This window comes from Erpetoichthys calabaricus, chromosome 17 (assembly GCF_900747795.2).
Source record: "Erpetoichthys calabaricus chromosome 17, fErpCal1.3, whole genome shotgun sequence".
Classification (NCBI taxonomy): Eukaryota; Metazoa; Chordata; class Cladistia; order Polypteriformes; family Polypteridae; genus Erpetoichthys; species Erpetoichthys calabaricus.
This window is the reverse complement of record NC_041410.2, coordinates 29,425,430-29,557,818: the sequence shown is the minus strand read 5'-3', so window position 1 is coordinate 29,557,818 and position 132,389 is coordinate 29,425,430. Positions and strand designations below refer to the sequence as shown.

At 38.3% G+C, this 132,389-nt stretch overlaps 3 protein-coding genes across 4 annotated transcripts; 2 read left to right on the top strand and 1 right to left on the bottom strand.

Moving 5' to 3' along the window:
• Window positions 1–25,326: 25,326 nt before the first annotated feature.
• Window positions 25,327–48,114, top strand: commd4 (COMM domain containing 4). The gene is made up of 8 exons (XM_028823417.2): window positions 25,327–25,456; window positions 29,755–29,826; window positions 30,319–30,384; window positions 30,952–30,991; window positions 36,667–36,786; window positions 37,774–37,854; window positions 39,687–39,863; window positions 47,690–48,114. The coding sequence occupies exons 1-8, from the start codon at window positions 25,454–25,456 to the stop codon at window positions 47,728–47,730; spliced, it is 600 nt and encodes a 199-aa protein (XP_028679250.1). The 5' UTR covers window positions 25,327–25,453; the 3' UTR covers window positions 47,731–48,114.
• An 8,509-nt stretch (window positions 48,115–56,623) lies between these two features.
• On the top strand, window positions 56,624–80,326 carry neil1 (nei-like DNA glycosylase 1). The gene is made up of 10 exons (XM_051920637.1): window positions 56,624–56,732; window positions 63,316–63,767; window positions 70,214–70,333; window positions 72,721–72,832; window positions 73,899–73,989; window positions 75,802–75,926; window positions 77,550–77,577; window positions 77,800–77,858; window positions 78,093–78,270; window positions 80,028–80,326. Exons 2-10 carry the CDS (start codon window positions 63,316–63,318, stop codon window positions 80,078–80,080), a joined length of 1,218 nt encoding a protein of 405 aa, XP_051776597.1. The 5' UTR covers window positions 56,624–56,732; the 3' UTR covers window positions 80,081–80,326.
• Window positions 80,314–127,822, bottom strand: man2c1 (mannosidase, alpha, class 2C, member 1). 2 transcript variants are annotated; one of them, XM_028823415.2, is made up of 26 exons: window positions 127,638–127,822; window positions 124,128–124,253; window positions 123,901–124,024; window positions 113,448–113,518; window positions 113,052–113,229; window positions 112,368–112,557; window positions 108,828–108,934; window positions 108,636–108,746; window positions 108,379–108,471; window positions 108,057–108,173; window positions 105,826–105,921; window positions 105,586–105,731; window positions 104,348–104,471; window positions 102,129–102,250; window positions 100,492–100,577; window positions 98,663–98,818; window positions 98,220–98,302; window positions 95,702–95,796; window positions 95,163–95,267; window positions 94,856–95,012; window positions 94,137–94,280; window positions 89,190–89,299; window positions 87,922–88,001; window positions 83,727–83,878; window positions 82,508–82,611; window positions 80,314–80,602 (listed from the first exon to the last, which is right to left on the bottom strand). In XM_028823415.2, the coding sequence occupies exons 1-26, from the start codon at window positions 127,736–127,738 to the stop codon at window positions 80,485–80,487; spliced, it is 3,096 nt and encodes a 1,031-aa protein (XP_028679248.1). In that variant the 5' UTR covers window positions 127,739–127,822; the 3' UTR covers window positions 80,314–80,484. The 2 variants fall into 2 exon arrangements, 1 of the variants encoding a protein (XP_028679248.1); XR_007933766.1 differs by lacking the exons at window positions 80,314–80,602; window positions 82,508–82,611 and having other exon boundaries at window positions 83,812–83,878; window positions 87,922–88,734.
• Window positions 127,823–132,389: the final 4,567 nt, after the last annotated feature.

Sequence of the window (132,389 nt, the reverse complement as noted above, 5' to 3'; positions counted from 1 at the left end):
AGCAGGGTCAACAACAAACCTGCACAGACATATAAGAACCACCCACCCATCCGTGCAACTGGAGGAGAGCATGCCCGCTCTCCTGCCATCCACTGACCCTGGAAAAGAGCCAAGTACTTCTGCTGCAGCATCCACTGTCTTACTGAAAACTGCAGGTATAACTCGGTCTTCAGTTCAAACCAAAATAACCACATTTATTCCAAAAACAAATGACGCCAAACAAACAAAATACATGTCGATGAGGAGCTGGCTAAAATGATAGCTAGCGACTTTCAACCATTTTCCATTGTGGAGGACGGAGGATTTACAACTTTTGTACAGGCCTTAAACCCATGTATGTCCTCCCTAGCAGAATAACTGTCCCAAACAATTATTCCATAACTATATATCTGAGGATGGAGTACAACACTGTGCTTTCAGAAACCACTGCTCTGGAAAAAAGGTAGCATTTAATGACAACAGAGCTGTGGATGAGGCATTTCAAAGAATAAGTGCAGCAGCAGCAAGATGCAACCCCAGAAGCCTGTCTGCTCCTCCATCAGAGGGCCAAGAGGAAGAAATTGGAGCAGGGGCGTGTTCACAGGAACCACAAGCTTCTGCTGTGTGGAGGCTCTTTGACGAAAGAGCAACAGGAGACACTGCAAGGAGAAATCCCACAGCTGATGCTATGCTGGAGTTGAGGTCCTATCTTGAGGAGCCCCTCATCCAAAGATCTGAAGACCCAGTGAGCTGGTGGAAGGCCAAGGCTGCAGTCTACCCACGCCTGGTTAAGGTAATGGTAGGAAGACTTTGCATTGTCACTACATTGGTCCCCTCAGAAAGAGTCTTCTCAAAAACAGGACAAATAATCACTGAGAGGAGAAATCGCATCAGCCCATCTAAGCTGAGGCATCTGGCATTTCTGAATGCCAACCTGGCCTAAAAACTTTTATTGAAAGAGTCCTAGTGTTGTGTTGTTGTTGTTGAGTTTGGCCTTTATTTAATTTGTTTGCTGTGATTTTGTGTTGTTGTTCATTTAAAGCTTTTATTAAAATGTTAAACAATAGTAACTGTGTATTTTTTGTAATGAAAAAATGCTTAAAAATACGTAATGTCTGAAAACAATGAATAAGAAATTGCTTATACACAAACCATTCATAATTGCTTAATTAGGCTAATGTATAAGCATCCAAGTGATACTAAATGAAGAGCCATTCGGGAGCCGTAAGAGCCGGCTCTTTAAAGGGAGCCGATCCAAAAGAGCCGAAGCTTTGAAAAGAGCCGGAGTTCCCATCACTATAAGGAACGTATCGCTGTCCTTGCTTAATAGCAGCCTAAAGGGAGGAGGAGCTTAACATTCAAATTAACTATGCTATTCTACTATTATATCAGTGGCTGCAGGTTTTTATTCTAACCCTTTTCTTAATTAGTGACCTGTTTTTGCTGCAAATAACTTATTTTGAATTAATTTTAATTCAGCGGCCGCAAACACCGCAGTTCAGGCGCAGAGCGCTAATTAATTTCAGATTAGAGCCCAATCCAGTACTACAATACAAAGTTACATTTTCAAATCATTAATCTACTTTATTTCAAAAACTGAAAAAAATAGGCTATGAAAGGGTTAGGCATTTTTTTGCAAGAGGAAGCATGCGTTTGTGGTACTCTTCAGTTTGTCCAAAACAACCCACCATAACGAGTGTGCTTGGTGTGTGTGTGTGCCCTGTGGTGGGTTGGCGCCTTGCCCGGGATTTGCAGTCTTCAATCTCCTTCAGATCAACTCTTCTGCATAGGATGTAATCTACCTGTGTGCATCTTCCTCCACTCTTGTACATAACCCTATGTTCCTCCCTCTTCTTAAAATACATATTTACCACAGCCATGTCCATCCTTTTGGCAAAATCCTCTATCCTCTGACCTTCTTCATTCCTCTTCTTGACACCACACCTACCCATCACCTCTTCATCTCCTCTGTTCCCTTCACCAACATGTCCATTGAAATCCGCTCCAATCACCACTTTCTGTCCCTTGGGTACGCTGTTCATCACTTCATCCAAGTCACTCCAAAAATCTTCTTTCTCACCCATTGCACACCCAACTTGTGGGGCATATGCACTAACAACATTCATCATCACACCTCCAATTTCCAGCTTCATAATCATTACTCTGTCTGACACTCTTTTCGCCTCCAAAATACTCTTGACATACTGTTCCTTCAGAATAACCCTTACCCATTTCTCCTCCGATCCACACCATGATAGAACAATTTGAATCCACCTCCGATCCACCTGGCCTTACTCCCCTTCCATTTAGTCTCTTGCACTCACAATATATCAACCTTCCTTCTCTCAATTATATTGGCCAGCTCTCTCCCCTTACCAGTCATACTGCCAACATTCAAAGTTCCTATCCTCAGTTCCACTCTCTTTACCTTCCTCCTATCCTCCTGCCTCCGGATACGTCTCCCCCCTCTTCTTCTTTGGCCAACAGTAACCCAATTTCCGCCAGTACCCTGTTGGCTAACAGTACTGATGGCAGTCATTGTTAACCCGGGGCTCGACCGATCTGGTATGAAAATTTGTATTGTTGTCCGCATATTGATTTGGCAAAATTTTACAATGCATGCCCTTCCTGATGTAACCCTCCCCATTTATCTGGGCTTGGGACCGACACGAAGAAACACACTGGTTTGCGCATCCCCTGTGGCTGGGTTATCTACTGGGTAAAAATGCTGCAGAGATAGGTTCCAGCTTTTTAGCACCCTTAGCAAGAATAAGGAAGATAAAAAATGAAGAGGGATAATTTGTAAATGTGTACACTACTCTGGGCACGTAAAAGGAATACATTGTATGGAATAAATTCTGTCCTCTGACTTTAAATTAAAAGAGTGGGAAAAAGATCATCCTTAGCAGTGAGTATGGGATAGTATTGGCGAGAGACTTACTGTTCTTGATTAAAAGTGAAAATGACGGTAGTGTCCCCTACAATCTATTAGAAGCATCAAGGAACAGATTTATTTTTCTATTTCTCTTCTGCAATACAGCAGTTTGCTTAATAGCTACTGTCCCACACTGAAGTGCTAAGTGGTCTAAACTTGTCAGGCAGGTCGGGTCAGGTTGGGGAGCATGCATTGGTACAGCATGTTGTCACACCCACCACATGACAAAAAATCTCGGGATCCTGGTTGGCAACCCCCAGGCAGACATGCGGTCCAGCCCCACTCTCCAGAAATGACCCTCTATCTGCTGCAGCCAGATGTTATGTGAGTGTCCCCTTCGCCTGGTCCAGCCACTCTGGTCCTCAACAATGAGGATCCTGCAAGCCGGATCACCCTTCAGGGAATCACGCCGCATGGCCGTAGTGCCGTAACTGACACTCCCTCACAATGCAGGTAACATGCCTCATTCAGGACTCTGTGAGTGACCTCTTGTTCGACACAAAGTCAAACTAGTGGTACCCAAGGATTCTCCGAAGAGACACAGTACTGAAGGAGTCCAGTTTTGTCTCAAGTCACTAGATAGTGTCCATGTCTCGCAACCATATAGCCATATAACCAAAATAGGAAGCACCAGGACTCTAAATCTAAAACATGTAATGAAGACCATGGAGAGGCTGCTGCTTCACCACCTTAGGCCACAGGTTCAACACGCCCTTGACCCTCTGCAGTTTGCATATCAGGAGAAGGTGGGAGCGGAGGATGCCATCATCTATATGCTACACCGATCCCTCTCTCACTTGGACAGTGGCAGTGGTGCTGTAAGAATTATGTTTCTAGACTTCTCTAGCGCCTTCAACACAATCCATCCTCTGCTCCTTAGGGACAAGCTGACAGAGATGGGATTAGATTCATACCTAGTGGCATGGATCGTGGACTATCTTAAAGACAGAGCTCAGTATGTGCGTCTTGGGAACTGCACGTCTGACATTGTGGTCAGCAACACAGGAGCGCCACAGGGGACTATACTTTCTCCGGTCCTGTTCAGCCTATATACATCAAACTTCCAATACAACTCGGAGTCCTGCCGTGTGCAAAAGTTCGCTGATGACACTGCTATCGTGGGCTGCATCAGGAATGGGCTGGAGGAGGAGTATAGGAACCTAATCAATGACTTTGTTAAATGGTGCGACTCAAACCACCTGCACCTGAACACCAGCAAAACCAAGGAGCTGGTGGTGGATTTTAGGAGGCCCAGACCCCTCATAGACCCAGTGATCATCAAAGGTGACTGTGTGCAGATGGTGCAGACCTATAAATATCTGGGAGTGCAGCTGGATGATAAATTAGACTGGACTGCCAATACTGATGCGCTGTGCAAGAAAGGACAGAGCCGGTTATACTACCTTAGAAGGCTGGCGTCCTTAAACATCTGCAATAAGATGCTGCAGATGTTCTATCAGACAGTTGTGGCGAGCGCCCTCTTCTACGCAGTGGTGTGCTGGGGAGGCAGCATTAAGAGGAAAGATGCCTCATGCCTGGACAAACTGGTGAGGAAGGCAGGCTCTATTGTTGGCATGGAGCTGGACAGTTTAACATCTGTGGCAGAGCGAAGGGCGCTCAGCAGGCTCCTATCAATTATGGAGAATCCACTGCATCCACTAAATAGTATCATCTCCAGACAGAAGAGCAGCTTCAGCAACAGACTGCTGTCAATGTCCTGCTCCACTGACAGACTGAGGAGATCGTTCCTCCCCCAAACTATGCGACTCTTTAATTCCACCCGGGGGGTAAACGTTAACATTTAACATTATACAAAGTTATTGTCTGTTTTTCACCTGCATTATTATCATTCTTTAATTTAATATTATTTATTGTATCAGTATGCTGCTGCTGAAGAATGTGAATTTCCCACTGGGATTAATAAAGTATCTATCTATCTATCTATCTATCTATCTATCTATCTATCTATCTATCTATCTATCTATCTATCTATCTATCTATCTATCTATCTATCTATCTATCTATCTATCTATAGATTTGGACCTTTGTCCTTTTGCAGAGATATTGGGAGTGCCACACACCACTTTCCAGCAACCTCATGATCCCCCAAATGCTCTCCAAATCCATCTACTGACTTCACAGGAAGAGTCACCAGAGACTTGAATGTTACCTGCAAGGTAAGTAAACCTCTCGACAAGGTCAACATTCTCTCCGCAGACATACACACTGCTGATGGCTGTGCCTAAGAGGTCATTAAAGGCCTGGATCTTGGTTTTAATCCAGAACACTCGCAAGTTGTGAACAAATAATAATTAAAAGGTGACACTAAAAAAAATATGAAATGCCTCATACACTAGAATTAACTACATAATGAATAGGTCGGCCAGGACAGAACACTGAATTGAGCAAACAAATAAAAATAAATGTAAGGTTTTACACACAGAAAATAAAAAACTATATACAATTATAAAATGGGGGTCCGAAACTTGAAAATACACCATAAGAAAAAGATGTAGTAGTGGAAGTTAATGTAGTCTTTAACCAGACGGCACATTGAAGCGATTGAGAAGACTAATGTGGTTGTGCTCCATGGTTTTCTTTTGTGACTTCATTCAAGGACAAATTAATACTTAAGAAAGCTCAGGATCCAACCAGCAGACTGATTCCAGAACTGCCAAATGTGAGAAATTAGAGGCAAATTAAAGAAGACTTTTATATTTTAATTTAAGGCAAAAAAACTTTTAGGATTGATATTATAGAAGTGTTTAAAATTATAAAGGAAACTGGAAGAATGGATTCCTGTGAAGGAATATTTCAGACAAAATTAAATAAATAAACACACTTATAAATGTATTGTGAAATGTGACAATAAATAAACAAACAAATAAATAAATAAATAACATGACCAGAAATGTTTTGCAAAATGTGTTTTTTTGTTTCTTATTTCTTCATGTGTTTGTTTCAGTGGCACTACACATGATGTGAAATACACCCTGAAAGGAAAACTGTCATTTTCACCTATCAGAGTTGAGAGGGGGGACTCTAGTGAGCTCTGTGTTTTGATTGGTCAGTCATCAGTAGAGGGGGCATGCAGAGCTGCAAATTTGCGTGTGACTATGAGCCACAGGATTCCCAAGACAAGCAAAGTGTAGGCTCAAAGTTGTGACTGTACATCCATGGTGGACCTGAGCGCAAGAGAAAAATCGGCCTCAATGGCTACACGAAGCAGCTACTTTAATTCAAAAAGTTCTAAATTCTTCATTCTCTCAGGAGTCTGCATCTGGAGTGCCTGACTATAAAAGTAACCTTTGATTGCCAAAGATTTACGTGTTATGCTAATGGGACTAGCAAAAATATTTTTGAATAGGACCAAGAGAAAAGATGTAGTCAGAAGGAAAAAAAGAATTGAAACCAAAAAACTGAGAAATCAAGTGTCTGAAAATAAACAAGAGGCAAAACTCAGAGTCAAAAAAATGAGCAAGCCAAAGGTCAGCACTAAAAAAGCCTTTTAAGTAGTTAGCTTAGAGAATACATATCTTCAGAAAAGGGTTTTGTTTCCACAAACCCTGATGTGAAGTAGTCAAAAAGATGAACTTTGTGAAGGCTAGTGAACGCCTCAGAGCCCAAAACCCCAAAACACAAATACAAAAAAATACTTCTGGGTTCAAGTAAAGGGTGTCTATTATACAAATACACCTCTGTACAATCAAATAAACTAGTTGTTGTCTCTTCTTTCTCCTCCTCTCGCTCTGTCTATCACACTGCTCTCCTCCAGTCAAGTGTTGCCTGCCTTCCTCCCAGCTCTGATTCGCTTGAACAAGGTGGTGTGGTCCCTTTTATTAAGGACCTGGGAGTACTTCCAGTTCCAGGGCTCTGACACATTGGAAAGCACTTCAAGGTCATAAAGAAGTCCCAAATAACTCTGTAGCACCCTCTTGCAGCACCCACTCTGCATTCCCAGGATGCCCTGCTGGTTTCCAAATGGGCACTGATATCCAGGGTCCAGCATCCGGGGGGAATAAACATCCCCCAGAGGCAGTCCTTCCCTTTTAATCCTGATCAGGGAAGGTACTATAAATATGTCCGGTCAGGATGCCTGTCTGCCTGCCCAGGGCTTCCTGTCTGGGGATGGAATCTTCTTCTCCTTTTGCTGGGATGTCCGTCCATCCACCTGGGGAGTCTTGTTCAGGTATGGCACCTTTCTCTTTCTTGGCCAGGATGCCTGTCTCTCCACTTGGAGCTTCTTGTCTGGGTAAAGAACCATTCCCTCTCCTGGTCAGGATGCCCATCCATCTCATGTGGCACTTACTACTTTTAAACTGTCACATTGTAATCAGGAGGTCATAGTCTTTGAGAAAACGTCCCTAACAATGACCTAACGATGAAAGGAACAAAGAGCTTCTTCTTCTTCTTTCAGCTGCTCCTGGTAGGAGTTGCCACAGTGGATCAAAGACTGTAAAAACAGAAACCAAAATAATTCACAACACAAAAAGCAAGCAATGATTTAATAAAAAATGACTTCAAAATTAATAAATGACTTCAAAATTAGATTCCTCACCTTGAAAAAAAAAACCCTAAGTGACTGTAAGAACATATCATGTAATACACAAACACCCATAAAATATTTTATACATCTTAATTTGTGACATTATATGCACTCTACTGAGGACTCACCAATCAAAAAACAGAAGGGCCCACCTCTCTCAACTTTGATGGGTGAAAATTACAGTTTTCATTCCAGGCTGTATTTTATGTTGTGTGTGCAGTTACTAGAAAAAAATCAAGAAATCGTCTGATATAATACGCGACCGTGGCTGTCCGTTTGTCTGTCCAGGATTTTAAATCACCTGTAGCTTGCAAACCGTTTGACCTATTGACTTGAAATTTGCTACACATATACTATGTGACCTCTACTATCCGCTTTCGGGGTGATGATTTTTATTCCTCTTTTTATTTTTATTTTATTGTAGAATCAACTCTCAACAGAGGCCAGCAGGGTGGCCATGCGGCACACATGTACGGGCGTCGTTCTCATTCCCTACCATCTTCGCTGTCAGTTCCCCTACCTCTTCATACCTTAAATCATTCTTCAGGCAGATTAAACACGTAAGTGCCATCTTAAGTGAAAAATTAAGGAAAACATACTGAGTAATTGCAACACAAACACTGACTTAATCAGTTTTAACGTGAAAAGATGCCAACGGAAGAAGAGAAGAAGCGGGCCGCTGGATGGAGAAAAGAAGAGCTGCTTGGGAAGCAGCAAGCGCATCAACCTCTGAGCAAACGAATGTTAAACATACAGAGAAAGAGGATGAAAACAATACGTCAAGTGTATAACGTGCAGTGCGCCGTTACTGGTAATTAAATAAATACATACATTATACATATAGTAATATCAGCCTAATTCTGCTTCCTGTCACCAAATAAAATCCAAAACTAATCTGATTCATCATTTGGTTAAGGCAACTAGCAAGGCCATCCCTTTGTGTCAAACTCATGCAGCCCCGTGCATAAATAACCCTTCTTCACTGTAACCTAAAACGACTTCTTGTGCTTCCTCTCATAAGGTCTGAGACAGGAGCAGATTTAAAACTCCAGGGGTGAAAATGTTCAACTCAGAATGCCTCAAAGAAATGAAGAAACCATACTACAGTATTTAGGGTCTGCAGATAGAGAAGGGGGGGGGGGGTATCACTTTCTGTCATATTCCCTCATAATAGAAAAAACTGAGGCAAGGAGGAGAAGGAACGCCAGCCAGGTTTGGACTGCAGGAGTCACCTTCAGAGGGTACTCACCCCTGTAAAGCAAGATAATAGACACACATGGGTCATTCCCGAAATTAAATTATACTGTTCAGAGGGACTGGTAAATGTATACTGACTGCCTTATAAAGAAAAGGAGGAAATCACTCTGACATGTAAATGAAAATGGGACATTCTTGCAGTCCTTGATTGCAAGAATAAACATTTACTGATCTACTGGGATTTTTTTTTTATAAAAATGTCTTAGTCATTTAGGTTGTTCCCAACATTTCATCATTCATTTAGCCTTTATCTGATGCGTTTTTTACAGTTGATTTAATAGGAGTGAGAACTATTCAGTAATAACTAAAAAGTAGGCGTGTTTGGCATTAGTTTTCATCGTTTGATGTTCAAAATTAAGTTTTGAGATTAAATATTTGTTGATGGACCTTACAAAAATGGCTGTGATAACAGCTAATTGCCTAAAGATAATAATTTTACAAAATGCCTTTGACTTGTGCAGTCTGATCTCCTGATGTGAAGGTTAAGGCCTTCTGGTATAATAATAAAAAGCAAAAAATATGAGACAACTTTGTCTCACACTAATTTCAACAGAAATAAAGTTCCACTGGTCAAGATTGCAACTATTAATGGTTTTAAAGAAAGATTGAATGATATGTATGGATTTGATCCCAAAACTCGGCATTTGGAAAGAATAGAAGATAAATGAATGCCTCGTTGTGTCAAAGGTTTGTAGAAATGAAGGAAAAAATGAAACCAAGATCCCAGATGAAGCATATATTGTCATGTATACACCAGCCTTGCTGCCTAGATTGATGAGTGATATTAAATTGTCTTAGTGTGACCGCATATCACCTATGATTTTAAATAATCCTAGTTTAAATCTACAGTCATAAATAAGATTGCAATCCATATTTAACAATTTGCTGATTTTTTTTAGTTTATCAAAAAATCTGGGATTCTTACTAAGCTTGTGTGATAGTAGCTTGGCTCATAATTAAATAATTATTGATTTCCTCCAGCATCTGAAACAAAGATCTTATTTTTAGATTCAATGAAGTTCGGTGTTAAGTCATCAAAGCCCCGCATAAAGGCACTGCAGAGTCACAGACTTGATATGGGGTCCCCAACTCCGGTCCTGGAGGGCCCCAGTGGCTGCAGGTTATCATTCTAATTCTTTATTAATTAATGACCTGTTTTTGCTCCTAATTAACTTCTTTTGAATTAATTTCAGTTGACTTGCTCTTGAAGACTCAGACCCCTTAATTGTTTCTTTTTCCTTAATTAGTAGCCAAACAAAAACGAGATGCAAAATGAACCAAAACATGACAGCAAACTGATGTCCATCATACAATATCTGAAAATAAAGAAAGGTGAAGGTCAGGTCCCCAAAACATTTTAACAGAGCTCTTAGAAAAGAGAAAATCCACAATTTTGGAAATGTATGCCATTGCACAATGTGAGCAGCAACAAGCCATGGAATTAAAGAGCGGGTTTAATTAACTACAAGACTTGCGTCTAATTAAGGAACTGGTTGGAGTGAAATTGGTTGGATTTTGAGGCCCTGACTTAGTTGGTCTTCTGTTGGCTCACTCACTTCACATTTCTTTTCTGTTTAAGGAAAGAAATGAAGCAATTCAGAGCAATGATGAAGAAATTCAAGGGAGCAAATCTTAAAAAAGCAATTCAATTAAAATGAATTCACAAGAAGTTAATTAGCAGCAAAAACAGGTCACTAATTAAGAAAAGGGTTAGAATGTAAACCTGTAGCTACGGTGGTCCACCAGGACCGGACTTGGTGACCCCTGATATAGAGTAATACATGCATCAGAAAATATTTGTTTAAACAAATGTGTTACATTTCATAGAGAAGGAGTATAATCTTAAATAAGTTAATTAAAATGAATTCAAATAAGTTAATTAGCAGCCGAAACAGTGCACTAATTAAGAAAAGGGTTAGAATGAAAACCTGCAGCCACTGCGGCCCTCTAGGACCAGAGTTGAAGACCCCTGGACTAGAGACACAAGCTCCTCAGATGCTGTATCTGTATCACCAAATTCTTATCAAGCTAGGAAAGATAAACCTTTTATTGAGTTTTAAAAAGCTGCCTGCATCATGACTGGAGAGGACTGAAGCATACAATTTGTTCTATAGTAAGCATATTTCTTTAGTTGTGGAAATGCAGTCAGTACATGTTGAATCATTAAAAGTAGAAATATGACCAAACAATCTTTACCTGTGTTTTTCTTCCTTGTAGTCTACAAGCACCTATAGCTTTTTGACATTTGATGTCATCTTTAATAGTCTTTATCATTGCCACTAAGAATATACTTACTGTGGTAAATGTTGATTTAGCGCATGCAGCGTCTCACACCCAGTGAGACCCATGATACAGATGGACAATGACCCAAAACATACAGCCAAAGCATCCCAGGAGTTTATTAAAGCAAAGAAGTGGAAAATTATTGAATGGCCAAGTCAGTCACCTGATCTTAACCCAATTGAGCATGCATTTCATTTGTTGAAAACTAAACTTCAGACAGTAAGGCCCACAAACAAACAGCAACTGAAAGCCGCTGCAGTAAAGGCCTGGCAGAGCATTAAAAAGGAGGAAACCCAGCATCTGGTGATGTCCATGAGTTCAAGACTTCAGGCTGTCATTGCCAGCAAAGGGTTTTCAACCAAGTATTAGAAATGAACATTTTATTTCCAGTTATTTAATTTGTCCAATTACATTTGAGCCCCTGAAATTAAGGGATTGTGTTAAAAAAATGCTTTAGTTGCCTCACATTTTTATGCAATCGTTTTGTTCATCCCACTGAATTAAAGCTGAAAGTCTGCACTTCAACTGCATCTGAGTTGTTTCATTTAAAATTCATTGTGGTAATGTACAGAACCAAAATTAGAAAAAAGTTGTCTCTGTCCAAATATTTATGGACCTAACTGTAGATCGTTATAGCTTGTGGTCACACCCTGGATTGGAACATGCAGGAGCACACAGTGTTTCTAACAGTTAAAACAGTTATTAGCAAATTCTCAGTCTTAAGCAATAGCCCTTGTCAGCATCAATACACACAAGATCAACTGCAGCGATCTCCCAGCTAACTGTCTCAGGATGTGTGCAACCTAAGCAGATTTAGCCAATACTGTACTCATTTCTTCATTCTTTCGCACATAGGTTATACAATATCAAAGGTTATATAAGAATTAGTTCAGTACATTACATTAACTATACAAAATTACATTCTTATAACTTTAGCATCTGCATTAGATTACATTTGTTCAATTAGCTTAGCACATCCTTGTTCAATACACAAGTGTCACGCATGTAGCACCATACTTTTATTATTTGGAAAGGCTGAAGCACCTTAATTCTAAATATTCCTTCTCAACAGCCTAGTCGAAATCTGATATTTTGTTTAACAAAAGATGTATCATGCCAAGGATCCCACAGAGCCCACATGTTGTAGGATTCCACTTATTTATCGCTTTAATGATGGTCAACCCAGCTATTGCTAACCTTAATAAAAGAGCTACTGATGATGATGATGATATCAGTAAGAGATTTGATGATAATTTCTTCTCTAGCACTAGAAATGTCTCAGCCCAGTTTTTGTTGTTTTTCCACTAACTTTTTTCGAAAGGTTTCTAGAATCACTTGTGGAACGTCACAGGCCACCTACTTTCTGCTCTACATGTGAACATGGCCATGGTAGTGTTTTGGCCACTGATTGCTTTTACACTTTCAGAGATGAGGTATTGATGTTCTGCATGTTAGTTTTAAACACAAAATGTACTGTATTTGTTTTGATTGATTCTGTGCTATGGTTTGTAAAACTGAGTCATGAAGCACTTACAGCAGCATGGCCAAGTGAAAATGAGTAATGCGTCTTATCCATACTGAGAATGAACATTCATAAAAATCATAAAACAAGGAAGAAGGAAATGTCATAGGCAGCATAGACAGAGTTATGAAAAAATGTGAGCTAAAGTAAGAGCATAAAAAACAGAATTTTCATGTGATGTGCTATTTGCTGATAGTTCATGCAGTTCGACGATGAGTGATGTTTTGCTTACAATGTGTAGCAGGTGAAGCGGCCTTTCTGTTATCCCTTCAGACACAGAATGACGCAAGGGAGACTAAGAGTTTTTTTTTATTTCTTTTCCTCAACACACAAGGGAGTACAAAAAATACAAACGTATGAGACAAAAATCTGCAGCCAATTTGTCTGAACACACAGCACAGCAGGACTATTACTCACTTTTTAGATACCACATTACACGACTGTCTTCATGGGAGCATGGCGCCAACCAACTCTGACTCTCCAAGATTATGTAAATGGAAGCTATGTCTGAAACTTGCTGGAAATCCTGTCAAATGTGTCATGGCCTTAAGGTGGAGTCCCACCAGAAGTTGTAATTCACTCACAGACCACCTTCTGAGGAGTCAAAGAAGAGTTTGTTTTTTTTTTTGGCAAAGACAGCACACAATGACTGTTTTCTTAGCAGAATTTCATCTTTTGGACACTGCAATTAAGTGGGGTCTCCTGTGGTCCCAACCCTCGTTTCTTTTGTTCTCTGTCTTAACTTACAACTGACAGGTGAGAGTCAAAACTATAAGTGACAAGGGGCCGGGACAGAGGTATTCACAGCTCTGTCAGACCAAAGGAGACTTAATAGCAAGCTACAAATACTTTGCTTTTCTATTGCACGTTTAGGAGATGGTGCATCATGTGCATCTTCAGGGTGTCTCACAAGTCAGATTAGAAAAGGGCAGTGATAAGTGCAACCTGGAAAGTAACATGAAATGATCCTCCAGGACACTAGGAGTTCCAGGTACATTCATATGGGATTGTGCTGCTCCTGAAGCTAATGACCTGCCATGGAATCCTGACCTTTTACAGCCAAAAGTAGGCCAAGAGCTGCAGAGATATTAAAATGTCATTTGGCATATCTAAATGAACCTTAATTGTGAGTATTTGTGTGAGTATTTATTGTGAGCATTTTTCTTTATTCTGGACTAGCTGTGCTACTTGTCTAAGACAGATTGAAATCAAAGTATTCAATGTACACCTCAGTATTAACATTTGCAGTGCACCATGCAATGCATATGTTTATGTTATATGCCATTTTGTATGGGATTCGTAAAAGCAGTGTTCATTTATTGTGATGTGCCATCTGTTGGAATGTCAAATGCATGTCATTTTATTACTAAAAATGTCTGTGATGCGCCATCTTTTGGAGTGACATAGTCAGAGCAATTGGACAGACACATAGACATTTGTCCATATAGTAGGGAGGATTTTGGGATGGCTCAATGGTGCCCCCTATTGTCCACAATATAAACCATTACCTATATCTATGATTTTTGTGCTGTGTTCTTCTGTTTGTTAAAATAAACAGTTTGCTTATTCTGATTTAAGCCTAACAACCAGAGCACTGATCCACAAAGGAAGGGTGGAAAATTAAAAGTAATAGCTGTAATGAAAGTCTCGTTAGACTTCCCAAAAAAGACTTTGATTACATCTTGCCTGAAGAAGGGGCCTGAGTTGCCTCAAAAGCTTGCATATTGTAATCTTTTTAGTTAACCAATAAAAAGTGTCATTTTGCTTGGCTTTTCTCTACATTCACAATGGCTAACACGGTACAACACCCTAGTACTACAAAAAAAACAGTAATTAATTGAATAATAAATCTCACTGCTGCGCTCTCATACTACACCTTTTTTCTTTACCATAATGAAAATTTTGAAAAGACTTTGTAAACAATTTTTCCTGACCTGTAAGCTTGAATGTATTCTGCATTTTTTTTTTTGCCTTTCGTAGGGTTTCCACAGTGCCATGTTGGATTGTCTTGTGCCATAATTTAGGGCGCTGTCGCTGGGGTCTCTCTCTGGTTCACTCTTCCTGGAAGTCGCTGCATCATTGACACATTATTTATCACAGCAGCATGCAAGTTACGGCATCCAAAACTGTGAATTAATACTCCAGATTTTATTTTTGGATTTAAAGTTAACAATCCTTTGACTTTCACTTCTGTTTATTGGTTAGACTATTCCACTCAGTATTTGCAAAATAAAAAATCAGATCTTTGGAATGTCTTTTGACAACAAGTTTTGATTTGATTTGATTCCTAATCAACTTTTGTAATTTTTCATCTCCTTGTCATTTTCTAAATCTTTCCATTCACTGCCTTTTCTGCTGCATCAGAACACAATCTCTTTAAGTGTGATTGTTTTTGTAATTATAGCCACCATTACATTATTTGAATTAAGTTGTGTTTTTATGTAGAGACGATCGTTAATTGCTAAGAAAATTTTGCAATGGAATGTCCGTCCGGTAAGGAGGTAAGTGCACCATGAAGATTACCCAGGGAAGTGTTACGTCATACAGGAAACTTCCATTACGAGTAAGTGTGATGCTGGCAGCACAATGAGGGGCACTTGCTGTGCTGCTTTCATTCAGCCAACACAAACCTGTCAGTAGGGCATCACAGTTGTTCCAGTTAAAAAATCTCAACACAGCAGCAATCTTAAACTCTTAAACATGGAGTTTGCATGTTCTCCCCGTGTCTGCGTGGGTTTCCTCCCACAGTCCAAAGACATGCTGGTTAGGTGGATTGGCGATTCTAAATTGGCCCTAGTGTGTGTGTGCTTGGTGTGTGGGTGTGTTTGTGTGTGCTCTGCGGGGGGCTGGCGCCCTGCCCAGGATTGGTTCCTGCCTTGCACCCTGTGTTAGCTGGGATTGGCTTCAGCAGACCCCCCATGACCCTGTGTTCGGATTCAACGGGTTGGAAAATGGATGGATGGATAAATCTTAAACACAAACTTTATGAATTTCTTTAGATATGAAGTAATGAATACATAACATGTTGCTACAGAACAAAACAAAATTCGGTCCTTCTTCTCTTTTGATGGCTTGGATCCGTTTTCTTCTCTGTGCTTCATCAGTCAGAAAGCTGTGAAAAATTAAGTAAGGTTGTTTTGTTTGGCATTTGAACACAGTGGAACATTATGGAAATGTTTCTTTCTTGATTTTGCCATTATTTTGGATAGCTAATCATACCATCAACAAATTCTTACTGGAAATGAAAATACATAAGCGTATAACAAAGGGCTCATTTCAATGCTGCTTACTGATATTACGTACAGCATAGCTTTGCCAAGCTTTAATACCTTTTAAACACTGAAACAATGCCATTTATTTTGAGAAAGTTATCGTTAATCCTCCAGCTGTCAACAATCGCCAATTGACTGTCTTTCCTCCCTACCGCCATTCCCAAAGCAGTTTCCTGTCACAGCACTGAAGGGCAAAAAACAGTAACAAAGCTTATCTGTCAAGCAAGAAAGAAAAATATATCAGCACTCTGTACCATTGGGATAGACTCTGCCTATCTGTGACACTGTAGGGGAATAACTGGTTTACAAAATGTGTGTGTGGATTAGGAATTAACTTTTGTGATGCCTTTTATTACAACAGAAGTACACCTGAATAAGTACAACATAAATCTCCTTATCCCGTTTGTTTAAAATATTCTGAGATCTTTCAAGTAAGAAAGATAGAAGTTGTTAGGTAAGGTGGTCCTGCTCAGTCACCATTAAGGCACTGGAGAAATGGCCACGCATTGTGTGTTGATTAGCACAAGTGAGTCAGCATTTCACCGTAGTCTGCACAAGTGACGTTGATGACTAGGGCTGCCAGTTCTCTTTCTGTGGAAATTAAGATATTTGGGTTGAACAGTGGATGCTTGATAGTAGTGTGGCTCTTAGCACATCCATATTGCTAGTACATTCTGTATTACTGCTTACTTAAGGCTGACTTCTCAATCAGACATGACTCTTTGAAGAAGGTCAAAAGAGTTTAATGTGCATACTCCATAAAGATTCACCACAGCTGCGGCCTAACCAAGTTCAGATAACAGATGGATGGAAACAAACATGAGACAAGGGTCATAATTGTTCATCTCACTGTAACTAGATTTTTGACTTCAGGGTAGAAAGGCCACAAACAGTCTACATTGACAATAACATATCTCTAGTATCATGACTCTGAGCACTGGAATCTTCCAAGGATGCGTACTCAGCCCTTACTCACTCACTCATGGCTGTAAAGCTTCAACTGTATTACTAAGTTTGCTGAAGACACTATGGTAGTGAGTCTCATCAACAATATTGATGAAAAAAGTAATGGATGTGGAGCAATTGGTAGACTGGTATAAGTGTAAAAACCTGTCTCTTAAGTTTGGCAAAACTAAGAAGATGATTGTGAACTTCAGGGAGACACACCCTGCTCACATTCCACTTTACATCAACAGTTCTGTCGTAAACAGAGTGAAAAACACCAAATTCCTTGGTGAGCAACTGGCGGAGTACTTGACATAGTCTTTCAAAACATCCTTCTTGATCATGAAAGCACAGCAGCAACTCCATTTTCTGCACCAGCTGAAGTGGGAAAGCCTTCCGTGCCATATCCTCACCAGATTGTATAGGGCAGGGGTCTCCAACACTTCGCTCTCGAGCTGCCGGTACCTTGCAACCCCTTTCCAAGTAGCTCACCAAAGGGTTAATGAATCCTACATAAATTTGAAAACTTGATTAGTCAAAATAGGGGTGTGCGATCTTTCCAAAAAATCATATCACGATCCACAATCTGAATTGCAATCTATCTTTTCAATGTAGCATACACTTAAGAGAATATCCGGACTCGAACTCATCAAGACCTAACAAACAAAGTTGAATTCAATTATTCTTTCGTTCGCCCTCCCCTTGGCCCACTAATTTTTTCTCGGATTCGGGCAAATACATCGGTACCGCAAGCAAACTATGATACATAGTGAAATGAGAGAAGTCACAAAATCAACTGGAATGTTCAAGCAGATTATAGAAAAAAAATCTAAATCCTTTAAGTAGTTCTCCCGTGAAAAGTGGACAGACATACAGACAGACAGACTTTGGACTTTATATATTATATATTACTAAACCTTCAAAATAATGTGCAGTTAAAGTCTCAACAGCATTCTCAGCATTTCTGGAGCTTAATAGAGCCAGATAACTGTCTTGTATAGGCCTCTCAGGTAACCACAGTCACAGTACCTGACAGCCCTAACTGCTAATCATTTCTCATTACTGTTACTGGAGATACATAGTAGGGTTTTAAACCTATTTCTTTGTTCAGACATTACAGACTGGACAAGCATTACAGATTGATCTTAACGTTTGGCTGAGTTTACCTCCATTTCTTGATTTTTGATTTTCTTGCTGCTAGATTTTCGACCCCCCAGTATTTGACCTTAGTGAGTTTATAGTTTTCCTTTTCTCCCGATTCCATTTCTTTTCAAAACTGAGACCACCCTGTGTAGTCAATGCACTGAAGGCCTAGGTACGAAGAAACCCCTCAAAAAAAGAATGAAAGAAGTTGCTTACTAAGGGAAAACAAGATGAAATATGTTTTATATTCATCTTTATGGTTGTGCACTGTGAAAACATCCTTTGATTGGGCCATGTTGCTGCTGGTGGTTCTCTGAAATGACATTGTTTTGGGCTATTCTGATATTTTGTTTAAAACTATGAAATATACAAAATATTCACTTTAAATGGGATTATTTATGTTTTAACTACCAATGAATTAAAATTGAAGCTGTAAGAGCCATTTTCCTTGTTCTATAAGATTCATTAATATTTCTTAGATGACAATGCATAAACTATGGGAGGTTCCTATAACCCCCGTAAATAGAATTGTATTGGTATATTCTTGCCATGTCTAACAGCTTGGAGTAAACATTATTCTTCAGTTAGTTAGTGACAGCCTTGCCTTGTATAAGGTGTAGAGGCATACAGTTTTTAACCATGACCGCACGTGACCGTGCCTGGGCACTTGCCTATGTACCAACCGGCTTACGAGCCTTTTGAGTGTGTGAAGTAAATATGTAAGAAGACAGCACTTAATTTATGTGTTGTGCCGTACGTAAAATGTACAGAAGAAGAAACTAAGAATCTTTAAGTAGAGAAGAAGAAATTAAGAACCTTTAGGTAGAGAAGAAGAAATTAAGAACCTTTAAGTATAGAAATAACTAAAGTCTTTCAAGAAAAGCTAAGTTTATAGAAGATACATTTTTCCCTTTTTTTGCCTTTTATTCTACGTGTGTAACTATTTTTTCTTTTATACTTGTTTGGATTATTTGCTTTTAACTTTCACTAAATACCTTTAAAACAAACTCTTGGACTTTGAGAATTCTTTTGACACGCGTCTTACCCGTGCCTGATAACACCTTATATTTCAGCAGCTACACAAGCATTATAACATTTTTTTAAAAAATGGTTTACTTAATACATCATTTGCAGGGCAGCATGGTGGCACTGCTGCCTTGCAGTAAGGAGACCAAGGTGTGCACCGCATCTTCTCTGTGTATGGAGTTTGCATGTTCTCCCCGTGTCTGCGAAGGCTTCCTCCGGATGCTCCAGCTTTCTCCTACAGTCCAGAGACATGCAGGTTAGGTGGACTGGAGATGATGAATTAGTTTGTGTAATGGACTTGCATGCTCCCCAGGAATTGTTCCTGCTTTATGCTCTGTACTTGCTTGGATAGGCTGCAACCCCCCAAGAATGTAGTGGGTAAGAAGATGGATGGGTTGCATTATTTGCATTAGAGTGAATTATATATTTCTGAAATGTTTTAAAAGGGTGTAATTGTGTTTTTTAGATGTATATTTTACTATTGTCACTTCTATTTAAAATTTCCCCTTTAAAAATAACCACTCATTCTCCACAAAATGAACATACAACAAATGTACAGCAACAAGTTTACAATCAGTCAGTAATGTTAACTGAGTCCAAACAGAAAGCTGACCACAGTTCACAATCAACACCAGATGGTTCGGTTTGCTGAAGTCAGCAACGAAGTCTCTGATAATATGTGAAAAACAAAGTAATAGATTTTGCTCTCCACCCAAACAAGAGCAATATTTGCTTCCTTAAACTTAATGACAAATTGAAGTTTTATCATATCTGAGCGCAAATATGCAAAAGCAGGTCAAAGAAGATGGAGGAAACTACAAGAGGGAGTTTCATTTTGTCTATTGCCCACCTCCTTGGTGCCCAGTCTCACTGATGAAGACATGAAGACTATGAAAGAACATAAAAGAGCAGTAAACAACAACAACATTTATTTATATAGCACATTTTCATACAAATAATGTAGCTCAAAGTGCTTTATGTGATGAAGAAAGAGAAAAGTAAAGTAGCCTAAAGACATCTGGAGTGTGTGCCTTCATTCGATGTGATGCATTTATGGTGTTTCTACTCCTAGACGAATAACAGCAATATAGAGCAGGGGTCGCCAGTTCCAGTCCTGGAGGACCACCGTGGCTGCAGGTTTTCATTCTAACTCTTCTCTTAATGAGTAACCTGTTTTAACTGCTAATTAACTTCTTTTGAACTAATTTAATTGACTTGTTCTTGAAGACTCAGACCCCTTAATTGTTTCTTTTTCCTTAATTAGCAGCCAAACAATAATGACATACAAAATGAGCCAATTCAACTGGTGTCCAAAGTAGAATATCTGAAAATAAAGAACGATGAAGGTCTCAGGAATGTCGATCTGCTCAGGTCCCCAAAACATTTTAACAGTGCTCTTAGAAAAGAGAAAATTAATAATTTCGAAAATGTCTGGTAATGCACCACGAGAGCAGCAACAAGCTACGAAAATAAAGAACGGGTTTAATTAACGACAAGAATTGGCACCTCATTAAGCACCTAGTTGGAGTGAACTTGGTTGGAGTTTGAGGCCCTCACTTAGTTGGTCTTCTGTTGGCTCCCTCACTTCACATTGCATTTTTGTTTGGGTGCCGTTTAAGGAAAGAAATGAAACAATTCAGAGGAACGATGAAGAAATTCAGGGGAGCAAATCTTTAAAAAGCAATTCAATTAAAATGAATTCACAAGAAGCTAATTAGCAGCACAAACAGGGCACTCATTTAAAAGAAGGGTTACAATGAAAACCTGTAGCTACGGTGGTCCACCAGGACCGGACTTGGCGACCCCTGATATAGAGTAATACATGCATCGGAAAATATTTGTTTAAACAAATGTGTTACATTTCATAGAGAAGGAGGATATAATCCACCTTCTGCCCTATTCATAAGCCTACTACAGGGTTGCTTTGTAAGTACAGTATGAGATAATAATACTCAAACGTTTCAATATACATTTTACCAGATGAAAATATTAGTGAAAACTCTTCTTAACATCATTTAATTAAAAGGAAGATACACAAAAAAGAGGCTACATTACAGATTCACCCATTTCACTTAGATTGATCAGATTCACCATAAATAAAACACAAGAGTTCTACACAACCGACATATGACAGAATGCAATTCTGCACATTTCCACTTTAATTTTGACACTGCCATACACAAAAATATTCAACACCAGAGGCCTCATGTATAAACGGTGTGTACGCACAGAAATGTTGCATAAGAACGTTTCCACGTTCAAATCGCGATGTATAAAACATAAACTTGGCGTAAAGCCACGCACATTTCCATGGTAGCACATACCCTGTCGTACGCAAGTTCTCTGCTTGGTTTTGCAAACTGGTGGCACCCTGTGTCAAAGCAGTGCTACTGTTCCTGTGTTGTTTCACTTTCTTTTTTAGATCTACATCCCTGACGCGGCTTCATAAATACACTGAAATTAACCGCATATTGTTTATTAGTTTAATGCATCTGATTGTAATTAACCTGTAACGATATAATGGTCAACAGAATGGTCAAACTATTCTAAATACCATAACTGCTTTAGCGTTGTTGCTCTCACTGCACCTTCTTCTTCATCTGTCAGCTGCTCCCGTTAGGGGTTGCCACAGCGGATCATCTTTTTACATATTACTCTCACTGCACCACTCGGAGTATTTATATCACTGTATCTGAGTGTGAATCACAGATCTACAGCGATTGGAAAGAGAATTATCGGTATACAGCATCAAGCACTCGCTGCCTCAGCCATTCGCTATTTGAACTGCTCTCATCCAACCAACGCTTCAGAGCCTTTCCTGTTCGGACCTCGCGGTTCACAAACAGTTTCATCCCAAGAACTATACACACACTCAATCAGTCCATCAAGTGCTCCTTGTAGAACTGTTTGTACTTGCAAGTTACCGTGAGGTAATTGTACTTATGATACAGTTATAATATTGCACAACCTGAGCCAATTTATAAAGTATGTATTTACATATGATGACGATATCATTTTTAAGATGAAATGCAGCAAAATATATTTATTATATTATACAGATGAATCTTTAACTTTAACTACATGGTGCCGCAGTGCTAGCGAGCTTGAGCTTCGTTCACGGTTTGTTCCTGCCTCGCGCTGTATTCATGCTGTGGCTGGCGCGACACTGGAAGGATAGATGGATAGAATAATTAAACATTACGAAGATATTTCAATGTTCCTTAAAAGTTTTGAAGAATCGGCATTCTAAACTTATAGATGGCTTAACGTCTGTTACAGAGCTGATTGTGTGGCGATTGAGTATTTGGAGAAAGAAAAGTAAGGACAGGAATTGGGGGTTAGTACGTTTGAAAAAGACAGTACTTCTGTAATAAAGCATTTCATCGAAGGTCGCGCACAGCACAGCAAGCATCTTGCTGTAAGACATGAACAATCACTGCGCCACCGTGTTCCCATGTTTAATAACATGCTTTAACTCATATCTTCATGAAAATGATATCATGTATACGTCTCAGTATTTTAATTATTCAGAGAGCTGTAATATTACGAATGTAATGGATTCTGTGTCCTGTCGGAGGAAGAGCACGTAGTGATTCAGGCACATAGAGCTCATATAAGATCAAATACACAACAAAGCATTTAACGTGCTACTTTAGTTACAATGGGATTTCAGAATTTAGTAAATTAAACGATTTTAAGATGAAGTTTATGATGTTCTACTTTAATGACAAAATAAACTACGTGATTAAAGTGGAAATTTCGAGATTAAAGTTGACATTTCATGCTTTTTTCACACTGTGTGCCTTTTTTTTTTCACTGTACCCTAGTAAGTTTTCATATGACACTCAGACGGTGGGCTACGAGTCGCCTTTTTACGCCGACATTGATATGTGACAACTTCTTTTTTATTTCGGGCACTATGTGACTTTGTGAACTTGAGCTTTCGAGTTTCTCCGACACGCTATCTCACTCGATCAACTTCCTTTTGTTGCTTATATAACTGTTTAAACCAACAAATAGTACGTTTTTCTTTGCCTCCATTTGGTATTCACTGAAATTCTTCTATTTTTCCTCGTACTTTTGCCATTGCCTTTTCACAGAATGCTGATCTTAAGGGCTATTTATATTGATTTGCATATTCAAAGAGGCGTAATTCTGGGAGGAGTTGGGGTGGGACAGCAGGCGCATGCACGAGCGTTACTTTTCACGCTGGCCGGGATTTATGGAGCGGAAGAACGTGGAAGTTGGCGAACGCACAGATTTATGCATCTGGATTTTTCTGTGTGTAAGCACATTTCGGCTTTTGTGCTTACGTCATGTTATAGTGCGAATTCAACGCACGGCGTTATGCATGAGGCCCCAGATGTCCACCTTATAATAAAATGTTATTTTTATAAACCCTACAAAAACTTAAATTATTCCAGGTCTTACCCCTGTGATATATAGATGTATGTGTCTTCTCTAATCACCAAAATCCACTTCAAAGTGCGACCTTGTAAAATTTTGGTAACCATGCAGAAATATGGCAGGATGCCCTGCTTTCATGGTGTTGCCAGTGGCAAGGAAGCATAGGTAGTAACACAACAAGGACAAGCCAAACAGGTTTCATACTGATAACGAAGGAGCCCCTATAAGTGTGGGGATACTAGGACACAGGAGGAGATAGGCCATAAAGTGTGCTCTCTCTGAATATAAATACTTTATGAATGAGTACCAAATTGGTCATGGGGGGATTCTGAAAATCACAGGAGTTGAGATCAAGCTATCATGCACTTTAATATGTTGTGAAATATACTGGCCAAAACACGGTTGGTTTTAGCCAGGAAGCTGCTACTTGGTCTCATCTGAATGCCAATGACCCAAAACACATCTTAATATTAACAAAGAAATGGATAGGAATAACAAGTCACCATTTTGTAATAGCTGGTCCAGTTTGCAGAGTTAAACTAAATCAAATGCTAGTCTGAATACATGTGCACCATCAATAAGCATAGACCTAAGGACGTTAAACATTCACAAATGTTCTGCATAGAGGAATGATTCAAGATCCATCCCAGTGAGTTATTTAACCATTATTAAAATCATAGGAAAAGGCTACAAGGATTTGTACCAAGTAAAATAACATTCTTAAGCACACTTAATCAAGTTCTGCATCTTAGTAGAGCCAGATAAGTATAAGAATCTTCACCAAGCAGCTTTGTCTGCTTTGTTTGGTCTACGTACCTCTATGCGTCTGACTTTTCTAACATGAATGTCGTGAAATCGAAGTTCAAAACAAGACTGACAGATGAACATTTAAATGACTCCATAAGAGTGAACATAAGTGGCTACACTCCACCATACACCTCTCTTGTTGCCTCCATGCAGTGCCAATCATCTGACTAACTAAAAAACACATCACACAGGTAACTGGACCTGTGAATAAAGTGAAACAGTGATATGGGACAAAATTACAAATGAATAAGTAATATCTGTGTATTTGTAATTGCATTGTTTTGTTTTCACAGCATTCATGTTTTAATTCAATTGTGTGAGATACACCAGAAAATGCATACAGACCTACAAAATGCACTTGCAGGTGAACTAAATATTTTTTGTGGTTTTTGTAATGCAAAATGTGAGTTGTGGACACCAACATTTTGTAAATGTTCAGGCAAAACAAGCTTATTCAGTATGTTTGGATTGAAATACGCTATGAGAATAAATATTAGCAAACAAGAGTAGCTCTCGGCCATTTTAATTTTGTAAAAGTAGCTCTCAGGGGAAAAAAGGTTGGAGACCCCTGGGTTAGACAATTATGGAAGCAATCGCACAGAGCCAGTTTGGCATTAACAATAAGCCTAACACAAACACATCTTTAAACGTATTGGAGTAAAAGCTGGAGAATTTAGGGAAAACCCCTTGCAAACTTCAGAAATATTTGCAGATTCTACACAGACTGCCACAACGCTGCCCTTTGCATACATTAAAGCATCTTAAAGTTTGGCACGCTAAAACAAAAAACTATGACTCATTTATCCGTGTTAGCATACAATAATTCTCCCATATCTGTTCATAACATTTCCTATTTGTCTGTGACATTTATTTTATTTTTATAAATGATACAATCATTCTTGTGCCTTCGAGCTTCATTTCACAACAATCAAATTTTCTGAGGCGCTCCACTTCTCTATCGAAAGGCGTAAACAGCCACTTATAAGTCACATGTACATTGCAAAATATTTTAATAAACGTACTCCACGTGAAACAATTCCTATAGTTTCATTTTCCAATTTTCAAAAAAATAACGCAATTCTCTTACACTGTTAACATTTCTCAGAAATACGTATAACTAATCATGCAACTTCTTTTGCAAGCTTGTTCTTCTGCAATTTTGGCGACTAAGGCAACACCCTCTTTATGATGTCATCTAAAGACGCGGCGCCAGTGACGTAATCGCCTAGAGACGGAAGTAACTCACGGACATTACTTTTTGCTTGGGCTCGGATTGTATTTTCCTGTTTTTGACTCTGTTACTGCTGCATTTGAAACTTCTGATTAGCACTATGGTAAATGTCTCACAACTTTTATTTCTGAATTTACATATTTACTTGCAATGTGGACGTGCCGTTATCTGTGTAGTTGCAAAATGATTTGTAGGCGTGCACGCAGCGGTCTTTAGCCTGCGCGTACCGTTATGTTGTGTTTTGCATTTTCTGTATTGTACTTTTTTCAACGGAACTGTCCAGATTTTTATTTTTTAAGCAGAGCTGTTATTTTCTAACATTTATTGTTATTTTGTTTTATTAATGTTAGTCCTGTCGAGATTTCTTTATAATAGTATGATAATGTATTAGTTAATTGAAAATCCTACTGCTCACAGAGAAAGTCGTAGAATTTAATTTTATCGATTCATTGGAATATCTGGTTTAGGGCCATGTGTACAACTGAAAATCTTGATTCAGTTCAGTCCGGGCATTTCCAGCACGCCGGACCCGCTCTCCGTCGAGCACCGCGCCCCCTCCCACACGAACACCGCAACGAGATGGCAACCCATGCGGTATCAGATGTGGAGCTCGTGACTGAAACTGCCAGTGCAAAGTCCGACGTCGAACAAACTACTGTCGGCTGTAAACTTCGCGGCAAATAAAGCTACCAGCACGTCAAACGTATTCCAGCATTTTCATCGTGGGCGCGCAGCCAAGTGGGACATGGTGTGTAGCGCGAACTAGCAGCAGCGTCCAAATGCTCACTAAAAAGCAGGCGACAACGCAGCGTCGTTTTCCCAGTTTTGGGCACCGATCTACTTCGTTGAAGGAAGCACCAAGGCTTAGTAATCTGGCTAAAAAACATATCTTCATTCCTGCTACAGGTGCTTCGGAGGCGGTCTTTAAGGGGTGTGGGCACTGTAGCATGGCACAGGGTACGTCTTACGGCAGAGGCAGTAGACAGGCTCTTATTCATTGTAATCAATAAAGCACATTAAAAACATCTCTCGTTTGATTTTGTTATTCGCCAGTTACAACTTTTGTTTTGTCTAGAAAATTCTTTTTTAGGGATATAAGGCATTTTTTTTCAGGAGGCATTTTTATTGATTTGTTAACTTCGGTTTATACTTTCCCTGCAGGGAAATTTTGTCTTTTGCATTTTACCCGTGCCAACAACTATGAGCAGTGAGTAACCATTGAGCAGCATACGTTCAGTTCTAAAGCCACTTGTCTTTTGTCTAAACAAAGAAGCCATCATGAAATATGTGTGATATTCTTAAATATATTGATTTTTATTGATTATGTAAAACCAAAACAAAATTGAATAATATCTCTTATTCCTGTTTTGCTAAATGGTTGTGAGACATGGATGCTATCCAGTGACCTGACTGTGTCTTTGTGGAAAATCCCTGGGTACCAGTGGTTTGACTTGGTGTCTAATGAGCGGTTGCTCATGGAGTCATGAATGAGGCACATTACCTGCATTGTGAGAGAGTGTCAGTTACGGCAGTGTGGCCATGTGGTGTGATTCCCCGAGGGTGATCTGGCTCACAGGATCCTCATTGTTGAGGACCCTAGTGGCTGGACCAGGCCAAGGGGACGCCCACGTGTCACCTGGTTGTGGCAGATAGATGGTCATTTCCAGACAGTTGCCAACTGCGATGCTGAGCTGTTTTGTCATGTGGTGGATGCAGCAATGTGCTGTACCAGTGCATGCTCCCTAACCTGACCTTTGTTTTTGAAAATTTTTAAAGAAAGAAAATTGATTGAAATTGTAAATTGGATGTAGGTGTGAAAATCATCAAAGCATTTATTTGTAGACCATATCACTCAGCTTTAGAAAGTTGTAAATGGCCTATCTCCCCCTTAACATACAGAGTCTGTGTTGTCACATATATCTTTGTTATACCATATTAATCCCCAAGGGGAAATTGCCTTTCCACAGGGTCAGCAAATGCCCAGTGCCTGGAGCAATTGTCAGGTTAAGGGCCTTGCACATGATACTTCTGTTTTCAATCCAAATGATATTTTTGTCATTTACCTACAGAGTTATTCATTTTAAAATACAGCTATCCTTTGAAATGTAGTTACTGGACTTTAAAACCATGTACAGAATATTGTATGTTTTCCATGGTGTTTCTCTGTTTCTATCTCAGTTTGTATTGATATTAATTTCATTTTTATTTTTTTTGTATAATTTCTATAGATAAACCGATACAAACGTTATTAATCTGAAAGGAAATGGCAAGGTTACAACAGCAGAGCTAAAATGCACAAACGTATACATAACGAGTTATTACAGTCTTTAGTATGTTAATAAGAGACATACACATACTGTATAAGAATAATTTATCTATTAGCTAACTTAACAAAGTGTATGTATTTCATATGTTTAAAGTCATTAGTATTGCACATACTTTTCAGATACAATCGCATAGTACAGGATGTCCATCATTAACACAATATACTACACATAGCGTCATGTCTGTTATGCTGTCTGCATCTCAGTACCATTCGGCACAAAGGGAATGATATCACCTCCGCCTAATAGCTGAGGGTAGAAACAACCTCACAGAGCGCTCCTCAGTGCAACACAGTTGTCTTGTCTCTTACTGAAGGTGCTCCTCTGTTTAACCAAGACCTCCTACAGAGGAAAAAAATCATCATCTAGAATAGTAATAATAAGAATAGTAAGCAGCTTCATGAGTGACGTCTGCTCCACCGCCTCCTCCAGTGAGTTCAGCCCGACTCCCAGGACAGAACCAGGCTTTTTAATCAGTTTTAGTTTGTTGCCATCACCTGCCCTAATGCCATTTTTCTTGCACACTACCACATTGCAAATTACCTGGTATATAGCACACTGGGTTTATAACTGGAAGTGCACTTAAAAAAAAAAAAAAAAAAAAATCGAATTGAGTTTCACTCCTGTTTGCAGTGCTGAGATGTCACCCTTTGTGCTCGGGTTCCAATCCAGGTGCTTCTCCGTGTGTTGGGTGTGGCAATGTGCTATCAGCTCCCAACCTCTCTCTCTCATTTCCTGTTTGTCATGAGTAGTGAATATTAAACTCGTGTTTTCTGCATATTGGTCGATATTTGTGAAAATAGTTGCTTCTAGTTAAATTATCTTTGAGTTTAACATTACAGCATATGTTGTTGTACTACTTTTTGGTTCACTCATGCTACCTAATTTAAAGTACTAATCTATAGCTGTCAAACGGTGGTTCAAAACAGAGACAGTCTAGTGTTTCTCAAAGCAGGCTGTGGAGAGCCATTCGCAGCAGGGTGTGATGCTTTAAATGAAGACAGTTTATTATTGCCCAGTTTCATTTTTCTTCTTAAAAGAAGTTTTCAAAGTACAGAAAAGATCATTGTTTTATCCTTGTTCTAGCTAAATATTTTCATCCCTCTTTTTCTTATCTTTTATGATGACATGAAAAGTTTTGCACCAGACACACAAATTAACATGTTTTTTAAATAACAAATAGAAGACAAACTGCTTTATTTTCATGCCCGAAATTGGGCCATATCTGACTGTTCAGAATATGTGTTGTACCACCTGTTCCTGCAAGGCTTTATGTTTAATTTTTAGGTGGATTAGTTCCTCCCATATTTTCAGCATGTAGCTTATTTGTTATATCTTATTTAAAAATCTTGTGGTGGTGAAGTATTGTATTTCAAGTGTAATCATTTTATCATCACTAAAGTCCACTAAATTAATTTGTCCAACAATGATGGATGGATTAAAAGCCAGAAGTCTGTATGACCATCACCATCAAGTGACTCCATGAGAACCCTAACTACAAAGAGGACTATTTCATTTATGTTAGGTAGAATGCCCAGAGGGGACTGGACGGTCTCGTGGCCTGGAACCCGTACAGATTTTATTTTTTTCTCCAGCTGTCTGGAGTTTTTTTTTGTTTTTTCTGTCCACCCTGGCCATCAGACCTTACTCCTTTTCTATGTTAACTAATGTTGTCTTATTTTAATTTTGTATTTTGTCTTTTATTTTTCTTCATGTTGTAAAGATAGATAGATAGATAGATAGATAGATACTTTATTAATCCCAATGGGAAATTCACATTCTCCAGCAGCAGCATACTGATACAATAAATAATATTAAATTAAAGAAAGATAATAATGCAGGTGAAAAACAGACAATAACTTTGTATAATGTTAAATGTTAACGTTTACCCCCCTAACCCCCCCCCCGGGTGGAATTGAATAGTCGCATAGTAAAGCACTTTGAGTTACTTTTTGTATGAAAATGTGCTATATAAATAAATGTTGTAATTTGCAAGAACTACAGTATACTGTATCTTGAAATCTGAGGGGGGGTTTTTTACGTCCTCTAACACTATTCTCAATTTATTTCCCTACAGAGGTTTAGATTCTGTGGTGATCTTGATTGTCCAGATTGGGTTTTGGCAGAAATCAGTACCCTTGCTAAAATTGTTAAGTATATCTTTTATTTTTTTGTTTATTTCCACAAACTCACACAGTTTAATTATCCAGTTTATTAAATAGATAAGCAGTGGGTGAACAGTCTGAGACTAAATGTGTGTAGGCAATACTCTGTAATGTTCCCTGAATTCAACTGAAATGTCAAATTTTATAGAGGGTGGTGAATCACTTTAATTATTTTTAGGCAAAGTATGCATGTCTGTACATTAACTATGCAGGCTCTGCTTTCAAACAAAGCATTTTTATTGGTATGGGGCTGTGTTTTTTACTAAAAAATGTAATTCCCTTTTCCAGTTTATCAACTCATAGCTTGGACATCTGGTAGGTCACAATTAGCAATCCCTAATGTGCAATGGAAGCTCTTGTTTAGGTGTTTTAACTTCCCTTAATAACACTTAACTACATGAGATGAAGGCTTCTCACATTTTCCTCTTATTCTGGGTTTCTCTTTAATGCTGCTCATTCTGCTACTTTTGTTCCAGTCCTCTGTGAAGATGAAGCTTTTGTGTGGCCAGGTTCTTAAAGACCTTTTAGGAGAAAGTATTGATGTAAGTACACTTGCGTCCACTTTACTGTTTTAAATATACCTAAAATGCATTATTACAATGCACAAAAGTATAAAAATGAGTGTATTGCAATGGTTATATTGTGTTCCCAAACACACAAGATATGTGGGCCATGGGGTGTCTACTATATGGGATAGACTGTGTATGTTCCTCCTAAATTAATGCAAAAAATTTATTTCTAGCACAGTCTTCCTCTCTGAATTTCTGTGCAGAATGTTAATATTCGCCAATGTTCATATGGGTTTTCTCCTGAAACTTGTCTATTCCAAAGACTTATGTATGATGGTGACTGACAGCTGTAAATTCATCATGAATGCATTACTGTGTCCTGGTTTTCTGTTCAGGGCTGGTTGCTGCCTTTCACATAAAAACTGCCCAGGACCTAATAATAGAATAAAAATGGCTGGTTAGCAGGCAGGCTGCATTTCAATTCTCTAAATTATAGCCAGTTGCAGCGTCACAGCTGTCTTATAGCAAGTCAGGTAAAGATAAGTAAAACACAGGGTGAAACAGTGTAGTATGTCACCCTCTTTTCTTTTTTCTTTTCAGTATGAAAAGGTTACAAAGATCACATCTGATGCCAAGTTTGGTAAGTAATTTGTGAGAAGCAGTTTTGAAACATATGCGTCCTTTGTCATAGCTACTGGATTTTACCTGTAGCTTAAAGAATTAAGGCTACAAACATGCTGTGTTTCCAGAGCCGTCAGCAGAACTGAGGATTAAAGTCCTATGTCCCTTCTAACAGATGGCTGAACACGTGGCATGTATAATGTCACCTAGTCTGATCATGAGACTCAAAAACATGAGTTGTTTGGTTAATACCATTGACTCACTGCAAACTGTTAGCACTAGTATTGTACAAAACCTTTCTCTTGTACTGCAACTGTGAAAAATTTTGTCATGAATGTAATGCTTTGATCTATAATAATAACAATGAAGTGTCTGGAGTAGTCCTCATCACTGACTTTTTGTGTGATTCTAAGTGATGCACTTCTTCTGCCTGGTCTTGGCCAAGACATATAGAAACATTTACTCTGCATGTGGGAAGCACCTTGACATGGTGCATTCTGGAAAACAGAAATAGTCTGTTAATAATCCCCTTTACTGACTCCTGGTGTGACCCATAGCTGGTAACTTTTTATTTTTTCTTTTGTCTCCACCTAAATTGTAAAAATAAGGAAACAGTAGTGGTGCATGTGTAAATGATGGACATGCTGATATTTGTGATGGGGAACTGAAGCCATATGAACATTGAGATTGTTGTTGTGATTTTTTTTTTTTTTTTCATCGCAAACATCTGGTATAATCTTGTTTCTGCCATTGCTTATGCTACAGAATAAGAAAGAAGTTGTACCATACCTATAAAGCACCATGTGATAGTGTTTACTATATTTTTAAGTCAAATTTTTATTACAGATCAATAGTAGGAGCAAGTCACGGAATAACAGTGTCTTAGGTTTTAAAGAAATATTTTAAACAGATGAAACAGACTCTAATTCAGATAAATAATCATATAAATCGGGAAAACCAACTCCCACTGTCACAACCTATCATGAAAGGGACAATAAAAAAGAAGCAAGTTACCTGTGACATAACAAGGTGACAGAGACATGCTGCCCCACAGAGCCACTCAAGTAGCTTGAAGATTAGGTGGCCTGCATTGTCAACAGCACCAACATTTGTCGCTGGTTCTGGATAATCAATTAATCTTTGCCATGGAGAGCTCAAGAAGGGATCAGTCAAAAGATTAGGATAAAGAATAGAGTGCCAAAGGATTTCTTTTGAGAGGTTAGAGCTTATGTAGCAGCATTTGTGCTTAAGAGAAATGTCCTCCTGTGGGATACATTAAATGAATACGAAGCGAGGTCCAAAAGCAGCAATGTATCAAGTAAAATAGAGATATTGATGGATGATAAAAAGGTTGGAATTGTAGACCAGAATGTAAATACTGTGGAGATATTCCCAAAATATATGGACAAACATGTCCATGTTTTAATGTGCCATATCTGACACTAAAGGATCTCTGGACAGTCCCATGGTGTAGTGTGTACAAGGAGTGTCATAAGAGCTGTGTACAGATTTAAGCTGTGTGTTTTGATGGTTTGGATTTTTGGAAGACAATATTCTTGAACACTAAATTCCTTGAAAATTAGGGAAGAAAGGGAAAATCATATAGCCAAAATGATTGAGCAAGTAAAGAGGAAGGTAGGAGGCCCTGTATAATAACACATATAGAGCAGACACTGGTCTTGAAGTAAGAGGTAATGAGGACAGGACAGGAAACTATAGAGTGTAAGAAATGGAGGTGGGATAATGGGGTTTCCTACCAAAAATGAGTTAACAATTCCCCCCCTGTAACCGCCAGGTTTGGTTTTCCTCACTTTCCTACTCCTTCACAAATGACTGTTTAATTATTCAATACCACATTTACAATTACCCTCTTTTGTATTTAGGATAACAGTTGTCGGTGAATGCATTCACTTCCCCTCTGGGCTAAAGGCAGATGTACCACTTACATTTATCATTTGATGCTTTGAAAAAGTTTGTCTCATTAATCATTCATTTAATCCTGTTTTTCATTTTGTTGTCATGTAGTTTTTTTAATCCATCTTGAATATTAAAGTAGATGCTATCCTTCTTGCAGTGAGATTTTGTGAATCTGCACATATTACTAGTAGTCAGGCTAAAGTCACCTCATGCAGTGCTTAAAAGCTTCATTTAGCATTAGATGCCAAATTCAGATTAGCTCTCTTAGGAGAACCTTTCTTACTTGACTGAAATGAAGATATATTGATTTTCAAGTAATGTATTGGTGTCCTTATAGGGAGTAACAATGTAAGAATTGGCATCACTTTTCATGCCATGCAAGTTCATTGATGGCCCAGTGGAGTCAGAGTATAATATATAAGGAATGAGGAGTATATGTTAGTTTTCAAACAGCACTCTTGAGAGAAATGTGACTAAAAATAAACCGTTGCCCCCAACCTGAGTAATAAAACCATTGTGGTTAATCCATTTACCCAAACAGGAGCTAGAAAAATCATGTCAAGTAACAGTAAGATCAGGACAAGGAAGAGTCTGGTGGTAATTTGCATTTCAAAATGAATTCAAACCATAATCGATACTGTAAATGTTCTGGAATGGTAGCAAGATCCCTGACTTGCCTCATAGTATCAGTTACTCCTCAAAAGTTTTTTATATTTTTAAAGGAAGGACTTCTCTACATCTTCTCCCTTATCTTATCTTCTCCCTGACCCAAAAGTATGTTTGAGAACTACAACTCTTATTGCAGCATTTCAGAGCTGTTATCACAGATGATAGGTGAAGGCACATACTACCCCAGTGTATGTGCAAAAACACTTTTAAGTTTTTTTAATATGTCTTCTGCTTATGTGGAGCACTGTAGGGTTTTATTCTTGTTTGACCCACATGTTATCAAGTAATTACTTTCTGAAATGGTTACTCCAAAACTTGTTTTGTGTATCTATCATTTTTTCTCTACTAATAAACCTTGTAGCATTTGTGCAAAATGTCACATATTCCATCTTTGCCCCATTGTTTTCCCTTGCTGAGCTGATTTTTAAATCATAGCTGGAATTCATTGTACATTTATAATGTATTGTGTTTTTTTTCTCTTTCAAACATTATTTCACTAAATTACTACATCAGGCATTAGATGTAAACCATGGCAGAGTTGGGAGAATTTCATCACAGGGCTTATTTATTGAGAATGGGCAAATACAGAGTCACCAGTCAAAATAAGCTGCATGTTTTTCAGTTGTGCTTAAAAACGAATTACAAAAGCTCCCAAGTAAACACTGGGACACTATGCACTCTTCATTCATACTGTAAATGGGTGCAGATTTATATCTTGGACTCTGGAGCTACCAGGCAGCAGCACAATCAACTGCATCACCTTGCTTCCACACATCTATGTCACCTCTTTATTTATTAATTTAGTGTGATGAAAATGACATTATAAACAATAAAGTCAAGTTTAACGAACCAGATTTCAACCCCCACCAAGAGAAAGTGGGAAGAGTCAACAACAACAAGAGCAGATCTTTAAAAACAGCAAAGAAAGGAGAAATATCCCTTTCAGCCAATATAAATGCTTATTCTAAAATGTTATCAGTTAGATATTGCCATATTTAAAAAAAAACGTTTTGAGCAGGTCCCCTAAGTTAGAAATATTTTTTTTCCCCACTGACTTATTACATCTATCTATGTCACCTCCTAACTTTAATTTGCTTAAACTGAATGGTATCAGCTCATTCAAGTTTTTGTCATAGTTCACCATTGTAGAATATTTAGTAGATTATTTGTGAATTTTCTGCAGTACTGTAAAAAGGAGACAAAAATCACTCACAAGTACATTACATCAGTTAATCTTGATATTACAAGACTCAGTTCAGAGAATAAACATTAAAAGGTGTTTTACAAAGAAAATAATATCCATATTACTAAACGAGAATGGTAAACTGGATATGGACGCAGGGACATGGGCCGTGGACGCAAAAGACATAGTGTACAGGTGCCACACAAAGCCCCCCAATAGTGAAACGGGAGAGACTACGCACGTGCGCCACACAAAGCCACCCCCCCCCCACACCAGAACAAAACAAGAGAGACTACGAACCGTCTGACATGCCGCAAGCGGGATAAAGCGAGGTCAGAAATAAAACACAGTAGGAAACAAAATAAAACTTCATAAAGGGATTAAACAACGGGGACGAACACATGAAGAGCGGGTTACAGATGATGAAAACTGGAATGCAACACATGCAGACCGAGATACAGAATATAAAGGCAGAAACAACGACAGTTAAACATCCACAACACATAGCGGAGGCGGACCCTGAAGGTTCAGGCGCCTACATCGGGCGTCAGAATGCGCAGTGAAGTACAAAAAGCAAAGGCGCCTGCACAGCATGGTAAGAACCGACATAATATGGAAGGCGCAGGCGTCGCCGCCATATTGTGAGTGGCACTAATGCGAAGATCTAATGAACGTGGACTCCTACAACGCGCGTCTCAAACTGCATAAGCAAAGCAGGCACGGGTTCAACACGACACAGCTCGAGTGACCGAGATACAAACACGCGCCTGCCTGGATATAATTAATGAACGCAGGTGCCTACAACATGCGTCTGAAATGACGCAAACCAGGCAGAGACTCCTCCAAAAAGAAAGAGCTCGACTAAACGATATACGAAGTGAAACTGGAAACACTACAGAGTCCGCAGTGCTCCACAATGCACCGCATAGTAGTTCGGAAAGAGCTTCGTATTAACAGTGGAGAAACCCACAGTAACACGGGCGAACACTCTGTATTAAACATACGTCATCCTCACACGTCCAAACTATACGGCATAGCTGAATCACATTACAGTGATGCATTATTAACAGTACGATAAACATCACAGTATCGCAAACAACTGAAAATTATTACTCGAAAAAGGGAAAATATAATTGCCACGGACCAGGTGTCATTATAACAAAAGCAGAATAAAGCGAGGATACAATTGAAAGACAGATTGGAAAGCAAAGTAAAACGTCAAAAAACAGGTGAAACGAGTGGACCAAACACATGGACAGCAGATTACAGATAATGAAGACCGGAATTCAAAAACTTCAAAAACAACAGCTCGACTGACCGAAATACAAACTGAAACGGGAAACACTACGGGGTCCGTAGTACTCCACTATGCACCGCATAATGGTACAGACGGGGCTCCGTATTACCAGTGGAGAGCCCCAGAGTGACACGGGCGAGCGCTCCGTATTAAACGTGCGTCATCCTCACACGTGGCTGCCCAGTGGGCACGGGTTCAAAACGCCTGGGGGTAGGCGAGCAAAGCCCCCTTGTTTATTATACAATTTAAATATATAATTTCTTGACGTTTACTCCATAATCTTACCATGTAGAAGCTTTTAAGGTTTTTAACTTGATTTTGTAGATCGATTGGGGGAAAATCATAGTTCATTAGCAGGGCTACCCTCTCAAGACTTAGTTCACAGAATTTAGGGATCTGCAGGCTGAGCAAAGACACATAACTCATAGGTGCAAGCATTACAAATGAAGGGTATCAGAGGGGTTTGGTTTCAGTTTACCTTACATTACTGGGTTAGTCCAAAAACAAATCTCCTTTTGTAAATCAGTTTTCTGGTCAGCATATCCATTTGATTCCAGTTGTCCAGGTAAATCTTTTTTTTTTTCTTTTGCATTCATGTTTTGTTTTATCTCTTCAATTTTTGTTTTAGAAAGTGGAGATATAAAAGCCAGCATTGCAGTCCTGAGTTTTATATTTTCCAGTGCTGCTAAGCACAATGTGGATTCAGAATCACTGGCCAGTGAACTACAGCAGTTAGGACTTCCAAAAGGTAATCTGCTTTGCCACATTCTTACTTTGATAGTCCTTCACAAATGCCACTTTTCTAATAACACCAGGAGACACAAAGAGGCTAATACGCTGGTGCCAGGTGTTTTTGTTACTGTGAACTTTGTGTTACTTTCACTGTTCTCTGTGCACGTAACAATAGTGATCATATAGATTTGCTCAGTGTTTACATCAAAGCTATGTAATAAATATTTAAATTCTCATCCACATTGTAGTTAATGGAGTTACTATATATTTTGTTTCTGCTTTTTATACTGGTAATTTGATTCTTTTGTTTTTAATCACCATTCTGCACTGCACAATATGCTTGTTCCCTAGAAATTTCTTTCATATTTGCCAATGTGTTGTATTTTGTTAATGTTTATATTGAAGACTGTCAATAAGTGTTTGTTGTTAGCTTTGGTCCAGTATGCATGCTACTCCATTTTAAATAGAATGTGAGAATTGAATGAAACAAAAACAAAATTGAAACAACTAAAGGGTCATAATCTATTTCAGAATCATGGTAGTCAGGTTTTTAAAATGGCATGCAGAGCTTCAATTAAAGAATGTCTTCTGCATTATGATGCAAGTTGAAGCCAATCACTTACTTTGACATCAGCACAGCTTTATTGTGTTTCACTGAATTTGGCACAAACTCCACATAGCAGAGACTAACTCACTTTGGAATTACAATGTTAGTTCTATGGACCTTATGAGAAAAAAAACATTTTTAGAAAAAGAAACTAGTCTTAACCCAGCCATGAAAGTCTTCTGGTGGTAAAGGGAGAAGTGGCACAAGGTTTTCTGTTTGAACATTTTTAGCTTCTGTCCTTCAAAGATTTGACATCATGTATAAATATGATGAGTATTGGCAGCACTGTGGACAGAAAACATATGTTCGGTATTTTTGTGTCAGGCAAAGTGTATATGTGCAAATTCCTTGTTAGTAACAAATGAAACTTAAAATTGACTATTTTGTGTTTTCTAGAACACACAACAGGCCTGTGCAAGTCATATGAAGACAAACAGAACGTGCTGCAAGAAAAGCTGAGGGAGAGCAGCCTGCGCTGTGAGTACCAGCTACTTATCAATCCTGAAAATTGATAACAAGGGCTGCGCAGAGCCTAATAGTTCTTGTTTTTTGGTCTTAAATAAAACCTGTACATTGCCCAGAAAACTACAGTTGCAGGAAGTGTATTAAGGTTCATAAATTGATCGACACTGAAGGTTTTGCCTTTTCTTTTGCAATACGAGTAATTTTGCCTGAATTCTGGTGTCCTGGGTTCAATTCTAGCAATAGTTATAATTTGTTTGGAGTCCACATGACCTTCTTGTGTTTGTTCGAGTTTTCTCATGGAATTCCAGTTTCCTCCAAGATCTCAAAGTTATTAAGGTTTTGTTAATTGGCGAATTTAAATTGTTCATTTGTGGGGGTTTAAGTCAATATTCCCTATAATGGACTGGCACATTAGCCCAACATAAGCTCCTGCCTTGCAGCAAATGTTGCTGGGATAGACTTCAGTTAACAGAGAAATTGGAATATTAATACAGTACCAGTTTTAGAGACATTTTGCTTAATATGTAATTTCTCAAACACATAATAGTGTTTGTTTTGTTTAAGTGTAATTTAATTGCAGCGTCTATTTTACTTTGAGTGATACAAAATAAACACGAATACCAGTAAGACAATCTCACTGAATATGAACAAATAAAGTCACATTCTCAGGTAAATTAACACATTCGTGCTGTTGCTATACCCAGCATTTTGCAATGAGAGAGACACTGGAGAGGACAAAGCAATTTGGGGGAAAAAAAACACTTTTTTGATATACTTGTCGCATTACTAGTTGGTTTCATTTTTTGGAATCATATTCTTAGTCTAAAATATTTATATGATTGTTTAGAAATGCATCTTAGCTGAAGTTGCCAGTATTATTTGTGAAATCACATTTGCACTAATGATACAGATTGTGTAGAATCATTCCTGGAGTAGCAGTGCTCCCTTTATAAAGAAATTTTGTTTAGTTCTTAATTACTGTGAAATGTGGAATGGAATGAAAAACGATTGCCTTGGTGGGAAAGTTCTCACTAGCTTTTGTCACTTGATATGTTACTGCATTTAAAGGAGCTTTGAAAACAAGTGTATATGTAATTACTCGGGTGTTTTATCAGATATCCTGTACTTTTGAGGTTTAAATACCTCGAATTTTCAGTTTCCACCTGTAAACAATAGGATTTGCATACAGGGATTGTTGTATATTAGATGTTCCTGAAATCTTTTTAGACTTTTTATTGTGACAAAATAATATGGATATTCCTGCCATCTTATCAATAGTTGATTCCTGTTTTGTGCCTGGTGCTGTTGGAACAGGCCCCGACATCCCACAGCTCTATAATGGAATAAGTGGGCTCTGAAAATACATGGCTGGAGAACAAAGACATTTTCATGGTAAAGAATTTAGATATACTGTAATGACTAACTTTGGGTCCAGCACTTTTTAATGTTTGCACAATTCAAAGTAGAAAACATCCTCACAAATCAGATGCTTCAGTGGCAGCAAACAAAATTTGTGTTTACAGATTAGCTTGTTAACATTCCTTAAACACAATGCTTATTATTTTACAGCAGCTGAAACTGGGGGTTGTTCAGAAAGCCCTTTGCCCAATTGTCTCACATTTTCTTTTGCTCAATTCTACTAAAAAGCCAAAACGAGAAAAAATGAACAAAACAAGATGTCCACTTTGAATGCCAATGACATGAGTAATTTATTTTTTTCCAAATCCCCAGTTGAAATTTCTTTGATGGTGTGCTAAACAAGTAACCTGAATGTTAATTTTAGGTTTGAGCCTACAACACTCCTATTCCTTGCAGTGGCTGTCATCATCTCTTATGTCTTTCAGTGAGCCGACTGGAGTCTGTGTCTTGGAGGGTTGATTATACTCTGAGCTCCAGTGAGTTACGGGATGTGAATGAGCCCACAGTGATGCTACGTTTCCAAGTGCAGAGCCCAAACTCGGGTTCAAAAGAGACTACTGTTGTTTCACTTACAGCTGAAAAGTTCCGGGTGTTGCTGGCAGGTATGTTGTGATCTATAGAGCAACTTTAACTCAGCTGACATTATTATGAATAATTAATCTAAACTCATTACAGTTGAAAATTTAGAAATTTCAGGGCACAGTACTGTTTTCCTCTAGGGGGCGCTAGCTCCCTGGTTGGAATAAGTTCTTTTTAATTGCGCCATCTTAAGTAACCCGAAACTATACAGATATAATATTAAAGAGGCGATATCCCTCCCATTGTGATAGGGCGGTAAGAAATCACATAAGAGAAAATAACTTTGCTTTCTTTAATGACGATTTACGCTGCATAACAGACGAAAGGAAGCCAATGGCAAAATAATTACCGAAGTGGGAGTTTGATGTATGCAGTCTGCTATTTTTGTTGCTGCGCTGGAAGGATTTTCAGGATCGGATGACGTTATCTCCCATCCGTCTGTCGGCTTCCCAGGTGTGTCAGGCAATGTTCCATGGCTTTATACTCTTTCTCCATGTGCAGGCCCTTACTTAGGTAAATCATGCCATTCCAAACAAGGCAAAGAGAGGATTCAATTTCATGCTGACTCTTAACACACACAAATAGTGCACATTGCCCATTTGTCTTTGTCTATCTTGTCCTATGCTTGGCCTAGCAGTTCAAAACTCTGACCCCCTTTGTACTAAATCTGGCTCAGCTGTGCATGTAGAAAGAAAAGAAAAGCAGATTTAAAATATTTGTACAGAGCACAGTAACATAATAAACATATAAACTTATCATAAGTAAATTAACAGCATTGGTTATGCAGTGGTTCTCTTCATTATGTTGTTTTTGCGTTTTTCCCCTTCTTTAAAAATCTTCTATTCTGATGACAGACTTGTTTCTCTTGTACCTGCTGTTATTTATTGCTTATTTTAGCCTTGAGATTTTATTTTTTTCTGAACATCTGTGCAATCGTAATATGTGATAGAAAAACATTACTGGATATTGGGGAAAAAATCATTATAAAATAACTTTTAGCCTCCTAGGCCTGGATTCTCTTACATAATCAGGCCCAACCAATTGGAGTCCTACATAACTGCTCTTTCGTTGCTGGAAGAGAACTCAAATGAAACAAGGTAAATGAAAGGGCCTCATAATAGGCTAAAGTCTTGAGCAAACTGCCCACCCCCAACTACCAAACATCTTTTTAGCTAAAGTCTGCTCTCTTGAAAATTAGATTGATTAGCTATGAGCCAAAATGATGTCACAGTGTGAAACCAGGGACTGCTTTGTCTTGATATTTAGATCTGGCTCTCCCCAAAAAATTCCAGCCTCCATGGTACAGCTACTACACAGATACATTCTGTCTGCCACGAGGACTGTACTTAAGAGTAAGGTGGTAGTGTTTGCCTATTTGTAAACGATATGCAATGCACAGTTTACAACATTTATTTATATAGCACATTTTCATAAATGAAAGTAGCACAAAGTGCTTTACAATAATGATAATTGCTAAACAAAGTTACAAGAAGAGTTAAAAATTGAACAACAGTTATTTATAACAAGTTTTATAAAAAAAAATAAAAATAAATCAAAAGTCAAAATGTTAAGCTTAACAAAACCCATTGTCAGATGGCCAAAGAGGAGAGGAAAGTAAAAACTTTAGTCAGCTGGATGAAGGAGAAAATTAACTTCCAGGGGTTCCAAGGCCAAAAAACTGTCCATCCGCTTGTGGGCATTCTACAGTACGTAAATTTGTCACAATTAATAGAATGCTCTTGTGGAGCTTTATTCATCCTCGAAGCATTGCATGTGCCTGCAGGATATACAGGTTATGTACTAACACTGCACACCTGAAATTGCATCTGTGAAACAGCAAACCTACTTTATCTATCAAGGAGGCTTACCACTGATTTCATCACAGCCATCTACATTGTACCAGATTTTTTCATTAGTAGCACTTGGGCTGCTTCATGTTTCTAGCACTATACAGAAAACTGTGTAATCACATGCTGTATTCATTTCTTTGTGTTACTTTAATCACTGCCAGTTAAACCATCCTGCTTAAATACCATAAGCATCTTTATATTCCAACAAGAAACCATAAGAGTTTGGATCTTATATGCAACAACACTCACAGAGTCTACAAACCTTGTACCCTGCTCTCACTTTGACCACTCTGACCACATCTACTTGTTTCTATACAGGGCACCCATAGCATGCATTAAGACCTATCCTAATCAATAATTGTGATAAAACATGCCAGTTTGGAAATCAGGTTTCTGTGAGTAACTGAGCTATTATTGCACATGTAAATGCATTAAGTGGGTACCTTTCTTGGTCAAATAAAATAATCCTTTGTTTAAGAAAGCACAGCACTTGAGGTACTTTGTGAGATGATATGCGGCAATTTACTATGTCTCCAAGCATTCTCAGCAACTCCTACACGTGTACCATCCATAGTATCTTTTCAACCTCTATTATGGTCTAGTACTGAGGCTTCAAGTTCAAGTAGGCTTTATTGTCACTTCAACCATATACAGTTAGTACACAGTGAAACGAAACAACGTTCCTCCAGGACCAAGGTGCTACATGCAACATAAATTTTCAACATAAATTAACAGAAAAACTAAACTAGCTAACTAAGAGGCCTAGTTAGCTGGCTAGCAGAGACAAGACAGATTGACCGAACATAAATTACCTAACATGAATTACAACATAAATCAACAAAAACTAACTAACTATCTAAGGAAGAATTTTTTAACCAGACAGCAGACAACAAAGTGCACGTGCAATGTGCAAACAAAAGCAACAAGTGACAGTGCGACAAAAACACAAACGTAACATAATAATAAGGTGTTGTGGTGATGAGTTGAGGTAGTGGAGAAACAGTAAACATTCCTTAGTGTAGCAGCAAAAAATTAGGAAGTAAAGAAGTTAGTGCAAAAAAAGTAGTCCAGTAATGGAAATTGTGCAAAAAAAAAAGAAAGCATTTACAGGTTGGTGTGTACGATAGTTTGGTAGTGTAGGTCAGTGTGTTTGCGCTTGTGTTGATTAGTCAGTCCAATCTCAATGTTTTGAGGTAGTTGAGTTAAGCTAAGTGATAATGTTTGTGTGTGTGTGTGTGTGTGTGCGTGCGTATGTGTGTGTTTATCAGTCCAGTCCCTTTTTATTGAGGAGACGGATGGCTTGTGGAAAAAAGCTGTTGCACAGTCTGGATGTGTGTGCCTGAATGCTTTGGTACCTTTTTCCAGATGGCAGGAGGGTGAAGTGTGTGTGAGAGGGGTGTGTCCGATCAGCCACAATGCTGGTGGCTTTGCGGATGCAGCGTGTGGTGTAGATGTCTTCAATAGAGGGGAGAGAGACCCCGATGATCTTCTCTGCTGTCCTCACTATCCGCTGTAGGGTCTTGCGGTCCGATATGGCACAATTCCCAAACCAGACAGTGATGCAGCCGCTCAGGATGCTCTCGATAGTTCCTCTATAGAAGGTGGTCAGGATCGGTGGTGGGAGATGGGCCTTCTCTGCCCAGGATTGCATTTCACTTCAGAGAGTGCTGAAGACATATCATGTTATCACTGGAACAGCCTTCCCACCACATTTACTACACAAGGGTCTGTAAGAATTCTTGAGTCCTCATTAAAAACCCAGTTTATGCCCAACAGAATATTTTCATACTTCTGCCATCTGGTAAACGATATTGGAGTGTGAGATCAAGAACCACTAGAATTTGAGATATTGTTTTCTCCCAGTTAGTTAGACCTTTGAATGGTGTCTGCCCACTACCTGTTAGCCCATCAACATTTTATTTTGCTGCTGCTGTTTAACTCCATTAGCATATGTTTTATAAATGTTCCATGCTGTTCGCCTTCTATTTCTGGCTAAATTATAAATTCTAGAGTGAAACCCTCATTGTGTTTCTTTTAGAAATGTATATAATGCTGGAACAGGGTAAGTGGCTTGGGTTTATTTGGATTTATAGTTTTGGAATTTTTATATGATGTAAAACATTATTTGCGGTAACGCTTTTTCATATGTCTAAAACAGTACACTTTTTGTACGTAACAGAAGCAGAGGCCAATTAGCCGGCTGTGAGAATTAAATAATGTGTAGTCCGTGCTGTTGTTTTAGTGTCATCATATTGACAGAAAATATTTTTTAGCCACCGTTTCTCACTGACCAATTAGGCAATTTATAGATAATTTGAACTAGCATTACTGGGATAGTTCACACACTCTGCAGTATTCCTCATACTATGTACAGTGACAGGTGATTCATCTGCACCAGAAAACAGTAAAGAAGAATATGTTTTGTAAAAACAGGCTGAGCAAATAGAAGCCCACTTGGCAATGGTAACTTAACATGACAGACATATGATTCCTTTCTTTATTTTGCAAAATACATCACAAACAGGATATACTGTATAATAATAATAATTCATTACATTTATATAGCGCTTTTCTCAGTACTCAAAGCGCTATCCACACAGGGAGGAACCAGGAAGCGAACCCACAATCTTCCACAGTCTCCTTACTGCAAAGCAGAAGCACTACCACTGCGCCACCTGTGAGGACAATATGTAGCACACATTCAGTGTTCTATTGTGTAAAAGGACAACCACTAATAACTGCTGTTGTTTTGTATCAAAACAAATAAAAAGACTTGTGGTCACATTCTGCATTTTTCTATTACTGTTGTTTCCAGACAAATATACTTTGGTATGTGGAAAATGCATTTGAACCAGAAAGCCTCTATTCTTTTCATTTTGTTGAGCTTGTAAATCAAATTACAATAACTAAATCACTGTTCAGTCCAAGATGTAATGAATATCACATTCCAACCATTAAAACTGAATTTAATTAGTCAAATTCTGCACCCATCTTTTCCTTGATTCAGGGAGCTGTGTGAAGAGTGTTGTCAAAGTAAAGTGCCCTTCTCTTATAATCTGAGGCATCGGAGAGGTTAAGCGGAGTGCTGGTATGTTTACTTAGATCAGCTTTAATGAGTTTTGCCAGATTCTGAAAGGTTTTGGAAACACAAAGTATCCTTCAAGACCTACACGAAATTATGGATAAGACCTTGAAAAATATCAAATTAAATATTGTGCTGCAAAGATGTGAACACCAGTTCATCAGCATTTTTACTAGTCCCAAGTTTCATAGACTTTTTTTTACTAATCAGAGAAGCAGTACACACTGTCTGATTTACTATTGCTTAATCACACCTTGACCTCACTTACTAGTAGATAATGCCTTCATTTACCAAAATTTTCACCTTTGGATGCCAGCCCCCATATACTCTGCCAAGAAGACATTTCCTCATAGATATGACGGAGAGAGAGAGAGAGAGCTGACGTGTTGGCGGGCACTGCTTCACAAGGCTAAGTGGTCATAGTGGGCCAACACTTACAACATTTTTTTTCAGATGCATCTGGCAAGAAATGTTCCTTATATGTCAATGTTAAAAGTGGAACTTCATCAGAGCTTTCTCAGCTCACAACCTGCCTTAGTGAAATTAAAACCTGGATGGTGCAGAACTCTTTAAATTACAACAAAACTGAACTCCTGCAAATTGGGACTAAAATGCAACTTAATAAAATGAGCTCCTTCCCAGTCCACCTTGGCGGTGATCTCATCAGACCTGCCTCTACTGTAAGGAATATTGGTGTCATTTTTGATTCCTCCCTCTCTTATTCCACCCACATAAATCACATTAAAAAACTTGCTAACTAACATATCCCGTGTTCGCTCCTTCCTCTCCTTCTCTAATGCTGAGAAACTTGTCCATGCTTTTATCTCATCCCACATCGATTATTGTAATTCCCTACTGGCAGGTGCCCCTTCTAATCTTATATCACAGCTCCAGCTTATTTAAAACTCAGCTGCAAGAGTCCTGACAAGGACCAGCAGCAGCGAGCACATCACACCCATCCTGCTCCGTCTTCACTGGCTCCCTGTGTCTTACAGAATCGAATATAAAATCCTACTAATAACCTACAAAGCTTTAAATAACCTTGCACCAAACTACATCAGTGACCTACTCCATCACTATGTGCCTGTCCGCCCACTAAGGTCCTCTGATTCTGGCAATCTTGTTGTGCGCCAGACTAATCTACACTCCATGGGTGACAGGGCCTTCAGCTGTATAGTGCCCAGACTCTGGAATGACCTACCGAAATTAATCAGGTCAGCTGACTCCATGAACTCTTTTAAAAAACAACTCATCTGTTCAGGAAGGCCTTTAGCTCTACTTGACTTTATTACCCTTCTCTCAGTTTACTTCTCTGTCAAGATGCTCATGTAACCTGTATGTGATTGTTCTAGACCATCAAATATGTTGTCTATTAGGCTTTCTTTCTCTGAATTCACTGTCGTAATCTGCTTTATTTATTTATCTGGTTTGTACAATGCTATATACTGTATACCCTGCCATTCTTTCTTATATTCTGTAAGTGCCTTGAGCATTGGAAAGGCGCTATATGAATAAAACGTATTTTTATTATTAGTGAGAAAATGGCTCAGATGCGGTTTTTGTGGTTTAAAAAAATCCAAGAGCCATTGTGGAGAAAAATCAAATAAAGGATAAAAGGGATGGCTATATTTTACTTGTAAAACATTGTTACTACAGTAGGTGATATTTTAGTATAGGTTGAGCATCCCTAATCCAAAATGCCTGGGGCCAGAAGTACTGTGGATTTTGAAATATTTGTGTATTGTACATATTGGCATTATCCTTAATTTCTCCAGTCCGTGCACTTTAAACAGCTGAGGTTTCAGGGAGGAAAAAAGAAAACTGAGCAAAAGACTTGATTCTGTTAAAAAATAAAAAGCTACAATAGTTGCTATCCATTCAGGAGCTCAGTAGCACAAGGAAGCCGAAGCTTAATGATTAATTTTTACATTGTAGTGAGTGCACTGACAAAAGAGACACACACACACAGATTGCTGTAGCTGCTTGTCCCCATGCATTTGAGAAGAGACTCTGTCTACCACGACATCTGTCTGTCATTGTATATATCGGATCACTATATAGCATTAAAACGGCAAATACACTTTCAACAAGCATTGTTGTCTATGTATATACTTTGTTTTATAAATGTTGCAGCTATATTTTGGCATGGTGCGTTTGTATTTCCAGTTAGACAGTAATGTTAACTTACTTAGTTATTCATTTAGACATGCTATCAGAAGAGGGGTGCTGTGCATCCTCGTCAGTCGTGGAGTCGTGTCACTGTTATTAGACACATTGTCTGATTTGGGTATTTTGAGTACTGAAATCTGAATTTCCTATGACTCTTCTTTATCATGAAGGTGGGGTGTGATTCATTGTTCATTTCTAATGCGTATTTTACAATTCGTATTTTCACAAATGTACCTGCCAGTTCTTTCAGCCTTAACAAAGACTCCTACACAATCGTCATAACTGAACAACAGCAGTTTTAGCTTTGGATTTTGTTGCATTTCAGATTTTGGAATTTCGAATTAGGGATGCTCAACCTTTAGTACATTTGTAGCCCTTGTTGTGTACTGTGCCCTTTTCCAAACTTAAGTGCAAAAATTGAGTCAATTTTGCCATGCTGCATTAGTTTTGGAAGTTTATATGATGGAAAACATTCTTTATGGTAACACTTTTTCAAATGTCTAACCAGTACACGTTTTTGTAGGAAACAGAAGCAGAGGCCAGTTAAGCTGGCCGTGAAAATTAAATAATGTGTAGTCCATGCTGTTGTCATCATTTTGACAGAATTATATTGACATGTTTTTCTATATTCAGTAAATATTTAAAAACATTAAATTTGTCTCTGTCATTATTTATTATAACACCATACTACAAAAGTTATATGTTACAATGCATCATTCACTTTCTTAAACTTTTTCTCCCCCAATAGAACTCAAACAAGCCCAATCTTTGATGAATGCCCTCAGCTAAATGTTTCCAAGTAAGTTGACTTTTAACTCTGAAGGCTGAAACCACAAAGAAGAGAAACCTTTAGGGTAAGGAGTGGGGCTCTCAAATGGACCTGAATCAGCCTGTGGAAGTCTGCTGATGAAACACACCATGGTGTGCCCTGTGATGTAATGCGCCCTCAAAAATACCAGGATGTGCTAACAGAGACCTAATCAAGCATACCATAAAACAAGCTCTATCACGCAGTGCTACAGTGGGAGTGACGTTAATGTACCCTTATACAACACGCCATTTATACAAAAATGGAAATGTCTTTTACTGGGAGGGAAAAATAAAAATAATCCTTTTCCTGGGAAATAATGCGTTTTTATGTATCACATGTTATAAAGTCATTCCATATCTTTACTATACTGTTAATGTTCCTTTATTTTTTAACCCCCATCTTATTTTAACTGTTTTTATGATGGTAGAGTAGAGAAATCCAACTGGGAATACAGTGACAATTTTTATTTCTTTTAAACTGTGTATTGATGTGGATTTTATTTGAAATAATGTAGTACCAATTTAGTTAAATTTTAAATTTTATTGTATATAATCTGATAGCATTTCAATTTTTATGGAACAATCATCTTTGAATTCTCTGTACATTTTGTATGTAGTTCTTCTCCATGTTAGCATTAGGAGTGCAGCCCTGTTAAATATCAGAACTCCACTCACGACAGCCACCATATGAGACAGATGGGCTACAGCAGCAGAAGACCACATCGGGCTCCACTCCTGTGAGCCAAGAACAGAAAGCTGAGGCTTTAGTGGACACAAGCTCACCAAAACTGGACAGCTGAAGACTGGAAAAACATAGTCTGGTCTGATGAATCTCTGATTTCTGCTGAGGCACACAGATGGTAAGGTCAGAATTTGGCACCAACAGAATGAATCTAAGAACCCAGCCTGCCTTGTGTCAAGGCTGCTGCTGCTGCTGGTTGTGTAAAGATGTTGGGAATGTTTTCTTGGCACACTTTGGGCCTGTTAATATCAGTCAATCGTAGCTCGAATGTCACAGCTTATTTGAGTGGTGTTGTTAATTTGCCCATCTTTAATTTGCTTGTTGCAATTTACTCATCTTCTAAATTGTGTAAGGCAGTATGGCCAATACTGCGGTGGGATGGCACCCTGCCCGGGATTGGTTCCTGCCTTGTGCCCTGTGTTGGCTGGGATTGGCTCCAGCAGACCCCCGTGACCCTGTGTTCGGATTCAGCGGGTTGGAAAATGGATGGATGGAGTATGGCCAATATGGAGCAGAATCTCAAAGGAATGTTTCCAGCATCTTGTGGAATCCATGCTACAAAGAACTGACTCTGTTTTGAGGGCAAAAGAGAGCCCTGTCCAGTATAAGTATAGTGGTCCTAAGAATTGCTCAGTGAGTGTACGTATATATCTACTGTATGTATAGTTTCTACCGACTTATTATTTGTTATATTGCTTGCTTTCCCTTTTAATATATAATCTCTTGCTTTTTTGCTTTCACTATTATGCTGTATCTGTCTTTGAGAAAAGTATTTCTTTGGCTCTGCCACTCACAAGGTTTTTTCATTCCAGAGATCACTAGCAGAAGGGGGGGGTCAAGGCTCCTAGTTAAACACTGATTGGTTATTTTTGTTAAAAAGAGAGTATTATCTTTAAAGTTTTAAAAAGCTTTATCACAACCCGATACCTGAGAAATCCCACAACCACAGCTTCCTGGATACGGTGGAGTGTTACAACCACTGGCTTGCTCTGCTGTTGAACTTTTGGAATTGTAGCCCCCATAAACTTTCACCCTCCAAACATCTGCATGTTCTGATGGCACCTGGAGAAGATAACAACTGGAGCTGTGAGAGCAGCTCGGCAGACAGAGAAGGTGAGTGAGTGTCCTAACTACTGTGGCTGCATTCATCCTGGCGAATTCTAAATCATTATTTAACACATGTTAAGTATAAAGTTATGATTTGTGTAGATTTTTTTATTGCTATTTTGTCATTGTGACTTTGAGACAGTACTGTACCCAACATTAGCTTTCCAGTCTGTTCAGCTAATCACTCCCTGATGGACACCGTGATCTACCAGGCCGTTGATTTTGGCACATCTGATCATTTTGTTACTTCGTAGCAAGCAGGAAAAAATATTCAGCAAATTTAATATCGGTGTCACTTTGTGCTTTAAATAATTTTGCAAATAAAGATGCTTTGATTTGTTTTTGTATTTACACAAACAGAGCTCATGTAGAGCATTTATGACTGCAGAGGTGAGTTGTGGTGCTTTGCCTCTGCACACCATTACTTGTGCTTAAATACTTTTCTGGGGAAATTGTGCTTTTCAGAGAGATTTTGGGAATGGTAATTTTCTTGAATATTTTTTTCATTTCGCTTTGCTCGCCAACAAACCCAACCCTGGGCCCCTTAGTTTCAAAGATATGAGTTTGACTTGCCTCGACACTTGACATGCATAGGCACACCGTTACACATCCTCTAATATCAGTGTAAAAACACTAACTTGTGACACATTTTCTCCTCAAAGAATGAAAGATTTTGTACACATTTTGTTATTGATGAAGGAAGGATTGTTTTTCTTCATATAGCTGACCAAGTAAGCCATTGAGCTAGTCGGACAAATAAAACTGCTAAAGAAACACCACGCCAGAGAGCTTCAGTTAACGTGTTCAGGTTGAAAAATGAGCCACACGTACATCACGTTACGTTTTAAAATAAAGGCCGTTTTTTTTTTCTCTTGTATACTCGAAGAAACTTTTTTTTGTCTTCATTCTTTTGGTTATGCTGGACTGCATGGAGGAGAGTCCATATTTGTGCTTGGACCTCACTTTGTTGTGTGGACTGAGCCAAGCTGTCCACCTGTATGCACAAACTGGTGCGGGGCTTCCTACCTTGTGGATTTTACTGCAAGGTTAGGCTCCCCATCACCTCATCCTTTTAAGAAGCAGGTCCCAAAATAAGAAGGGTGGAGTTTCTTCAACAGTTTGCACGTTATGAAATAAAAGATCTAAGTAGAAGGCCAAGTCACTGAAATCACCTGCACTTGCTGCTGTTTTTCAAATATTTCCAGTGTTTCTTCATGAAAATTGAATATTTGCCTTGCTGTTTTTGGCCTTGCAGTAATATATTGTAACCAACTTTGGTTTGTCATTGTTAGCAGCTCAAGCAGAATCTGAGACTTAAAGTTTGACCCCAACCTCACCAACCCTTTTTAATGAATTTCATGTGCTGCCACCACAGTTCGGAGAACCACAAGGCGTCTGGTGACCCTGCCCTGTGTTTTTATTTGAGGCGGATGAATTCCTTGCTCGCCAACAAACCCAACCCTGGGCCCCATACCCAGAGTCCCAGTCTATGCTATGTGCCAGCCACTTTGCCTCTCTGCCACCTGCGTTGTGAAGAGGGGGGCTGAACACACCCCAAGGGGAGACAGTCGCTCCTCCGACACCCCCTCTTAAACCGTGATACAATGGGACACTAATTTTTTTTAACCTCCTCTTTGCTCATTTAGTTGCTGGCTTGCTGCCATGCCACGTGATCTGCATCTCGCGGGGAGCACTTCAGTCATATCACCTATGTCCGTATATTCGATCTCTTTTTGTTTTTACCTTTTCATTAATATCGCATTGAATTTTGATTCCGTGTTTGGAATTAAATAGTGACAACACAAAGTATAACTGCCCGTGAGTGAATATCATTTCTTTCTCTCTACAAGAAATGTGTCTGACAATAGCAGTCACACAAATGAGAAATGATTTCTCTTTCACCATACAATAAATTTTTTAATGCTCACGGATACACCTCTTCATTAGGAAGAAACATTACTTTTTTCCCCTAATGGCAACACGATTATACGATTCAAAAGTCTCCGAATTAGTTTAAATCCAATCTCTTTTCGCTATTCTGTTATTTCACCGAATAATAATTTCCATTTGTTTGCGCTAATGCGATCTTTACTATCCTTTTTTTGAGACTTTCGAATTTTCATACTTCCATTATCTCTAACCTGCTCTGCATGTTTATCGTGCCAACGTTTTTGAATTCTTTACGACGTTCTTCTTTGTCATCTACTCTTTGTCTTTGTAGTTAAATCTCTTGGCACAAAGTCTCGTCTCGCGGGACATGAAAGTGTCTCTCTGAGAAAGGCACATCTCATCTCCTTCCAACCTTCCAAGATTTTTTTTATAATAGATTACTTTTACATTTCAAATGTTCACATTTCAGTTTTTTCTTCCTCATGGCTCTTGCACTGCGACAATTCCCCGTCACCATCTGGCATATATGTAAATTTTATTGGTCTTTTCCAGTGGCCATTTTCCATTCCAGTTCTAACCAGTAGTGAAGCCTGATTGGTTTCAGATGAATTATTGTAAGGATTTAATTGTCCATAACTGGCTGCCAGTCACAAGTGACCAAACTTGAAGAAGGTGGTGCCTGAAAGTATGCTACTAGGAAGGTTCATTTAATTAAATAGCTTAAACATTTGAGTCACGGAGGATTTGCCATGTAGGTCAAATGAATATCCCTGGTCTCAAATTCAGTTAAGTCCATCCATTATCCAACCCGCTATATCCTAACTACAGGGTCACGGGGGTCTGCTGGAGCCAATCAGTTTAGACTAAAAATGAACAAAAAACAACAGTTATATTGTGTGTTGTCATCCATCTATGCCAAGAGAAGTTAAAACGTCAAAAGAGTATATGAACTCCATGTCCAGTTTACAAAACCTAGTGACTACTTCTATCTTCTAGCTTGCCACCTTTATTTCTAGGTAGATCGCAACAGCTGCTTGTCTTCTGGATTGCACTTCAGCACCAGCATTGACCCGTAACGCCACTAAGCCAGCAGCCACACTTCGTAAAACGGCTAGCGGTAAAAGGTGCAGTACAGTCAAGCCGATGCCAGCTACTGTCTGATTCTGAATAAGTAATAATGATCTTTGGAGTTTGTAGCTATCAAATTAGCTATACTGAGGAAATGAAATCGCCGATTGTCTCGGGGTTCATGTGTCAGAGTGCTATTGCAGACATAATTTAGTTTTATTTAAGCTACACTGTGGACGGGGCAGTCTGTTAGAAACGACACGTCAGAGTCCATTTCTGGTTAAAATGCAGGCTCCTGTGCCCCTGCCCTGGACAAGCGAGTTTAGAAAATGGATGGAATTTGAGTACCTGCCTGGGCTTCTCTACCAACCTCTGCTGTTACACATTTCAATGACATATTATTTTCCTGCATTTCTATATAATTGTTCTGATTTCTTAGTTTCAAAGATATGAGATTGACTTGCCTCAACACTTGACACGCATAGGCACACCGTTACACATCCTCTAATATCAGTGTAAAAACACTAACTTGTGACACATTTTCTCCTCAAAGAATGAAAGATTTTGTACACATTTTGTTATTGATTAAGGAAGGATTGTTTTTCTTCATATAGCCAACCAAGTAAGCCATTGAGCTAGTCGGACAAATAAAACTGCTAAAGAAACACCACGCCAGAGAGCTTCAGTTAACGTGTTCAGATTGAAAAATGAGCCACACGTACATCACGTTACGTTTTAAAATAAAGGCCGTTTTTTTTTTTCTCTTGTATACTCGAAGAAACTTTTTTTGTCTTCATTCTTTTGGTTATGCTGGACTGCATGGAGAACAGTCCATATTTGTGCTTGGACCTCACTTGGTTGTGTGGACTGAGCCAAGCTGTCCACCTGTATGCACAAACTGGTGCCCCCCTACTGTGTGGATTTTACTGCAAGGTTAGGCTCCCCATCACCTCATCCTTTTAAGAAGCAGGTCCCAAAATAAGAAGGGTGGAGTTTCTTCAACAGATTGCACGTTATGAAATAAAAGATCTAAGTAGAAGGCCAAGTCCCTGAAATCACCTGCACTTGCTGCTGTTTTTCAAATATTTCCAGTGTTTCTTCATGAAAATTGAATATTTGCCTTGCTGTTTTTGGCCTTACAGTAATATATTGTAACCAACTTTGGTTTGTCATTGTTAGCGGCTCAAGCAGAATCTGAGACTTAAAAGTTTGACCCCAACCTCACCAACCCTTTTTAATGAATTTCATGTGCTGCCACCACAGTTCGGAGAACCACAAGGCGTCTGGTGACCCTGCCCTGTGTTTTTATTTGAGGCGGATGAATTCCTTGCATCAAAAACATTCTACGCCCATCCCTAGAGATTTTGCTGAACTCCAGCTGAACTTTTTTGTATTGTTTGTTTATTTCATACTTGTCCAAAGTGACTTTCACCTCAAGTGAATAAACAAGAGTTTTTCTAATTTCTACAGTGTGAACAGTAATAATATCCCAGATAAAATACACATTTATTGTTAAATGTTAATCATGGTGATATGTGAGCATAAATAGAATTTGTCATGGAATGTATTTTTGTTACTTATTAATGTAAATATCTATTTTAGTGACACTTCGCAGCCACACTTGATAACACGGCTAGCTGTAAAAGGTGCAGTACAGTCAAGCCAATGCCAGCTACTGTCTGATTCTGAATAAGTAATAATGATCTTTGGAGTTTGTAGCTATCAAATTAGCTATACTGAGGAAATGAAATCGCCGAACGTCTCGGGGTTCATGTGTCAGAGTGTTATTGCAGACATAATTTATTTTTATTTAAGCTACACTGTGGACGGGGCAGTCTGTTAGAGACGACACGTCAAGAGTCCATTTCTGGTTAAAATGCAGGCTCCTGCGCCCCTGCCCTGGACAAGCGAGTTTAGAAAATGGATGGAATTTGAGTACTTGGCTGGGCTTCTCTACCAACCTCTGCTGTTACACATTTCAATGACATATTAATTACTTTACTGCATTTCTATATAATTGAGTTGTTGTGATTTCTTAGTTTCAAGGATACGAGATTGACTTGCCTTGACACTTCTTTATTTCTCATGTTGAACACGCATAGGCACACCATTACGCAACTCCTAATATAATGTAGTTATCAATTTTAGTGACGCTGCACACAGCATGAAATATGCATTGAAGTGAAAGCTGCCAGTCTCACTCCTCAGAACTGGGAGTGTGGGCTCTACAGTAGGCCCTGGCTGGTCCTGTGTTTTGATTGGTGAATTGTCACCATGGTGACTTCACACGTGCCCGGGAGCTGCAGGATTACTAAGGCAAGTAAAGCGCAGGCTCAGAGTTGTGAGTGCATCTGTGATGGACACGAGTGCAAAAAGAGAACAAATGTTGGCCTGAATTTCTGCACGAACGAGTCTGAGGAGTCCACATCAGACGTGCGGTAGCCCTTAATGGCCAAAGATGTATGTGCTCTCCACCGACGACGCTACTGGGACTGACTAGTTAATAACTAAAACTGGCACCCTTGCTGGTTCCCCAAACCAGTTTCTTTAATGCGATATTTTTTTAAGGATAACATGGTAGCACAGTTGCAGTACCAAGTTTGTGTGTCTCTATGAGGAGTTTGTATATTTTCGCTACATCCATGCTGGTTTCCTCCTACGTTTGTGAGACGGGCACATTATGTTACCTGGTATCTTTTTATTTTTTTTATTTTTTTGAATGTCAGTGAGTGCCCTGCAGTGGGCTGCTGCTGGTCCAGAACTGTTTCTTTCCACCTTGTGCCCAGTACTCAACTCGGAAATTCTCTTCCCTCTCGTATATTCAATAACGCATTTTAAAACTACCCTCAAAACTTATCTTTTCAAACTGGCATACCAATTGTGAATTTTACACTATGTTACTGCCAGTTATCTTTGTTTGTCTATTTATTTTCTTTCTTCAGTGAAATGATACACTCAATGACAAAAATAATTTTATTGTACTAATTGTCTTAATAATTTCTGAAAACATTTCACTCATTCCTCTCTCAATCTCTCTCACACACACACACAATACGGTTACTTAAATATATACATGATAGGATCTAAAATCCATGAAACACAACTGTCTCACATAGCTTTTTCCGTGTTGTTGCCACTCTGTATTCAGTCTTGCAATATGGTGCAGCCTTAGTTTGTGGAAGACAGACACAACTAAAGACATGAGCATAAAATGATGGTTGTCAATTTCAAACTGTGTTTCCTCAATGAGCTCCTTGAGAAAAACACACATCTCAGCCCGAACAAACTGATTGATCAAAGATACACTGACAGCTTGCCCTAATGTCGACTGTCAGATAACATGCTCAGCTACTTTGACTACCTTGACTGTACCCTCAGAAGGAATCATCAGACCTCCTTTGTTTTTTAATGTGAGCAAGTGGTAGCTTTGATCATATGATGCCAGTACAGTATCTGTTACCAAACTAGCACGGCACACATCACAGGACAGCTTTCTCAAAATCCCATCTAAGGGCTACCTCCCACTGCTTCCTGAGGTGGATTTCTTTGGGAAACTTTCAAAGTTTGAGAAATGTTAACAGCTAACAACAATCTACATAGTTAGTGACTAAATACATTTAGCCAAAACGTTGTTTGGGGGCTCACTTGAGCACATAAATGCATAGCTTTGCTACCTTAGCCTGGCGTAGCTAATGTTAAGATTATAAAACGGGATTTTCTAATGGCTAAATATAACCAGAACAATTGTTCAGCTTTACCTATGAAATGTAATCCCCGTGATCTGGTTTGGAGCGTATAGCGGTTTGTACAATCCCAAGCAGCACATACGTGAGGCATCTTTATCCATTACTTCACTTCATAGCAGTGACACTCGCAATATGGCGGCGACGTTGACGTACGATGCTGCTGGTCATGCGGCGTCTAGTAATTCTGTGTCTATGGACCAGACAGTCAAAAGCAAAACTCTAATATGTGATTGGCCGAAGAAAATATGAATAGCAAAAATATAAGAAGTGATTGGCTGAAATTGGAAACGATGTCCCTATTCCCCGCCCACCTTTCCTCCAATCGGCAGCGATATCTACTTGTAAACAGAGCGCTCGAGTCTGAAGTCACTTGCCGTGAGTCGAGTTCTTCCGACACTGAAGACCCTGTAAACTCTCTACTTTTTCAGGTACTGTAATGAGATGAACTGTCCCGGGGTTGCTGTCCCCGGAAAAGTCCACATTCTTCATATTCGTACAGGTTTTATACAAGAGGCAATTTAGGCGGTCGTGTTGTATAATCCGCTGGTTCATTACACGCTGAGCTGTCGTGTCGTGGTCAACTGTGCGGAGCTCAGCGGTCAGGTTAATTCAGGTGTCTTTTGTCAACAGACGAAATTGCTTTCCTGTTATTAACAGAACAGTATGTTGCCAAAACCTGCCTGTCATGTGTTGTTGACTCCGGAAGGTCTAAAGATCAACATTTGGACAAGAAAAAACAACATATATTCCGGCCGTCGGTATAACATGATACACGAAGGTAAACAACACAGTGCCGCCGTACGGCCTCAAAGGCTCGACTGCAATTTTGGGCGCCGTAGCTTTTGTGGAGATTGCATGTTCTCCCCGTGCGTATGTGGGCCTTACAGCTCTCCGTACGTGTCGAGTAAGTGGTTACTTTATGGGACAGAGTGGTGTGATTGAGTATTTGCAGAGATGTGTTCAGTTGTGGGTAGGTAGTTTAATTATTTTTGTTTATTTAGCTGATGCCTTTATCCAAATTGACTTACAACATTTGATATACGATTGGTTACATTTGGGGTGTTTTTCTAATTGGAGCACAGCAGGTGAAGTGACTTACTCAGGGTCACACAGTCAGGTAGCGGGAACTGAACCCACAACCTCAGGGTTTGAAGTCCAGACCCTTAACCATTATGCCAGACTGCTTGAACAGGAAGTTGCCCCACAATTGTGCCCGATTTTGTGCCATCTTCTCCACTCTAGAACACTGGTCTTCAAAAAACAAACAAACAATTAAATAGGTCATTCCCCTGAAAAATTGTAGGTCTTCTTTGCAGATCTGGAGGTGCTGAATTTAATTCTAGCAACAGAATTGTATAAGATGAAGGCGTAAATTGAAAAAAACACTATTTTAGGTAAAATAGGTAATCTGTTTTTAAAATGAATTATTTAGACTTGAAACCATTCTAAATTGCACATATTCATTTTACATATAATTACTTCTTACAAAAAGTAGTCACTTGGTAGTTTTTTTTCCTAAGGTTAGTTTTACCCCCCCACGGGTCTTCCTGGATCTTGCAATATTGTTCACATATTGTCATTTTTTTTTTCTCCCAGTATTTATTTCAGCATTTCTTGCACCGAGTTGCACTCTGCACTTTGTATGTACAGTATATACAGTATTTACATTCTCTGTCTCCTGTATTTGAGGTGTGTGATTAACTGTTATGCATATGTCGATGATGTAACTTGGAGAGTCACCAGAACTGGAGTCAAATTCCTTATGTATGTATACTTGGCCAGTAAATCTGATTCTGATAATCTTCTGAAGGGGTTTCACGGTGGCTGCTGGCATTGACTCATTTTACTTTGACTTAGAACATCTCTCAATTTGAACAAAGTCCTGGTGGAGCCTCTGTCATGTTCATCAGAGACCACTCCTGTGTTCTTGGTGTGGGGGGGAATCCAAATGAAACTGTAAGAGTAGGAAGAGAGAAGCTCCTTGAAGTTTTCTGCCTTTGTATTCCAAAGGCCGTGTATTCTTTCCTCATCTGCTAACCTTTTATGGATCAAACTGATCTTGCTCATTTCTGTATAAAACATTTAAACAACCATTTTTTCTCTTCCAAACAGTAAGTTATCTTTCTGACCTTCCAAATATAAAATCCAGGCTATTTTGAAGAAATAATAGGAGAGAAGAAAATACTTATGTCATAAAACAACTATTGGTTGAGAAATAGCCTCATTGGGCCGTCCTCCTGGCAGCACTTCTTTTTCTTCTTTCTGCTGCTCCCGTTAGGGGTTGCCACAGCAGATCATCATCTTCCATATCTTTCTGTCCTCTGCATCTTGTTCTGTTACACCCATCACCTGCATGTCCTCTCTCACCACATCCATAAACCTCTTAGGCCTTCCTCGTTTCCTCTTGCCTGGCAGCTCTATCCTTAGCATACTTCTCCCAATATACCCAGCATCTCTCCTCTGCACATGTCCAAACCAATGCAATCTCACCTCTCTGACTTTGTCTCCCAACCGTCCAACTTGAGCAGCACTTGGTGTACCTAAAATCCTGGACATCAACCTCTGGCTACAAGTTTATCATAAAGGGAGCAGTAAGCCAGGCATTACTTAACAGATCTTCCTGATGTCACCTTAACAGTGTGGAGGACCCTAGATTTGCACTCTGTGTTCTTTCTGACTGTCCTCCAGCCATGTTGATGACCTAGTAGTAGTTAACTCCCAAGCACCATCCGTTATTTTGACGCATGGTACACCAGTCTGGTGGTGGTTTAATGACACTGACTACAGTTTCTATGGTATAGTAACAGCCGCTATAGTCACAATGAAGCGAAAGAGGTGCTGTTTTTACATGATATACTTTATTAATCCCTGAGGAGACATTGTCTTGTCACATGACCTTTGGAGGTCAGAGCACAGGGTCAGCCATTGTACACCACCCCTGGAGCAATTTGCAAGTTAAGGACTCAATGGAGTAGGAGTCATTCTGGCAGTAATGGGATTTGAACCAGCAACCTTCCCAATATCAGCACAGATCCTTAGCCTTACAGCCACCACTCCACCCAATACCTGTGCTTGTGAGATCCAGCTAGCCAACTAATTGGTGACGTACCTCATTTTACAATAAATATTAGTTACTGAAGGTGTTTAAATGGTTTAGTAATACATGGGAAGAAAAGTCTATTTCTGCCTTGCTAGTTTTTTCCAAGCAGCTTAAAGCAGGCAGTCCTTTGAACATTCTAGGCAATCTGTGTCTTCTTTTCCTTTTTAAGTGAATTTAAATTAAAATAATATAATAATTATAATTTGTTCACTAAAAAAAAGTCTGGCTGCTTTTGTTCATAGCTGTATCTGTGGGAATGTGATTCCAAAAAGACTCGCAACTCTGATAAGCACATAACGTAAGAACACTGCACTGGCACTCAAGGTCCATCTATTCATCTGTACATACTCAAGTGTCAACAGGTAATAGCAGGTGGCGCACGAAAAACCAAACCATCTCCGACTGCAGTGTCGACGTACATTTCTTAGCCCGTACACGAAACAAAAGATATGCAATACAAAAATCCAATTGCAATTGTTTGAAGGAGCCACGTGCAATAAAATATACATTTTTCCTTATCGTCGTCCTTTAGTTCTTGGACACAAGTCATTCTGTACGGCTTCATTTGTAGTGAATGCAACACGTGTTGACAGGACCTGCATGAAACTTTCGGTGATTGTGCCAATTTACATGTCGATTTCCTAGGGCTTCTGGCCATCCGTTCCTGAATATCTGTTATGACCGCAGGTGTACGAACAGACAGGGCCCGATTCTTTTTGCAGTTTGCAACTGACCCAGTCTTACGCCACTTCTTCACCAACTCATGAATACTGCTCTTTGCGGGTAGGTTTACGCCAGGAAACTTCTGTGTGAAAATGTCCCGCGTTTCCTTAAAAGAACCGGTAGACGCATACGCATCCACTATTCTATTATTCACACTATTTTTTTTTTTTTTTTTACCAGCATTTTTTATTACTCTTTAATTTAATATTTTTTTGCTGCTGGAATATGTGAATTTCCCCCTGGGATTAATAAAGTATCTATCTATCTATCTATCTATCTATCTATCTATCTATCTATCTATCTATTCCAATCCTCTGTTGCAGAGAATACATCTTCCGGATCTCTTTCACGCACGTCTGTACCCACTGGCTCACAGCTTCCTTACTAATGCACAGCTGAGGCTGCTGACCCTGTCGTGACAACGAGGCTCTGCGACGGCACCCGCTTGTATAATAGCTCGAGCCAGCCGGTCAAAGATGGTTCGGTTCTTCGTGTGCCTCCCTGTATTAAATGTTCACATTTTTAGGCTTTACTGTAGAAAGAAGTGTGGTTCAGTAACATTTATTTAATATAGTAACTTTTTATAGGGAATAATACTACAAAGTGCCTTGTAACTATAAATCCATAGTAGAGCTGATAGAGCAGTAGTAGTACTAGAACATACCAGAACAGGTGAAGCAACTTGATACAATACATTTTATTTTTGTATAGCCCAAAATCACACAAGAATTGCCGCAATGGGCTTTAACAGGCCTTGCCTCTTGACAGCCCTCCCAGCCTTGACTCTCTAAGAAGACCAGGAAAAACTTCCAAAAAAAACCTTGTATGGAAAAAATGGAAGAAACCTTAGGAAAGGCGGTTCAAAGAGAGTGGGTGTCCAAAAGAACACCAGCAATATAATACAATACACAGAACAGAACACAAGTAATCCTAAATACAGTGTAAATATACAGTCATATAAAAAAGTTTTGGGAACCCCTCTTAATTCTTTGGATTTTTGTTTATCATTGGCTGAGCTTTCAAAGTAGCAACTTCCTTTTAATATATGACATGCCTTATGGAAACAGTAGTATTTCAGAAGTGACATTAAGTTTATTGGATTAACAGAAAATATGCGATATGCATCATAACAAAATTAGACAGGTGCATAAATTTAGTCACCCCAACAGAGATATTACATCAAAACTTAGTTGAGCCTCCTTTTGCAAATTTAACAGCCTCTAGACGCCTCCTATAGTCTTTGATGAGTGTCTGGATTCTGGATGGAGGTATTTTTGACCATTCTTTCATACAAAATCTCTCCAGTTCAGTTCAATTTGATGGCTGCTGAGCATGGACAGCCTGCTTCAAATCATCCCCTAGATTTTCGATATTCAAGTCAGGGGACTGTGACGGCCATTCCAGAACATTGTACTTCTCCCTCTGCATGAATGCCTTTGTAGATTTTGAACTGTGTTTTGGGTCATCGTCTTGTTGGAATATCCAACCCCTGCGTAACTTCAACTTTGTGACTGATGCTTGAACATTATCCTGAAGAATTTGTTGATACTGGGTTGAATTCATCCAACCCTCGACTTTAACAAGGGCCCCAGTCCTTGAACTAGCCACACAGCCCCACAGCATGATGGGACCTCCACCAAATTTGACAGTAGGTAGCAGGTGTTTTTCTTCCGCCATGCAAAGCGCTTTTTGTTATAACCAAATAATTCAATTTTTGTCTCATCAGCCCAAAGCACTTTGTTCCACAATGAATCTGGCTTGTCTAAATGAGCATTTGCATACAACAAGCGACTCTGTTTGTGGCGTGAGTGCAGAAAGGGCTTCTTTCTCATCACCCTGCCATTCAGATGTTCTTTGTGCAAATTGCTCTGAATTGTAGAACAATGTACAGATATACCATCTGCAGCAAGATATTCTTGCAGGTCTTTGGAGGTGATCTGTGGGTTGTCTGTCACCATTCTCACAATCCTGCCCATATGTCACTCCTGTATTTTTCTTGGCCTGCCAGACCTGCTGGGTTTAACAGCAACTGTGCCTGTGGCCTTCCATTTCCTGATTCCATTCCTTACAGTTGAAACTGACAGTTTAAACCTCTGAGATAGCTTTTTGTAGCCTTTCCCTAAACCAGGAGACTGAACAATCTTTGTTTTCAGATCTTTTGAGAGTTGCTTTGAGGATCCCATGCTGTCACTCTTCAGAGGAGAGTCAAAGGGAAGCACAACTTGCAATTGACCACCTTAAATACCTTTTCTCATGATTGGACACACCTGTCTATGAAGCTCAAGGCTTAATGAGCTAATCCAACCAATTTGGTGTTGCAAGTAATCATTGAGCAGTGACAGGCATTCAAATCAGCAAAATTACAAGGGGACCCAAATTTTTGCACAGCCAGTTATTCACATTTGATTTAATTTCATACAACTAAATACTGCTTCACTAAAAATCTTTGTTCGGAAAACACCCCAGTACTTGGATGTTCCTAGGAAATGAAAGACATACCACTGTTATCTTTTTTGTTGAAAGTCGAGTAAATTATTATGCAGGTTGAGAGGGGTTCCCAAACTTTTTCATATGACTGTATTACAAGTACGGAGCAGAATTGAGCAGTAGATAATATCACATAATATGATTTGGTTGAGGCTAACACTCTGAGTCCAAGGCAGGAACTGAACTGGCACTCTGATGGGTTAGTCTGCAGTTCTTTGGCCACTACACCACAATGCTAATTTTTTAAAGTGGATTAGGAATCAGAGTGGCAGATATTGGCCATTTTTTGGTGGATTCGGTTACAAAGTATGTTATCTGAAACTTACTCTAGCACTTGGGTCTCAGTTGCTTTAATACGTGGGATCACAACTCCCATTATGACATCTGCCAGTTTTATTGTTTAACATGCTAATACAAAAAAAAAAACACTGATATGGTAATTGTGAATGCAATTTAAACTTGATTCAACAATGTTGACATCCATACCAAGTTCCCCTGGTCCTTCCATTCTGAGGCCATCCCGTACCCTTGACATACACTAAAGCTTGAGTCAGAGTTTTTCTTGTTAGCATTCTTCACAACACTGCTAGGGATGTTATACAAAAGAAATTCAGTGTTTGTAGGCTTTATGCGTTTTAGTGGTTTTTAAGAATTTCTTTTTTTAAACAGTTGTGACCTGAGGTTGTACTTTTATTTCAGAGATGCCAGAAGGACCTGAACTGCACCTGGCAAGTCAGTTTGTGAACCATTTTTGTGCTGGAGTGGTATTCTCTGGAAAGGTGGAAAAGTCAGATGTCTCCAAAAATGTGGAGGTCCCCTTTGCTTGTGACAGTTATTCTATTACTGCTTGCTCTCGGGGGAAAGAAGTTCGGCTAAGGCTGACACCTATTAAAGAAGAGGAATCCAATGAGATGAAACCTACAGATGCCAGTCAGCCAATGGATATCATCTTTCGGTTTGGGATGTCAGGATTTTTCAGGTTTACATCTGAAAATGAAATACTCAAACATTCCCATTTGCTTTTCTATACCAAAGAAAAACCCCGAAGAGTGCTAAGCTTCGTTGATATCAGACGCTTTGGAAGCTGGGAGCCCAATGGAAGCTGGCAGGCAGACAGAGGGCCGTGCGTTATGTTTGAGTATCCAGAATTTCGGTAAGATCCATCAAGCAATCTTTAGCATAGAAAGAAGCTTATAGGAAACAAATACAGTGCCTTGTGAAAGCATTCATCCTCCAAGGTCTTTGTGGTGTTTTGTCTCGTTACAACCTAGAATTAAAATGGGTTTTTGGGGGTTAGCACCATTTGATTTACACAAAACAACGACCACTTTAGAGGTGCAAAATACTATATTTTTTGTGACTTAAGCAATAATTAAGTAAAAAAAGCAGAAATCATAATTGTGCATAGGCATTCATGTTCCAAAGTCAATACTTGGTAGAGCCACCTTTTGTTGAAATTCCAGCTGCAAGTCTCTTGTTGTATTCCTGTATTGCCTTAGCACATGCAGCCACTGGGATGTTCACCCATTCCTCAAGGCAAAACTGCTGCACCTCTTTCAAGTTTGATGGGTGTTGCTGGTGTACAGAAATCTCTCAGATTCCAAGCTGGATTGAGTTTGAGGCTTTGAATAAGCCATTCCATGACATTTTAATGTTTCCCTTTAAATCACTCCAGTGTAGCTTTAGCAGTATATTTAGGGTCATTGTCCTGCTGGAAACCGGGAAGACAGAAACAGGTGTTCCTTATGAATTGCCCCGTATTTAGTGTCATCTTTCTTTTAATCCTGACCAGTTTTCCTGTCCCTGCCGATGAAAAACATCCCCACAGCATGAGAGGGCCATCGCTGTGCTGCACTGTGAGAATGGTGCTCTCGGGGTGATGGGAAGTGTTTGGCATTGCCCATGATGGCCAAAAAGTTAAATTTTAGTCTCATCTGACCAGAGAACCTTTTTTCCATGTGTTTGGGGAGACCACCACATGCTGTTGGTCAAACTTGAAACATTTTTTTTATTTTTGTTTTTTTCCTTTAAGTAATGTCTTTTTTTTTGTCCACTCTTCCACAAAGCCCCACTCTATGGAGTATATGGCTTAAAGTGGTCCTGTGGAGAGATACGCCCATCTCTGCTCTGGATCTCTGCAACTCCTTCAGTGTTATCCTTGTTGTCTTTGTTGCATCTCTGATTAATGCCCTCCTTGTTCAGTCTGTGAGTTTTGGTGGGCGGCCTTCTCTTGTCAGTTTTGTAGTGGTTTGATATACAGTCCATTTTTTTATAATGGATTTAAGTTTGCTGGGTGGCATATTCAAAGTTTGGGAACTTTTTTTAGAACCCATCCCTGACCTGTTTAGAGTGCTCCTTGATCTTTCTGTTGCTTGCTTAGTAGTGTTGCAGGGTCAGGGGCCTTTCAGAAGAGGTTTGTTTATACAGACATCATGTGACAGGTCATGTGACACTTTGATTGCTCATAGGTGGACCCTCATCAACTACTGTGACTTGTGTTGGTCCAGATCTTTTTTAGGTGTTTCATAGAAAAGGGGATGGATACCTATGCACACAGAACATTTCAGTTTTAGTTGTGTTTTTATATATATATATATATATATATATATATACACACTAGCAAAATACCTGCGCATCGCAGCGGAGAAGTAGTGTGTTAAAGAAGTTATGAAAAAGGAAACATTTTAAAAATAACATAAGATGATTGTCAATGTCATTGTCGTAGGCTTATTTTAGTATTGAGAGTGAATTTGAAGATTGTAACGAAAAGGCAGAAGTCACCAGCAAGAAGATGTGAAGGAAGGCGAATAATAACAGGCTTGATGCGGTGGAGTAGAGAAGAAGGGAGCAGTGAGCACGACAAAGAGCGGAGGAAAGTAAGGAAGCGACTGAAGAGGCACATGAGCATGGGATGTTGTTAATGTATATAGGCAGGAAGCCAACCACATGATAGGTGCACGGACAGCAGGTATGCGGAAAATGGAAGGGGGACAGGGGGTGGCTCTTGTGCATCTCTGCCGTGAAATAAATCATCTGTTAACATATATAAGGAATGAAACCGCCAAAAGGAGAGGTCCGTTCCGAAAGTTCCTTACGGCATAATCGTAAGAACTGCCAAAAAGAAGACATTATTTTCGAAAGTTCGTTACAGGGCACAGCGCGAAATGAAACATACTTAACGTTTGTACAGTAAGTACCGTGTAAAGGATGAGCATGGGACTTTTGGGCTTCCTACGTATATTGGAAGTCACAGAAATAGCGAGGAGGGGTTTCCCCTATCTATATATACAGTTTAGGGGGTACACCCGTTTCCCCCCTTGGGTGTTGCAGTAGGACATGAAACATACCTAACTTTTGTAAGTACACTGCAAGGAATGAGCACGCGAAATTTCAGCCTCCCAACTTTATGGAAATTGGGAGAATTAGTGATGAGTCAGTGAGGGCATTGCCTTGTATATGTATAGACTAGCAAAATACCCGCGCTTCGCAGCGGAGAAGTAGTGTGTTAAAGAGGTTATGAAAAAAAAAGGAAACATTTTAAAAATAACGTAACATGATTGTCAATGTAATTGTGTTGTCATTGTTATGAGTGTTGCTGTGTTTTATATATATAAAATACACACACACACATATAAACATATATATACATATACATATACACATATATATACATATCTACATATATATATATATATCTACATATATATATATATATCTACATATATATATATATATATACATATACACATCCACATATCAACATATATATATATATATACACATATATACACACACACACGCTTTATGGGTGATGATTGTTTTACTCTTTTTATCTTTATTTTATTTTATTGTAGAATCAACTCCTATCTGCGCACAGCAGGGCAGCCGTGGGCGGATGCGTATGGTGTATTCACTCCATGTTATCGTGCATTGCGCTGTCAGTGGTATTTTGATAAAAGAATTTGAACAACATATAAGAAGCGTATAAATTATTAAACAGTAAAACATTAACATTTAAGAAGTAAAGTTACATTAAGTACTACTGCAGTGCCTTCGGGTATACCTCATTTTTTGTTTGCCCATTACATGCTTAAATGTATACATTTTTTGGTGCACCTACCCGAGAACACGCGACATATAATCGAGCGTGGGAGAAGCATGGATTTTAAACACGCGTTGAGTTCATCTGCTGGTCTCCCTCATGGAATAACTGGTAATGTTTGACTAAAATCTACAGCGAGTAAAACGACATTAGCTCCTATTTTTTTTTTTACGATCTCTGAGATCTTGCTTTTTTCGGTTCAAGGCTTCATAAGCTCTTTTATGTTGTATGGTGTACTTATCCCAAACCATCATCTTTGAATGTTGCAAGACTTTCACCTTGTATGTAGATCGGGGTAATTACATTCATTGCATTCCTAGTCTGAATCACAATCTGATTGTATGGGTGGTTACCTGGCACTGTAGGGTTGCCACCCGTCCTTTAAAATATGGAATCGTGCCGCGTTTGAGAATGAAATTGCGCGTCCCGTTTTGAATCAATACTGGACGGGATTTATCCCGTATTTTTTTTATCATTTTTTTTTTAAAGCAGCGTCTCATGCAAATCATCCCACACGCATTTTATGAAGATGCCTCCTTTCCTACTTTTGATTGGGTAATACTTGATGTCATCGTTAGTTTGATTGGTGTTTTTAACTGTCCAGTGAGGAGGGCGTGTCTTTTAAGTAGAGTCTGCAAAGTGTTGGCACTGAGATGTGGCATCAGCGCCATAGTTGAAGCCCCTAACGTTGCGGTCAGCAAGTCGGCTAACATCCGCCATGTGCCGTCTTTCAGTTGCGAGAAGCAGATCATAGAATGGTTGAAACTGTTGCCCCTAACGTTGCGCCACGGCGTGTGGTTCATTTATACCTCGTGTCTTCTCATTAAACTTTTATCTTGCGAATATGTTATTGCAATCCGCAGCAGGAGCGTTTCTATAAACTTAATTTAAACTTACGTTTTACACCGTGCTTTGTTTCCCTTATGAACATGCTTGTATGCTTAACTCGCTCTGTTCTCAATTGTTTAATTAATTTTTTGCTCTTCGCTGTTTGCGGCTGTTCCTCCATTTCCCCCTACTTCGTTCTTTTATCTCGCGAATATGTTATTGCAATCCTTAACGGGAGCGTTTCAATAAACTGATTGAAAATAGTTTTGCATTTACCTTTTTAGTAAAAGGCGAGCTTTTAAGCCTGAGAAATCACCCCGTAAATGCACACGTTTAATTGGACATGTGTTAATATGTATGGTTACACAGTATTAAAAGACAGTGAACAACGTCAGTTACCTTTCTTCCCGCGTTTGATAAAAGGTGAGCTTTTAAGCCTGAGAAATCACCCCGTAAATGCACACGTTTAATTGCACATGTGTTAATATGTATGCTTACACAGTATTAAAAGACAGTCAAAAATTAACGTAATTTACCTTCGTTCCCGCGTGTGACTCGTGCTGTAAATGTCTTCCTTGTTTTTAGTTCACGTGATTACGTAGGAGGCGTGATGACGCGATACGTGACTCCGCCTCCTCCATTACAGTGTATGGACAAAAAATATGTTCCAGTTATGACCATTACGCTTTGAATTTCGAAATGAAACCTGCCTAACTTTTGTAAGTAAGCTGTAAGGAATGAGCCTGCCAAATTTCAGCCTTCCACCTACACGGGAAGTTGGAGAATTAGTGATGAGTGAGTCAGTCAGTCAGTAAATGAGTGAGTGAGTGAGTCAGTGAGGGCTTTGCCTTTTATTATTATAGATATATATGGTATGTTATTTTCATTTGACTTCAACAATTTGGACTGTACTGTTAAGTCCGTTACATAAAATCCAAGTGAAAATCCATTTTAATTCCAGACTGTAATGCGACAAAACAGGACAAAGACCGTGGTGGATGAGTACCTTCACAAGGCACTGTATTTATTTAATGTAAAAGAATTTAAAAAACCAAATCACATAATTCAGTTCTCAATTAACAAGGTCTTATTGTGAATTCATTAGTTTACTGGCCTATTTTATTAGCCAGAATGTATTTTGTGACAAGTAAATTTATGAGAGCTAATGTAGATATCTTTTTATAAGTGTTTATTTATTTTCAAGCTCACGTAATCCAGCTATAGGGTCCAACGGACCCCACATCTGTCCCAGCAGCATCAAACACACCATAGACCAGTCATTTGTACCCCAAAATATGGAGTCAATTTGGTATCAATTGATTATGTAATATCTGTACGTATTTGAGAAGTTGCAGGAAAACTGGAGCTCCCAGAAAAAAAAACAAAAGTTAACAAAGAATTCAAACTGATGTCCCCTGGAGTTGTGAGGCTGCAGTGTCCCAACATAAACTTTTTTGTTGTTGTTAGATAAGAAAGCTCTGGCAGTTTGAAGGAAATGGTGGGGTGTGATGTGATAAACTGTTTGCACACTATTTCCCCTGTAAAAATGAATTCATTCAGTATCTGCAGGGGGTGAGCTGTGAACCCTCTCAATTCTTCAACTGTCAAAAATGAAGCGGGTTTTCGCATAAGAAATGAAGCTTTGGGCTGGCAGTGTGCTTCAGCTTTCTTCTGATCTCATTTCCTCTTTTTGTTTTGGTGTTAATGCTGCAGCTGCACCTGCAGATTATGTAAATCATATGTGCTCTTACAACGGACTTTTCATATTTAAAAAAAAAAAAAAAAAAAAAAAATTAGAACAGCTTGAAGGGTGCAATAAACAATGTTGATTTTCAACTAGAATTCTTACTTCTTTTAGTACGATTGCATTACAGGAATCTGCAGTGTTCAGCAGTAGAGCACCTGTTCACACAAATCAAACTTCTGTTACATTTTCCAAATGTACAATAGAAAAAAAGCATTGTCGTGGTTGATATTCTGTTCAATGGATGTACACATTTTATGAATCCTTGGACACATCTTGACAGTCTGACATGTCTGTGTCTGTGATATACACAACGTGTAATCAAATGTGGCACAATTATTATTACCTGGAAATGCGTTTACCTCTCGTACATGTTTAGCTATCACTATGACCAAGTTCTACTAAAGCAACTGTGTACAGTTTGTTTTTTTGTGTAATTTTTTTTTTGTTTGTTTGTTTGTTTTTTTTTTGGCCATTATTGAGCATTAGAACAAATCATCATTACCACTTGGCGATATCACTGCCAGTCTGCTGCATTTAATGAGACGTTTGGCCACTTTACTCTTTCAAGTGAGCACAGATGTGTTGCTAATGAGGGAGATCAGTGTGTGGAGCCACTCTGAATGAATTGCAGAATCACAATTTAAGACCACCCTAGATATGTCTCTGACCCTTGTTTACTATATTGTGGCAAGCGATTTTGTGGGAGGAGAAAATACTTTGCTTAGTTATATTTATAAAGCTTGCGGTAAGATTATGCAGTAGTGTCAAAGCCACATTTTGCTTCTCAGGGGATTTCTTACCATTTCTTACTAATGACAGTTGTGTGCAAAGTCTAAAGCTGCTGCCTTACATCAAAAGCCCTTTTTACCCTCTTTGTGTGCCACATTTTCTTTTACTCTTTTTCTCATTTTTCACTTTGCAGATCAAACGTGTTGGCAAACCTGTCTGACAAAGCCTTTGACAAGCCCATATGTGAAGTTCTGCTGAATCAGAAATATTTTAATGGAATTGGAAACTACCTGCGAGCAGAAATACTGTACAGGTACACATGAAACTTGGAAAAACACACACACACACACACACAGAGCTACATGAGTACCTTTGTCTTTCTTTTTAAAAGTAATTTCCATTTGTTATTATTAAAGCAGAAAGTTAATGTCAAGTAAGAATGAGCAAGAATGGAAACCAAGAAAGTAGTAGTAATAACGAACATATTTATTAGTGAATTATAGAAAAAGTAAATAGATTTTTTTTGTGGAAGATTATGTTTTTCCAGATAAAATGGAAGACTCAAAGAGTAATGAATGACATGTTGCAGGTCTCAATATGTCATCATCTATTTTAAACATTCTTTTTCCTTGAATATCCAGTGTGTTCATTTTCTAAACCTGCTTTTTCTTAATCAGGGTCATACAACATTCAAGTCTCTACCAATACCAAGGTAGAATTAGTCATGTATGGGATTCAAGTCTTTGACAGAGCACATTTAACACTTGGACAGGCACACAAACATAAAACCGTGCGACCTCCACACAAAAGGGCATGTCAGCCAGGATATAAAGCAGCTGGTAAACTTGACAAGGCAACAGCACTATTTCTTGTGCCATCGATAAATTATAGTACTTGCAACACTTTTAAAAATTTAGATAGATAGACAGGAGAGAGAGACAGACTTATTATTGTCCCCAAGGGGAAATTAGAACTTTACAGAAGCTTGAGTAATAACATATAAATGAAATATAAATAATAAAACAAACAATCCCCTAAGCACACATAAGAACTTGTGGCTTGGTTACTAGAGACCCACTGCAGTCAATAACGTGGCAGTAAGGTGGTCAGACCCTGTGACCAGAGATTACATTTCTTCTCCCTTTCTCTGCAAGTTGTAAAATTGCTTGGCATGTGGGGAAGAATAATTTTAGGGTAACAGAGCATTCATCTTAAAGAAATAGCATAAAGGGGTAATAACTGTCAGAAATCAGATAAAGGTCAAGTGAACAACAAAATGGACTGAAAGATGACTAAGAAATGAGCAGATGTCCTGTAAAGAACCAGAATGGACAGTTGTTACATGCACAGAAATTCCAAGGGTGGTAGCTCATCTCAAAAGGTATAAGAAGAACCAGAATATAATATAATAGACTTCTATTTTGTATAAGTCATTTGGGTGTAAACCAACAAACCAGCCAGAGTAAATGTATGCTTTGATTGACACTGTATGTAAGTTCAATAGTTTATAAAATGAACTTCTATTCTTTGTTTCTCTGATCATTCTGAAGAATGCTCCCTCTAAAGCATTTTGCCAAGGAGTAATTAAAAGATACAATGAACAGCTCTTCTCCTGCCTGATAACTGATTTGTCCTGTTAGAGGATGTTTCTTTCTTTAATAAGATGTTAAATTTCTACCACACATGAGAACAGATAATTATCCTCAAATACCATAGTTTTGATACCTCCAAACCAAGTGACATGAGAAGTTAAGTTAGTCAGGGTAATCATTTAATATGGCAGAACTAAAAGCACAGCTGTTAAACAAGAGTTTTGGTGCATTCAACACATCAAATAAAATGTTTTTCTCTTCACTATTGCATTGAAGCACAAAAAAAATCAAGATTTTACTTTAGTGCTTAATCTACTATTCATTGTTTTCTAAATCTTACACTAGATCCACGGGATCAGAAGGCTGCTGTGCAGTTTATGTGTGTTCCTTCTATATACAGTACAGTCTAATTCATTATGTAACATGTGATGTTAGATTCATTTTCTCCATTTCATTACAAGGGCGGCACACTGGTGTGAGTGTGTGTTTGCCCTGCAATGGACTGGCGTCCTGTTCAGGGTTTGTTCCTGCCTTGCACTCTGCCAGTTGGCAGAGGCTCCAGCACATCCCCACAACCCTGGTCTGGATTAAGTGAGTTAGAAAATGACATGAAATTTTATTACAATAATGTTTATGTTCTGTGGAAGATATGATATGTACTCAACAATAAATAGGAACAAAATTTTATACCAAGTCCATCCATTTATCCATTTTACAACACGCTATATCCTAACACAGGGTCACGGGGGTCTGCTGGAGCCAATCCCAGCCAACACAGGGCACAAGGCAGGAACAAATCACGGGCAGAGCGCGACTGCCCACCGCAGGGCACGCGCGCACACACACACCAAGCACACACTAGGGACAATTTAGGATCGACAATGCACCTAACCTGCATGTCTTTGGACTGTGGGAGGAAACCCATGCAGACACAGGGAGAACATGCAAACTCCTCGCAGCAAGGACCCGGGAAGCGAACCCAGGTCTCCTAACTGCGAGGCAACAGCGCTACCACTGTGCCACCATGCTGCCCTCATTCTGGAGTCTACTCGGTAAATTCACTGTCTGTGAATTGTTGCATGATATAATCTTTCTCTTTTAATGACAGGGTGAAGATTCCCCCTTTTGTTAAAGCAAGGACAGTCTTGGACAACCTGTTACCAAAAAGCAAGGCAAATGTGGAAGTCAAAGCAGAAGATAACCAGTGCCAAACACCTGAGGTAACAGATGTTTGCTCTACCTCAGTCATCCCTGCCACATCATTTGGGCTAGCGTAGAGTTAAGGGACATGTGGTCATTTTATTTTTTTGTCTTCTTCTTTGAAGTAATGGGATTGGCCCTTTTTGATAAGAGCACAGGCGTCATCGCAGACTAGTTGTTCAGTGCCTGGCTTGAGTTGCCAAGAGAAGAATGCAACATGCAGACCAGGAGTCTTTGTTCTGCTTGTCCACTTCAGGCTTTTCATTCCTTGTCAGGTAAATGTGGATAGCTGCCTATGGAAAAGTCCTCTGTAGCTCAGTGGAAACCCTGATGGCAGTAGACTGAAAATATTATGCAGTAGATCAAATAACCATAAACTTTGCTTGAAAATGTCCACATTGAGTCAAAAGCTTGTATAAATGTAGCTGTAAGATGTTATTACATTATTTGTACATGTGTCTCATTGAGGATACATAAGATGGTGCAATATAAAGTAAACAGAATAGATTACAAATAGAGTATGTTTTTCATTTAATGTTTAATTATCAGTAGTAGACACAGTCTCACAGCGTGTTTTAAAGTGGCCAAGTTATCCTGGTAAGATACGGTTGTTCAGATCCAGAAAGTGTAAGGAAAACATTGTCTGCAGGCTTATTGCGTGTATTCCCACCAACGCACCTCTTTTGCCCACCGTTCTTTAGCAAAAGGCTACATTTGGGTGACAAACTGTATTTATGCTCCAGGTACTTATAGGCTGCAGTCCTAAACCTGTCACATTTTAGCACACAGCGCTCTTGGCCTGTCAAGTTTTCTTCTGAATCCCTTTATTTAGTCAATTAGGCTGAATAGAAACCTGGAAATAGCCAAGATAGATACTTACACTTTGGGACAAATAAAGTATTTATGTGCCAAAATATCCTGAATGGATTGAGTACATTCTGTTTTGTGCCAAAACATGACATTTTGAAGGACAAAATAAACTTCAAATGTAGGCTGCTTTATCTAGCAGTGAAAGAAACCACATATAACAATGTATGAAATGATTCTTATTTTTCTGGTCTGAATCTTTAACGGTTCCTTTTGCAGATAACTTTGAGCAAGAAAATCAAGCAGAAAAAGGAGCGCCCTGACATACTTGACCTCTGTCACTTTGTGCCTTTGGAAGTTGTTAAAATGGGTAAATGCAAGCTAAATAATTTAACGGACTGTAGGGACTCCTGAATATTATTACTAAATGTTTACACAATTTCTAAATTCCAAGATTTTAGTTTCAACTACTGAGATTCCATTCAGTTCTTTTTTTCTGGTAGCGCTCTTCTCGGAGTTCTTTGCCTTCTGTAATCCACGTCTATCATCACTCATTATAGCCAGGTCAGTTTTTTTAATCAGAGTAGTAAGGAAGGTATACAGCTTCAGGCATAGCCAGTTGCTTGTTAATTTAATCAAACATTTCTGAAACAAACAACACATAGAATCTTTTTATAAAAAGAAGAAACGTTGCTGGTTATTTCTTGTGCCCCGTTTCTATAGGCTTGTTTTATATTGTGTTGCACAAATGGATTTCCAGCCATTCTTTAAATGTCAAGTTTGTTGTTTGCATTTGGTGGTGATGGAGATGGGCTGCTGCCTCATGGATCATCCTGCATGTCTTTTTTTTCCCCCACTTTGAACAAATGAGGGTGAACTAACAGGTACACTGTCAATGTTTTGCCTGTCTTGTGTCCACACAAAGACACAATAACCAATATTCGTAGGTTTCTGTATACGTTGATTAAACAAAAAGTAATTTTGAATGAAAAAAAGGAGAATTCATAATTGACTGTGATACAAAATCAGAAAACTACTGAAGAATAACAATGGGAGAAAATTCTTAGCTCAAGGCTGGCAGTGCGGTTGGAATTTAAAAACTGCTTGCCACTATTGTAAGAGAAAACCGTTTTTATACTGTGGGTTTCCTACTACAGTTCTCATGATTTCCAGAAATTACCTGGGGGTGACTGCACTTCAAACCCTCTAAGCCTTCGTTACACGCTGACTTTTCTCAATCATTACATGAATTATGCCAGTGAATATTTGGATGAATGAAGTAATAGGAGGTGTATAGTGTACTGTGAACATTGTTGCCCAAACAACAGCTCGACATTATTATTTATATTCTAACACAGTAAGCATTTTTTTAGGAGATCAAGCATTAAGTTCTTCAGTCAGTGCTTTGTTTCCTGAGTAAGGTGAATGTGAAATGAAGATATCGCTTTGAGTAGTAAAAGAAGCAATATATAAATGTAAAGAATTATTATTATTACTATTTTTTCTTCTATACCTAGACTAGTAGGTGGCCATATTAGACAGTGCATGCAATTAAGTTAAAACTAAAGAAACATTACCTAAATTATCAGGAATTCTGCTACTCATGAAAGACTTCAAAGCAAAACAATTAAGAGAAACAAAATACAATGACAAATAGAATTCAGGGATTACATGAAGGTATTTAACACGGACGCCTAGAGAAGTGCAGTTTTCATTATGTTTCGGCCACATCGATATAACTTGTGATGGCCATTTCAGTGACAGATGCCAAAAAGGCACTACATTTAGAATTATCAGTCTCTCTTTTATATAATACTTTGTTGCAGTGAGCACACTGTCCAAATAATATAAAGTACAAGTGAGGGTGGAAATCTGCTGCTAATCCACTGCATGTGTACAGTGCATAGTGAATTAGTTTGCTTATTCACAATAATATTGCAGATAAATTATTTTCCCTTTATTTGGTGCAGCACTGAATTTTATGCTCCCCATTAACAAATTGACAATTTTACAACATGTACATGGAGATTAACATAAATAGGCATGCAAGTAGGGTTACTGTATTGTTTATGTTGGCATATTTACTAAAAAAAAAAAGTTACTTGTAATTATGTTGCACAAACCCACATGTCTGAGACAGTATGGAGAGCTCCACTTCAAGGTTTTTGTATTTCTATTTCAGGAGGCAAAGGCTATGACCCAGAACAATCCAATGACTACTCTTCTTTCAAAGGCTGGCTGCAGTGTTACTGTGTTCCAGGAATGAAGTCCATGCGTGATCATAATGGAAGAACCATCTGGTTTCAGGTTTAAAGAGACAAAGAAAGCTACTTTTTAGAGTTAGAATAACAGAGAAATTGAATTTTGATTAACTTGAAGGAAATGATTGAGGAAGGTGAAATATTTGTTTTAAAAAGGCACCGCCATTTCCATTCATCAAGTATCAATGAGTGCTTAGGCAGACTTAGGCAATGTTGCTAATCAGCATGTGCCAACTAAAATACATTATACTTAGGGTTAGGGTTAGGTCTATTGGTTAAGGTCTATCGGCACTCTTTCATATGATGGCATGAAACACAATCAATTATATACAATACAATGATGCAAATGTTGTTTACAAAGAGGCCTGTCCTAGATATACGCTTAACTTGGTGTATAATGCAAGGTTGTGAAGTAATTGAATCATCCATGTGATGAAATGAGACGACTCTACTGAATTCCTGAGAAACTAAATTACTAAACTTCCGAGACATGCAGCTGAACCAGAAACCTCGAGAACCTATAAGAAGAATCTGGATGAGATATTGAGACAGCTCTGCTCTCCGCTAAACACTCAGACTTCATGGACTGAATGGTCTCCTCTCGTTTGTCAGATTTCTTACGTTCTTATGTGTGGTCGTAGGGGAAATTTGCTTGTATGTTAACAAAGTAATTTATTAAAGAAATACTAATGGAAAGAACAGTCCTGGACTGTGCTGTCAGGCTGGGAAGCATGTTGTATTTGGTAGTATTAACAATGCAGCGTTTGATAGAACTGAAATATGTAGATAAAACTGCTGCAATAAAACTGAAGGTTTAGTTTCCAAAAGCAAGGCTTGCTCATTTAATCCTTTTATCAAATATATGCAGGAGCAGGTCTGATTAATAATGACAACTTTTTGTTAATGCTTAGTCATAGCAATGTAAAAGCATACATCCATCCATTTTCCAACCCGCTGAATCCGAACACAGGGTCACGGGGGTCTGCTGGAGCCAATCCCAGCCAACACAGGGCACACTGGGCAGGGTGCCAACCCACCGCAGGACACACACAAACACACCACGCACACACTAGGGCCAATTTAGAATCGCCAGTCCACCTAACCTGCATGTCTTTGGACTGTGGGAGGAAACCGGAGCGCCCGGAGGAAACCCACGCAGACACGGGGAGAACATGCAAACTCCACGCAGGGAGGACCCGGGAAGCGAACCCGAGTCTCCTAACTACGAGGCAGCAGCACTACCACTGCGCCACCGTGCTGCCCTTAAAAACATACAGTCAGGTATATTTTAATAAATATAACCAATCTAATTCCTCATATGGTTATCCTGTACTTATTTAACAGTAAAATAGAGTGAATATTAGAAGGTAAAGAGCAGAACTTGACAATACCAACTAAAATACCTAAAAATATGACAGAGGGCAGAACACATCAAATGAGTGTCCATTCATCCTTCTTTCTTGATTGTGTTACAACACAAAAGATGAAAACAGCTACTACTAGGGAATCGTCAGAGAGCTGTGCCTAGACATTTCTAAATGCTGGCAGCTTACTAAGAAAAAAGAACCAGCAGACCTTTTATTAATATTGACTAAGGACTAACTGAAAACATCTCTTTTCACTTCAAAAGTCTTGTCATATTTGCCAATTAACTGTTTTGTTTTTACAGGGAGATCCTGGACCTATGACTCCTAAAGGTCTGTTTTTTATGTCATGTTCTGTCCTTCTAATCATTCAAACTAGTGTGATGCTGAGGTGTCACCCACTGCACGATTTCCCTCGGGTCCTAATTTGGGATCCTCGAGGGGTTTCCTCATGTGGTGGGTGCGGCAACACATTGTAACAGCGCATGCTCACAACCTCTCACTCTAATCTCAATGTACTGAACAATTTAACTTTTTTTTTAAAATATTTTTTAGGCTTGAAGTCTCGCAGAAAGAAAACCAATAAGCAAAATGTAGAAGATAGTGATGAAAAGGTGAGATTTTTCCCCAGTATGTTTTGTATCTTGTTGTGTGACTGTAATTTGGTTAAGAGAATCGCATGAAACATTGAAGTTCAGGTAAAGTCTGGCTAGTAACTGTTTAAGCAGTCGACGTTGTGCAAGGTTAAAATCAGAATTCTTAACATTTTACCAATAACTAAAACATACATCCCATTTTAATGTTTTATCTATTTCTGACTGTTTCAGTTTTCTTTTTGACTTTCATAGCCAATTGTAGAAAAAGAGGAAAAGAAGCCTAAAAGAAAAAAAGGGAAAGATACCGAGCATGAGAAAGATGAGGCTACTGAAAACAGCACTCTGGCTTCTGAGGAGTACGAGTCTAAAACACTGCATACGGACAAAAAAAGAACTGAACTTGAAAATGAGGCTGCTGCTGTGGAGAAAGGTAGGTTTATTCTTTAAACCAAATGTTGCTTTCTTACTACTGTAAAAAGCTTACATGGAATCAATGGTGGGAATTGCAGGGAACACCAAGATCTCGTTATCACAGTCCTGCATCAAAACATAATATTAAAAGTCAATTCTGAAATAGATTCACATTTATTTTTTCCTTTTTGTTTCGATGTAGTATTAAAATCATATCCCTGTGCACAAAATGGCAGGGACACTGTAAAAATGGTGCCATCTTTTGAAAGTGACATAAAACCGAGGTGCCGATTCTCTGTGGTCATAAAAAAAAAATCCCTTGGCATCCTTTGTAAAAAGTAGGGTGTACCCCAGTGTCCTGGCTAAATTGCCCGTCATGACATCGTCCATTCTGGCCCCCTAGTCATCTCCTGATTCTGTCTCTCACCCCTTCACAACTTAATTGTTAATGTGTGCCAGGTGTACTGGTGCAGAAAATGCCTGCCATCACGTCATCCAGGTGAGTGCTGCACATTGGTGGGATTTGAAGTGGCATCCCACTGTCTATGTAAAACATATTGGGGGGGGGTTTGCAAAAGTGTCATATAAATCTATCTAAATTTGATTTGATTTGCATGTAAAAGCAGAATAAACAAAGTTCTTACAGGACATGGATTAACAATGTGGCCAAACGAGATTTCAGGGTTTGTTCCTTATACAGCACAATGCGTTTTGTTATGCAAGTACCAATAAAATGCAATCTTTCTACATGAACATAGATGGCGCCATAACAAACTGCAGTATCATACTGTATCTTGGGAATGGCCACTTGATTCTGTACGTACAAGTAGCAAGTCTAGTATGGTGACTAACGTCCTTCTCTTCCGGACGTTTGTTTATTTGTAACAACACTTAGATAATCCTGGGTGTTTTGTTAGAGGTTTTTCTGTGGGGTTTACTTTGCATTTTAGAAAATGCTATCTCACGTATCAATACTTTCTTACCACTAAGCTTCAAAAAATGGATATTGTGATTTACAGCAGCTTTGTAGAACATGTCATTCTGATTGGTTGCATCTCAGCAAATTCAGAACTTCTGATTCAAAACTAGCGTGGCCAGTGCAGCATGAAAGTAGTCTTGTGATATGTGCATAAAAATGTTTACCATTGCTTTAGTGTAAATACCAGACAAGACTGGAGAGCCTCACTGCTACTTTTTGTGGTTAAAACATACAGAACAAAAAAATGCCTACATAGGACAATTAGTGGAAAGTGAACGTTTGCTAATTCACTTGCAGTGAAGTTGGGAGTCTGCTGTCATGTTGAGGACAGATGCTCACACTACAAGTAGATTCATCTTAACGGAGTAGGAGTTAAATCTTTCACCATGGGAGACTGATTATACCATCTCACTACAATTGCCAGCTTGGAGAGTAGAAGTGTAATTCACAATGGAGACAGAAATGTTAACGTTACACGCTGAAGTGCACACATTTCTTTGACACAATGAATCGTCAAGGCATTTCAGTGCGGTGATACTTGCGCGCTGTTGATACAAAGGTTTATATTGCAGCACTTGTTTTTCTGTCTCCATGTCAAAAAGCAGGACGGTCAGTTTTTGCTCTGGAGGTTTTTATTTTCTACTTACTGAACAACTTATGAATCAAAATGCCAAATTTAGCATAAAAGTGGTCTTTCCCAGCCATCATAATTAAAGCTTCTTTTAAAAGACTTTCCTCCTCCACCCTCTGTGACGGGAATGCATGGTGAATTGACTCTGCTGTTTGTTTTCTTTTAGGATCAAGAAAAATGAATCTTAGGAGCAGAAAAGTGAAGTCAAAGCCTAGCTGATGTTTGAAAAGCGGATTATAGTTTTTAAAATGAATACAATATATATTGCACAATAGCACTATATATATTGTGCTTTTATTTTTATACTATTTCCAAAAACACTTTTTAAAATAAAAAATATATATTAGCTGTTTTTAATGGATTCTAGTTTTAAAAATATGTTACAAAAGAACCCAAACTATAACTTAAAAGCTGTTTCTTTACATAAAAGAAAAGGCATTCCAATTAAATGTTTTCTCTGATAAATGACTAATGTTTATTTGGTAACTTCTGAAACAATGAAAGACATTCAAAGATATAAAAAAGTGTCGCCTTACTTCATTAAGGTCTATCAAAATAACTGAAAGGCACAGCAGCACAAGGAAGGTCTGGTGCTTCAGAAGTCTGGAAGAGACGCCTCTGGTTCACTGAAGGACGAGTAGAAGACTGGTGATCTGGAATGGCCTGAAGGTCAAGGAGAACTCCGATGCTGGGGCGCTTGCTACAGGGTGACTTGTATCAGGGCGCTCAAGAAGATCACAGCTGTAAGAGACACAAAGTCCCCGATTTCTTTAAAATGCTCTCAGCAAGCACTAAACAGAAACTCCGCCACTACTGCTAATAGCAAATTAGCACTATCTGGGGATGACTTTGATGTAAAGTGTGTGCCATTACATAAAAAGTAAAGGAAACAGTGACAACATAAATAGTACATCTGCCTCGGTTCAAGCCCCATGTTTGCTTGTTGCCTCTATGGAGTTTGCACCGTCCTCCTCCATTTGCGTTTGGTTTTTCTCCCACATTATAAAGATGTGCAGGTCAGGCCTGTTTACCAAGTCAAGGCTGGCCCTTTGTTAGAGTAGTGGTGGGTGTGTGCACAAGTTGGCCCCTTAATGCATTGGCATCCTGTGCAGGGTAGGCTTTGGACCCCCATGACTGTGAAGTTAATTTGTGTTAAGAATGTAGTACTTAAAATATTAAGTATTATGATCTTCAAAATAAAATGAATGACAGAAGATTTCCACAATATTGCAGTGTTCGATCACAATGCAATCCTGTGTGTCCTGAAGTGAGACCTTGCAGTTATATTTTCTAAGATGCATTACAGTAATCCGCTGAAGAGGACTGAGAATGCTGACCTCCAACAGCTGTTTCTTCTCTGTCTTTTACACTGCATATCCATTCCTGTGTTAACAGCCAAAGAGTAAAGCCTGGATGGCTTTTGTGTTAGCCACGTAGAGTTATCCTCTAATAGCTGTGGCAGGTGGAGACATTAAACTGTTTGAAGAATTTATGGATAATAGCGAGTGTGCGTATTAACTCGGTCCTGCACTAGTGTCTCACCCATGGCTGGTCCCTGCCTTGCACCCGATTCTGCCAGTCCCACCCCAGATCATGAATAGGATTCAGTGGGCTTGAGAATGTTGTGATGCAGCAATTATCAGGATCTCCATAAGGATTTATTAAAAGCCCAATGAAGATCATTTCAATAATTACAGAAAACCGTTTTTCTTTTAAGATGTTTTTATGTTTTGTTATGACTTGACCAGGAATTAAACAGACAAAACGTCTTTAGTAGCTTTTACAAGTCGTATATATTACTGGTAAAACAAGGTACACTGAGCATGATGGGACATTTACGAGTGAAAAGTAGGTATTGTTTTTACTGTCTACTCACCCTAACTGTAATGATTCAGGTAAACGCTAAACGGTACAATTATAATGCTTTTTTTTTTTGTTTTTTTTTTTTAAATAAATTGTGTGCTCAGGACTACCAGGCACATCACCCCACGGTTAATCTCTACTTCAAAAGGACAGGAGTGAAAGTTGGATGATACTTACCTCTGGCCTATCAGGAAAAGTGTCTATCCAATGTCACAGACGTTTCCTCTCATTGTATAATAAATGCTTTCTCTTCTAATCATTTTCCGGTTTCCAGTATTTGGACATTTGGTTACGTTTGATTTTTTGTTGTACACACTCATAAATCTCCAAGACAGTTCTCCACTAATGGACTGCAACCCACAAGGTTACCAGTTCAGTCCCCACAACAGACTTGATGTTATATAAATTTATGAATTCAATCAATTAATAGAATAGCTACTTTCATCATAAAATATAAAAAACAACAACATTGTAATTCCTCACTATGCTAAACAAATTTCAAAAATTGAATCAATTTATGTGCACCTCACGATTTTATTTAGTCACATATAACCACGAAAATTGCGGTTAAAGAAATTTTTTTTTGCTTTTTAGTGCATTTATAACTAAAGTAAAAAAAATTGTTTTACTTAAACATGTTTTTTTATATATTTTATTATATGAAATGTGAAAAAAAATTGATTTAACCTACAACAGAAAAAGGCAACCAAAGCATTTCTACAAAGTATGTGTAACAAATTTAAAATATAATTATTTCTGCCATCTCCCTTCGGATATACTCACTAATAGGCAGCCTTAACAGTGAGAGTGGTGCGAAGCATAGTTGAAACTGTGCTGCCGTGAGACTCATAAAGCCGCAGTACGACGGCATCCTTCTGGTCCTCTGCCTGTGAAATTCAAATAGAAAGCAGTTGGCGTACACAAAGCACTCGGCTAACTTTAGAAATGCAGCCTGTAGACTAAAAAAGTGAATTCCAAGTCTTCTGTAGGTCATGACACACTAAAGCAGTAAAGTGTGACCTGAGAAGCTAAAATAAAAGGCACTTACAGGAAAAAGGGGTATCATCAGACACTTAGGGGCGGTGGGTAGCGCTGCTGCCTCACAGGAGACCTGGGTTCGCTTCCTGGGTCCTCCCTGTTTGGAGTTTGCATGTTCTCCCCGTGTCTGTGTGGATTTCCTCCCACAGTCCAAAAACATGCAGGTTAGGTGCATTGGCGATCATAAATTGTCCCTACTGTGTGTGCTTGGTGTGTGTGTCCTGCGGTGGGCTGGAGCCCTGCCCGGGGTTTGTTCCTGCCTTGCGCCCTGTGTTGGCTGGGATTGGCTCCAGCAGACCCCCGTGACCCTGTTGTTAGGATATAGCGGGTTGGATAATGGATGGATGGATCAGACACTTAAATAGAACAGAGAAAATCTCCAGGAACATTACATGTTGTACACGTGAGGAACAGGCCCTAAGCAAACCAGACTGCGCAGAATTGTTTAACTTAAGTCCAGAAACATGAATACTTCTTTGTCTGGTCTTGTTTGTGTTTTAATTCTATTTTTAATTTATCATTTGCACTTCATGTTGTTACACTATGGACCCTGAGCTTCGCAATTTCGTCTATCTGTATACTTGTATATGGTTGAGATGACAATAAAGTTCACTTTGACTCTGAATACTAAAATCCATTCTGGCAAATGCAGTTAAATGACTGTACTGTATATGCCGCTCATTCCCTTGAGAAATGTGGTGGAAGAGACGTGATACAGCTGTAGGTCTTGATGGCAGCTGAGGGGCACAGTCTCAGTAAAGTCGGGCATTGGAACATTTTGTTCCCTAAATATGAAAACAACCAATCCATTTTTGAACTGCGAAATGAATCAATGTGCTTAAGGTTTCCTTTGCGATCTACAGTAGTACGCACAACTGGCTTGCTCTATGTATCTCGGTGGCATTGCTGCTCCTTTGCATCTAATAAATTAAGGAGCCGTTAAGCATCAGCAGCTCAAATTCACCTGTTTTATGGTTTCCAGGATGACAGCAGGACAGTCTACTGAAAAAGCACTCCATGACACGGCCTGGGAAGGACTCTTTCGTGTAGGTACACAATGAAGGGGAAAGTTCATGTTGTATGCACACTGGATAACGCCAGCTTCCTGAAAAGAGCCTTTAGGAAAAAAGGAAACAAATGAAGAGTTGCTGTGATCAGTTGATTCTAAGGTGCTCTGACCTTCCATGTTCATCTCAATGGCATCACTTAAAAAGAGACAGACAGGTCACTGTTGTTTTGTTGAAGGTATCCTTGCTAATAAGCTTATGATGTCTACCTCGTTATTTTGCATAGCTCAAGACTGAGGCATTGCTCAAAATGATTGCTTCCTTTGAAATGCCATATGTGGGGAAAAAAAACTAACAACAATACAGTATAAACAAGCAAGGGTTCAATAAACGCTGGCTTTTATTTCTATTTTCAAGGGTAAAATAAAACACAAATTCAAGCTGTAGGCGGTTTGTGCCATTTACATAAATATAAAGATGCACTATGACATCGTAATCCCATCTGACTGTACACCCAAAAGGGAACACTTGGTTGAATCTTTTTAAACATTTTAAGGGTTTACTCCCACTGGTAATTCATTCCATGCCCAAGCACATTTGTCCACAAGTAATCCCACAAAGTCTCATTCGCTTCATTAGTGTGATTGCCCCGTGACGTACCCTGGCATATGTGAAAGAGGTAGGCCTAAGCACGGTTGAGTTGAGTATCATTTGGGAACGGTGTGATCTCTAAACGGGCCCGAGCACGAAAAACAGACATGACGTCAATGATGTGACAAGTCAGATAGTGCAATTCTCATTTCATTCAATACCTTTTGAGTTAAAAACGGGTTTTCATTCTCACCTTACACATGAACTTGAATTGTAGTTGTCAAAAAAAGCTGCAGATTCCTCCCTTAACATAATTTGTCACCATAAAAATCTTCTTGGATCTGCAGCATGATTATCAGCAAAATGCTGCGCTGCACACTCAAAAAATCTTTAAGAGGGCAGAGTGTTATCCTGACCGACTCGACTCCAAAACATTGACATGCGTGCTGTCACACCGTGTTCAGATCTTACACAAAGTCGTATGGTCATGACGAAAGTGGTCCAGGCCCAGAACGTTAAGCACAGTGTCAATGCAGGCTAGTAGGCATGGTACAGAACAGACCTGCCTAGTGTGAGTACACCCTGACAAGAGTAGCTTTCTCATCACAAACAAGCTGTAAAGATTAGCTTACAATGAATTACTTCACTGAGGCAATGCAGCCTCATTTGCCAGTAAGTCACATATCAAGACATTGCCAGTCACTACCATGATATCATGATCAAGGAACAGCGTTGCAATCTGTACATTCTATATAATAATTCATTATACAGTGGTGTGAAAAACTATTTGCCCCCTTCCTGATTTCTTATTCTTTTGCATGTTTGTCTCACAAAATGTTTCTGATCATCAAACACATTTAACCATTAGTCAAATATAACACAAGTAAACACAGAATGCAGTTTTTAAATGATGGTTTTTATTATTTAGGGAGAAAAAAAATCCAAACCTCCATGGCCCTGTGTGAAAAAGTAATTGCCCCCTTGTTAAAAAATAACCTAACTGTGGTGTATCACACCTGAGTTCAATTTCCGTAGCCACCCCCAGGCCTGATTACTGCCACACCTGTTTCAATCAAGAAATCACTTAAATAGGAGCTGCCTGACACAGAGAAGTAGACCAAAAGCACCTCAAAAGCTAGACATCATGCCAAGATCCAAAGAAATTCAGGAACAAATGAGAACAGAAGTAATTGAGATCTATCAGTCTGGTAAAGGTTATAAAGCCATTTCTAAAGCTTTGGGACTCCAGCGAACCACAGTGAGAGCCATTATCCACAAATGGCAAAAACATGGAACAGTGGTGAACCTTCCCAGGAGTGGCCGGCCGACCAAAATTACCCCAAGAGCGCAGAGACGACTCATCCGAGAGGTCACAAAAGACCCCAGGACAACGTCTAAAGAACTGCAGGCCTCACTTGCCTCAATTAAGGTCAGTGTTCACGACTCCACCATAAGAAAGAGACTGGGCAAAAACGGCCTGCATGGCAGATTTCCAAGACGCAAACCACTGTTAAGCAAAAAGAACATTAGGGCTCGTCTCAATTTTGCTAAGAAACATCTCAATGATTGCCAAGACTTTTGGGAAAATACCTTGTGGACTGATGAGTCAAAAGTTGAACTTTTTGGAAGGCAAATGTCCCGTTACATCTGGCGTAAAAGGAACACAGCATTTCAGAAAAAGAACATCATACCAACAGTAAAATATGGTGGTGGTAGTGTGATGGTCTGGGGTTGTTTTGCTGCTTCAGGACCTGGAAGGCTTGCTGTGATAGATGGAACCATGAATTCTACTGTCTACCAAAAAATCCTGAAGGAGAATGTCCAGCCATCTGTTCGTCAACTCAAGCTGAAGCGATCTTGGGTGCTGCAACAGGACAATGACCCAAAACACACCAGCAAATCCACCTCTGAATGGCTGAAGAAAAACAAAATGAAGACTTTGGAGTGGCCTAGTCAAAGTCCTGACCTGAATCCAATTGAGATGCTATGGCATGACCTTAAAAAGGCGGTTCATGCTAGAAAACCCTCAAATAAAGCTGAATTACAACAATTTTGCAAAGATGAGTGGGCCAAAATTCCTCCAGAGCGCTGTCAAAGACTCATTGCAAGTTATCGCAAACGCTTGATTGCAGTTATTGCTGCTAAGGGTGGCCCAACCAGTTATTAGGTTCAGGGGGCAATTACTTTTTCACACAGGGCCATGTAGGTTTGGATTTTTTTTTCTCCCTAAATAATAAAAACCACCATTTACAAACTGCATTTTGTGTTTACTTGTGTTATATTTGACTAATGGTTAAATGTGTTTGATGATCAGAAACATTTTGTGTGACAAACATGCAAAAGAATAAGAAATCAGGAAGGGGGCAAATAGTTTTTCACACCACTGTATGTCATTCTATAAAAAAAAATAAAATCTTGGGACGAGACAAGACTTTTTTTCCTATGACGAGATGCAATCTTTTGAAGAGAGACACTTTCACGCCCCACGAGATGGTCAAGTCACATCATACTTACAATCTTTAAAAGCAAGTCCCGTGAGACGGTGTCTTTTGCACGTCACACCCTACTTACAACCATTTTCAAACAAGACCACGGTCATCTAACCTCTCAGTGGGTGGATCGCTTTTGCCAGACACACTTGATGTGCTCTCAGCTCTGAAAAATGTTAAACGTTCTAAATGACACGTCAACGACTAAGCGAAGAAGAGACCCAAAAGCGTTGGGAGAGAAAAGAAAGCAAAAAAAAGAACCAAAATAATCTATGTGCAAATTCTGAAAATAAGGAAAGTAATAATCAGCCCGTCCCGCAAGACTAGACTTTGTGCCAAGAGATTTAACCACACCCGGGGCCGGAAATAAAAGACAAAGTACAATGTCGTAAAGAATTCAAAAACGTTGGCGCGATACACATGCAGAGCAGGTCAGAGATAATGAAAGTATGAAAATTCGAAAGTCTCAAAAAAAGGATAGGAAATATTGCATTAGCGCAAACAAACAGAAATTATTACTCGGTGAAATAACAGAACAGTGAAAAGAGATTGAATAGTGTTTGAGGATGTCTGGGGGAGAAGAGAGACAAGGCAGTGAGACAAAAGGACAGCTGCTGTACAGGCTTTTAAATGTTCGAAATGTGTTGCAGATCACATGACACGGCAGCAGCAGCAAGCCAGCAGCTGATCGAGCAAAGAGGAGCTAAAAAAACAACTGTATTTGTTTCCCATTGCATCACCGTTTAGGAGGGGTTTCGGAGGAGCAACCGTGTCTCCTTGGGGTGCGTTCAGCCCCCCTCTTCACAGCGGCGGATAGTGCGGGGGGGGGCAAAGCCCCCTAGTACTGTATAATAAAATTACATTATTTTCCTCTCCTTTAAAGAGTCCTGTAATCAGAAAGTTCAGAGGCATGATTCTGATGCAGGATTTCAACAAACTGCAAGTTACTACAAAATCTGCTCCCTGTTTTCGACTTAAGTCTGGTACAATATCAAAGGCAGAAAAGGTACTGCACCTTACAGATGACATCAGAAATGTTTTCTCAGTGGGCTGCCACCATCATGAATCCTACCTTGATGAGGCATCACAGCATAAGTGAACTCATGCCATCCAATGTCAGCCGTGGCGTCAGGAGACTTTGGTGCTCGTAACCTGAAATGCACATGTTGCACAGCAAGTCAAAAAAGCACGTGACTCAGGTCAGACAATATTTGAAAAGGCCACAACACCCCCTTTACTATGTCAGCTCCTGGCACAAAGACATAGCTGTCCAAGGTTCATATACAGAATGCAGGAAGCTTCTTCTGCAGCCTGCCATATATGTCCTTGCTTGCCAATAGCACACCTCTTTCAATTCCTGTAAGTGTTTGTTTCAGGGTACAAATGTATGTAATGAAACTACAGCTTCTTAGAGTTTCTTCATTGCCCACAATTTATAAAGATATTGCCTCTTGGCACTTGATGTAACTTTCAAGTGGAGTTTTGCTGTCATGTACCTCTTGGCTTTGAGATTGCACTGTGATAATATGCATGTGCAAAAGCTGAAATGCAGCCTGAAGGCAATGTCATCCGTGCAGGTCATCGACATGTCTACTGATCTTACTGACATCCTGTCACACTTTACAAGCTCATTCATACAGAAACCACAAGTAGCTTTGCCAGTTTTCTAAAATTACTTGCTATGGTATGCATGATGCACATAAGGTTGTTTTTAATAATGCTTATCAATCTGTTCTGCAGATGAAATGAGAGCTTCAGGACAAACATAGCGTGGTATACAGCTCAAGCCACTTCATGTAAATCTGATGTTGTTTCCTCTTCCACCTAAACACCAAGGTTAGCTTTCATACTTAACTCTCATGGGGGTGAATATAATCTGTAATGACTGCAATGCAGAAAATTAGTTTCATTAATGTACATGTGATAATAGCAACCCTATAAACGAACGAATGTGCAGTGTGCCCTAGAAGAGAAAACCATGTTAGTATGCCCTGAGGATTTTACCTACATCAGTATCTGCAGAACATTTACGTTTCCTGCTAACAAGTCAGTCCTCAGAGGAACAGAAATGCTTTTCAAACACTGCTGTCTGTGTAAGTCACATATCAGAATCGCCATGCAAAGTTCTAACCAGGAGTAGGAGAGCGCACACCAGATGACTGATGATGTTCCCCAGAATGACTGCTAACAACACTAACAGATCAGATGACATTCAGTCTTAGTTTAAATAAAAGCCCATTGCTTATTATATAGAAAATTTTTAAAAAATGCTTCATTACAAAATGTGTATCACCAGTACTACACATAATAAGCACACAAGGCAGAAAAGAGAATACTTACAAGGACAGGGTGAGTGTATTCCTGTGCACGGAGTACCCATATTTGCAGTCATTCAGTAACGCTACTCCAAATCCATGTTCAGACACATCCGCCCATTTGTGACCCCACACCTATGAAATACAACAGATACAGTGGAACCTTGGTTCACGACCATAATACGTTCCAAAACTCTGGTCGTAAACCGATTTGGTCGTGAACCGAAGCAATTTCCCCCATAGGATTTTATGTAAATACAATTAATCCGTTCCAGACCATACGAACTGTATGTAAATATATAGATTTTTTAAGTTTTTAAGCACAAATATAGTTAATTAAACCATAGAATGCACAGCGTAATAGTAAACTAAATGTAAAAACATTGAATAACACTGAGGAAACCTTGAACAACAGAGAAAACTAACACTGCAATACTGCGCTACCAACTGCTGGCTAAAAACACTTTTTTTTTTAATGAGTTTTAAGCACAGGGAAAAAATGAACATTTAAAAAAATCCGTAATTTAATAAACCACCAAGAAAAATAACATTGCAATAATACACGCTACGAACCGATCGCTGTAAACAGAAGTGAAAACAAAATCAAGCCCGGTGCATTCTTTAACTGCCTTCCTACCTTATGCGTCCAGCCCTCTCTCTGGCGCTGCCTGTGTGTGTGTGTGTGTGTGTGTGTCTCGCGCTCTCTCACTCTCTCTCTCGCTCGCTGCACAGGAAATGCACAGGGAGAGACTGAACACGTACAAATCGAAAGGGAAACTGGCTTGTTCGTATACCGAGTGTGTGGTCGTGAACCGAGGCAAACGTTTGGCAAACATTTTGGTCGTAAACCGATTTGTACGTGTACCGAGACGTTTGTGAACCAAGGTTCCACTGTAGCTGAAAATGACGTAACCTTCATGTAAACAATTCACAAAATCAGTCTAATAAGCTGGAAAACTTCCAAAGTTCATTTGCTGTTACAAATTCATATTGTTTGGTCTTCAGAATGTCACATAAGCAGCACAAGGGAACATCTTTAAAACAGCATATACGGTGGGTATAGAAAAGAATCCCCCCCCCCCCCTTCGAAATATTCCCATTTTGTTTTGCTTTACATCCTTAAATGAAAACACACAAAAATATTTTTTCCAGCTTTACTTACTCAATGCAATCTATAACATCCATGTGAAAGATATCATAGCTACAGTTCAGAAGAACTCAATCAGGTGTAAGTGCCCACCATTTCCATTGCAGACCGTGGTTACTGGCTTCCTTTCACCTCTGATCAGTGTGACTAGTGAAGCTGTTCCTGGAGCATTCATTCCCTTGCTTGGTAGTGCAACGGACAGCAAACAACTGACTATGGGCGGCAAGCCACTTTCAAAAGATCTCAGGGATAGAGTTGTGGACAGACATAAGGCAGGAGATGGATACAAAAAAATCTCAAAGGCTTTATCAACCCCAAAGAGCACAGTAATGTCCATAATAAAGAAATAGCAAGTGTTTGGTTTCCACTAGGACCTTCTCTGGATCTGGCCATCCTTCCAAGCAGGATGGAAGAGCAAGGAGGAAACTGGTAAGAGAGGCTACCAAGAGGCCAATGGCCACTTTGAAGAAGTTAAGAGGATTTCATGGCAAAGAGTGGTCATTATGTGCATGTGACAACAGTTTCACAAGTGCTCCACAACTGTGGCTTGTTCGGGAGGGTCGCAAGGAAAAAGCCACTTCTCAAGAAAGTCCACATTAAGGCTCGTTTGAGCTTTGCCAGAAGGCACCTTCAAGATTCTGATAACAAGTGGAAAAAGGTCTTCTAGTCAGAGGAGACCAAAATCAAACAGTACACCTGGTGGAAATCCAATGCAGCTCACCATCCACAACACACCATACCTACAGTAAAGCATGAAGGTGGCAGCATCCTGTTGCGGGGGTGTTTCTCTGCTGCAGGGCCTGGGGCTCTTGTTAGGGTAGAAGGAAAAATGGATGGGGCAAAATACCATCAAATTCTTCAGGAAAACCTGCTACCCTCTGCCAGAAAGTTGAAGATGGGCAGAATGTTCACCTTTCAACACGACAACAACCCGAAGCACACAGCAAAATTGACCACACAGTGGCTGAAGGAGAAAAAAAGTGAATGTCCTCGTGTGGCCCAGTCAGAGCCCAGACATAAATCCCACTGAAAATCTGTGGAAAGATTTGAAGATAGCAGACCACCAACACTCACCATCCAATTTGACTGAACTGAACAGTCCTGTAAAGAAGAGATGGGCAAATATGGCTCAATCTAGATGTGCAAAGCTGATAGAGAAGTATCCCAACAGACTCAAGGCTGTCATTAAAGCAAAAGGTGGGTAAACAAAATGACATTGACATTGGGGGGGGTGACCCTTTATTAATCTCAGTAGGTCTTGTTTTTGATTTTTTATCATTTTTCTGAACTGTAGCTGTGATATCTTTCACTTGGATGATATAGATTGCATTGAGTAAGTAAAGCTGGGAAGAAATTTTTTTGTGTGTGTTATCATTTAAGCCCGTACAGCAAAACAAAAAGGGAATATTTCGAAGGGGGGGGGGGGATTCTTTTCTATACCCACTGTATATTAAGACACAGAGGCCAATGTTTGGATTTCACGATTGCAAAACGTAGTGCTAAAACACTGAGTGGAAATTATTTCCAACTTTGTTTTGTTGCCATAACCATACACATAAATATTGACAACATGTTTTATTTTTCTGAAGGCTTTTGCTTCACTTGCAGTCTGATGCCTTATTGGTTGCTACTGTAAACCACTTAAGGAGATTTTGTAACCTCCTTAGTGTTATGTTTACCTCGGAAAAAAGAGCTAAAAGCTTTGAATTTTTTTTCCAACAAGAAAAAAATGTTATTATGTATAAGGAAATCATGTAAATACCCAAACACATCTAGTGCCCCCTACTATCCTGATGCAGATTAACAACACGTCTTACATGTGATATGTTTTGAAACTGTCACCATGTACAGTACAGCCCTATGTTGCAAATGAGACAGTACAAGCGTGTTTCTTAGTGCACTTTTCTTGTAAGATTTTTCTTATAGGGTAGAATGTCAGAGCCTGATCCCCAGGATCCACACCACCCATTGTGTTATTATAGGCTACCACAGCACATGGCTTAGCGACTTCCACATTTCCCCCAAGATGAATATCGACAGTTGATGGACTGTGAACAGTGCTTAGGGGGCTAATGTCTTTCTTGTACATGTACTTGATCAAAATAATTTTGCTGTTTTGCCATTCAGCTGCCAAATTCACCAGCCAGAGCATGACAGTTAAGTCATACAGTACCATAATACATCATCTTCACTATTCGTGTCAACGCCTGATGACCAATTCACACTCTCATCCTTGATTCATCTAATGCTACAGTTTCATTTCATTCTAAAACTGGCTTTACCATTTTTCGTTTATAAGCATTGTTTTCCACCCCACTCATGAAAATTGATGAGTTACCACAGAGCACCAAAATTTATAGAAAAAAATTAATGATTTTTTTGTTTTGTTTTTTTTTTTTGCAATATGTTGTTTTTATCCATAAGATGGCAGCAGAAAATTGTCTAAAATATTATTCAGGCACAATGCTATATATTTCAACAAAACAGGTTACAATTTTTACATGAAATTCTGAACCCAAGAGGTGCTCGGGATGAATGCCAAGGAGGTTAATTATTGAATACTGTTTCATTTAGAACACATGCATCTCTGGCAAATGAAAGTAGGCCAACACTCTGCAAAACAATACGTCACCTAAAAACTGAGACTTTTTCAATTATTGTGGAGGTACAGCTACAGCAGTACTTAAGATTTCTGTGAAGTGTGAACAAAACAGCTTTGTTGGGAGAATATGAAACTAATAATTTAAATGATCAACTCCCACGTACAATCCCAGATTTCAGCAAGAATGTTTTCTGATGCTTCTCAACTGTGCCCAATGCTATGAGGAAGCACAAGAGCTTTTTATACATCCTTAACTGGATGAGGCGTTACAAAATAAGTGAATAGACATATATAAACATGGAGACAAATCATTCAGTTGCTTGCTTTAACGATACAATCTTAAAGATGGGAGATAGCAGATCATTTCCGATTGAAAAGACAAGTATGTGTGACATCATCATAAATATTTAAGAAACGGGCTTCATGGAAATCGTAGTTTGCTTGTTTGTTTATTTGTTACCCTATATAAATTCCAGGAGAAGGGCTGTCAGGAATACTTTTTTTGATTAACTGTCAGCTTGCTCATTTATAAATAATTAGGAAGAATTTCAAGCCAGAGAATAGTCCTTCAGTACCAAGAGATCCAGCTTTACAGTGTCAGTGAAGAGCAGTGGAGTGCACGTTATCAGCTGCCTTCCATGTTCCACATTGTTCATGTAGTGGAGGAGGCATGCCTCTGAAGCACACACACACTTCAAGATTTGCCAATAGGACTTTCTTATTTATTTATTTTTTTGGTATATCTGTTTTGGCAAAGAAATGCTAAACCCCACCATTTTACAAGTACTCATCATTTACATCTAGACTGTTTTATCACTTTTGCTATCCTGAAGTGTTTTGGAACTCAGTACATACAGTTTGGTGTTTGTGTATTTTTTGTTAATTTGAGGGGGCGTTGTAAATATTTGGGTAATTGTGGCAAAATTTTTATTCTGTAGTATTTCTTTTATTTGAATAGGTGGATAGCGGGAACTATATTTACAATATTCTGCAATCTAGACCTTAGAATCCTGTCGTTTTTTATTAAGTGTAACCTTTTATAGTTAAGCAAATCTGTGTCAGCCTCAGTGCTCCTAGTATTCTTGAGGTCTGCTACAGTTAATGAAAAAAGCTTAGAAACCAGGAGAAGTGCGGGAGAAGGACCCAGCATTCCCTGTTGCATCTTTTCCTTCCCTGAAAATTCTCATTGAGCACCAAAAACAGCAAGAATATAAAAGGCCTACCTCAAACCTGGCCCAGTCCCACGAGGTGTTCCAGTGTGTTGGTCTCTGCAGATGGCCAAACTGTATCTCATATGTGGCATTGGCACTGTGAACTTGCACTGGAAACTCCACTTTCAAGAACTTATGTGCTTCTTTCCAATCTACCTGTTATAACAGGCAAATCAAAATTTATATTCAGCACACTACCATCAGATAATCTGTGATTCAAGCCTCAAAATCCACAGATAAGCAAAACAAATCCATTATCCAATAACATTGTACAGTAATCCCTCCTCCATCGCGAAGCAGCGAAAAATCCGCGATATATATTTAAATATGCTTACATATAAAATCCGCAATGGAGTGAAGCCGCGAAAGGCGAAGCGCGATATAGCGAGGGATTACTGTACTATAAATTTGCCATCCAATACAACCTAGATTTACCAAGCCTACAGATCATAATGCAACATTATATATATATTATATAAAAAAAATATGTCCCAGTTAAAAATACAATCTGTGCAGCATTCTACTTATATATGTCTAAAATTAATTAAATCTTACTTGACACTCAACTTAGTTTAAAGAACTATGTGACTAGACAGTTCACTATGAGATGAGTTCCTCATGCACATTAAAACAATAAAAGAAAAGGATGGTTAAGCAGACGGTCAGCAGGCTTATTTTAGAACAACATTAATGAATTTTTGCCAAGTGTGCATAGAGAGGTAGATATCTACCTTTGTACGAAATTTGACATAAGGGCACTGAGCATCAAGAATAATCTCCTGAAAAAGCTTGCTAGCTTCACCAATACGCAGTGAGAAAGTGACACTGCCCCGCAGACCTCCAGAACTCTCAATCCTCACTGGCTCAATTATCTCAGTGACCGGTTTCCTGAAACAAACAAGAAAGAAACATAATTTAGACAAAGTTGTTACCAACAATTAAATTTGTCAAATGTTCCAGCAGTAATTTCCATAATGCTTTCATCAAATCAAACTATAAAAAAAATTCACCCAAAGCCAAGTGCAACTTCCACCATACCTGGTCTGTAAATGGTAATCCATCACATCCCAGGCATCCCAGTAAAGAGGAATGTCATCAAAAATAACAAACTGGTTTCCACTGCATCCATTCAAAATGGCTTCTCTGAAATTAACAGTTACAATTAGATATTGGCCCATTCCAGTACATTCAAAGCACAGCACTGCCATGACTCTGTTTTTCTTATATGTTCTAATTCTTCTGTATACTATTAACATATGAAGGTTGCCTTTCTCAAAGTATGGAAAGAATTTAATAGGTAAGTTGCAACCCTTGAGATCCCACTTATGAATCCAAGAAGTGAATACATCTCAGCTCAGATAATAATATCACACATGTAAATGATTCTACTCTTACATTATTTTCTGACTAGTACTGTGTAAATTTTATGCTTGGGCATAAAGTCTTCTTAGTGTTTGATTCATCATATCCTGCATTTGAATCATGTTGCAATACAGTTTGTTCATTTTTATACTTCTGCGTTTTCAGTTAAAGTTATAATGTAAAATACATTTGCTATGCAAGAACAATTTCAGTACCTGTTAGAATCAATCAAGCACAAAGATATGACACATCCATTCCTGTTGACAATAAGGCGCAGAATTCCATTGTCCAGGATCACACTGTCATCAGCCTGTGGATAGACAGCACATGCATTCATTGCAATGCAAACTGTTTTAAATGTATTAAGACATTGTTTAAAGGTATTAAGACATCGCTCGGGACAATGCGTGCTGTGCAGTGTGGCTTGACAACTTGCCAGGTGCCTCATTTAAAACAGTCCACAAGGTTAGGATCATATCAGACAACACTACTAGCCTGTGTATAAAAATTAATTCAGTCACTCTTCTATATTGCTTTCCGCCAAATATCATCCTTATAATTCCCTTCCCAATATTCAATGTTTGATCATGACTTTTAAAATTAAAATATAAAGTGCGCCGCATCTAAGTTTATCACAACCTATTAACCAACTGTTCTTTAAACAGTAAAGTACTTCACTCAAAGCCAATAGTTTAATTTGTAAGGCAGTTACAGTGTTTGATACGATTGTTCATCCATCCAAATGCAAGTACAGAGCCATTTTATATTTTAGCAGCATGAGCTACAAATCGGGAACCATTTTTATATTCACTTGCACTCACTAAGAACATTCCAATTTAAAGTCGACTAAAACCTAAAATAAATATCTTTGGTATTCAGAGGCGAACCAGAGAATCAGAAAACAATTGCAACAGTGGGGCTTAAATTCTACCCCAGTTTCCTCAAACTGTTTACACCAAGGCACAATTGTGCTGTCATTTCTTTTACAGTATCTTGCCTTTTAATTCCCTGTCCTAAGGTACACAGCTAAAGCTTATATTTGAAATACACAACACCTAAAACAACCAATGAGAAGTCATTATTCTTTTAAATATTTATAAGTTAAACATACAATTAGATAATGGTTAATTTTAAGGAAAAATGGTACTGGGATTGGAAGGAAGTTCTTCACACAAAGTGTATAGGAGTTTAGCTTCACCTGCTAATTATGTTGACCGGCTTATCTTAGGACCACTAGCTACATGCTGACCTATTAAACCAGATGGCCTGCAATGTAATATCTAATTTGGACGTTTCTAATTTTCTAATGAGACTTTTTCATCAGACTTGTCAGCAAACCATTCTGCAGACCTGATAGGGTGCACATCATTCTATTATAAAAGGAAATCCTGCGAAGAGACATTCTCTGAGATAATTTAAAGAGCTGTGACAGATAATTTCAAGTCCCACGAGACAAGACTTTATGCAAAGAGGTTTTGAAAAGTCCTGCCCTTCTCTCAAACATTTACAACCACGCACACGGTACAATCATTTCTCATTCGTGTGAATGCTATTGTCAGACACAGTTCATGTTCTCTCAGCTACTATAAATTTTTACGTTTTCCACATTTAAATTAGTTTATGAAAAGTCCTCAGTTTCATCCTTTAAAGAAGCTTTTCTGGACAGTACTTTTAGACATACAATCTATTTGTTTCCTTTGAAGTAGTCCTTTTATGGACAATAAATTTACACGTACAAGATGACACATCAAAGACTAAGTGAAGAAGAAAGGGCAATGCGTCAAAAAGAGGCCCAAAAGCGTTAGAGAGAAAAGAATTCAAAAAAGAACAATAATAACCTAAGTGCAAATTCGGAAAATAAGGAAAGTAATAATCAGCCCGGAACGAGTGGTATTGAAAACCTAGCAGCTCCAAGCAGGGTCGGAAATAAAAGACAAAGAGTAGAAAACAAAGTAGGGCATCATAAAGACGTTCAAAAACATTGGCGCGAAACACATGCAGAGCAGGTTAGAGATTAAAGTACTAAAATTTGAAAGTCTCAAAAAAACTGATAGTAAAGATTGCATTAGCACTAACAAACAGAAATTATTACTCAGTGAAATAACAGAACAGCGAAAAGAGATTAAATATATGGACATAGGTGATATGACAGACGTATGTAGATATTGCCTGGCTTTACACTTTTAAGTCGGAGACTTGTAGATGGTCTAATTCGCGCTGCCATCAGGGAAACAAAAATGTGTTTTTTCCCCAATGAAGAGGCGTATCTGCAAGAATTAAAAGATTTGTTGTTTGGTGAAAGTGAAATCCACATACATGAGCGGCAGAGATGCAAAGTGGCTGGTGCGTAGCGCAGGCAGGAGGTTTGGCGAGTGAATTGAACAGGGGGCAAAGCCCCCCTAGTTACAAAAGAGACAAAGTTAAAGTAATCACCCACTATTTTAGAACTATAAATATCATACTCCAATACAAACCTTAGAAGCAAATGAACAAAGGAAAGATGCTTGTATGGGTTTCTGAACGGAGAATCTTTGTATACAGTATTATTTTTACTGGTGTGGAATCTGAGATAGCCAATTTCATGTACTCCCTATACTTGAACTTGCAAAAAACTTCCTAAAATAAATTTCTGTTTTAACTCATGCCTCTACACTGCTGTTGGACACTTACGATTGCTGTTGATCATATCAATGCTACAGTATGTATATCACAAAGTAAATAGTGTTCAGTTACCTGTGTTGATACCGTAACAGAACAGCCTGGTTCAACAGACTCCTCCACAGAAGCAATTCCAATACTTGGGACCTTCACTAATGCTAACAGAAAAAGAAACACAATTTGTTTAAGGGAATAGTGATAGCAGGCATACTCAACAATAACAATCGCACTAGTAATCTAAACATACCTCAGCATTCTTCTTTTAAATTTGTCAAAATGCATTTATTTAGGGGGCACTGATGTTCGAGGCAGCATATACTTCATAATGGTATACTATATATGATATATGTAGGGTACAGATTAATGTATTAGGTACTCTATTAAACAGGATCAGCTGTATTATAATGAATAAAGGTGGCTGAGAGTTACACACCTTCAACTATCAAAACAACAATGCATAAATATTCTTTAACAGCGCATTTTCTTTTGTCTAAAATACCTTAAGAATGTTTATGTACCAAGCAATGGTTCAGCACTGCCTCCTGGTACTGAGATGACTTCAGTGCGCTCCCACGGCATACTGTTAAATACCACATGACAGCTTTTCTCTAGATTGTGTGGCAGAAGTGCCTGAAGTGCTTCCTTCAACAGAGCAGAACCAGTATTTCGAATCTCTAAATCATAAGCACATAAAAAATTGGATGTAAATAAGCAAAGTAAAAGATCAATTATTCAGCAGATTTATAACTTGAAATATAACATTATCTTGTATAACTGATTAGGCTTGTTGACAATTCAGACAGCATTTCAACAATGGATAAAAAAGAATCTACTCTTTAATGATGAAAAGGAATGGTGGGAAAGGGACCAATTAGGGACTCAGCCATACGTAGAACACATTCTAGTTCTATGTGCGCCAAGCATTCCATAATTCAACTAAAAAAAATATTCCATCGATCATATTAATCTCATTTAAAAGTATCTAAAATGTTACCAGTGCAAAGTCCAGCCTGTGAGTGTTGCCATCTGGCTCTAACATTACTAGTCCATATGTTTTGGGAATGCGGTCATTTATATACTCCTGAAATAGTCCTGGTATTACAATCACTCCTAATCCATTAACAGTGATATTTGGTGTCCTCCCGCACCACATTAAAATAAATAAGAATAAATTGGTTGTAATAGCCTATACTACTGGGTAGGAGGTGTTCTATTTAATCTCATATTAGAGAAAAAATTTAATTCTCTCTTAGTGGATTTGTCCAAAACTTAAAATGGCAAGAATTCATATTATATTAGACTAAGCATGCGGGGCCTATGACTGACTGCCTTATGCCAGGGTTGTTTACATTTTTTTGTCAAAGTCTTGCCCTTTTTAGTGTCTTTGAGGACCCATTTCTTGTTGAATGTCCAGACAATCATCAGTGCAGGTGTCCATCTTCAAGTATCATGGACAATTGTCAGATTGCAGGTGGAGTAATCAAGGATGATCATCAGAGCAAAGAGCAATGTTGACTGTTTAATGAGCCTGCAGCAACCCAAAATCATCCATGACTTATTACTATTAAATACAACAGTAACTCGCAACTCGAAAGCGGCAGCCCATAACCCCATACTTTAAGGATCCCTTTCTTATACTATTAATTGCTCTATTATATTTAAAAAGTTAGACGGGGTTTTTTTGCTTGTCTCTCATCTTTTTCTCTTCGGTGTGGGCTGAATATTGTTTTGCTCTTTTCTTTACATTTCCATTTTTCTTTTGTTTTCTTTTTTAAGAAAATCATTGCATTTGTTATTATTATTATTAGTATGCCACTATAATGATCTGTTTTTTGAAAACAAAATAAAAATGTATTAAAAAAATTACATATAAAATAAAGATTTTCTTGATGTACAGAACAATAGATGTACGGAGTAAGTTACCAAGTAGTGTGGTAGACAGTAAAATTTTGGAAACCTTCAAAACTAGTCTTGATGTTATTTTGGAAGAATTAAGTGGCTGGACTGGTGAGCTTTATTGGTCTGAATGGCCTGTTTTCATCTAAAGTTTTCTAAAGTTCTAATGTTTTGAATGTTGTACAGGTTCTCTACTCACAAGATGTTTAATACACGATTACAACATTTCTAATATTTTTGTGGTGAGAAGTAGTAACAGTCTTAGCAATTTAGGGGGTGTCACAGTATGAAACCTTACCAGGACAGTAAAGATATGGCTTACTGATGTGACTAAATGACAACATTGACAACTATGATCATTTTTTTTTAAAATGTTATTGCTATCACTGCACTGTATTTATGAGAACCCAAATTAACAAAAGGCACAAAGCTACCCATTCCCTGAACTTACCATTATAGTATTTAATTGCATCCTCAACCACCAACTTAATGCAACTGCCTGGAATGACATCATGGAACTGATTGAGCAGTAATAATCTGCAAAAAAAAAAATCAGTATACAAAACAACACATTCAGAATGAGTGCAGCGGCTCTGCCATGACTTTATTTAAGTCTAAGTCATTTATTTAGCTGCACACATTCTATAAGTTGTCAGAATTTATAGTGCAACAAGTAAATTAAGTGATTTTGAAGAAACTGTTCTTTATTTTTGTTACAACTACTTATAAATGTTGCAGTCTAAAATTACACACTATCATGCAATATGAAGCACTATCACAAGTATCCTTTCATAGCAAAGAGAATATGGAGAGAGTCCTGAGCCATTAACTTGTATACATGTATTTCAAAGAACAAAATTATGCTGCTTTTCCACTGTTATCAAGAACCAGGCATAGCCTAGATCCTGTTCTGTTTCCATTACACTTTTTGTTTTTCCACAAAGAATCAGTCATGAAATTTTGTGGGTTGGATTTTTCCTATTCTGTATATGGATCTCAATGCATCCTGGAAATATGAACAACACCACAGTCACGTAATAGAAATTGACTAATTTCAGCCTGTAAATGCAGAAAGGATGCATGTTCTCAACATACTCCATACTGGATACTTCCCTGCACTCCATATTTAAGCTTATTTTTATGTTTTTGTATATTGCAGTAAAAAAATAAATCAAACCACTAAACTTCCATCCATTATCCAACCCGCTATATCCTAACTACAGGGTCACGGGGGTCTGCTGGAGCCAATCCCAGCCAACACAGGGCACAAGGCAGGAAACAAACCCTGGGCAGGGCGCCAGCCCACCGCAGGGCACACACACACACACGCACCAAGCACACACTAGGGACAATTTAGAATCGCCAATGCACCTAACCTGCATGTCTTTGGACTGTGGGAGGAAACCGGAGCGCCCGGAGGAAACCCACGCAGACATGGGGAGAACATGCAAACTCCACGCAGGGAGGACCCGGGAAGCGAACCTGGATCTCCTAACTGCGAGGCAGCAGTGCTACCCACTGCACCACCATGCCGCCACTAAATTCCTGCAATGTAAAATAAGTAACAAATGCACTGAATCACAAATGACACATAAATTATAACAGACAGTGTACAACATGACTTAAATCAATAACAAACAGATGTGTACTGGTTGCTATTAAATTAGATGACAGAAATGGACATAAAACAGAGCTGAGTGAAAGTAAAATCTAAAAGAAGATGGCAAAAATGCAGAGGAAAAATACCACTGTAATTTCACTCATATCTAATATGTCGGCATGTAATATAGGTAAATATCTACCTCATACGTTAGATATAATCAAACTAATGCTACCTTTGAATTATTGCTTGCAACGGGAAAACACCTGAAACCAGACTATCAGCATCATTATCAAAACAGTAAAGTGCAACAACAGTTTATACTTTTTATATTAAACTGGATATCCAGCTATTATTTACCTCACCGTGTTCTCATGCCTTATTAATGAAACTAACAATCAGACATTATTCGGCATATTATTAGTTAATCATAAATCTTTTCAAATGTCAAAGCCCATTTACAAACCCAATCAACTACAGTAACTCACCTCCAGAGATGGTGTAATCGGTCCAAAGGGTAGAGAAAGTTCTTGTCTCTTATCAAAGCCAGAGTGCTTGCTACTTCAATATCATGAAGTAAAGTTTCACACTGTCTGTTGCCAAGCTTTATCTTTAAATCACATACAGAAAATATAAACAGTAACTGAAATGCATTCTGGCACCACAAAAAGCTATCAAAAATATGCACTGTACATTAAATAAAAGTGTAAAAAATGTTTTTTTAAATATAACTTAAAGATGTTATATTTGGTCCAAAAATGAAAGTGTATTTATAATACTTTTCTTTATGTGGTAGTGTCTCTTATATTTTGATTGTTTTTTGGGTATTTTTGTATGATATTTATACATGGAACACACATGGGAATCATTTAATCAATGCATTTAACATTGAGCAAACTGTAACATGAAAGTCATACACTTTCCCAAGGTTCTGCAATATATCAATACATTAGTCAGAAAACAAAAAATAACCGTTTCATTGCCCATAAGATGACAGTAACACAATTAATGAAGCAGAGCAATTAACCGCACACATGATATGAAATGTTCCACTGGTAATGTTGATCTGTATTTTTCTACAAATTTCAGATCAATTTCTCTCAAATGTCTGTGATGCTCTTACTTACTTTCAAATGTCATCTTTAATGAGTAATGTGAGGCATGTAATGATTTACCAGGATGGTAGAGGGCAGAGCCATTGATAACTGAGGCTCATTTAGTGTCATGTGCACATATTACAATACAAATTCTTACTTGCATGTCTCCCACACACTACTGACAGTAATACAACACCAACAGCAGATATAAAACATAATATATATTAAATGCAAGAAGCAATCATGAATTTGTCATTATAAGTGGCCATTAATTTAGCTTCTGACCTGTGGATATGATCGATCTCTGATTTGACTGGTGCAAGTACTAATGGCTGTATAACATTTGCCAGAGAAATGGAGATACAAGAATGACTCCACATGATGGCTTAGGTATATTATATATGTCCTACACAGAGGAGTACTGTGTAGCAGTAGTGCTGCATTTACCACAGCATGTAGTGTTTTACGATGCAAAGCTGAGTGATGCCACACCTGGATGAGTATGGAGTCCTCTGCTCAGCAGCTTCTACAAGTGTGTATAAAGAGAGAGAAAGAGATATCCTGGCTTTCCTCCAACATCTAAAGAAGCAAACTACAACATTATTGCACCCTCTTGAAAATAGCTGAGTTATGTTTTGCACATTTCAGGTTTTCAGTAATGGTAACTAAAAGAAATTTAAAAGCACTGATACCCCTTCACAAAATCCCCTCTGATGTAGATGGAAGAGTGGTTTGCCTTCTGCTTCCTTTAAGTCCCTGACCAGTGTCTTTGTTTTTCTAATATATAAATATTTCTTTTTAATATTATTTAGTAAACCTCAACCTCTTTCTCTTCTTCTTCCCAACTGTCAATAGTCAAGCAATAGGTGAAATTGTGTCTGGGTTTTTTGTCTTGGCAGGTAGGAGTGCTACGGTGTTAAAGTTTATTGTGCTTTCTATGCAACAAGGGCTACATAGCTTTTTTTTTTTTTTAGAAGTGCTTCATAACTTTTCATTAGGTAATATGGTTAAACATCAATTCTTATTCAACAGATGTTAAAAGTTTTATAACACAACATGCATCAAATAAACAGGCAAGGCAGGGAAAAAATAAGTCTCACTGAAAAGTAAAAAACTTTGACATCACATTGAAGTTCACATGTCTGTTGGGCTTATGAAGCGTAGTATTAAGGTTGTGGTAATGGGATGAATTTGATCACATTGTACCATTCACCTGCGAGTTGCAAGGATTTTGTGAAGTAAGTATTTATTACTATTCTAACTGCAACTTGCAAATATTCTTCATTTCAGCTTTCAGCTCTGGGCCAACATAAAAATGACTTCTGTTTTTACTTCACACATGTTGCAAAGCAAGCATGATTCTTTACCTATTTTTCACAGTTAACAATATCTAAGATACAACATATTTTACAAATTAATGGGATTTTGTGCTATGAAGTTATTTTTTAAAATGTATTGCTTTTAAGATTGAATGACTTTTAGTCTTAAAAATGAACTAATTTCTAAGGGTTTGCCAGCACTCTGATCTTGTACAGCTATACAAAGAACTTCTTGTATTCTACATTTCACTGTATATTGACAGTCAAATTCAGGTAGCAAACAAACAATACCTGAGCTTGAGTTGTATATGTGCCATTATGCAGCTCCAAGAAAAGCTCTCCTGTCCAGCTGCACAGAAGGGAAGTGTTAGCTTCTAAGGCAGTAAAAAGCTTATCAGGGCTGGATATTTGGACTCTGTAATATGAACAACATAACATGCTTAAACCACTGATCATCAAAAATGTCTAAAAGCAGAAGGTGAATGCATTTTTATCAGTTTATGTTCCCATGAACTTAATGAAGCAACAAAATGAATGCCCTGCTTTTCATAAAAAAGAAAAGTAAGTCAATAAGACAAACAATCTAAATATTAACAATAAAGGTTTTATATCATACTGTGTGTATATATATATATATCTGTATGATAGAAATGTTTTGTTGTTTTCCTCTAAGATAACAACTTAGGCCTGCACAGTACATGTAATGTAATATTTTTATTTAATATTTGATTCTCTTTCTGCTTATCCAGCTGAATCTAAACTTTGATATTCTAAATACAATAGCTGTTAGCATTGCATTTGATTTCCACATGCCAGCCATTAGCAAAGACAATTAATGTGAGATAAAAAATGACTCCAACATAAAATGTATATGATCTCTGTCAAATTTGCACTCAGCTAGCTAGACCAATGTTATGTTCACTATATTACCTCGAAAATATCTTAATTGTTACTGGGATTACAGATGAACCTTGTTATCCCCACTACATGATCATATTCCTTTGGGAAAGACTAACCATTTACCTCCTTTACCCAGTATGCTGTGTAAAGACTTTGAACATATTTTGGTGCTTGCGTAGCATTAGCTGTTATTCTACATTATAAAGATTAAATGAACCAGGTGGTTATATATAGCATACTAAACTATATACAAGTGATCTGATTGTCTTGTGCTCTTAATCATTTTTTAGTAGTATTCCACCTATGAAATATAATATGAAAATTAAAAAAAAAAAAAGATTAGACATTCAATCCTGGCTACTAGCTTCCTTTGTTTCATCATAATTGGGTACCTTACCTGCTAGGAATGAAATTAAAATAGGAAAAGAATTTGTATGGTATGCATATAACTATGAAAGATACAAAATAAAAGATTTTGAAATCCAGAAAAATGTTGTGGCGTTTACAGTACACATAGGACCTTACGTTATTTAGTGGGTTTTTTTTCTGAAGTTTATATCGCTTTTTGACAATGACAGCAATATGTTTTTATTTTTTGAGCATCTTCAAGGTATTACCAACACACTAACCTGGGCAATCCATCAGTGTCCATCACCCGCTCCAGCCGGTCCAACATTCCCTGCGTTGGACCCCCACCTCCATCCCCAAATCCAAACAACAATGCACTGTGATTGGCTCTCCCTTTGTCCTTGTTATTCCTCACTGTATTTAGCAACTAAAACACAATCAAATAAATAAGTTACCCATTGCACGCAACTGACTCTTTATCATTACACAAAAGTTATATGTAGGAAACAAAAGGAACTCACATCTTCCACTTTACACTTCATCTCATAGGAGTTGCCAGGAGGAAAGTGGGTTAGAACTTTGGACCCATCAATGCCTTCCCAAAAAAAAGTGTTGTGCTGAAAAATAGATTGTTATTAAAGTATAAAAACAGGAGACGTTTCAGTCTGGAAAAGTCACATTTAAGCTGCATACTTCTATCAGTAACTGTATCAGTAACGGAAAGCAGATGAAAGCTACATTAGACAAACAATGCAGATAATCAAGTGAAATACTGTAGCAAATAATTAATAATTGTATTATTAATAATTTAATTAATCATTTATAGCACACACCTTTAAGCAAATAATTCTCTAATATCTTTTTTAATATTCTTTACACTTTATTCAAAGCAATTTTTCCTATTTTAATACTGTCATAAATCTCACCAATTTTTACTTTAATTCACATATTATTTAGCAATTATCAGTACATTTTTTCCATCATTTTTAAAAAAGAACCCTACATATCTTAAATCTTATAATAGGAAAAAAAAATAAAAGAAGACTATAAAAAGAAGTTATGAATGTCCCGGGCCACACATACAAGTTAATAAAAAAATACTACATTGTTATCATGCCCAAATTCACATTTATAATTTTAGAGGCTCCTTAAGTCTTGATATGTGGCACAGTGAAAGACAACAACATCTTAAGATGTAGTGTGTTATACGCAAAATGCGCAAACAGTATTTGCAAACTGCTTAGCATAATTTATTAACTACTGGAAATGCATACTTTTGGTCATGTGCATAAATGCTGCTATTTCACATTCAAAGTTTAAAATGAAATAAAATAATCAACAAAATAGCAGCTTTTCAGTCTCACACACAAATAAGTATCTATATCTTATCTAGAGTTTCCAACACTTGTGAAGTTAAATCTTAGTTGCAGACTTAAACAAGAACAGATAATTTGTACAATACTATGATGTATAAAATATCAAGGCTTTCAAACTGCTATTCTTAAATAGCATAAATCAGAAGGTATGGAAGCACTTATCTATATCACCTCCTTTAAATGTGCACATGTTAGGATATAAATAGGAGCAATATTTATTCTTCTAACCATTCTTCTCAAACCATTTATTCTTTTACACATCTGCAGGAAGCCAGAGCCTGCCAACCAGTTCTAATTCAAGATGAAAGTACATTGCAAGACGAACTCTAACATTTTATGTTGTCAATGAACCCAATATGTGCAACTTTGCAATGTGGAAGGAAAGTGAATCGCCTGAACAAACTCATGTAAGCACATTTTGGAACTGACAACTGTTTCAATGGATGAGAAGCAGCTGTGATATTTGTGCTACTCATAGAAAAAAACAACTTACCATGCATCAAATTATGCATACTGTTTTTTTGTTAAGGCATACATTTTACTTTGATTTCTGACATTCAGCTTCTCTGGTAACGTATGTAATGTCTGACGTGATCTTCAATTCTCTGCACATGGATCACTGTCAAGGACAACTACACGTCCTTGGGAAAATGTGCCATGAACTAATATTAACCTTTAATTTCTGTCTAATGTGGTTGTGATGTTTTGCTTATTAAAGACATCTGAGACATAATTGTTGTCTCTTACTCAATTAATCTGAAGCTTTTCCTGTAATTTTTGCCCAGTTGTAAGTATGTTTTTAGCAAGACTGATCAAAATAACATCACATTACTTTTATATTTGTGTGCATTTTCATTATTTATTTAATATCAAGCACATAATCTTTTTGTCACTATTTATTAAAGTTTACCAAAAGTTCCATTACATATTTCAACAAACATTTTAATTTAATAAAATGCTATTAATATCAAGACATCTGAATGGAGATATCACCTCACTACCTATTATTTCCCTTTAAATCTTTGTACTGTTTATGATTTACTGTCATAGGATACATTTATGGTCGAAAACATTCTTATGCACACTGCTTGTGTTGACTCAGTATGCCTGTATAGTTTAAGTCCACACAATCACACATTTAGAAATCATGTTCCAGATTTTTTATTATAACATTACAGCCAATAACTAACACTTTAATGACCTTTACTCAAGGATAATACAGAAGGTTATGAAAAGATAGCTGACTAACAATCTTACATATCAGTACCACTGATAGGCAGCACTTGGAGTGCTCAGTTTTTCCGGACACTCTGAACCCCTATTAGAAAAAGGAAATACGCATTCTTCTCGACAGATTTCATCAATGAAATACTCACAGGAAAGGTGTTTACTAAGTTCCAGCTGAGTTTCTGAGTTAGGAACCTGGTTATTCCACAATTTTGCATTATCTGAGGTAGCTGAGCAGAGTAGCCAAATGTATCCGGTAACCAGAACTAATGAAAAAAATAAGAAGAGTGCACCTAAATAAGCTTTTTTTTTAACCAATTCAATGTTCATGTTAAAAATATGTTAAAATGTTAGATGTTAAAAATAAAACTTTCAGCATGTGTTGAAGGTGAAAGTTCCAATTTCTACCACGCAACTCTTCAGATTTTTCAGCTGTGAAAATAAGAATAAAAAATATTTTTTATTTCTGACCTCGGTGCAGTATTTTCCAAACTCCTGATGGAAAAATCTCTGACCCTCTAGGAACTGTCTGACCATAGACTCTCCAGAAGGCAAGTTGCCATCCTACAAATGGCGACATAAATGGACTGTCAGTTTCACTACATTTACCACTACTATATACCAAATTAATAAGCAGCTCAATCTTTATTTTTACATACGAAACAGGCCTATCAAGTAAATATTTTCAAATCCCTATTAACGAATGTGGCAGATTGTTTAAAAATTACCATTTCAACCCAGGTCCCACCAACAGGTACAAACTGTTGTCTCCTGACAAAGTGTTGAATTCTTGAGTACAACCCTGGGTACCAATTCTTCACCCATGCAAACTGCTGTGCCTAAGGAATAAAATTGTTAAATGTGAGAGTTTGTTTAAAATGGCTACCAAACAGTTAAATGAACTAGTTAAGAGTTCTTACCTGGGAGCAGGTAAATATGAAGCTAGGGTTTTCTTCCATCAGACGGATAGCTGTCACCCAACTGCGAGCACACTTACGAACTGTCTCTTCATAAGGCCAAAGCCATGCTAGGAAGGGAAAAAACCAGAACACATTGACTTGCTCTTTTACTGTATTTACATATCATTAAAGCCATTCATTTTCCTTGATAAGTATTATAATTGTGTTATTTTTGATATTTTAACTTTTCTCCCACAAATTACAATTTGGTTGATATCTTTCAAGCTTATTCAGCTTTGCCATATATCTTGCCATGGGTACTGCTAGTGTCTTTGTGTTTATGTAGTGGTTCCAAATTTTGTACCTTAATTGATGTTCAGAGCATACTATGAAAATATGGAAAAAAGAAGGGAATTCAGTTATATGCACTCTCGTGTTACTGGCATCACAAGTAGCCATTTCATTCTAATAAAAATGCATGTTATGACCAGAAGCAGTTAACTCCATCCTTATTCAGCCTCAAATAAACTAATGCCTGCAGCCATCAAAATAAACTTAATATGGCATATTCCATAACATGCCCATTATGGATACCACTGTAGGTTTTTGAGAGCTCACATTGTACATCACACTAGATAAGATACTATTATTTTAAAAGTACTATCTATATATACAATTCACTAAGTCCATGGCAAGCAAGACACACGCAAGACAGAGCCACGCCTGCCAACTCATAGAGCCCCGCCCACCAACAATTCACTAAGCAGCTGACCATGGGATACGCACGACAGAGCCACGCCCACCAACTCAAACCCTCCTCCCGAGTCCACCCTCGCTCTCGAGGCACGCAGCACCTCACCAAACACCGCCTCAGTCGCTTTCGTCTCTGCTACAGTCCAAATGCACCTCTGAGCCACGTTGACTTTTTATTGTTCTTTTCGGTTCCGGCTGCTTTTCTATATATAATCCACCAAGTCGCCCGACCATGGGATACGCATGCACGCAAGACAGAGCCCCGCCTGCCAACTGTAACCCTCCTCCTGCGTCATGGGGTACGCATGACAGAGCCCCGTCCGCCAACTGTAGCACTTACTGTCGCCGGTTGCATTAACAAGCAACCTTTGTGGCGTCACATGCATGTACATACACTGACAACAAATATGACAGCTCCTCCTCACGAAGAAGATTTCGCAAGACGGGAAAAACGGGACACCTGCACACCGGAACAACTATGTGGCGACATCGACTTCTCAACTGTGACTCCGGAACAACTCAGTACGCGAGCAATAGATAGATAGATAGATAGATAGATAGATAGATAGATAGATAGATAGATAGATAGATAGATAGATAGATAGATAGATAGATAGATAGATAGATAGATAGATAGATAGATAGATAGATAGATAGATAGATAGATAGATAGATAGATACTTTATTAATCCCAATGGTAAATTCACAACATATACATATATATATACATATACATATATATTATATATATATATATATATATTATATATATATATATATATATATTATATATATATATATATATATATATATATATATACACACACATTGCTCCTCCTATAGAAATGTGTCTCATATTTCTCATCAAGCCATTGTCCACTGGGCTTTACTGTTTTAAAATATGAGGGTGGCCTGCCACTGAAGGATTCCTAGTGATGTAATACAGCAGAGGGGTGGAAAGTATGTGTTGTTCTCTATAGTTTATCACCTTAAGAATTTACCATGTATTAGCATACATAAAACAAAATTGCTCAGGTTTCTTTTGAGCTGTGGGTATTGCGCAGGAAATCTACTGTAGTATCTACATGCAACTGATTTTCTATAAACAAGATGTTCTCTGACATAGCATCTTTGCACTCTTCTTTATACAGCTACATTTACTGCATATCCATGAAAGTGTAAATTGTCTAACCAAAATTACATGTGGCCTCCAACATTTGGAGAAATTTGGCAATATAGGAAAAAAATGGAGATAAACAACACAGCATTATTATTATTTTTTTTAATTACCCTTATGTCTTCACCGAATTATTGGTTTAAAGATGGCAAACACAAAATACTACAGATGCAGTAAGGATTTTTGCTTTCAGTAAACAGCTTGCAATTTATGAAGTCCTAAATGTTTGCTCTGTGTATCATGTTTTTATTCAAATATTTTCAAACGCTGATAATACTTAACCTTTTAAAAGTAGTGTATGCATTTAAATAACTTTCTTAATCAAACTTAAAACTAGCGCCCAAATAGAAACTTTTTTTTAAAATCATAAACAAATCTAGGTAGGTGTTTGATTAGATCTGCTACTGTACTAATAAAAATATGGTTCTATAAACAAGTTATATTACATTTCAATGTGAACATTTAACAACTATTGTCAAAGTAAACAATAATTTGACTATACAGCATGTCAAAGTCAAAATGCTTGCATTGCAGCTTTGTGTGTCATATGATCTCTACCACATTCTTACATATTGTTTCTTGCATCACCTATACAAATCATTCTGCATGGTAATTACGGTTAACCCTCTACCATTGTTGATAGATGCTTTTATACTGAACTGCATTACAAATGTATCCTACATGTATATATGTAAATAAAAAAAGAGTTCACTTTGAAGTAATAAGTAACACAAGAAGGCACAGTAAATAAAGTTTGCAGGAGTGAGTAGGAGAGAAAATGACAGACATGACTCCCTCACAGACAAAACAGAATACATTTTCATCATATGGAGTGGAAAGATGAGGACCAACAGTCTAAAGGAAAAATCTGTGCATTTTTGAGGTAGCCTTGCAAAGTTAAAAAATAAAAAAGGTAACAGAAATGCCTATGTTATGAGACTGTGGAAAGAACAGTGACTAACTAAGGTGAAAGTAGGGTAGGGTAGGATAGAAGAAGTTGAGGCTTTTGGAAGTGTTCTGGAGGACAGTAACTTATTTTGGATTTAGATGTTGAGAGTGAATGAAGGTCCATTAGAGAACCCAGAGACAAAGTTTCTTTCTATTGTTTCTATATATTTTGTTGATCCTTGTTGTCTTGTGTCCTTCTTTGTACACGTGAAGGGGCACTGTCACATTAGGTTTTTGCTTTAACAAAAATAAAACATGTCACCAGCCTAGAATAGATTTCAAAACTGAATGGGTCCACTTAAATTAAACATTGTCTTGAACTGGCCAAGTGCAACAATACTTTGTAATACTGTATTTAGACAACTCAAATGTAACTTTACATTAATATACAATAAAAGTGTCTAAAACCAGACCATATATGCACTTTGCCCAGTAAAGTTTATATAAATAGTTCCAAACCTTTTTCTGATTTATTTCTGCTTTTACAAGTATATACACATGTACCAATGGTAACATGTCAGCAGCAAATTAGATATTTTTGAGTGAGAGGAACTCAGGCTACACCCTCCAAAATAATCACTTGGATGTATTTTCCATAACTCTGGCAGGAATGCTAAAGTAAAAAAAGACCTTATTGTTCACACTAATAAGTACTAATAACTGCAAAAGCCAGACACACTTACCTGTGTCAATGTGACAGTGGCCCATAGCATGGACTGTGTGTTGACTATCCCCATTCTTCTCACTGAAAAATTTCTTGGCAAGCTTGCGAGCTGCAGAGAATGTGTTGGGATTTTTGACATCACACACATTCACCATTTCATTGGCAACATAAAGTGCCTGATATCCACGCTGGTCATTCTCCCCAAGCAACTAAAACAGTAAAGAATCATTTAGAGAAAAAAAATCATGTGGCTGAAATTCTGCTTTGATACACAAACAATATTCCAGCATAATAAAATGAAGACCACATGCAAAAATGAAATCAGTATTTAACAGAAATGATTATTGGCTATGCAACATTATAATAGATGTTAAACCATATATGTGTCTGCAGTGGATTGGTAAAGAGACTTGCAATAAGGAAAAAAAAATATGAAAATGAAAATTCAGCACACAAGCATCAAGAACTAAAAGAGTTGAACAGTAGCACAGCTAAGGGGGTAGTCCAAGTCATGATTTGTATATAGAAATGACTAACAACATGTCAAAGCATAAAGTTCATATAATGCAACATTTGAGAATGAAGGAAAGTACTATACCTTTCTATTAATATGCAAATGAACAATAACTGCATATATTAAAACAGTTCCAGATGCACCTGCATTAAACTTTACTTACTTTAATTAAAGAAGAATAAATTATACCTTTACGGTGTCAATCAGCATCTCAAAATCCACTAACAGGTCATTAACAGTAGAATTAAAAACTGCAAGCTCTGCCTTTTGAACAAAGAATTTCCTGTCAGGGTCAGGAGGTGCAATCATTGATCCCTTCCCTGCCCCGAACAAACCATTACATGCCAGCTCCACATATAAGGTAATGCTGCAGATAAGAAACACAGGAGAGGCTTTACTTTAGAATGAGAATTACTTAAGGCACCATTCACCAACCCTATATTTTAATTGAGTAAGGCTGGATCTAAGAGTTAAAATATTATCATACAACACAACTTGTTAGCTCATAACAGATAATTAAGTCAAATGTGACACTAAATTTAATTTAACAGTTTTGTAATAATCCACAAAATTGACTTTACTAACTTGTGAGTTTCATTTTCTTTAAGGCTTCGAGATAAAACATAGCTTGTCTTGCTACCTTCCTTAGTTAATCCCTGTGTTTAAATATAAGAGAAGAACACTTAAATGAAGCATCAGTAAGCACTTTAGAAATATTACAGTAGAGGTATGTAGGGAATCAGGCAAAAAGCCCACAATATTGATAAAGAAATGTGATTATAACAAGAGCTACTGAATGCTGCAAACATCTGCAAAGGAAAATACCCATACATCCACCTATTTATTCACAGTACTCACTTTAATTAATTTTAGCTTTATGAGGTGCTACAGCCTAATCCAGTAGCATTGGACAAAAGGAATAGATCAGAGATGTTTACCACAACCACTCACACTAGAAAAATTTAGAGCTTCTGATTAACCTAGCCTGCTCATCTTGTGTGTGAATAACTTTAATACACTGAAAAAGGTCTATGAAAATATGAAGATATGGATTCAAACAAAATCTTGAGGATATACAAGGTCATAATGTGCTGCTTTCGTATGGATCATGACACTCAAAGAAAATTCAGAGAACAAAATGAAAAAAATTAATAAAAGGTTACAGTTCAAATAAGTGTACATTTTAAAGTTAAATGCATATAATTTTAAAATTTAAAAAAAAAACTCTGAAATTAGGAGGGCAACAACAAGAAAATTAAGAACACATTTTATAGCATTCTCTGAGTATTTATGTAACAGGTACTAGTACTGAGAATGTGTAATTTGTTACAGGGTCCTGTGTTAGCAAGAATTAAATGGGGAAAGGATACCACCCAGAGGGAACAAGGGAGCAGAATATCCCAAAACAGAAATAAGGGGAAAAAGTGAGTATCACAAAGATAACATTAGAGCCCCTACAGTCACCAGATAACATCACACACACATTTTTGTTATTTAGTAGGAAATCCAGCAAACCCAGAAAAAAACAAAGTAAGGAGAGAGTTCAATTATCATGCTGATATTGACTAGGCAAGGATATAATTTAGTCTCCAGCAGAAGTGGATTGGCAGTACTAACCACAGCACCACATTGGGACAAAATATTCATCCATCTATACATCATGTTTGTAATCATCTGGAACAAGCCATGAGCCAATCCTGTACTGAAAGCACTAGTCCATCACAGGGCACATTCACTTACACACACCCATATAAAGCCAATTCAAAGTCACCAGTTAACGTAACTTGTGCATCATATGGATGTGGAAGGAAAGCCTGAGAACCCAGAAAAAATATATTATACAAAAAAATTCAGAAAGATTAACAGAAAGCAAAAGTTTTACCAAAGTGATGCTGCCAAATGTGACAAGCAAGTTACATAAACACATTTAATGATAGAATGTTAATTGGTATATATTAAACCAATGCTGATTTAAACAGAGTAACACATTTTTCAACCATTTGGTAATTTCTGCAACAGTATTCATATACTGCTTTGATGTGCATGTTATACAAAACTGTAAATTAAGTAGACAGAGAAAGGTGTGTTTAATTTAGTAGTACAACCAACACACAAAAAATAGCATCCACCCACTTTTTTATGGATTCAAAAATATAAGTAGAAAACATAATATTGTTTATAACAATACCAATAAAATTTCAAAAATAATATTTTTATTATCAGAATATTTTTATGTAAACATGATGGACAGTGGATGTACAAAATATTAAACTCAGGTAAGGCTCCTAGACACAAGGGCTTGAGTTACGACATTCACATTTTTGCATTTATAAGCGGTTCTTTTAATACACTTTCTCAAGTTACGTGAATCAAAGTGCTACAGACAGATGAGTAAGAGAAAGGTGTAAGAAGCCAAGCAGATTGTAATCATTCTTTTGTGTGGCTAATCCATCTGCTGATGTGCCCATTGGGCAATTACCTTCAGCTTCTGGCTTCTCTTGTCTCATCTTATTAAAAAATCCACAGCCTCTTTCTCATCATTTTTTCCTTCTCACCCTTTCACCCACTGCTGCAATCACCAACCAGCCAACCACAATTATGCTCCTACAATTCCTACCTCATCACTTAACACTCAATTTGTTATTCAGGGAGATCAGATGTTTCTTTTTCCTCAGATATGTCAAATTTTTGTGCCTTAATAAAATAAATTGGTCAACTGGGTTTCATAAAATTCTAAAATTTGTCTGAGAGTTTATTTTCTTTGTAACTCAGAATGTATAAACAAACATGTGCCTACATAGTTCATTTGTTCCATGTGCTACCAGTAGATGTTCTGAACTTGCTTGCTGCATAACTTAGAGCGGTGCATACTGTGCAGTACAAACTGCTAGGCAATTGTTGTTTATCTAAAGAAAAGCCAAGAAGGGCAGTTTGACTCAAATGACAGCTATAAGCACCAGTACATAAGTACAGAACAAATCCAAACAAAAGTGTAAACTACACACAATTAAAAAAATAAATACATTTGGTTTTGACCCTGACATAACATGGAAAGTGTCAGTAGCAAAAAAAGGCACTAGTAACTTTCAGGCTCATTTTCATTGTACAAAACACAAAACCTGTACTCACAGAGCCTGCTGGCAGAATAGTTACAGATCACTGGACTGCATATGTGCCTTGATAAAAAGAAGCATTTGTTATAATATGTTTGTTATAATAATAAGTTTAATGCCACTGTCTCTGTACACACTATTATGGATTCATTCATACAGGCAGACCAAGTATGGTACGCAGGGGCTCAGCATTTAGAACTGCCAAGCCAAGCACAGGATTAGATAGCCAAAAGACAACTGGAGAATTGAATAGTCAGCCTAAAGACAGACTAGTATATTTCTGTCCTCTTGTCAGCACAAAATCCTCTTTCCTTGTTGGGAGAATGAGAACTGCATGTAGGCATTGTGCTATTCCTGTATTTTTGAAGGTGGGGTTTGAGTCCTTTCCTGTCCTTGTTTGGATCCAGAGAAAGAGCCTGCACGTGGAGCAACCAGTATATATGGCCAACACACTTTGAAGCTAACGGGCGGAAGACTATGTCCTCCGTCCAGAAAATCCTTTCAGCGTAGCGACGAAAGATGACAGACTGTGCAAATCAAGACTCCCACATTCTTGATAGAGTCTGTCATAAGCTTCCCGTCTGTAATACCATGTAAGCCGATATTAAACAAAGCTAAGTTATTCTTATACTTCTCATGTAATCTTGTGACCGCCATATTGCATGCTGGGGGGATAGCACCTTTTTAATTCATAATTATTTAAATTCAGGTTAATTAAAACACCGCAATTCAAAAGAACACATTTCCGGGGAGCTAATGCCTCTTAAGGAAATGGCATTGCCACATTGCAACATGGCATGAAAACTACCATGTGTTCACTCCAAGACAGAACCAAATGTTTTGGATTCTGTTGAAGCAACACTAAAGGCACTTATTGTGGCATTGCAACTTATGGTAGCAATCACAGTGTAGTCAAAACATTTAAATTTTCAGTTTAAGATAGGGCTTTGTTTTGTTTGTTTTTTTTTCCCATTTTTGTCATTATGGGGGCTAAATAGCAAACCTGCCACTGTTTAAAAGCTTATGAAGAAATGTAATAAAAATAAGCAGTTCAAATATCTTAAAATTAGATAAGAAAAAGTAATAAAGATTAATGACTTTGAAGGCTTGTATCAATAATTCCCCTTCTCTTAACCCAAAAGTATCTCTGTGTCTCAGTCATCGGCACATTTTTTTTTTTTATAATTTTATTGATTTAATTGTAATCACACAACATTCCATATAAATAGATCAATTTTTTACAAAAAATAGGATTGATAACAAATCAACCCCCACCACTGACAAAGAGTGCATGGCCAGCAGAGTAAAACTTAAAGCTAGTACAAATAAATAAACTGATGAATTAATAAGTAAATAAAGATAAATGGAGAAGAAAAAGAAATGGGTAGAGAATCTGCTTCTTCAGTGCTTGAAATGCTTATTCTAAAATGTTATTCATTAGATCCTGCCAGGTTTTGAAAAAGTTCTGCACAGATCCACTAAGCGCGAATTTGAATTTTTTCCAGTTTCAAATAATATATAACATCAGTTACCCACTGACTTAACAGAGGAGAGTTAGGATTCTTCCAGTTGAGCAAGATAAGTCTACGTGCCAATAGTGTAGTAAAGGCGATCACAGTTTGTTTGTCCTTCTCCACTTTAAGCCCATCAGGAAGTCCACCAAACAGCTGTTAATGGATTAGGAGAGATTGTGACACCAAGGCTGTCTGAGAATGATGTTAATTTGGTGCAGGCCCAAAACATGTGACCAAGTGAGGCTAGAACTTGATTGCAGCGTTCACAGGTTGGATCTTCCCCTGGAAACATTTTGGACAATTTTAAACGAGACATGTGCTCAATATATAATTTTGAGTTGAATAATTCTATGCTTTGCACATATGGAGTTCGAGTGAATTCTCTGCATTGCTACCTTCAACTCCTTTTCTAAGATATTGAGTGAGAGATCCTTTTCCCACTGTTCTCTTGGATCTTTGAAAGGGAGGGACTGTAAAATGGTTTTATATATTGCAGAAATGCTGTCTGAGTCCTCAAGACTATTCAATATTTTTCCAGCATAGAGGGAGGTGGGAGGTGAGGAAAATAGGGCAGGTTCTGTTTAACAAAGTTTCGAATTTGAAGGTAGTGAAAGAAATGTGTTGCTGGAAAGTTAAAATTTGGAATGTAATTGTTCGTAGGATGCAAAGACGTTGTCTACATACAGATCTCTAAGAGATTTAATCCCAAATGTTTTCCAGATATTAAAAACTGTATATGTTTGAGAGGGTGGAAAAAGGTGGCTTTCCTGCAGAGGTGCCACAGATAAAAGCTTCTCTATCTTAAAATGCTTCCTACATTGGTTCCATATCCTGAGTGAGTGAAGCATCACTGGGTTGTTAGTACAGTGATCCCTCGCTATATCGCGCTTCGCCTTTCGCGGCTTCACTCTATCGCGGCTTCACTCTATCGCGGGTTTTATATGTAAGCATACTTAAATATATATCGCAGATTTTTTGCTGGTTCGCGGATTTCTGCGGACAATGGGTCTTTTAATTTCTGGTACATGCTTCCTCAGTTGGTTTGCCCAGTTGATTTCATACAAGGGACGCTATTGGCAGATGGCTGAGAAGCTACCCAACTTACTTTTCTCTCTCTCTCGCTGACTTTCTCTGATCCTGACGTAGGGGGTGTGAGCAGGGGGGCTGTTCGCACACCTAGACGATACAGACGCTCATCTAAAAATGCTGAAAGATTATCTTCACGTTGCTACCTTCTGTGCAGCTGCTTCATGTAGCGACATGCTGCACGGTGCTTCGCATACTTAAAAGCTCGAAGGGCACGTATTGATTTTTGACTGTTTGTTTTTCTCTGTCTCTCTCTCTCTCTCTCTCTCTCTCTCTGCTCCTGACGGAGGGGGTATGAGCTGCCGCCTTCAACAGCTTTGTGCCGCGGTGCTTCGCATACTTAAAAGCCAAACAGCCCTATTGATTTGTTTGCTTTCCTCTCTCTTTCTGACAGTCTGTGCTCCTGACGCGCACTCCTTTGAAGAGGAAGATATGTTTGCATTCTTTTTAATTGTGAAACAGAACTGTCATCTCTGTCTTGTCATGGAGCACAGTTTAAACTTTTGAAAAAGAGACAAGTGTTTGTTTGCAGTGTTTGAATAACGTTCCCATCTCTCTACAACCTCCTGTGTTTCTGCGCAAATCTGTGACCCAAGCATGACAATATAAAAATAACCATATAAACATATGGTTTCTACTTCGCGGATTTTCTTATTTCGCGGGTGGCTCTGGAACGCAACCCCGTGATGGAGGAGGGATTACTGTATATTGGCGATAACTTGCATTTATTGGGGCACAAAGCAAGGAATATAAAGATGTACTGCAGGATTTTATTTCTATTGCAGACCAAGCCTGTGTATGTTCATCTATTTGTGTCCGTGTCCAGGTTTTTACAGTTTGTATGTTTGCTGCCCAGTAATAACACTGAAAGTTAGGTAGAGCCATGTCACCTTCTGCCTTAGGTCTTTGTAGGGTCGCTCTTTGGATACTGGATGTTTTGAATTCCAAATAAATGACGTTGTTGTTGAATCTAATTTCTTAAAAAACGATTTATTAATGAATATTCCAATGTTTTGAAATAAAAAGAGAAGCTTAGGAAGGATATTCATCTTAACAACGTTAATTCTTCCAGCTAAAGTGAGATGAAGGGTTGATTATCTATGCAAGTCTTGCTTAATTTTTTCCATACAGATGGCAAAATTTTGTTGATAAAGAGCTTTATGTTTACTTGTGATGTTTACTCCTAAATACTGTATTTAAACTGATCTGCAATGATAAAAGGGAAGGTGTCCAATCTAATATTGTGTGGTCGAGAATTCACTGGAAAGAGCACACTTTTAGTCAAATTAATTCTGAGACTAGAAATCTTTTGAAATTCTGTTAGTGCTGTTAGGACTGCAGGTACAGTATTTTGTGGGTCTAATATATATAGTACCATATCATCTGCATATAGAGAAATTTTCTGTTCAAGTCCTTCTCTGATAATCCCCTTTATCTCATAAGCATTTCGATAGTGAACTGCCAGTGGCTCAATGGCGATTGCAAAAAGTAGTGGTGACAAGGGACATCCTTGTCTGGTGCCATGTTGTAGTTTAGAGTAGTCTGAATTAATGTTGTTAATACAAACTGAAGCTTCTGGATTGGTATACAGTAGTTTGATCCATGCACAAATGTTCGGCCCAAACGCAAATTTCTCCAATGTAGTGAAAAGGTAGTTCCATTCAATCATATCAAATGCTTTTTCTGCATCCAAGGATAATATCATCTCTGGGGTGTTTGACTTTGCGATTGAATATATTACATTAAACAGGCATCGAAGATTGGAAGCTAAGTGTCGGCATTTAATAAATCCAGTTTGATCTTGTGATATTACCGAAGGCAGCACTTTCTCCATCTTTCTAGCTAGGACGTTGGAGAGTATCTTAACATCATTATTCAGAAGTGATGGTCTGTATGATGCACATTGTAATAAGTCCTTATTTTGTTTAAGAAAGATGGCAATAAGTTTGAGGTAGAATTTTATTGTCTCTAGCTACTGTGAATGTTGCTAATAAAAGGGGAGCTAGTTGAGTGGACAATTTCTTATAAAATTTGACAGGGTAACCATCAGGGCCTGCTGCTTTCCCACTCTGAAGTGACTTTATAGCATCTAGTAATTCTGATAGTGCAGACGGTTTATCCAATTCCTCTGCAATGAGAGTATCTATTTGTGGTATCTGTAATGCATCCAGAAATGTATTAGATTGTGTCTTGTCTTCTTTAAACTCAGTAGACTATAAGAACTTGTAGTAGTCTCTAAATGTGTACATTATATTTTTATGGTCAATTATTTTGTCTCCGTTTGTGTTGGTGATTGCTGGGATTATATTGCGAACTTCTTGCTTGTGGATTTGTTGAGCTAAGAGCTTATCTGCTTTCTCTCCATGTTCATAGTAATGATGTCTTGATTTAAAAATGAGTTGTTCAGTTTCTTTAGTTGTTAAGAAGTTGAGTTCTGAATGCAGAGCCTGCCTTTTCCTATGAAGAGTTTCACTTGGACACCTGGCATGTTCTTGATCTATTCTAGTAATTTCGCTGGTTAGCTCTGATACTGTCTTGGTTTCCAATTTATTTCTGTGGGAAAAATATGAGATAATCTGTCCTCTTAAGAAGGCCTTCAGGGTTTCCCAGAGTGTACCTGCAAAGACCTCTGAGGATCTATTTGTCTCTAGAAAAAAAAATGATTTGTTTTGATATAAATTCTGTACAATTCTCATCTTCTAATAAAAGTGGGTTAAGATGCCATCTGCGAGATGGGTATGTGGGGTATAATGATTTTAGCTCCAACATCAGAGGGGCATGGTCGGAAATAACAATAGTGTCGTACTTGCAAGAGTTAATCGTAGGCAAGAAATTGTTATCTACAAAGAAATAATCAATTCTTGAGTAGCAATGATGCACTGGTGAGTAGAAGGAATATGCTTTTGAGTTTGCATTTAGAAATCTCCAGGGGTCTGATAGGTTGTGATCAGTTACAAACTGTGTGATTGTCTTTGCAGTGTTAGATGTCATCACCCCTGTGACAGGAGACCTATCTAGGTCTGGATTTAAAACACAATTAAAGTCCCCAGCCATTATAATTTTATGAGTGATCGGCACATCTTCTGAGTGAGTATTCAGCACTGTCACAGGTTAGCCCTGAAGCCAGCATTAGTGGATAAGCTAGTCTTTTTCTTCTCAAAGAATCTGAAGATGTGATATATACAGTGGTGTGAAAAACTATTTGCCCCCTTCCTGATTTCTTATTCTTTTGCATGTTTGTCACACAAAATGTTTCTGATCATCAAACACATTTAACCATTAGTCAAATATAACACAAGTAAACACAAAATGCAGTTTGTAAATGGTGGTTTTTATTATTTAGGGAGAAAAAAAAATCCAAACCTACATGGCCCTGTGTGAAAAAGTAATTGCCCCCTGAACCTAATAACTGGTTGGGCCACCCTTAGCAGCAATAACTGCAATCAAGCGTTTGCGATAACTTGCAATGAGTCTTTTACAGCGCTCTGGAGGAATTTTGGCCCACTCATCTTTGCAAAATTGTTGTAATTCAGCTTTATTTGAGGATTTTCTAGCATGAACCGCCTTTTTAAGGTCATGCCATAGCATCTCAATTGGATTCAGGTCAGGACTTTGACTAGGCCACTCCAAAGTCTTCATTTTGTTTTTCTTCAGCCATTCAGAGGTGGATTTGCTGGTGTGTTTTGGGTCATTGTCCTGTTGCAGCACCCAAGATCGCTTCAGCTTGAGTTGACGAACAGATGGCCGGACATTCTCCTTCAGGATTTTTGGTAGACAGTAGAATTCATGGTTCCATCTATCACAGCAAGCCTTCCAGGTCCTGAAGCAGCAAAACAACCCCAGACCATCACACTACCACCACCATATTTTACTGTTGGTATGATGTTCTTTTTCTGAAATGCTGTGTTCTTTTTACGCCAGATGTAACGGGACATTTGCCTTCCAAAAAGTTCAACTTTTGACTCATCAGTCCACAAGGTATTTTCCCAAAAGTCTTGGCAATCATTGAGATGTTTCTTAGCAAAATTGAGACGAGCCCTAATGTTCTTTTTGCTTAACAGTGGTTTACGTCTTGGAAATCTGCCATGCAGGCAGTTTTTGCCCAGTCTCTTTCTTATGGTGGAGTCGTGAACACTGACCTTAATTGAGGCAAGTGAGGCCTGCAGTTCTTTAGACGTTGTCCTGGGGTCTTTTGTGACCTCTCGGATGAGTCGTCTCTGCGCTCTTGGGGTAATTTTGGTCGGCCGGCCACTCCTGGGAAGGTTCACCACTGTTCCATGTTTTTGCCATTTGTGGATAATGGCTCTCACTGTGGTTCGCTGGAGTCCCAAAGCTTTAGAAATGGCTTTATAACCTTTACCAGACTGATAGATCTCAATTACTTCTGTTCTCATTTGTTCCTGAATTTCTTTGGATCTTGGCATGATGTCTATCTTTTGAGGTGCTTTTGGTCTACTTCTCTGTGTCAGGCAGCTCCTATTTAAGTGATTTCTTGATTGAAACATGTGTGGCAGTAATCAGGCCTGGGGGTGGCTACGGAAATTGAACTCAGGTGTGATACACCACAGTTAGGTTATTTTTTAACAAGGGGGCAATTACTTTTTCACACAGGGATTTTTTTTCTCCCTAAATAATAAACACCATCATTGAAAAACTGCATTTTGTGTTTACTTGTGTTATATTTGACTAATGGTTAAATGTGTTTGATGATCAGAAACATTTTGTGTGACAAACATGCAAAATAATAAGAAATCAGGAAGGGGGCAAATAGTTTTTCACACCACTGTATTAGCTCATTTGATCAGACAAAGAAAATGCTACTTTGTTTAAAGAATCAAGGTCTAATAAGGAATTTATTGGCATTAAATGTACACGTTTATTTTCAGCACTATGTTAAAGTCATTGACTTCTTTGAAAGGATATACTCTACTCCATTTGATTGTTTTTATATTTATTATGAAGATACGAATGCTACTTTTTGTGTAAGTCTACTGTTTACTTTTATATTACAAAATAAAGAGTAATTTTTTAGTTTTTCTCTTTACATTTAAGACTTTTAAGATTATTTTTATTGATTATTATTGATATTATTGAATGACCCTTTGATAACATTTTTCTGATTTAAAACTTCTTTGGTTAAACTTAACACAATTTGATAGTTCACTGTTGGTAGGAATACATGTGTATAATAAAGCATTTAGAAGTAATAGTACAATTTCTAGAGTATTTTTCCATATCACCATCAATATCATTATTGCAATAATGTCCTTAAGTATTTTGATATAATTTTAAAGGCTATATCATGCACTGCTAAACAAGACCCACCTGAACTGGCTGCCCATCACACCATACCATACCCTCTCCATCACTTTCCCACAAGAAGTGAACCTCTTTCCCATGCCATTCATCTGGAATACTAAGACAAACTTTAAACCAACAAGTCCACCAGCTGGTAAAAAAAAAACATACAACAAGAGAAAATGCATTAGCCCAAACAGTATTCATACAGAAAAGAGAATCTCAGAAAGACTTGCCAACCATGCAATACTTACGTGAGTCCATAGCCATCACCAACTTTAGCTGGCTGGAAAATCTGCTGTTCAGCTTCTGAGAAAGGAATCCGATTTGGAGTTGAGAATACAGAAAGGGACCTCACTGGAAACGTAGCACCATAGAGCCTTATGGAGAAGACACGAAAAAAAACAAAACTGTCACATTGGGTACAGGGACAACTTAGCTATTATTTAACCAAACAGTCATGATGGACTGAATGGTAGAATGTTGGTAAGGTTTCTTAAATTCTGAAATATATTTCCTTTGCGATTAAAACAAAAAAACAAGTACAGTGGAACCTCGGTTCACGAACGTCTCGGTGCACGTACAAATCGGTTTACGACCAAAAAGTTCGCCAAACTTTTGCCTCGGTTCACGACCACTCGGTATACGAACAAGCCAGTTTCCCTTTCGGTTTGTACATGTTCAGTTTCTCCCTGTGCATTTCCTGTGCAGCGAGCAAGAGAGAGAGAGAGAGAGCAGGACACACACACACACAGGCAGCGTGAGAGAGAGGGGGCTGGACACTTAAGGTAGGAACCAACAACCACATTTATTTATATAGCACATTTTCATACAAAAAGTAGCTCAAAGTGCTTAAGGAAGGCAGTTAAAGAATGCACTGGGCTTGATTTTGTTTTCACTTCTGTTTACAGCGATCGGTTCATAGTGTACATTGTTGCAATGTTACTTTTCTTGGTGGTTTATTAAATTACGGATTTTTTCAAATGTTCATTTTTTCCCCCTGTGCTTAAAACTCATTAAAAAAAGTGTTTTTAGCCAGCGGTTGGTAGCGCTATAGCGCAAACTATTGAAGTGTTAGTTTTCTCTGTTGTTCAAGGTTTTCTCAGTGTTATTCAATGTTTTTACATTTAGTTTACTATTACGCTGTGCATTCTATGGTTTAATTAACTATATTTGTGCTTAAAAACTTTAAAAATATATATATATTTACATAAATTTCATATGGTCTGGAACGGATTAATTGTATTTACATACAATCCTATGGGGGAAATTGCTTCGGTTCACAACCAAATCGGTTTACGACCAGAGTTTTGGAACGAATTATGGTCGTGAACCGAGGTTCCACTATACTTTTATGTAAAGGTATCTAGTATATTACTATGGTTTATTGGATAAGTTGGTAAATGTCACTTGTGGCCTCTAGAGAGTGCTATTGTGCCAAACTCAAATGTTGGCTGGGGTGCAAAAATAATTAAAAAGAAAAATCTAGTCCTTTATGTGAGAGTGTTACTGGGTTAGTTAAGTATATATATCTGGTTCTGCCCTACCAGTCTGCGCTTACATACATATTACATGCTAGCTTACTTAGCGCATGGTGTGAATTTTTCACATTGCATCTTCCATTTTACCTCAAAGTATGTATTCATGTAGCGCAAACTCTGTATGAGAGAATGTATTACTAATGTGCATGCACTGAGGTGAAGTTCGGCACATAAAATATTAATTTGCTTTAAGTCAACTTGGAGGCTACCAGTAATGAGTGCAGCTCACAATAGTTAATCTGTAGTCAGAAGTATGTGAATTTCCCATTGGGATTAATAAAGTATCTATCTATCTATCTAAAGCAAAGCATCTCTGTGACTTTTAAGAATTTAAAAACACGGGAGTCAGGCAAGGAAGGCACAATGACACAGCATTTCAGCTGTAGAGAAAGTTTTTAAATCAAATGTGGTTTTCTCTATCTAGACTCCACAGAAAAAGTCTGTTAACCTATAGCTAATCTACTGTCCCTTATATTTGTATACACCACTGGAACCAACTGTTGTCTAGGATCATTTCCAATCCCACAGCCCAAGCTGCTAAGGTATGCAGCTGCATCTTGCAATTTTGACAAACCAATACAGGAAATTCATGGATATGTCATTTTATTTCTCCTTTTACCTGAACAGCTAACTATTGGTCTTAAATATTATATTGAAAATGTATTTACTTGTTTACTACTACATAATGCCAGAATGAAACATTTTCTTTATTTTAGAATATAAAGTGAATTAGAAAATGGATGGATAGATTAACACTTGACCAAATAAGGTTTATTTTAAGACCCTCCACAAAACAACATGAAATATATTACAGACAATGAGACCCCACCATAAAGATTAACTTTTTTTTTTTTTTAAATGAAAATGCTCTAAGTGCAACACCTTTAAATCCCAACAGGTAACATAGAACATTTTTAGAACATTTTTATGTTCATTTACTTTTTTAACAGGAATATGTCTATGGAACACATAAATGATGTAACCAGCATACATTATGCTAAATGAATGTCAGTACAGCTCAGTATAGGTGCCGATTACCAATAACGTGGAGGATAACTGCATTTTCTACACTTATACAAAAAAGGGATGAGCTGGTGAACAAGGGGACTGCAAACAGGCAAAGGCAACATAACAAGGCCCTAGAACTGAGGGACAGGATCAGGAAATGGTAATACCAACATGTCACAATGCCAGTGTAGAAGGACAGACACTGCCAGGTTGGGCAGCAGAAAAAAACAGGAACAGGTGCATTTGAGAAAAACGGCCTGCCTCAGAGGAAACTGGCATTCATTCCATTGCACTCAATGTCTGGTCAGTAGCCAGATAACCTAGAAAACTATCAGTGAGCTAAATAAGCTGTTTTCCAGATTGAGCATTTACTAATACTGGTATATGCAAGTTTAATGTTGTTTCAGTACCATCACGGAATACTACTGTAAATTTGCCAGCTTCTGCAAAAAAAACCTCCATGTTCTAGCAGTAAACTGTAATTGAGCTTGAACCTCATGCTTAGAACGTACCACCCTCCACCACACAACTAATCTTAATACTGTATACCTTTCTAAACAAAATTCTTTATTGAGACTTTTAACATTAATGGTGACGAAAACATTTTGTAGGCATCAACATGCAAACTGCAAGTGTGCTTTAAAGATTTTGGATCTGCTACTTCAACAAATAACATGATTATAAGAGTATCCGATTTGATTTTAGACAAAAGGTTACACACAAACACAGTCTTCTCCAGCAATACTATTCATCCCCTCTGTTAACTACGGGCTGACACTGACCATTTTGTTTCAAATGACATTGTGCGCATCATTCATGACAGATGCTTTAAACTGATATTTGACCAACTACAAAAGTCACATGTGTCATTGTCGCAAAGCAGCATACATGGTTCGCTTTATTTCTGACAGCTTCTCAAACATTTATAGCAGGTTTAGTGCTTAACTGTGGTCTTACAAGTCAAAGGCTACTGTACTTTGAACTTTGCATATACATAGCTATATATGTTAGTATGTTACATATATAATTATAGCTATAGGACAAAAGCCCTTTCACACATATAATTAATAAATAAAAGAACAGCAGACGAACCAATCGTGTCATGCACTAGTATACTAATACAGTATCTCCCAAAGACTAATCAAGTATCCCGTGTTGTGTCAATCACAGCAGTTGCTATAAAGCAGGCGACCAATTCGCCATCACCTCACTTACCTGCCCCTCAGGTTGCAGTCTGTAAAATACACGTCTGAAATAAATTTCTCTGCCCGCTCTAAGAGCGTTCGACGGTTTTTTAAGACTGGCTGGTGATACATGTTGCAAAGACAGTGACTTAAAGAGCAGAACAACACCACAGGATCACGTCGCGTTTCCAATGAAATGTATGCTCAACTCAACTGTCACGTGGCTCGGAAGTGGCTCAGCAGTTGGATATTATTGGCGGAAAGCGATCAGGCTAAGGGAGCGTCTGCAAAAATTCGACTTACAGAATCAACGTGGCGGAGGTGTGACGAGGTATTTAGGGAGTGTCAAGTTCAGCACAAAATAAACTGTTACTCCCTTCAGTGCCTTTTTTGCACAACTATTTTTTTTATTTCTCAGCTTATACAAAAACATAGAAACTGGGAAAGAGCAGTTTGCTTAATTATGGAATAAGTCTGATGTAAAGAATAAATCGGTTTGTATGACTAGTGTGATGCTGAGGTGTCACCCGTTGCATGGCCAAACTCGGGTCCTAATCTGGATCCTGAGTTGGTTTGTCGTGTGGTGGGTGCGGCAATGCGCTGCATCGGCTCCTAACCTCCTCCTCCTCCTATGAACATCTGTAGCCACAGGGGGCCCCCCAGGACTGACACTAAGAACCACTGATGCAGACCTCCACAGGTGACCTGACGGTCATTCTGCATGCTTTTGGAATGCTGGAGGGAAACTGTGAGGCCAAAGACAACATGCAACCTGTGCACAGGCAGTAACCAGGTCGTACTTCAAACCCTGTCCCTGTGTGTACAGTGCTAATAAATTGGTCAAATTTGAGATTTTTATAATTTTTTCCTATTTATCATTTTTGAATTATTTCATACATTAATATTTTGCTTTTCTGTAATTCTTTCCATTTTTAGCATTATTCTGGCAGTTTCATTTTGTGTTCTGTTTGCCTCTGCCATATTTGTGATGTTTTCATGGCCATGTCCATAATGTTTACTGTTGCTATGTCTGTTGTCTCTCAGGGTTGGTAGCGAGATCCTGCCCCAAGTGGAGGAGTTCAAGTATCTCGGGGTCTTGTTCACGAGTGAGGGAAGAATGGAGCGTGAGATCGACAGGCGGATCGGTGCGGCATCCGCAGTAATGCGGGCGTTGCATCGGTCTGTCGTGGTGAAAAAGGAGCTGAGCCGCAAGGCGAAGCTCTCAATTTACCAGTCGATCTATGTTCCTACCCTCACCTATGGTCATGAGCTATGGGTAGTGACCGAAAGAATGAGATCGCGAATACAAGCGGCTGAAATGAGTTTCCTCCGCAGGGTGTCTGGGCTTTCCCTTAAAGATAGGGTGAGAAGCTCAGTCATCCGGGAGGGGCTCAGAGTAGAGCCGCTGCTCCTCCGCATCGAGAGGAGTCAGATGAGGTGGCTCGGGCATCTGATCAGGATGCCTCCTGGACGCCTCCCTGGTGAGGTGTTCCAGGCACGTCCAACCGGGAGGAGGCCCCAGGGAAGACCCAGGACACGCTGGAGGGACTATGTCTCTCGACTGGCCTGGGAACGCCTTGGGATTCTCCCGGAAGAGCTAGAAGAAGTGGCCGGGGAGAGGGAAGTCTGGGCATCTCTGCTCAAGCTGCTGCCCCCGCGACCCGACCTCGGATAAGCGGGAGACAATGGATGGATGGATGGATGTCTGTTGCCAGTCACATGGCACAGAGGTCATGTGACAAATTGTGTCAATCTTCCCCACCTACATGAGATGATGATGTGCTGAGCTCATTCTCCCAGGTATTTGGATGGATGCAGTGCTAATTGCTAGGCCAAGTAGACACCCAAAGTCTTTTGTCTTTTTGTATGATGTTTATTTTAGACCTCTATTTAAGACACTAACCCATTTGGTGTCTGTTTCTGTTTTGGCATCTCAATCATTTTCACCTCCTTTTATTGCCCTTCGCAATAATTTTTGACTGTCATTCTGTTAGTAATTTTGGGTCATCTCCTGGTCACTCTTTCTCAACTGTCCTTTTCCGGACATTTGTGAAACTGTCTTGAACTGAGAGTTCCAAAGCATATAAGCGTAAAAATTATTTCCTAAAAAGCCCGCTAGAGGGGGAAATCCCACCAAAACCCCAGAAAAGGGCCATGCAGAATCTTTATAAAATAAAATGTTTATTCTTCACCAAAAAATGTTTCTCAAATAGAAATGAAGCTCCATGGAACACAAAGTCAAAAAGGAATTGTCTGTAACAAATAGATATATGAAGGCAATCCAAATCAAACAAGTTCCAATACAGATTCCAAAAGCAAGGTCAAAAAATAGAACAGAAGGTCTCCGGAGATCCAATAATTCAAAGAAATTAAAAATAAACACAAATAAACTCACCAATGCTATATCATATTCACAATGATCTATCAGGAACCATCAAGAACTATGGAAGGTCCTCCAGTTTTACAAGGCAGATGGTAGTTCCTGGCAGTGACTGGAAGGTGACCTCGCTTCTTAGGGGGACCACCCACAAAACACATGCAGCATAACACAGGCATAGATATAGACACATAAAATGTAGAGAATATTGCAAATCACAAATAAAAGAAATAGTAACACATATAAATAAAACAAAAATGTTCAACAAAGCCACAAAGCAGGCATTTGATCTCCAGCCAAGGGAGGAACCCTGGCTAAGATATGACAAAAACTACTAGAATATATGCTAGTGCTTAACTATTTTATTATATGTTTTAAAAGCAGTTGCAGTCTAATGCTTAATTATTGATCCAGTGACCTTGTTTTTGTTCAGAATGTGTCCTACTTCTGCATAGAAGTTGTTGAGTTCTAATATTCTCTTTTTGTAATTGTAATGTTTAATTGTTAAGTAATTGTGTTCAAAGAATTTTTAAACTTATTTTTGCACCATCCTTCAGTAAATTTTTATCAAATTCTGATAAACTGAACACTTTTTATCATCCATGCATATTTTACAATTTTACTTGCTTTATACTAGATGTCTTACATAACTATGCCATTAATATCTCTCTATTATAAAAGAAAATCTTGAGATGAGACGAGACTATTGCCAAGAGATTTTTTCAAGTCCCGTCCTCCTCTCAACCATTTCTGGCTAACGGCCCATGCCCACGGTCCTCTCACCTCTCATTCATGTGAATGCTTTTGTCAGACAGACACAGTTCCTGCACTTTCAGCTCTTATAAATTTTTATGTTTTCCTCACTTTAAGTTCCCAATAAAAGAAGATTTATTATGTCCAAATCTTATTGAAGAATTTTACCCCGAAGGTTTATCAACAGAATAAATGAGTAAACGCCCCGTGAAATGAAGTCAAATGAATTAACATGAAAATTGTCAACCAGTTACACATCAAATTGGTTAAATGTGTATCAACAGACATATACAACCGTTATATATACAACAGAATATCTAAAACCGTTAACACCATCCGGTCTTCTACTGGCCGAATTACTGTTGAAAGCAGGATGTATCGTAATGTTATTGAGTAATTTATGTCTGAGTGATGGGCTATTCCATGGGATAAGATCAGTTGTATTGAAAATTGGTTGAACAATTCTAACATATAAAATTTTAATACATGACAAGAAAGGTAATGTAGTACATATTCCGCAGATAACATTAGACACTAAAGTTGATCTTGATATGCCATTCGTATTAAAACGTTTACAGTTCCCGTTAGAATAGCTTTTGCTATGACAATTAACAAATTACAAGGACAAACATTCGAAAAAGTCAGTTTATTTATTAGATTTTCACTCACGGGCAGTTATACGTTGCGTTGTCACGATGCAAGTCCAAACACGGAATCAAAATTCAATACGATATTGAAGAAAAGTTAATTCCAAATATTGTTTTTACTTAAGTTTTACAGTAAAAGTGTAAGTTTAAAAAGTATTTGCATGTTAATTTCAAAGCCAAACAGAATCAAAGCGTATAACGCAACTAATACATCTAACGCAACATGAAACATAATTTTCTTTCAATTTATTAAGTTTTACTATTTTTTACTATGGTTAATTACTCGCTGTAATGTAAAATAGTTCTATTATACATATGAAACAATTCACATGAAAATAACAATCCGTTTAAATTGTACAGCCGCTTCCCCATACGCGAGCCGCAGAGCTGTGACATGGCTAGCACCTAGTGCCCGCCCGGGGGTTGGTGAGCGAAGCGAGCAGGGGGCAGAGCCCCCTAGTCTTCTTTAAAAATTGACTGCGTACTTCTTAACACATATTTCCTTCTAGATTATATTTTGGCTGTTTATTAAATCTTTATAATTTTCTATAATAAGCAAAGTCTGCAAATTCACTTATTTGAATATCTGTGGGACAAGACATTGTTCTTCAAGTGGTTTAAAGGCAAAAATTCTTGATCCCAAATTCTTGTATTCTATCTCTGTGTCAACAGTAGTATACAAAGGCTCTCAGAACTCCAGTAAATATATAAGAAATGTATAACAAATACATCTAAGGAACATACCACACAAGTCATTAATCTTGCACTGCAAACACAGTCATGCTAACAATTCTTTGTTCAGACAAAGCTTTAATAAATATGAATATAGAAGAGCATCTTGGCATATAGCTGGTAGCATGCAAATCTTAGGCAAGCACATGTTCTTTAAAGATAAAGTAGTATGATCTAAACCTTAATAAAGGGACATATTCATGATGCTTAGAGGCTGTGTTTTAACTAGAGGCATGATTTAAATTAGATAGACAAAAGTCAGTATAAAGTGCAT

Coding starts and splice junctions, on each gene's coding strand:
- commd4 (XM_028823417.2), top strand. Junction 30,992..36,666: donor CACATCTGATGCCAAGTTTG/GTAAGTAATTTG, acceptor TTTTTGTTTTAG/AAAGTGGAGATATAAAAGCC. Junction 37,855..39,686: donor GAGGGAGAGCAGCCTGCGCT/GTGAGTACCAGC, acceptor TATGTCTTTCAG/TGAGCCGACTGGAGTCTGTG.
- man2c1 (XM_028823415.2), bottom strand. CDS start 127,738: ATGTATCACCAGCCAGTCTTAAAAAACCGTCGAACGCTCTTAGAGCGG. Junction 102,251..104,347: donor CATATACAACTCAAGCTCAG/GTATTGTTTGTT, acceptor TGTGATTTAAAG/ATAAAGCTTGGCAACAGACA. Junction 100,578..102,128: donor CGATTACACCATCTCTGGAG/GTGAGTTACTGT, acceptor TTTTTTTTGCAG/ATTATTACTGCTCAATCAGT.
- neil1 (XM_051920637.1), top strand. CDS start 63,316: ATGCCAGAAGGACCTGAACTGCACCTGGCAAGTCAGTTTGTGAACCAT. Junction 63,768..70,213: donor TTTGAGTATCCAGAATTTCG/GTAAGATCCATC, acceptor TTCACTTTGCAG/ATCAAACGTGTTGGCAAACC. Junction 78,271..80,027: donor GGCTGCTGCTGTGGAGAAAG/GTAGGTTTATTC, acceptor GTTTTCTTTTAG/GATCAAGAAAAATGAATCTT.